Genomic DNA, 142536 nt, shown 5'->3' with positions numbered 1-142536 from the left:
CCACGATACCTCAGGACTCACTGCCCAGTTCTGCCTTCAGTTTCTGCTCCCCAAATTCTGGTACAGTGCTCCTTAACCACCCGAGCTGTGGCTCAAGTGGGCCCGGGTATGGCTTGTGCTCTGGAGGGCACAAATGGCAAAACTTGGCAACGTTCCTTTGGTGCTAACTCTGGAGGTGCACAGAGTGCGCAAGCTGTGGAGGCACGGCTACTTCCACCTACATTGCAAAGGGTGCTTCAAACAGCCTTGCCAATGCCTAGCGACCATGGGAGTGGGGCCACCCCAGAGTCCCCACTAGGGTAATACCCAGCAGAGCTGTGAGGTCAGAGAGATTGCAGACAGCCCCAACTTGGGCAATGCTTAGTAGAGCTTTGGAGGCAGGGCTGCCCCCGAAGATCCCAGACCTGTAGAGCCACCAGCCACCAGCCACCAGCATGTAACGTCAGCCAGGGAGAGCCACAGACACCTAACTCCAACCCTTCGGAGCTGCTGTGTGGGCTATGCTCAGAGAAGCCATGGGGGTGGGGCTGGCTGGAGCCTTGGGGGTTCAACCTTCATCTTACTGTGTCCAGAAGGTGGCACAGGCGTGGAGTCAAAGAATATTATTCGTTTTCTTTTTTCTTGAGATGGAGTCTCGCTCTGTCACCCAGGCTGGAGTGCAGTGGCACAATCTTGGCTCACTGCAATCTTCACCTCCCGGTTTCAAGTGATTCTCCTGCCTCAGCCTCCTGAGGAAGATGATTCTCTTATTGAGCTGGATCCCCATTTGCCCCATTTTATTAAAACACCCAACACCTCCCCTGCAGCTGCCAGCCTGTCCCCACTCCAGGTCCAGGGATGTAGCCTACTTTTCTTTCCTTTTGTGTTCCATTTTGAATTATAGATGCGCGCCACCATGCCTGGCTAATTTTTGTACATTTAGTAGAGACGGGATTTCATCATATTGGTCAGGCTGGTCTCAAACTCCTGACCTCATGATCCACCTGCCTCAGCCTCCCAAAGTGCTGGGTTTACAGGCATGAGCCACTGTGCCTGGCTAAGAAGATTATTCTTAAGCCCCAAGATTTAATGCTGTTTGCCTTGCTGGCTTTTGGACTTACCTGGGACCTGTTACCCTTTTCTTCTTTTCTGTTGCTCCCTTTTGGAATGGGAAAGTCTGTCCTGTGCCCGTTATACCTTTGTATTTTGGAAGCACATAACTTGTTCGATTTCACAGGCTCACAGCTAGAGGAGAATTTGCCTAAGGATGAGTCATTTCTTTAAGTCTCACCTATATCTGATTTAGACTTTAGACTCTTGATTTGATGCTGAAATGAGTTAAGACTTTTGGGGCTACTGGAATGGAAGGAATGTATTAGGTTGGTGCAAAAGTAATTACGGTTTTTGCTATTACTTTTAATGGCAAATATTTTACATGTGAGAAGGACATGAATTTTGGGAGTCAGGGGCAGAATGCTGTGGTTTGAATGTTTGTGTCCCCTCTAAAATTCATGTCAGAACTTAATTGCCAGAGTTGTATTAAGATGTGGGGTAGGGCCTTTCGGAGGTAATTCAGTCATGAGAGCAGGGCCCTCATATATGGGATTAGTGACCTTATAAAGGGCTGGATGGACTAGCTAGGCCCTCCTTTTTGCCATTCTGTCCCTCCCACCATGAGATGATACAGCATTCATCCTCTCTGGAGGATACAGCAGCAAGGAATCATCTTGGAAGCAGAGACCAGGCCCTCACCAGACATTGAACTTGTCGGTGCCTTGATCTTGCCTTCCCAGCCTCCCAAACTATGAGAAATAATTTTTTTTAAATAAATTACCCACTTGCAGGTATTTTATTATAGCAGCACAAACTGGCTAAGACACCAGCCAAGATTCATACTATCATGGACATAGTTTGCTTAGAATTCCTTATCTGATGATGCTGTCACTGGACATGTCCTGCTCTGTTCTCAGATTCTGTAGTCCCTGCTCACTCACTATCATACTACTGGGCTTATCTTTACCTTCCTCGTGTCTTTGCAGCACTTTCTGGAGGGTCCTGGGTGGAAGCATCTGGTTGGCTGAACTTAAGTCATGGGCTTGCCCTGCTTGTTAGGTTTTGGTACAAAGGTACTGTCTCTTCACTTTGGCTGCCATAATGGAAGACAGAATCTGCCTTCAATTGATCTTAGGATGCTCTCCTCAATAGGAAGGGATTCATATGTCTGTTCAGAGATAGCTGCTAACCCCAAGGAAGACAATTCTCTTATTGAGCTGGATCCCCATTTGCCCCATTTTATTATAACACCCAACACCTCCCCCGCTGCTGCCAGCCTGTCCCCACTCCAGGTCCAGGGATGTATACTTTCCTTTCCTTTTGTGTTCCTTGCCTGCCTCTCATGCAGTCTGTTAGAATTCATTTCTAATGTGGCTGTGGATAGGGTAGATCTCCTGTGTTCTTTACTTCTTCATATTCTTTGAAAAACAAAAACAAAAGCAAAAATCTCATAGACTTTACTGTCTTGAAAGAGCTTCCGGCTGAGTCCTGTCAGAATCTCTGAATTCAGTTTGATTAAATTCTATAAACTTTAATGAACTCATTTCCCTGATTCAGAAAATAGTTGCTCTTTGTAGGAATTCCCTGATTCTGAGCACTGGGGATGCATAGTTCAGACCCTAAAAGACCTAGAAACTCATAATATAAAATTCCTTTGTCCAGTTTTTTTTTACTCTTTTTAAAGCCTTTCAGATGTTGAGAAGCTTGGGGCATTTTCACTTTTTGGCATAGTAAATATTATTATTATTATTATGTATTTTTAAGACAGAGTCTGTCTCTGTTGCCCAAGCTGGAGTGCAGTGGTGTGATCTCAGTTCACTGCAACCTCTGGGTTCAAGTGATTCTCCTGCCTCAGCCTCCGAGTCACTAGGATTACAGGTGTGAGCTGCCATGCCCAATTAATTTTTGTATTTTTAGTAGAGACGGGGTTTCACCTTGTTGGCCAGGCTGGTCTCTTCTGACCTCAAGTGATGCACTTGCCTTGGCCTGCCAAAATGCTGGGATTATAGGTGTGAGCTGCCGCACCTGGCCACCATAGTAAATATTAAAGGATTGTATAGATAGAGTTACAAACATTGTGGAATGTTTCAAATATGTGAACGTTGTTTTGTAAACAGACATGCTAAAACACCATTGTATGTATAACCTTATTTGTAAATAATGTCAAAAATACCATTGATGTTGCTGTTGGGTTGGTAAAGTTCTTGGTCTTGGCCTGTCCCTTGTTATCTCTATTCTAGGTGTGCCTGGCTCTGATACACCTTTTTGTCATCTGCTCAGTCCTTCTGGAGGCCTCTCTAGAGATGGCAAACCATCTGGGCTCCCTATCCTTGGTTCTGTCCTTGGCAAGACTGACCACCACAGGACAAGGCTGGTCTCTAGAGATGGCAAACCATCTGGGCTCCCTATCCCTGGTTCTGTCCTTGGCAGGACTGACCACCATAGGATAAGGCTGGTTCTTCCCACGGCTAAAGCTTGGCTTTTCCACCTGTTATCCTAACCTAATGCCTGGACATCACCTCTTGGAAAGCATTATGGACCCTGTGCTGGACTTGACTTCCTTTGTCTGCCTTTCATGGGAATTCACCCTCCCTTTACACAAGAGTTCCTATTTTCGGTTTTAGAGATTGCTCTGGGTCATCGCTGAGCTAAACTGATAGAGGTTCCTTGAAATCGGCAAATAGCCTGGATAATCAGGCCCCTAACCTCAGCCTTCTGTGATACTTTGCTTTTCCATTTCCCATTCTGTGGGGTTGGGTGGAGCAAGGGATATGGTCTTTTAGAAATAGTATTTTTCACTTAATGAAGACCTCAAACCCAGGAATAAGCATAATCTCCACCAGGGAATGCCACTTAATTGCGTTAAGCTTCTTAGATTTATCAGATGAAGGATAAACCTGATTTATATCAAAACCAGGAGTGGCTGATATTCTGGTTGACAAAATCCAGATTTAAGAGGATAGTTCTTGTTAGTTGGATCAATGAGCTAAAGTGGATATGATATTTAATTGGTACAGATGTCATATTTGTCACTTTCATTGCCCAAATTCCCAATTACATAAACTCGTATTTAGTAATAGCTTAGTGGCATCCCACTTATAAAAGGCTCAGGGGTTTTAGTTGGAAATAGTTCCAATTTACTATAAAACTAGCATAACCCTAGTTATAAAACATCTTCACATGGCACACACAGATGTCAAGGAACAATTTTACTTAGGGCTTTTGGTAAAAATTTAAATCAAATGAGACTATGTGGTGTGATGAGATAAGGATGCCTGAATACTTAATTCACATGGGCATTGTTTTGGTGAAGAAGTATAAATTACTAAGAGAGATTTATGACAAAGAGAATTTGAATAGACAACTAGTTGCTGAAGACAGTGAAGAAGTTTTTGAAGAATGACATATAAAAAAGACACTGAATCCAGTTGGCTTTATAGGCAAGTAACATATCCAAACTTTCAAGGAATTATGCTATTAAAATTATTGCAGGCCTGAGTATAGGATTCCAGGTTGAAAATAGTGTTCCTCAGGAGTTTGAAGGCAGTGTTCCACTGTCTAGTAGCTTCCAGTATTGTTACTGCAAAGTCTGATGTTACTGTGATTCTTGAGCCTATGTGTGAAACTGTGTTCTCTGGAAACTTGTAGGCTCATCCCTTTGTCTCTAGTGTTCTGAACATTTTCAGTAGAGTGTACCTATACTCATCCATTGGGCTGGGCACTCAGTGGCTCTCTCAATCTAGAGATTATTGAATTTTCTTTGATTACTTACATTCCTATTTTTTCTACTCTTCTTTTCTGAAGCTTTTGTTAGACCTTCTGGACTTGTCCTCAAATCATTTTTTATATTTTCTAGTGTTTGTATCTTTGTCTTTTATTCTGGTTTCTGGGGAATTGATTCACTGTCTTCCAGCCTTTTTATTGAAGTTTTCAATTCTGCTGTCATACTTTTACTTTCCAATACCTTGGTTTTGTCATTGCTGTTCTCTATGTAGCTGTTCCTTAGAGTATTATCTTATTTCGTGGCTGCAGTACCCTCTTTATCATATCAGAAAGATATGATAAAATCTTTCTGAATAAAGTAATAATAGTTTAAAAAATGTTTTTATTCTCCATGCATAATCTCTCTTTTCTCTGGAAAGCTTTATTCTGATTATTTTAGACTCTTTCATATAAGATGATCTTCTCACATGCCTGGGATTCTTACCCATGTGCTTGTATTTAGAAGAGGGTCACTAAAATGCTGTCTGACCAAAAGAGAATCCTACTGCAGACTATGGACTTTGGGTGATAATGATGTATCAATGTAGGTTCATCAAGTGTAACAAATGTACCTCTCTGGTGGGGGATGTTGACAGTGAGGAGGCTGTGCATGTGGAAAGTGGGCAGAGGATATAAGGAAAATCTCTTTATCTTCTGCTCAGTTTTGCTGTGAACCTAAAAATATTCTAGAGGAGCATTTTTGAATATTTAGAAGATAAAGTCTGTTCAACAAACAAAAACAAAACGTTTGTTTTGGAGACTCTAACCATTGTAGTAGGCAAACAAAAACCTAACTTAATGGGAAAAAAGGCTGTTTGGACGATCTGTGGGCATGGTTAGGATTCATGACTGTGATTTTCATTGTGTGGCCATCTAGCTGTCTATTTCCTTGGAGAGCCCCTGGTGCCCATATCTTTAGGTTTTTTCTTTCGGATCTGTCAGCTCCACTGACAAGACTCTTCCAAACACTTGCATAGAAAATATATGCCTGGCTTCCAGGATTCTCAAGAAAAGTAAAAGTAACAAAAGGAAAATGGATTCTACCAGATATTAAGACTGTTTTACATGCAGGGTGTGGTGGCTCACGCCTGTAATCCCAGCACTTTGGGAAGCTGAGATGGGTGCATTTCTTGAGCTCAGGTGTTCGAGACCAGCCTGGGCAGCATAGTGAGACCCCCGTCTCCACACAAAAATACAAAAATTAGCCAGGCATGGTGGTGTGTGCCTGTGGTTCCAGCTCCTGAGGAGGTTGAGGTGGGAGGATGGCTTGAGTACAGGAGGTGGAGACTGCAGTGAGCCAAGATCGCACCATTGCACTCCAGCCTGGGCAACAGAGCTAGATCCTATCTCAAAACCAAACCAAACCAAACGAAACCAAACGAAACACCAAAAAGATTGTGTTAGAAAGCTCCACTAATGAAAAGAGTGGTAGTATCACATAAATTGACAGATTAATGGAACAGAATTATAGGTAGTCTATAAAACATAGCCTATTACACGTAGTATAGTGAAGCTGTTATCACAAATTAGTACAGGAAGGATTATCCAATAAGTGCTGCCAAAACCATTGATTATTTGGGGGGAAAAGTTAGTACTTCACCTTATATGCTAGAATTAGGTTGTTTGTTCATGCTTTGTCTTTTGTTCAATAGTTATTTGTTCCCTATTATGTTCAAGGCAGGTTAAAGTATAAAATTAAAAATAATATTGAAAAGGGGATAACAGTGTAAGCCTAAAGTTACTGGAAAGGAAAAAAATCCATAAATTTGACTACATAGAAATTGAAAACATCTGCAGACAAAGGAACAAAATAATACAGAAAATTTTTTTATAACATATGCCAGATAAAGGGTTGATACCCTCTATCTATAAAGAGCTTATACAAATTGATGAGAAAATAGTAAAACCTGATAGAAAAATGGGCAAAAAGCATTCATAGAAGAAACAGAAGTGCGGAAGAAGTATATGTTAAAAAGTCTAACTAGCCAGGCATGGTGGCTTATGCCTGTAATCCCAGCACTTTGGGAGGCTGGGGCAGGTGGATTGCTTGAGTCCAGGAGTTTGAGACCAGCCTAGGCTACATGGTGAAACCCCATCTCTACAAGAAAATGCAAAAATTAGCCCGCATGGTGGCACACACCTGTAATCCCAGCTGCTAGGGATGCTGAGGCACAAAAATTGCTTAAGCCTGGGAGATGGAGGTTGTAGTGAGTTGAGATTGTACCACTGCACTCCAGCCTGGGAAACGGAGTGAGACTGTGCCACACACACACACACAGAAGTCTACACTCACTAGTAATCAGGCCTCACGCATTGAAAGGTGATACCATTTTTTCCCTGTTTAATAATTAATAATAAGCAAAAGAATTTAAAAATTACAATCAGGCTTGTATGTATACCTTGAAATGAGCACTTTCTTTCTTTTTTTTTTTTTTTTTTGAGACGGAGTCTCGCTCTGTCGCCCAGGCTGGAGTGCGGTGGCCGGATCTCAGCTCACTGCAAGCTCCGCCTCCTAGGTTTACACCATTCTCCTGCCTCAGCCTCCCGAGTAGCTGGGATTACAGGCGCCCGCCACCTGGCCCGGCTAGTTTTTTTTTTTTTTTTGTATTTTTTAGTAGAGATGGGGTTTCACCGTGTTAGCCAGGATGGTCTCAATCTCCTGACCTCGTGATCCGCCCGTCTCGGCCTCCCAAAGTGCTGGGATTACAGGCTTGAGCCACTGCGCCCGGCCATGAAATGAGCACTTTCATACAATGCTATTGAACGAATGAGTAATTTTTTTCTGGAAAGCAGCTTTACAGTCTGTATCAAAAGCAAACCTGAACAACAAATATATCAAGCCGCTTCCTCCTTCTTCAGAGCCTTGAAAGTGCTATTCCGCCTACCTGGAATGCTCTTCCCCATCTCTTCCTAGATCATTCCTTCTCACCTTTCAGGCTCTGAAGGCCACCTCCTGCAGGCAGGCTTCCATGACCTCAGGCTAGATCAGATTCTCTTTTTTTTTTTAAAGTGTGATCCATCAACCAGTGTTTTGGGAGCCTATTTCGGGGAGAAGGCAGAAGGACCCACTGTTCAGTAAACTTCCACTTAATTCCTCTGTTTTATTTATGGTGCTCCTACCCTCAATTATGCCTGGCATTTCTTGATTTTTTTTTTTTTTTTTTTTTTGAGACAGGGTCTTGCTCTGTTACCCAGGCTGGAGTGCGAGTAGCTGGGAATATAGGCGTGCACCACCACGCCTGGCTAGTTTTTGTATTTTTAGTAGTGATGGGGTTTCACCATGTTGGCCAGGCTGGTCTTGAGCTCCTGACCTCAAGAGATCCTCCCGCCTCCGCCTCCCTCCTAGGATTACAGGCATGAGCCACCGCACCGGTTGCATTTCTCTGTTTTATCCTCTCCAAAGAATAAACCTCCACCTCTTCACAGAGTTGGGAAGGTGTGGTCACCTAGCTGCTCAGTGCCGGGACGGAATCCCCGGGGCCTAGGTGCTTTCAATGAGCTCTCCTGTTTTCAGCTCCAGCCACATTCCCACTCAGAGGCAGTTTGTGCTTTCATTTCTTGTAATTTGTGCTTTTCTGTGTTTCTGAGTCACCCACAACGAATCACTTTCACAATCAGAAAAAAGCCCCTAAAATTTCTTTATTTAAAATTTCCTAGCTTGTGACCCAGTAATTTTACTTTTGGAATATCTTTTTCTTTTAAGGAAATAGAAATTTGTAAAACATTTAGGTACAGACATCTGCATCACAGTACAATTTATAATAGAGGAGGATTAGTTACAAACATCCTAAAAATCCAATATCAGGGTCATGGTTTAAGTAGGCACTGATAAAGCCTTTAAGTGGTATTTCCAAAAATATGTTCTTAAAGACATGGGAAAAAACTTATGATTTATCGTAAGATGAAAAAAGCATAATATAAAATTGTAGGTATATCTTTACTAAGATTTTATTTTAAAATGTGCATGGAAGAAGGCTGGAGGGAATTACTTCTGAATATTAACAGTTGTTACCTCTGGATTGTGGGCTCTCATTCACTGTCTACAATTATCATGCATTATCTTTATAATTCAAAAGAAGTTAAATATATGTAAAGGAGGAGAAAATTTAAAAAATTATAATCTTAAGTTGCATTAAGAGAGGTAGAAGTTTTGGGGCAAGAGAGGCAATAATCTGGATTCAGACCAACTGGGGTGTCACGTCCAGCATACAGGGAGGGTGGAACATGTTAAGAGGAAAGTAGGCTGGGCACGGTGGCTCACGCCTGTAAACCCAGCACTTTGGGAGGCCAAGGCGGGTGGATCACCTGAGGTCAGGAGTTCAAGACCAGCCTTGCCAACATGGTGAAACCCCATCTTTACTAAAAATACAAAAATTAGCCGGGCGTGGTGGTGCACACCTGTAATCCTAGCTACTGGGGAGGCTGAGGCACAAGAATTGCTTGAACCCAGGAGGCAGAGGTTACAGTGAGCTGAGATCATGGCACTGCACTCCAGCCTGGGCAACAGAGGGAGACTTCATCTCAAAAAAAAAAGAGGAAATTAAACAAATTGCAGGTTGGCCAGAGACTTCTGGAAATCAGGATTATCTGGAGGAATGGGAGGAGAGCAGGCTCAGGCTGGACCTGGTGGCTGTCTGTATGTGGCTGCAGTACTGTTTGGGAAGGACAGAACTGAGTGTCCTGTGGCTCTGGGATCAGAGCCAAGACTGGAAAGAGATTCTTAAAGGTGGAGAGAGATGTTCTGACAATGCTGTGATGGATACCTCTTCCTGCAAATGCCAATAGTCATGCTGAGGTTGGTGTGAAAAGGAAGAATCCCTAGTCAAGGAACTGGAGGTGATAGAACCATGAGGCTGGCAAGCCAGTGGCCAGTGAGCCGGCATGTTAGATTGGGAAGAAGTTTTGGCATCACCCAGCTTGACAGCCTTGTTTATGTGCAGCCTGTGATGTTCTCATGCTCCCATCGGTCATAGATAAGATGACCTTGGGTTATGCGAAATTCCCAGTGCACTCCACATAACCTCATCCCTGTCTTCCCTACTCAGGAAGGCAATGTGAATTTAAGCAACTGGAATTAATCTTATTGTAGAAACAACCTTGACTTTTTTCTGATTCGTGTAAAATAGCACATCACTCATGAGTTTTCAGATCAATGATCAGTGACAGGTTACCACGTGCAACGCTCCTCATACCTAATTGTCACATACGTGTTTCTCATCCAACTCTTTCATTTCACAATGGGGAAATTGAGGCCTAGAGAAGGGAAAGAGCCACAGTCAAGCACGTTTGAGAGGTGCGAGGTAGGAGCCAAGTCTCCTGACTCCAAACGGTGGCCCTTTCTCTAACTGAGAGTCACCAGCTATCAACTTAGATTTTGGTTGGTGGCAGCAAGGAATAGGCTGGTGAGAGGAAGAAGGAAGCAAAGGAAAAGAAAGGTGTGAACCTGCTGTGTTTCATCCTAGTGACATCACCAAGGAGATGCCTGCGTCCAACAAACCTAGCATTCTCCAGAGCCCCCTGCCTGACCGGTGCTTGGAGGTGAGGTGGGGCCCTGAGGGTGGTCGTATGCCAGATATATTGAAGTTTTAACCCCTAATACGTCAGAATGTAACCTTATGTGGAAATAAGGTCTTTTCAGAGGTAATCAAGTTAAATCAAAGTCATCAGGGTGGGTCCTAATCCAATATGAGTGATGTCCTTATAAAGAGGGGAAATTTAGACAGAGAGACAAGGGAGAACACCAGGTGAAGATGAAGGCAGAGATGGGAGTGATGTGTCTAAAAGCCAAGGAGCACCAAAGATTGCCAGCAACACACCAGAACTAGGAGAGAGGCCTGGAACAGTCTCCCTCACAGCCCTTGGAAGGAACTAGCCCTTCGGATATCTTGATCTCAGACTTCTGGCCTCCAGAACTGAGAATCAGTTTCTGTTGCTTAAGCCGTGCAGTCTGTGGTACTTTAGTACAGTAGTCCTGGCAAGGGAATACAGGTGGGACGGGGCTTACAGCCACTCTTCCTGCATGGTCTTCACCATACCCCCAACCCTAAACGGTGTGATCCCAGCCCCACAACACTATCCTCACTCTTAAACCCCCAGCCCATATGTGCTTGTGTTTGTGTGGCCACTGGTCTAGGACCCAACTTGTCTTGCCAAAGGTCCAAGTTCCTGAGCCCCAGCCTGACCCCAGCTCTGACACCAAGCTCAGAGTGGGTGAGCTTTGAGGGAGGGGAAGGATGCCATCTCTGCTCACTGAAACCTTTCTTCTCCTACCTTTCCAAAGTAGGAAAGGTTGGGGATAACAGAAACACCAAATCAGGGCTCTCAGGCCCCTCTGGTAACGCTGGCTCTAACGCTGGCTTCTAACCTGCAGCCTCTGGCCTCTCACCCTGGCTGGAAGAGAATCTCTTAGACGAGGACCTCAGCTTCCAGTGGTCATGGACTTCCAGTATGTGAACAGCCTCCTTTTTGAGGCTTTCAGGATTGAGCCCAGCCTCACTCAATCAAGCAGTGGTTCAGATCCCTGAGAGGCAGAGGTCATTGCTGGAGACTAGCTGGAGAAGTCAGGGAGCGCTTCCTGGAGGAAGAACCTATGTTAGCCTGGCTGAAAGGTGTGAGCTTAATTTTACTGCATGGCTACTGAGCCAGGTATAGTCACATACTTTCACTTACTTGGTTTCCTGTCAGTTGTGAGGCAGGTGATGCTACTTGCATTTTAGAGATTAGAAAACTGAGACTCAGAGAAGTGAAATGATTGACTTCAGATCACAGCATTTAAATTCAGGGACCTCTGGTGCTAAAGCTCATCTTACTCTTCTGCACTGTGGCCTTTTCCAGGGTCCAGTAGTATTTAAAAGATTTGTGGAATTTTGAAGTGTGGGGGCAGGGACACTGCATGCTGACACGGGGCAGGGTGGGAACATACTGGGTCAATCTGGGAGCCATGAGGAAGCTGGCCTGATCCATTTCAGCAGTTCAGAAGGAACAATGGGAACCACAGCTGGAAGAGGAAGAGGGTCGTCATTTATGAGGCTGAGTGTTCAGACTCGCTGGGTAAGCAGCGAGTGAGCCAGTGAGCTCTGGGTGAGGGGTACAGAGCTGGTATTTTCAACACCTATCCTGATGGGTGAGGGGCCAACTTGCCAACCTGCTGTAAAGGCATCGTGACTCTCAAGAAGAAGCGTGTGGCCACATCAGATAGACCCCCTTTCCTTCTTTAACCCTAGCCCCAGATATCCCTGGGAAGGGAGGACAACCAGCTTGCCTCTGAGGGTCAATACCTAGTGCTCTCCCCTACCTGGGTCGCCTCCACATAGGTCAATTCTGCCAGCAGTGGGCCCATCCTCAGCCACACCTCCTGTGTCTCGATGGCTCATCAGGACCTAAGTGCCCCCTCAGCCTGTCAGTCCCTCCTCTGACTTTGCACAAGCAGTTTTCTCCTCTTGAATGCTCAGTGTTCTCTTTCCCTCCCCGGTGAACTCCTAGTCAAGACCCAGTTCAATTGTTCATTTTGTTTCTGCAGCCTTTGTGAGTCATTGGCAAGATTCAGTTTCTTCTACTTCTGTACCTTGCCATTGTCCTCATTGAGGTCTGGGTGCCTGGAAAGCAGATATGAAGCAGATCCTTAAGTTGCTCCTCCTGGTGGGCAGACTAGAAAGGGCCAAGGTAGGAAAGACTAGTGACCTAAACCTCCCTTTCCAAATACCAAGGATGAGGATGAGGTGGGATGAGTGCAGGGCCCATCTGAACTGGACTGTGAAGGGCTTGGCTGGCAGGCATGCTTGAGGAGCAAACCATCCAGTAAGGAAGCATTTTGCAGGGGGCAGTGTGGCCAGGGCGATGATGGGCATGGGGGAGGCAGGGCAAGGACACTTACGCTTTGGCCACTCATTAATGGGCTGGAGCGGTGGGGATGAGAAGAAGATAGTGTCTGAGGCATTTCAAAAGGCAGAACATTTAGGAATCAGGGCTGTTGGAGGCAGAAGGTATGAGTTTGAGGGGTGAAGGTGCTGGCTGGAGTTGGGGGTTACAGAGACCAAAGAGATTATACAGGACCAAAAAGAAAAGGAAGCCTGGGCAAAATAACTCTATCCCCCAACCCCTAGCACATCGTGATAGCATCAATACACACCTAGCTTGTGATCCAGTCCTGTTTATTTTAGAAGCATGAACAGAACTAGGAAGGAGTGATGAAAACAAGGCACCAGTCCCCTAGACAGGGCCAAATTCGGCACAAGCTCTGTCTGTGCGATCCAGGCTGACCCAGCAGCCTCAGTCCGCCTTTTCCTGTGAGGGGAGGGTTTGAGGACAACCTGCACACAGGCAACTGTTCCATAGGGTGAGGTTGGGGTAAGTTGGCTCTGGGTCCCTCTGGATCAGCTGCGAAAGGCCAGAGCATCCCATGCTGACTCTGTCTGTGCTCAGGCAAAGCCACGTTCTGGAGAGGAAGCCATAGTGCCTGGTGGCACCAGGAAGGCCTCAGGTGTTCAAGAACAACTTGCAATGAGGCTCCATGGCCAGCAAGCATCTGCTTCCCCAGCCCAGTCATCTCTGCAGAGCCTTCCAGGAGGGGGCAGGGGGCATCCCAGGCAGCCAGACTTCTCAGGACCCCTCTGTTGGGTGACATAAGCCCCAGGCCTCTATACATACTGCTTCTTAGAAGCAGAGCTGCTGGGGCGACTGGGGGATTTTCGGTCATTCTGAGGGGGTGGGTCCAGGAAGAGAGGGGGCCTGGAAGAAGCCAGCCTCTCCTCCGTGGTCAGGTTGGCCCAGTTCTGCTCGCTGGATGAGAGCCCATTGTAGGTGGGGCATGGCGGGGATGAGGGGCCCTGGCCCATGGGGAGGTAGAAGAAGACCTGGTCCGTGTAAGGGTCTGAGGAGGTACCCTGGGTCGGGGGTGCGTCTTGGCCCTGCCGTGCCCTCATTCCCCGGCTGAGGCAGCGACACAGCAGGTGCACCAACTCCAGCAGGTTAAGCACCAGGGAGATGAGTCCAACCACCAACATGAAGATGATGAAGATGGTTTTCTCCGTGGGGCGAGAGACAAAGCAGTCCACGAGGTAGGGGCAGGGTGCTCGCTGGCACACAAACACGGGCTCCATGGTCCAGCCGTACAGGCGCCACTGGCCATAGAGGAAGCCTGCCTCTAGCACGCTCTTGCAGAGCACGCTGGCCACATAGGTGCCCATCAGCGCTCCGCGGATGCGCAGGCGACCATCTTCCGCCACCGAGATCTTGGCCATCTGACGCTCTACGGCCGCCAGTGCCCGCTCCACCTGTGGGTCCTTGGCTGGCAGTGCCCGCAGCTCCCCCTCCTTCTGCCGTAGCCGCTCTTCTCGCCGAGACAGGTAAATGACATGGCCCAGGTAGACCAGGGTGGGCGTGCTGACGAAGAGGAACTGCAGCACCCAGTAGCGGATGTGGGAGATGGGGAAGGCCTGGTCATAGCAGACGTTGGTGCAGCCTGGCTGGGCCGTGTTACACTCGAAATCTGACTGCTCGTCACCCCACACTGACTCGCCGGCTAGGCCCAGGATGAGGATGCGGAAGATGAAGAGCACCGTCAGCCAGATCTTGCCCACCACGGTCGAGTGCTCCTGGACCTGGTCCAGCAGCTTCTCCAGGAAGCCCCAGTCACCCATGGCTCCCGGGCCTCCGTCTGCAAGGAGACAGAGCACATCAGCATGTTAGCATGGCATCCTTCTCGTTCGCCCAGCAACAAGCCTGCAGGGAGGTCTGCCATGCCCGTTCTACCTACATAGAAACCCAGGCTCAGGAAGGGGAAGGACTGGCCTGGAGGCTCCCACTCAGCAGTGCAGGCAGGACCCAAAGCAGATCTTTGGATGATGGCTGCCAACCTCTTTGTATGGTCTCATTCTGCTTTGGCTAAGGTCCCTGCCTAATCAGACATCGATATCCCTCTTGTCCCCAAGCCACTGCCCTAGGATGGACACAGACCAAGGAAATCTGGGTGGAATTGAGGCTCCTTTGCCTGTGGGAACAGAATTTGAGGAATATATCCAAGGTTGTGCAGCTGGGCTAAGCCCTTCCTCCCTTTTACCCAAGGCTGGCTGCCCCCAGACAGTGGGGGCTGGTGCTGATGGTAGAGGTGTTATCTTCTGCTTCTTAGGGGGCTCAAAGCCTCCGGTTCCTGCTCCCTGCTTCATATCTTACCCAGCTGGCTTCACTCTAATCTTTGAGCCTGCAGGGGCTGGGAGGCGGGAGGGGTTTTAGGAGCTGAAGGCAGCATCATCCTTTAGCTCCACCGGTCAGCAATAATGACCACCTGCCACTTGAGGAGGGACACTTGGTCCTGTCTTCTTCGTCCACCTCCACTCCCACCCCCTTCCATCTCCAAAGCTGATGCTGGCAAATTCTAGACTCTTGAAAGGAATTGTTATTGCAGGGTGAGGCACAGGCCACAAAGTTCCCAAGAGGGAGGTGCCTCTTCCCAAGTGCAAAGCTGTTTAGAGCCAGGCTCTGGAAGTGGCCCTGGGTTCAAATCTTGGCTTTTAGAAACTGCGGCCCCTTGGATAAGGAACAACCTCTGGGCGCCTCAGTCTCCTCCATGGTAGAGTGGAAACAATAGTATTCCTACCGCCTCGGGTTGTTATAAGGATTCCATGGAAAGAGGGTGGGAGCCTGGCCAAGGCCACCTGGGTGAGCGCGGCTCTGTCGCGGCGGGCGTTCCGCAGCAACCCCCCGTCCTGGCCTCGGAGGACCCAAGACTCCGCCCGGCCTCCCGCGAGCAGGTGGCACCCCCGGTCCCCTCCTAGCCCCCGACTCACCGCCTGCCTGCCGGGTGGCCCAGGTGGAGGTGGGGACGATGGCCGGAGCGACGCCCGCGGGAGCCCTGCTGGACCGCACGGGCGGCGGGGGCGCCTTAAATAGCGCAGAGGGGCGGGGTGGGGGCAGGAAACGCGACGGGGAGGGCGGCGGGGGCCGGAGAGAGGGCGGGGGCGGGGACTGGGAGGTGCAGACTCCCTAAACCCACTCCGGGGAGGTGGGCCTGTGATTTGCGGTGGGGAGGGGCAAGAGGGGCTGACCTACCCTTCCTCTCCTGTTCTCTCTCCACCAGGTATTCCAGATGGTAAACTCTCCTGTCGTTTCTTTGGCCAGGGAAGAGGAGTTCTCCCAGGCCAGGATCTCTTAGGGGATCTGGATTTGAAAGGGTTGCAGTAAGAGCTGTTGATCTGGGCAACTGGCCTGGGGTGCTGTGAGGGGTGGGCGGATGGGGACGGGGTGTGGGAACCACTCATTTGCTAGGTGGCCCTAGTGTGCCAGGATGAGGCGTTCAAGGCTAATTACGGCGCGGGAAGCTCCAATGGGGGACAGGGGTTGTAATCCACGCTTCCCGCATACGTGGTGGAGCTGGGGTCTCTACCCACACCCAGCCCACATTCTTCCAGAATTCTCAAACATCCCCATGCCTGGGCAGGCTACACAATCGGAGGCCATTAAGCAAGTCCCATGGACTCCTTGAGACTGGGGGTAGGGGAACCACCTGACCTTTAGCTTGGACCCATTGGTATGCCTCTAAATGGTGGCCGGGTGGTGCGGGGGACATTCATAGGAGTGAAAGGGCTATGCAGAGCCTGCTGTCATGCATTCAGGCATCACAGGTGGATGAATATCAATGAGTGTCTGCTGTTCTGCAGCCGCTGCTTGGGGACCTGGGATACCATGAGGAACCAGCCAAACGTGATCTCTGGCCTCCTCCCTCACTGGCTGGTGCAGGGATTGAGCATATCAGCCCTTGGATAACGGTAAGATAATAAATGTGGAAAGTTCTCCTGGGAGGTACTGGGTGATTCCCAGGGGACTTGGTTAGGAACATTTCCTGGAGGAGAGGAAATGCTTTTCCCCCTCCATTAACCAAGTGGAGGGGAAGAACATTCTAGGTAGAGGGGCGGCATGATTGTGGCTTGAGGGCCTGGAGCTGTGGGGTTCTGAGACTGGACACCGCCCTCAGAGTGCTGAGACTTTCTTGGGGGCTGAGCCTAAGAGTTGAGACTTTGCTGTTGACTCCTGCACCCTTAGGCAAGTTACTCAAATCCCTGTGCCTCCATTTCTTCCTCTGCAGAATGAGGATAGTGATAATACCTACTTTGTGGGGTTGACAGCATACAGTGTGATCAAAGCACATAGTGTAATAGTGGTACCTAAAGTTTTTCAAGTGAGTGGTGGCTAAAAACATTGTGATACTGTAACAAAAAGGGTCTGTGGGTTGTTCTTGGACGGTGGTAGGGGCGGGCACAGCTGAGGAAAGGGAAGTTGGCAGGGGGCTGTTGAGGCCTGGGGCTGATGACACAGAAGTCCCTTTTCCTCCACAGCAAGATTTAGTCCTTGGATTCCCTGGGCCCCAGGGCTGGGTCCCTGGTCTGTCTTCGGGACCAGCAGGAGGACATCTTTGGGGACACACAGACCTGAGAACTTCAGGGCTAGCTGCCCTGGGTGATCTGGCTGAGCTGGCTTCCCCTCTAGGTCTCTCCATCAGGGCCAGGCTGAACTGAGTCTCCTGGATCTCTGAAGCTAACAACTGCCCCACTTAGTTCTGACCCTTGAGGGCATGAGAACCGAGGCCCCTGGAGGCTGGTTCTCACCACGCCCCCACTGCAGCCTCTGCTCACTCCCAAGTTTTCCTCTCTTGGGGCTGGGCCCAGCTCTCCCAAAGCCTTTCTGATTCCGTCTACTGGGAAGGAGGGAAGAACCAGTGGAGGGCCGGGAGTGACGTCAAGGCTGCCCTCACCCTGCTCTGACTCCTTCCTCAAGGGCTTTAGAGGTTTGAATAACTCGGCTCTTCCCCAGAGGATGAAGAAATTGGGAGCCACCAAGACAACAGTTACCACATCTTGGCCATTCCACCTGGAAATGTCCCTGGAACCGCACACTTCCCTGCATTCCCATTGCCCTGGTGCTGTTCAGGTTGCTGCCATACCAGCTGGTCTCCTGGCCTCTAGCCCCACCCCTCCAGCCCAGCCTCCATACTTCCCTAGAAATCTGACCAACATCACTCTGCTGAAAAACCATCTATGGCTCCCTGTCACCTTCTGGGTAAGCCCTAGGCTCCCCAACCTCCAGTTCATGGCCACTTCTTGCCATGACCCAACCAGATCTCACTGATGGGGTTCTCTGTGCGTTCTTGCCTTTGTCCATGCTGCTCCCTCTGCATGGAGCACCCTCGCGTGCTAAATGCTGTGAATCAGGACTTTTCTCAGTTGTTGCCTTCTCCCAGAAGTCCCCTTGCGGCCTGCTCTGTGCTAGGTGTGCCTTTGTGCTCTCAGAAGCTCAGCTACTACCCATGGTGCTTTGTTTTTTTGTTATTTAAAAATTTTTAATTGTGTTAAAAAGCAACTACCATAAAATGTATCATCTTAAGGATTTTAAGTGTACAATTCAGTAGTGTTGAGTATATTCACATTGTTGTGCAACAGATCTCCAGAACTTTGTCCTCTTGCAAAACTGAAACTCTGTCTCTGGTAAACCACTTCCCTTCCCCCCTTTCCCTATACCCTGGTGCATGGTCTACTTATGTTTATTCCCCTCCTGCATTAGACTGTGAACCCCTTGAGGGCAGGCAGCTGGGTCTTTATATCTCCACCACCTAGCAGAGCACCAGATCCATATATATATAAATTTGTTAACTCAACAAGTATTTAGTTTGGTGCAAAAGTAATTGTGGTTTTTGCTATTAAAACTAATAGTTACTGAGCACCTCCTGTGTGCTGTGGTGCTATCCTAGACAGTGGAGATAACCAGGGAACAACAACAACAAAATTCTTGTCCTCAGAGGTTTTACATTCTAGCTGGCCAGAAGACAGATAATAAAATGTAGAACATGTTAGATGGTGATGAATGCTCTGGGGGAAATGAAGTAGGGAAGAGTGAGAGTGCAGGGGTGGCAAGTTTCAATTTCTCTCTCTTTTTCTTTTTTGAGATGGAGTCTTGCTCTGTTGCCAGGCTGGAGTACAGTGGTGCGATCTTAGCTCACTGCAACCTCCACCTCCCAGGTTCAAGCAATTCTGCTGCCTCAGCCTCTCAAGTAGCTGGCACTACAGGCACATGCCACCACGCCCAGCTAATTTTTGTATTTTTAGTAGAGATGGGGTTTCACTATGTTGGCCAGGATGGTCTCGATCTCTTGACCTCGTAATCCACCCGCCTCGGCCTCCCAAAGTGCTGGGATTACAGGAGTGAGTCACTGCGGGCGGCCTCAATTTCTAGTAGAAGAGGAGAGAACGCCTCACTAAGCAGCTGACATTTGATGCAAGACCCGAAGGCAGGGAGGGAGTCCCGTGGCTATCTGGAGGCACAGCATTTCAGACAGAGGGCACCTAGGATGCAAAGGCCCTGGGGAAGGAGGGTGCCTGGTGTTTCCTGGCTTAGGGGACAGCAGGAGGTCAGTATGGTTGCAGCAGGTGAGCAAAGAGAGGTGAGTTTAGAAAGGCAACAGGTGAGATGCGGATGGGGTAGATCTTAAGGGCCCTTGAAGGCCTGTGTAAGATGCCTTTGGAGGTTTGAGACAGAGGAGTTACATGGCCTGACTTAGGTTTTGACAGGATCACCCCAGCTGCTGTGCTGGGAATAGACTATGGGGGTGGATGACAGACAGACATCCCCCTTCAATGTAGGACTTGCTGTCTAGCGGTGTGGAGCCTGGACAGCTGACTGCCTCCACCTATCAGCACTTCCAGGTGTGCTGCTGCTGTCTAGGTGGCCATGTTCTTCTTGGGGTGACCTCAGGCCATGACTGAGCCAGGAGGTGGTCAAGGCCTCGCCATTGCTGTCCGGTGCAGAATTGCCCGCATGGACAGTCTCTGCTTCTGAGCTCCCTGGGACACATCTTGCTGCTCAATCCTTCTTCCTCCCCTTTTCCACTTATAGGAGTCACTCCCCAGTGCACCCTCTTAACCCTTCCTCAGAGTCCACTTCCCAGAGTCAGAGGCAGGAAGCAAGAGATGGAAGCAGTCATCCCGGGGAGAGATGATGTACTGCCAGTTTGGGCTGCTATAAGACTGAGTAGTTTAAACAACAAACATTCATTTCTCACAGCTGGGGAGCACAGAAGTCCGAGATTCAGGTGCCAGCATGGTCAAGTTCTTGGTGAGGGCCATTTTCTCTTTGAATCCTCACATGGAGAAGAGAGAGAGAGAGAAATAATCTCTTTCCTATCTCTTCTTATAAGGGCACTAATCCCATTCAGGAGGGTCCATCCCATGACCTAATGACCCCTGAAGGCCCCAGCTCCTAATACCATCACACTGGGGGGTGGAAATTCAGCATATGAATTTTGGGAAGACACAAACATTCAGTCCACATGGGAACTTGGACTAGGGTGAATGAATACAAAAGAATGTCCTGTTTATCTTGGGCTGCAGGGTGTCTGTGACCTTACACAGTAGATGTAGATTTGAAGACTATATGAAATCCTAATCCCTCATATGCGTGATTGGAGGGAGTTTGCAGTGAATCCTCTGGGTGGGGAAGGAGGAGGTAGAGGCACGTACCCTGAGAAGGTCAAGGGGACGTGAGGTCCACCTTGTGGTGACATGATGTGCCCTGGGACTTGGTGGTGAACAGTAGTCACCCAACACATACTGGATGAGATCAGTGAACTGCACTGCTCAGAACAACTCCAGGTCAAAGGCAGGCTGTGCAGGGCCGGAATGCTCAGAGACATGCTCACTGGCTCCTGAATTTCTGGCTCCCGGCCCTGGCTCTGATAGCCACTAAGTGTTCCTCTGGGTTAATATAGGCTTGCACCCCCTTTTGCTTTCCATTCTCATCTGGCCTTGGGTATTGGTGTTCCCTAAATTTCAGGTCATGACACAGCACCGGGAGCAGGACCGTGAGTCACCCCAGGGGTTGGTTAGAGCGGGAGATGAGCCTGTGTTCCTGTCTCAGCTCTGTGGACTGACTAGAAGCTCAGTCCTTGCTGAGTGTTAATTCTCTGCAGTAATAGCCAGTGATGTTCTCTGGTTACTCTGACCTCCAAACCACCCTTGGCCAGGCAGCCAGAACCACCCAGGAAGATGCTGGAATGCATGTCGGCAAGTAGGTGGAGATCACTCCTCCCTGAGACCTTTGCAACCCTCCAGCCCGAGCAGAGGCTGACCTCCAGTGCATCAGGCAGAGGCTTTCCTGAGCACAGTCATACCTGGGAATTTATCAGATACATTAGTGCTGTGCTAATGTTTTACCTCCAGTGTCTCCTACCTCTACAACAATCCTCTGTGTAGGAACAACTGGGTGTCATGCTGACTCTATTCCCTGTGTCCCTCAGGTCTACTCTACACGCTGCCCTGTGCAGTGGGAGGCTGACTTGCCCTCTGACTTCCGGTTGGGTTAGGTCAGTGGGAGCCACCGGCAGGCAAGCAGATGGGAAAGTGAAGTTGGGGGATTTACTTGGTTGCTGGGATTGGATGCATCCTGTCCATTGTTACCCTGGTACTAGCCCCGGAGTATTGCAGTAGCCATACCTTTGAAAATAGTCTCTCTAGGAAACTCCTTTTAAAGTTACTTGGTTTGAATGTGCCATCTGTTTTTTGCTAGGACCCTGATTGATAAAATTCCCATTGTACTGATGGCAAGCCCTGATTGTACTGAAGGCCTGCCCAAGATGTAGCGTGGTGAAGCTGTGCTCAGGGAATGGTCAAGCTATGAATCAGTCATGGGGGTGCAGGAACAGTGTCAGCCAGCCCTGGGCCCTTTAAACTTGGCTGGCTTATTCACTCTCTGATGGACACTTGTGAGAGCACAGGTGAACCACTGGCTGTTCTGTCTCCGTCATGACCTCCCCTCTCTTTGCTGGCTGTGGCACTTGGCTCACTGGCTCCTGAATTTCTGGCTCCCGGCCCTGGCTCTGATAGCCACTAAGTGTTCCTCTGGGTTAATATAGGCTTGCACCCCCTTTTGCTTTCCATTCTCATCTGGCCTTGGGTATTGGTGTTCCCTAAATTTCAGGTCATGACACAGCACCGGGAGCAGGACCGTGAGTCACCCCAGGGGTTGGTTAGAGCGGGAGATGAGCCTGTGTTCCTGTCTCTTAGCCCTGTGGGCACAGGTCCTACCTCCTTGTACAGTCCCAGCATCCTGCCAGGGCCCTGGTTCAGCGAAAATGCTCGGGGAAAATGGAATGAGCCGAATAAAATGCGGGGTGAGGCTGGGATGGCATGCTTGAGTGCAGACGACATGCCCTGTTGAGAGTGCACATAAGGAGTGAGAGTATGAATAGCAAGGATTGTGTGTACACAGGGTGGGGATGTGTGTTGTGATGGCAGTGACTGGATGACAGAGGAGGGAGTGTGGTTTATTTATAGTGAGTGGCAGTGATTGTGTGTGTACTCAGGGCGAAGTCTAATTACGAAGGCTGGAAGCGCTATTGCAGAGGGAGCACAGCGCACTCTTGTGGCCACAACTAGAATCCCAACATATATATCAGTAGGTTCCACTCCAGCCTCCTCCTCTAATACAAACCCAGCTTCCCGCTGTCAACCTCAGCCCCAGCCTAACCCAGCTCTAGCTCCAGCCCCAGCTGCAGCCACTGCCACAGCTCCCACCCTAGCTCCACCCCCAGCCATGGAACTCTTTCCCTTTCTGAGGGTTTACCTTCCCTACCTTCAGGGTCCTGTGAGTGGGTGGGAGAACCAGGGGCAGAGCCAACCTGTAGAAAACACAGGCTTTATAGATTTCAAGGAAACTGTCTTGAGCATGTGCTATCAGCGCATCCACCCGAGTCCCTAGGATCAGGGTCTGAAAGGCTGGCACCAGGCAGAACACGGTTGTGGGGAGGAAGATGGGAGTACCACTGCCTGAGGCTGAGGGAGTAGGATTTGGGGGAAGAGGGCTTCCATTGAGCCAAGTGATGACCTGGAGGACCCCTGGGTGTCTCCAGAACCTCTTGTCAGACTCACTCTCAGGTCTCCAGACCTGCTGCTGCTGGGAGAAGACCTCCTCTCCACTGCAGGAGTCTGGGCGGCTCCTCCGGAAGGAGTGGAGATGCCTTAGGTCCGCTGAGGCTAGCCCAGGGCGAGCATCTCTTTTTGTATGGCCTCCAGACCTCTGTGCTGCCGTTGTCTCTGCTTGGGAGCTCTTCTCACCTCTCTTACACATTGTGTCCTCAGGGAAGCCTCTCCTGATGACCCCTTCCTGGGTTAGCTAGAAGCCCTGCCAGCAGCGCCCTAAGTGGCCCCTTGCAGGCATAGATAGTTAATTCGCTTGTTTCAAAGTCTGTGTCCTTTGAGGGTTGGCACTGGGCCTGTGGGTTACCTATACCCGGGTAGACAGCCCAGTGCCCAGTGTCAAAAAATATCTGCCAAAAGGAAAGTTGCATAGCTTAGTGAACTCAAAGTGGGGTCACTCAGCCTCTGTAGGACCTCTCCACCCTGCCACACCGCCCTGCCTGTCCCATTGGCAGCCCCCATGTTGCCCTACCCCCTGCCCTGTTGTCAGATGGGGGTCAGGTTGGGTGCTGAGGCCTGCAGCTTGTTATTGCCTGGATCTGGATCCAGCTCCCCAGCCTCCACCAGCTTGTGGTGGCAGCGGCAGGTGGAAGCTCGGCTGGTGGAGGATGAGCGGCCACGGCCCCCTCGAGGCTTGTCCTTGTGCAGGCCTTGCAGGACCCTGTGGCAGATGAGGTAGCAGAGCTCGCAGATGGTGAGTACGATACAGATGGCGGAGGCGCCCACCATGAAGTAGGTGAAGATTTTCTTCTCGGTGGGTCGGGCGATGTAGCAGTCCACGATATTGGGGCAGGGGGCCACGTTGGCGCACTGCACCAGGCGCGGCATGTTGAAGCCATGCCAGAGAGTGTGCAGCAGGTAGAGGAAGAGGAACTCGATGATGAGCTTGAAGATGAGGCTGAACAGGTAGGTCCACCACAGGCCTCCGTGCTTCTTGCCTGTGTTGTCGTACAGCTTGGTGCACTGGTCCCCGTGCTTCTGGCGGTGCCGACGCTCCCGCTCCTCACGGTAGGCCACGTGCAGGATGACCAGCAGCGAGGGGCACGTGACGAAGATGAGCTGCAGGGCCCAGAGGCGGATGTTGGAGATGGGGAAGTAGTTGTCGTAGCAGACGTTGGTGCAGCCGGGCTGCTTGGTGTTGCAGTCAAAGTCCTTCTGCTCGTCCCCCCACACGCGCTCTGCAGCCACCACGTACACCAGCACCCGGAAGACGAACACCACTGACAGCCAGATGCGCCCGAACGCTGTGGAGTACTTGTTCACGCCGCTCAGTAGGGCTTGGAGTGTCTTCCAGTCCATGGCGTCTGGTGGGGGCTGTGCCTACCTGAGAGAATTAGAGGAAAAACCATCGTGTGAATGAATAGGTGACTTAATTGAGCATTTACTATGTACCAGGCAGTGTTCTGAGTTCTGACTTGTTCAATCCTCAGAACGACCCTCTGAGTTCAGAACTATTATTCCTCCCAAGCTGCAGATAGGAAACTGAGGCACAGCAAGGTTACATAACTTACCCAAAGGCAACAGAACTAGTATGCTGGAAGGAAGCAAATGTGCTTTTGCTGATAATAACAATCACCATTTGTTGAGTGTTTACTCTGAGCCAGGCACGAAGCTAAACACTTTATGAGCAGAATCTCATTTAATCTCTTAGAATGACCTCATAAGGTGGTTATTACAGTGCTCCTCACTTACAGATGAAACTGATCATTGAATGATTGCAAAACAAGTAGTACGTAGTAAGTGCCCCATAAATGCTGGCTACTCATTACTGTGAAATTTAGAGAGGTCAAGTAACTCACTTAAAATAAGAGGTGGATTCAAGGCCGGCTGTTGGGTGCCAGAGCCTGTGCTCTCCACCACCTCCTCTTCTCTTCTCCGATGGACTCCTGCCCCAGACCAGATTCTTGAAACGCTTACTTTGTGGATGCCTCACTACTATACTGTGAAGTTGCGGTTATGAGTCCCATTCTACAGAGGGGAAACTGAGGCTCAGAGAGGAGAAATAACGAGCCCAAGGTCTCATAGCTGCTGGGTGGTGAAGAGGGGAGACCAGTTCAGGTGGGGGATGCATGGAGGCTTATGACTCCTTATATGGAGGCTTATATGACTCCTGGGAGGACACTGGATCCAGGGAGTATCTAGAGGCAGCTCCCTGCTCCCTGCGCTGGGCCTGGGGAAGCCCAGCCACCCCCAGCCACGCTGGTTGCCAGGGCCTTGTGGTGGAAAGATGTGCTTTGTTCAGGCCTCAATTCACATATCTTCCTCCCAGTCCTGGAGTGACTCAGAGGGTGTGAATGGGTGGGTCTGCCTGAGCATGCCTTGTTTCTGTGCTGCTGTGGGTGTGAGAGCCCCCACCTGCCTGTGTGTGGGCCTGTGTGCGTGTGACTCCCCCTGGAGCGGATTTGCACCTCTGAGCAAGTGTGATGCCTGCGAGGCCACCACCCTGCCCCAAACCACCATTACTCTGGCCTGTATTATGACCTCTTTACTAGCTTTTCACCTTCCCCCTGTGCCCCTAGAGTCCATTAAATCAGTTCATGCCACTCCCTTGTTTAAGACTCTACTAGCTTCTTGCTAGGCTTAGCAAAACCCCAGATTCGACATTTTCACCCTGCCACACTGGAATAAGAGCCTTGGGGGCTTTTTATTGATTCCTTCTGTCTGGAATGCTCTTCCTCCAGAACCTCACATGGGTAGACCTTTCTCATCACACAGGCCTCTGCTCAAACCTCATCTCTTTAGAGGCCGCTCCAGATTACCCTGGGTCTGAAGAGCCCCTGCTTCTGTCTCTCTGTTCCTGTCCCCTTTCTTTCTTTTGAGACAAGGTCTTGCTCTGTCACCCAGGCTGGAGTGCAGTGGTGCAACCTTGGCTCACTGCAACCTCTGCTTCCCAGGCTCAAGGGATCCTCCTACCTCAGCCCCCTGAGTAGCTGGGGCCACAGGTGTGCACCACCATGCCCGGCTAATTTTTCCAGCCCTCTTTGTTTTCTTTATAGCACTTAGTCACTATCTGAAATTAAATACTTTGTCCTTTTTTTTGGTCTTATTTATTATCTGGCTCCCCCTCTAGAATGTCAACTTGGTCTTGCTTTATATTTAGTGCCCAGTGCTTGGCACATAGTAGGCACTCAATGCTGAATGGGTAAACAAATGGATGCTGAGTTCTCAGCTAGGCAGCTTGGAGGGAGGGGACAGGAGGGTGGGCAGGATCCTGGTTGGGGGCAGCCTGGGCGGGGGATTGGGGGAAAGACTTCCCTACACTGGAGAGAGGGAGAGAGGGAGTTCCTTCTCAGCACCTGGCTCTCCTGGCTGTGTTTCCTCTGGGAATCACAGTCTGGGCAGGATGGGGCGATTGGGAAGACCTCATTCCTGGAAAGCCTCCTCTTCTCCCCTATTCTGCTCCTTCCAAGCCCTGGTGGTGCGGGAAGGCAGTGGGATAGCACTGAACACCGAGTTCCACCTGGATTCAAACCTCCGCTGGGCCACTTAGTAGCTGGGCGACTTCCAAGAATTTCCTAATCTCATTGACCCTATTTACTTATCTCTAAAGGGAAATAATTCCTACTTTCCCGGGCTGTGGTGAGAATCCTGAGACTGTTCCCTCCCAGGTCTGCCACTCACGTGGTGGGAGTTCACAGGAACTGAAGTGGAGGCTGGAGCCCCCTCTGTCGGGATGGAGAGAGGAGAGGGACCCTGACGGCTGCTTCCACCTGACACCCTCCCATGGCTGCCCACCGGGGTGCAGCTCCCTCCTGGGCCCCCACCTTCCACCCTTGGGCGCTGTCTGCCCAGTCCCTCTTGACACACCCCAGGGAGGAGCCTCACAGGCAAAGAATTTCCTTCCCAAGTCTAGGCTGGGGACTGGTGGAGCCAGTTCTGGTTCCCCCAGCTGCCCTACAAAGCCAGCTCCCAGCGCAACCGTTTTTTCCCAGACCCCCAGACTGTACTGTGCCCAGCCTTGCCTCCCACCCCACAATGTCCCCTAAGGATAAAGCTCCCTTTCCTCCCCAGTTTCCCTCCATCCCAGGCAGCTTGGGAGCTTGCGGACTTGGCGAGGGGGTGTCTCGGAACCTTCCCGCCGCCGGGGCCCCTAATGGGCCCAGAATTGAGAGGTGAGAGGGCGGATTGGGAGGCACGGGAGAGGAGTCCCCGCATCCCGTCTTCGCGCCCCATCCCAGCGCACTGGCAGGCTCAAGCCCCAGCCCTGCCGCAGGGGGTCACCGGGAGCGCTCGACGCCCCTGAGGGTCCCGCCCCGCCTGGCCCCGCCCGGTCCAGCACTTACCTGCAGCGGCTTGGCCAACGCGAAGGCCTGAGCCCGCGTCCCCGGGGCCCACGGCAGAGGCGAGGGCGCCGGAGCTGGGCTCAGCAGTGGTGCACACGGACGGCGGGCACACCTCGGGCGGCGCGGAGGAGGGAGCAGGAGGGAGCCGGCTCCTAGACCGCACGCTGCCAGGTGCTCCCGGGCCAGCCTCCGGAGGGGCTGGTGGCCCGTCTGAGCCTCCGCTTCCTCAGGCGTGAAATGGGGGCATCGGTGATCGTGGGCAGGGCCATCCGAAGGCTCCAATGAGATCAGGGGCGGGAAGCACTCTGCAAACTGTTAAGTGCCGCGGCTGCAGGTCCGACTGCAATCAGGACTCGCCCACGCTAGTTTGCCGCGGGTACCGTGCCCGCTTCCGGCCCAGCCCGGTCCCCCGGCGCGACGGGCCCTCCACCTCGGCCTCCAGGGAGGTCGGTGCGCTTTGGAGAGCCGGGGTCGGGGGCAGACCTTGTACCCACAGCGGGAAGGGGCACAGTGAGTCCTGTGCCAGGAAAGACGTGCAGGAATGAGGGCGGAGTGGGGGAGGTCACCGCCTGGAGTGACTCAGAAGGGCAGACTGCAACCGGAGCTGCCTACCTGAACACCAGGGTCCCTAGTTTCTTGTTTTCATTCACGAATCGCCTGTTCATATTCAACTATATAGTCCTCTTTTTTACATTGAACCTATGGAAGTATGCTATCAACCCTCTTCTGCACTTTGCTTTTTTTCATTTAGCAAAATATGACATTTATCCCATCAGTCGATATAGAGCTGCCTTGCTCTCTCATTTTAAAAACAGCTGAATAGTATATGTACTGTCATATATTTAATCAGTTCTACTCTGATAAAAATTAAGGCTGTTTCTAGTCTTTTATTTCATTCTATTACAAATGCCGTTGCAATAACTAGCCCCTGCCAAAGCAGGTGGGTCTGCGGCTGGGGTGGGGCTGGGCTGTGCCCTGGGGATAAGGATGCGTTGTCTTATTCACTAGCGTGTCATGACTGGGAACTAATAAGAGCCTGCAGCGCTTCAGCCTTTTCTGGAAAACCCCAGGGTTGCCAGCCTCCCTGGGAGTCCCTGGATCTTAGGGTGAGGCCCGAGTCCTGCCTCCACAGAGGTGATATTGCTGGCACTATGGTGGCTCCACACGGTGTTTGCCCAGGACTGTATTGGTTTATGCCTGCAGTGCTGGCATCATTAACAATGCCCCCTTTTACTTTAAAAAATGCCCCAAAGTTAGGAGCATCAATTATGGTCACCCTCCTCCTACTCATTTTGGTAGGGAATGAGCACTGAGTTGGGAGCCCAGCGGCATCTTTGTACCTGACACTGTCCCACATGCTCGCAGCATCCAGATGAGGAAGGTCCAATCCTTCCTGCTTTTATGAAGGAGACAGCTGAAGCACACACGGGTGAGGTGACTTGCTCAGGGTCACACAGATAATAAGCAGTAGACCCAGCTCTGGAGGCCTCAGCAGTGTTGCTTCCAGATACAGAAAAGTCACAGAGCAGAGGCTCCCTTTGTACTCACTGGGGTCGTGGCCCTTGAAAATCTTTGCTGAGATTGAGGAGTGCCAGGTGGCCCAGGTGCGTGTGCCGTGTTCTGTGCATGGGCGGTGTGGGAGTGAGCATGATGGTGTGGGGCCCCAGACTCTGCCGCCTGCTGCTCTGCTCCCTGTCAGAGCAAGACTTGCTCCCCTCTACCTCCCCTCCTAGTCATTTTTCGACTCATTTGAGCAATGTTCCTGTCCCTACCATGTCACTAAAAACGGCCTGTCAAGGTCTCCATGCATCTCTGTAATGCTAAATCCAGCAATCACACCTCTGTCCCCATGCCCCTTGACCTTCAGAAGCACCTGGGACAATGTGCCACTCCTTCCTTCTAGAAACACTTTCTTCCCTGTGGTTTCTTGATACCACAGGCCTCACATCCTGGCCTCTAAGGTGGGCATGTCCCAGGGACCAGTCTCTTCCTTTCCAGATGAGCTCACCCAGTCCTGGGGATCTAGACACCATCCCACTCACTGATGATTCACACATTTCCAACAGCGGACGTGACTTCTCCCTGAACACCAGACTGTAACCGGAGCTGCTTACCTGAACACCAGGGTCCCTAGTTTCTTGTTTTCATTTTCAAATCGCCCGTTCATATTCAACTATATATTCTTTTCACATTTAACCTATGGAAGTATGCTATGCTATCTGCACTCTTCTGCACTTTGCTTTTTTCATTTAACAAAATATGAGACGTTTCTCCCATCAGTTGATATTGCTCTCTCATTTTAAAAACAGCTGAATAGTATATGTACTACAATATATTTAATCAGTCTTACTCTGATGAAAATTAAGGCTGTTTCTAGTCTTTTGTTTCACTCTATTACAAACACAATTGCAGTGAATATCCTTGGATAATCATTATTTAACACATTTGAAAATTGTATTTATAGGGTATATTCCTACAGGTGGAATTTTTGCCTTAAAGTTGTATGTGGATTTAAAATTTTGATAGATGTTGCCTAATCGTCTTCACAGGTGTTTCAGTTTGCACTCCAAGAGACAAGGGAGTGCCTGTATCCCCATATCCTTACCAACAGAGAGTGTTATCAAACTTTATGATCTTTGTCAGTGATAGCTCATTATCCTTTATTGTGCATGTCTCTTGGGATGAGTGAGATTGAGCATCTTTTCGTATATTTAAGAGCCGCTTTTTTTGTCATCCTGTGAACAGTCCTTTGCCTTTGCCCATTTTTCTATTGGATGGTTGACTTTTATTATTTTTTGCTCAGGAGCTCTTTACACACTAAAGAAACAAGCCCTCTGTCTGTGATACAAATAGAAAGGATTCCTTCCGCCTCTACTGTTTGGCACCTGTAATTTGACTTTATAGATGGCGCGGTTTTGCCATACAGAATTAAACATGTTTTATGTAGTCCAGTGTATTAAAATCATCTTTTATGGCCTTTGGGTTTTGTTGTCACTAGAAATGCCTTCACCACTCTGAGGATTGCAATAACATCTTTTCCCATGGTTGCTTCTAGCCCAAGTAGTGTTTTAGTGATCTATTAGATTGGTGCAAAAGTAATTGTGGTTTTTGCCATTGAAAGTAATGGTAAAAACGGCAGTTACTTTTGCACCAACCTAATAGATCATGCCACTTCCCTCTTAAAATCTTATAGTGACTTATCATTAACTTTAGACTGATATCCACCCGACGTTGAACCCCCAGACACCAGGCGACCTAGTCCTGCGTCTCCCCCTATCTCTCATCCCCTTGGGCGCTGTAGTGGTCTTCTTTCTGGTTCTTGAACAAGCCACATTCAGGGTAGCCTTCTGGTTTTCGCCTTTGCTGTTCCCTCTGCCTGGACTGCCTTCTGCTGGCTCTTTACCTGGAAGCTTCCTCCTCCTTATTCAGGTCTCACCTTCTTATAGAGGTGTTCCCTGGTTCCCCTACCCCTGCCCCAAAGGTTCCTTGCCCCACTTCCTCAGCAGACACTCTTCACAGCCGCCTCTGAAATTATCTCCAGGAGAGCAGGGAGCTTGCTGGTCATGTTCCTGCCACATTACCAGGGCCAGGAATGTACAGATTCTCAGTCACTATTCGTAAACACTGGGTGCACATAAGATTATGTGCGAGTACTGTTTCTGTGTGTGTGAGCCTGGAGATCTGTGTGTTAAGGGTGGTATGTGGGCCGTGTGTGTAGGCTTTGATGTGCATGGTTGTGAATGTGTGTGATGGCGGAGATGGCTGGGGTGGTGTGGGAGGCCGTGTGCATTTGTGGTTGTGAATGTGTGTGATGGTGGAGATGGCTGGGGTGGTGTGGGAAGCTGTGCACACATGTGGTTGTGAATGTGTGTGATGGTGGAGATGGCTGGGGTGGTGTGGGAGGCTGTGCACACATGTGGTTGTGAATGTGTGTGATGGTGGAGATGGCTGGGGTGGTGTGGGAGGCTGTGTGTGTGCGTGGTTGTGAATGTGTGGGATGGCAGAGATGGCTGGGGTGGTGTGGGAGGCTGTGTGCCTGTGTGGTTGTGAATGTGTGTGATGGTGGAGATGGCTGGGCTGCTGTGGGAGACTGTGTGCGTGTGTGGTTGTGTGTCAGGTGGTGGAGTGTAGTGGTGTCTATATGTGTGGTTGGGTTATTCTGCTCTGGTGACCAGGTGATTTTATCACCTAGGTCCTGTCATTCTGACCCTGCCAGATGCCGGCTCTTCACTCTTGACATGAGGTAGTGCCCCCAACAATTGGCCTTTGCTTTTTCTGGAGTGAGCTGGAAGAGTTCCCCATTCCAGAGAGAATGGCTCTGAGGACCTTAATGCCTTGTGGTCCCACCCTAAATTTCTGCTCCCTGAGTAGGGGAATGTGTAGGAGGCCATCTAGGCCATCCCCCTGCCTCAGGACAAAGCTGTGTTGCACCAGGGCTTGGCAGCTGCCCTCAGGGCCTACACCTGCTCTGTGGAGGTGGCAGGGCCTGAGCCTGTACCTCTTCTGGCCCTGGCCCTGGCCCAGGTGGTGTTGCTCCCAGGCCACCCTCTCCACCTAGAGCTCTTGCCCAGGCCTCAGGCAGGTGCTTCCTGGGATGGGAAGACCCCCGCCCCCTACCTCTCAGACTGGAGTTTTCCTTGTCTTTGTGTGTCTGCAGCAGAGGCGTAAGCCCTTGCCTCCCGTGAGCGGAGAGGTGGGGCAGGCAGAAGCCATGGGAAACAGGTCAGGCAGAGGGATGGGGGCTTTCGAGCCCTGCTCAGGCATGTCTGGGGCTGCAGGCAGGGAGGAGACGGTCTTCCGGGGCCTGGGCTGGAGTGTTGCTTATTTTCCAAGTCACCTAGAGTTGCTCGAAACTTCTGCCCACACACCTTGCTGCTCGAATGGAGGTAATACGTGACTTCGTTGAGCAGCTGTCAGGAGCCAACCATTCTAATGTGCACACACCCCTTCTTACCCACCAGGCACCTCCCTCCACCCCTTCTCTTTCTCCTCCATCACTGACTTTTTGCTCTTTACTGGATCTTTCCTGTTATAATAACCATGTAGGTATTTCTCCATCTTAACAACAAAACAAAAAAACACCTTAACCTGAACTCCACTTCTCCTTCCAGCGTCTGCCTCATTTCTTTCCACTCCTTTACAGCAAAATCTATCAAAAGACTTGTACCGATTCATGATCTCCATTTTTTCTCTTTCATCTTCTCTTGAGCTTATTCTAATCAGGCTTTTGCTTCCTATATGACACCAAAACTGCTCTTGTCAAAGTCCCTATAGCTAAACCCCATGGCCAAGTTTCAGTCCTCATCTTTCCCTGAACCCTCAGCAGCATTGAATGAAGTTGATTCCTCTTGCCTTGACACTCTTCATTTGGCTTCGGAGACGTCACACTCTCCTGACTTTTCTCCTTCCTTCCTGTGCTTTCTTTCTCAGTCTCCTTTGCTGGTTCCTCCAGATCTTCCTGACTTTTAAGTACTGGGCTGCCTTGGGGCTCAGTCCTTGTGCTCTTTCTCTTCTCTGTCCTCCCTCACTCACATGGCAACATCATCCAGTCTCAGGGTTTAAAATATGAAAATTCAGCTGACAACCCCTAAATACGTATCCCCAGCCCAGACCGTTCCTCTAAATTCGGTACTCTTATGTCCAGCTGTTAGTCAGCTTTCTCCTAGGATGTTTAGTAGGTAAGCTCCTTATTTACTAGGGATGCCAGATTTGGGAACAACGCAAAAACACAACCATGACACCCAGTTAATTCTGAATTTCAGCTAGTACACACATTAAAAAATTGTTGGCTGTGCACGGTGGCTCATGCCTGTAATCCCAGCACTTTGGGATGCTGAGGCGGGTGGATCACGAGGTCAAGAGATCGAGACTATCCTGGCCAACATGGTGAAACCTCATCTTTACTAAAAATACAAAAAAATAGCTGGGTGTGGTGGTGTGCACCAGTAGTCCCAGCTACTCGGGAAGCCAAGGCAGGATAATCGCTTGGACCAGGGAGGTGGAGGTTGCAGTGAGCCGAGATTGCACCACTGCAGTCCAGCCTAGTGAAGAGTGAGACTCTGTCTCAAAAAAAAAAAAAAAAAAATTGTTTATCTGAAATTTGCTCATCTGGCAACCTACCCCTTTTCTTCCTCTCTGACCTTTTCTCTCACTTATTCTACTAAATGGCAGTTTTACTCATTGACTTGCTCAAGTCCCAAACCTTAGAGTCTTCGTTGATCCTCTTTTCCCATATCCCACATCCAATGTCGGTGAATCATTTTGGTGCTACTTTCAAAATATTTACAGGATCTGGCCACTTCTCGCTGACTCCATTGATACTACTGGGGTAAAATGAAATCAAGAACCATTTCTTTCCTGGATGATTGCAGTAGCCTTGTAACTGGTCTTCCTGCTTTAGCCTTTGCCCCATCCATTTGCTGCTAACAGAGCTGCCAGAGGGATCTTGCTCCTGTTTGCTTAAAAATGTTGCACTGGCTTCCGACTCACTCAGACTGACAGCCGACGGCACCAGGATGGCCTGTAAGACCCTACACGACCGAGTCCTTCTCAGGCCTCACCCGTAGGCTCCGTCCTCATTTCCACGTCTCTCGGCTCACTGGCTGTGCTGCCTCATTGGCTTCCTTGTATCCTGGGTATGTGCCAGGCGTTTCCGGGTCTCAGTGTCCCTGCACTTGCTCTTTCTTCTCTCTGAAATAGACTTACTGACCTTCCCTGGCCTCCCCATCTAAAATCGTAATTCCCTTCTCAGTTTTTGTTTATTGTCTCTCATATCACTAGAAATCTGTGGGGCAGCCATTTTCTTTCTGTTGTGTTTGCTGCTATATTCCCGGTGCCTAAAACAGTGCCTGGCACTTAGTAGACAAAGAATACTTGTCACACGAGTGAATAAGACCCCCAAAGCATGGTAAGCTCCTGTCCCAGGCCAGTGCATGGCAGCCGTGTCATCAGTTTCCTTCTAGCTCAGCATTGCCACCTCCTACTTGCCAGAAGTTCCTCCCTGATCAGCTGCCCTCCTCCAGGAAGCCCTTTTTGGCTGAGACTCATTTTTCCTCTTTCCTTCCTGCCACCAGGTCAGAATCCCCGGTGCTCAGGGGTCAAGTGGGCTGCGTGGCTGGCTGTAGTCTGTCTGTCTTCACCCAGCTCCTTCCCTCCTTCTGGATGGGAGGAGGCTTCTTGCTTGGGCTGCGGTTCGAGCTGCAAGAGTGTAGGGCATCAGGATGTCTGGGGAAGCCAGCTTAAGGTGAGATGTGTGCAATAGGCCCTGAAATCAGTCTGCCGCCTGACATGTGGGAGCTTTTGGTGCCTTGATCCTGGGCTGCAGAGGTGACGGCAATAGATTTCAGGGCATAGAGCTTAGATTGTGTCTGAGCTGTAGGGCCATATTGTTCCCGGCCTCGCTGTCTCTACAAATTAGAGACGTCCTGACATAAGCACCTGATAAGATGGTTTGCCATTACCTGAGCTGTTAAGGATTAGGAAAGGAGCATATTGGGAGGGGCAGAAGAAAACAACAGGGTCCTTGTGCCTGGAGTTTGCTAAATGATCTGTATGTTTGTAAATGTGTTCTGCTGCGACCATTTTTTTCCTTTTTTAAAATTTTATTTCAGTAGTTTTTGGGGAACAGGTGGTTTTTGGTTACATGGATAAATTATTTAGTGGTGAGTTCTGAGATGTTGGTGCACTCATCACCTGAGCAGTGTACACTGTAGCCAATATGTAGTCTTTTATCCCTCACCCCCTCCTACCATCCCCCCAATTCCCCAAACTCCATTCTGTCACTCTTATGCCTTTACTTCTTCACAGCTTAGCTTCTACTCATAAGTGAGAGCATACACTATTCTGTTTTCCATTCCTGAGTTATTTCACTTAGAATAATGGCTTCCACTCCATCCAAGTTGCTGGTGCAGCTATTTATTTTTATATTTATTTAATTTTACTTTAAGTTCTGGGATACCTGTGCAGAACATGCAGGTTTGTTACATAGGTATGCATGTGCCATGGTGGTTTGCTGCACCTATCAACCCGTCATCTAGGTTTTAAACCTTGCATGCATTAGGTATTTGTCCTAATCCTCTCCCTCCCTTTGCCCCCCACCCCACGACAGGCCCCACTGTGTGATGTTCCCCTCCCTGTATCCATGTGTTCTCACTGTTCAACTCCCACTTATGAGTGAGAACATGCCATGTCTGGTTTTCTGTTCCTGTGTTAGTTTGCTGGGAATGATAGTTTCCAGCTTCATCCATGTCCTTGCAAAAGACATGAACTCATTCTTTTTTATGGCTGCATAGTATTCCATGGTGTATACGTGCCACATTTTCTTTATCCAGTCTGTCATTGATGGGCATTTGGGTTGGTCCCAAGTCTTTGCTACTGTAAATAGTGGATGCAGCCATTTTTGACAAGGCCATTGGAACATTCTGACATGGCCTTTAAAAACTATTTCTTATTGTGATAAAAGTGCACAACAGAAGCTTCACCCCATCCCACATGCATCCCCAAGCTTCACCTAATCCCCGGCACTTAGCCCATCCCCAAGCCTCAGGACTGATTGTTTTCACACAGCCAAAATGTCCTTTGCCTCCTGATGCCCTGCTATGGTTGGGTCTGAGTTTCCCAAGAGACATGTGTGTTTGGATGTCCAGAGGCAGCTGGATGAATGGGACTGGGCCTCAGGAAACAGAAGAGGAATTGGAACCCTTGTGTGAGTTGGTGCAAATGTGAAACAGTGCAGCCTTTTTGGGAAACGGTGTGGCAGTTCCTCAAGCACTTAAACACAGAATTACCGTAGGACCCAGCAAGTCACTCCTCGATATACACGCAAAAAGATTGAAAACAGAAACTTAAACAAATACTTGTACACGAATGTTCTTAGTAGCGCTGTTCTCAGCAGTCAAAAGGTGGACAGAACCCGAATGTCCATCAGTGGATGAATGGATAAATGAAATATGGTTTATCCACACAGCGAACTGTTATCCAATCAGAAAAGTGAATGAAGTTCTGATACGTGCTGCAATATGGATGAATCTTGGAAACATTATAAGTGAAATAAGCCACACACCAAAGGAAAAATATGGTATGATTCCACTTTTTTGAAATGCTGAGAATAGGCAAATCCACAGAGACAGGAAGTAGGTTAGAGGTTACCAAGGGTACCAGAGGTTGCTGGGTGAATGGAGGTTATTGTCGAATAGGTATGGATAGAGCTCTTGTTGAGGGTGATAAAAAGCCTCTGAAAGGTTGGGCGCGGTGGCTCACACCCGTAATCCCAGCACTTTAGGAGGCTGAGGCAGGCAGATCTTCTGTGGTTGGGAGTTCGAGACCAGCCTGACAAACATGGAGAAACCTCGTCTCTACTAAAAATACAAAAACATTAGCTGGGTGTGGTGGTGCATGCCTGGAGTCCAGCTCTCGGTAGGCGGAGGTTGTAGTGAGCTGAGATCATGCCACTGCACTCCAGCCTGGTGACAGAGCAAGATCCATCTCAAAACAACAACAACAACAACAACAACAACAACAACAAAGGCTCTGGAAATAAGTAGTGGTGATGGTTGCACAACATTGTGAATGTAATTAATGTGACTGAATTGTACACTTAAAACAGTTAAAATGGTAATTTTTATGTTAAGGATATTCTATTACAATATGAAAATAAAAAAAAAAGAAGGGTGGAAATACAGATTTTGTAGTCAACAGTGTTGGGATGGTGGTCAAGGCCATGGGAGAGGATGTAATTGTAATCGCCCAGGGAGAGCAGGGAGACTGAGGAGAGAAGGTGGCCTGGGACAGAGCCCCAGGGACCTTCCTAATTAAGAGGTGGACTGAAGGAGATTGAAAGGGAGCGGCCGGAGCAGTGGCAGGAAAACCAGATGAGTGGTGTCCCAGAAGCCTGGGTGTATTAGTCAGCACTCTTAATTGCAAGTGACAGAAATGCAGCTTGAATTAGTTCCAGGCACAGAGGGCAATTCATTGGTTTAAAGAAACACGGGAAGGGCAGGGGGACCTTGGGGCCCCAGGGGTACCTGGAATTAGGTCTGGGGTGCATCTGGAGCTGCTCTCCCGCCTACTTCACTTCTGCTCCTCTCTAACTGTTGGCTTTCTTCTCTCCTTGCACTAATGGGCTTTTGCACAAAGTTACTCTTAGCTTGAGCTCCTCCCTTCCAAGTTTTGCCATGACACTCTTCTCTTAGAAATGATTGAAATGATCTGCAGAAGAATGCTGATTGGCTTCACCTAGAGGACACCCTGAGGACAAGGGACCTGGGCATCAGCCTGGCAGGTGCCTTTAGAACCCCAGTTTAGAGGAAGAGAAGTGCTGAGTGGGCAGAATGAGGAAGGACTCAATGGCCTGGGGAAGAGGCTAAAGAAGGAAGACCATCTACCCTGCTAAATGCCTCATCGCACAGACAAGGGCTGGAAAGCATCCACTGGGCTTACTGACAAACGAATCGTAGGTGAACTTGGCAGAGGCAGGGCAGTTTGAGTGGCATGTGAGGACAGAGACAGATCATAGCTGGTGGGTGGGTGAGTGGGAGGTGAAGAAGTGGAGACAGTAAGTGTAGACATCAGTTTCAGGAGGCACAGTTGTGAAAGCCAGGAGAGAGATAAGGAGGTTGCTGCAGGGAACATGGGGTCAAGGAAGGGTTTTGCTTTTGTTTTTGGATGGGAAAGATCTGAGCATGCTTAAATGCTGAGAGATCCAGGAGAGAAGTAGGTGTCAGAGATGCAGAAGAAAGCAAAGAGGTGGGGGAGAAAGAGGATCCTGTGCACAGGTCAAGAGTTTAGAGAGTTAACAGTCGGCCCACCTCTTTGTGCTGTAGGAAAGGAGAGAGGGAGGTGGTGGATGAGCATTGGTCTGTAGGTTTGGTGGCAGTCGAGAAGAGAGCATTCTTCCCAGATAGCTTCTACTTTCTTTAAGAAATAGGATGTAAATAAGATGGAATGTGCTAGAAAGTTTGAGGAGAATGGAGAAATTGAGGAAGCTGCCACCATGTACAACAGCAGAGAGACCAAAGCAGAATTCGTTAGGTGGCATCGAGCGCCCAGGTTAGGCTGGAGAGCAAGAATTTGCAGTGGCCTCACTCTATTTGGTTGCGTGGTTTACTCTAGCAGAGTCCAACACAGGATGGAGAGATAGAGAAGCCCTGTTGGATTGATCGGGACCTGGAGTTCTGCTAAGGAAGGAGGGGCAGAGGGTAGCGGGGATGCTGTGAGACAGCAATTCATTCCAGTCACCATCTCAGCAAATATTCATTACCCTTTTACTGTGTACTGGCCATGGTGCGAGGTCTGAGGATACATTGCCAAACCAGGCAGATACTGTTCCTGCCCGCAGAGAGCCTGTGGTCTAGTAGGGAAGGCAGATCCCATGTGAGCTGAGGGTGATAATAAAGACACTGTGGACCTCAGGCCTAGGCTGGCTGCAGAAGGAAGGGAATGTAGAGCAGGGAGGCTGGTAGATTGGGAGAAGGACACAGGGTCAGCTCTGGAAGTGCCTATGGGGTCATGAACAGGTGTTGAGGGAGGAGCTAAGTGAGGGGGCTGGGGTGGAGGCTGTGGTCAGAGCATAGGAAGGCTTGCCCCCGTCTCACCATTTCCTTCTTCCCTCCTGATACAATAGCCAACCCTCCTTCTCTAGTCCAAGTCTCCAAGTCTGAGCCTCCTTCTGGCTCTGGATCCCATTCCTTCCATCTCTCTTTGGGACCTTGACCCTCCTCTACTGGATTCATCCCATGATTATTTAAACATTCTCAAGCCTCTCCTATCATTAAAAAAATCTTCGCTGGTCCGCTGATTCTCCTGCCAACAAACACCCTCTCATTTCCTATTCTTCTCACAGCCACATTCACCAGCCAGTTGTTCACACCTGTTTCCATGTGCCTGGCCCTCACTGTCCCTTCACTGCCCTGGGACCTGGTTTCTACATCCCATTCTCCTGCACAGGTACCCATGACCATCTTGTGAATGGAACGAACACTTTTCAGTCCTTATTTGATTTGGCCCGTGTCAGCGTTTGGCTCTGATGATCACTTTCTCCTAGAAACACTTCTCTTGGCTTCTGCGACACCATCTTCCTCCTCTACGACATCATACTCCCGTGGCTTGGATGATCTCTACTTACCCTTCCTGGAGCTGTCTTCCCCCATGTTATTTGACCTTTAAGTCTCCATCCTAGGGTATCTTCTCATCTCTCCCCCAGTCTCTGTATGGTCTTACCCACTCCCAAGGCTCAAGTCCCCAACTACCATAGAGGCCCAGATATGTCTCCAGATAAAACGTAACGCCCCATATTCCCATTGAGGAGAGCCTCAAAAATGTGTGTGGGCTGACTTGGATACATAAGCTCTTAGTGTGGTTGAAATAAAATGTACTTTATTCACTTAGTTTGTTATACATTTTAAAAATCACAAATTGTATAAAACAATGTAGTAAGAAGTATTAGTTTTTCTCTCCTCGTGCTTTATGAAGTAATTTTATTTAAATTCTTAACATTTTTCTCTAACATCTGAGTCCATATCATTAGAGCTTTGGTTGTTATCAACATTTTACAAAACACAAAAACTTTATTTCTGCCTAAATTATTTGAGACATAGTGCTTTTTGAATCAGTGTATGATGCTGGAGATTTTATTCTTTGCCATAAAAGTCTGGCTGCTTAATATTAGGTTGCATAAATAAAAAAAAATCTTCCAGTAGGTATTTGTCATCTCCATAACATAACCACTTCCTTTATTGTTTTAAAGTGATTTTTTAAAATGGGTTTGCTTACAAAGACAATACTTACAATTGTAAAGTCCTGCCCTTGGGAATAATGAGCCAATATATGTGAAATGCTTTTGCCTTCACCTTTTTTTTTTTTCTAATTCTGCCAAGCAACCACCATGAATATCCAGAACTTCATTGATTGAGGTTATTTCAGGCTAATGAGTTTTCCCCAAAGAGCGTTTTGTTGTTTCAAAATGCAATAATTGAGAGCATGCCTCCCAAATGCAGGGGACTTTGTAAGGACTTGAATGAAAGACAAAAGCTTCCTTCCTAAAGGGTAATTTTGGAGCAAAATCGTGTCTTATATTCAGGCATTTATGCTGACAACTCCCAAATAGATATCTCCTGACTAGTCCTTTTCCCTCTTACATCAACAGCCTACTAGACGTCTCCTTCTGGGTGCTCATCATCAGTGTCAACCCATTTTAATTGAGTGCCTACTATGTGTCAAGCACTGTTCTAGGTGCTGGAGGATAGAAGGGTGAAGACAACAGAGTCCCACTTCTTAAGGAGCTCATCCCAGTGAGGCAACAAAAATAATAAATATGTAAAAAAATTTCATGTACTAGTAAGGGCTACAAAGAAGATAAAATGAGGTCACACAATGGAGAGTGATGGTGTGTGGTGGGTGAAGAGGTGGGTCAAAAAGGACCTCCTGGAAGAGGGGATGTCTGAGTTGAGATGTGAATGCTAGGGAGACAGACATATCAAGCTGGAGGGGAAGAGCCCTGTCAGCGGGGCAGGTGCAAAGACCCCAAGATGGGAGAAGGCCAGTGTGGGTGGAGCATGGCAAGAGCGGAGAGTGAACGGAGGTTGGTTTGGAGCAGTAGCCAGTGTCTGACCCTGTAAGACCTTGCAGGTGATGGTAGAGTTTGGCTTAAATTTATTTTTCTGGCCATGATGGGAAGCCACTTGGAGGATTTTAAGTCAGGGAGTGACTCCACTGATCTGACTGACATGCTAGAAAGATATTTCAGGCTGTTATGTGGAAGAAGAATTTTAGGGGAACAAGAGTGGAGGCAGGGAGATCAGCTGCTGTAGGTGTCCAGGTGTAGAAATAAGGTGCCTTCACCTGGGACTGAAGCACTTGGAAAGACTGGGGTGTTGGATATGAAGTCACCAAGTGATTGGATTTTGAATATGGCATTTTGGAATGATAGCCAATACAACTTGCTAATGGTGCCAATATGATTATGAGGAAAGAGATTCCAGGTTTTTGAACTGAGCATCTGGATGGATGGGGATGACATTTTCCAAGGTGGGGAAGGCTTGGCGAAAGCTTAAATCTGTTCTCGATTAGGGGAATTAGGAGTTCTGTTTTAGATGACCAATAGGAAGTTGAATACAGGAGTCTGACCCTCATAGAAACAGTTAGGTCTGGACACATCAATGTGGGAGCCATCAGTTTATGGATGGTTTTATAGGTGGTACTGGATCAGGTCAGTGAAGGGGAAATGTATAGAGAGGAGGAAAGAAGGTAGAGAACTGGGCCCTGGGGCATCTTGCATTTAGAGTTTAGGAAGAGGAAGGAGAGGCATTGAAGGACATCAAGAAAGACCCATCAGCGAGGTGGGAGGAAAGCCAGGAGAGATGCTGCCTGGAAGCCAAGAGAAGACAATGTTTGAGGAGGGAGCTCTCCATGACTGAATGATTCTGAGGGAGTTAGGCCAGGTCAAAGAATGGACCACTGGGTGTGGCAGCTTGGAGGCCCTTGGGGATATTGACAAGAGCAGTCCTGACTGGAACAAGTTAAAGCAACAAGGAAGTGGAGGCAGCAAGTATAGAAGACTTTTGTTTTGGCAATGAGGTAGCAGCTGGAGAAGAATGGAGTGTCAAGAGAGAATTCAAAAAAAGAGAGAGATGAAATTATTATAGTACATTTGTAGAAAGGGAAATGGCAACGCAGGAGAGAGAGGCACCAACTGTGGAGCACAGTCTAGAGCAGGTGAGGGGTGAAGGGGTCCATTGTCCAAGTGGAGGGGAGTGTCCCAGGAGCAGGGACGCTTTGTCCACGTTACAGGGGAGGAGGCAAGGCCAACAGCCGCTCATGCTGTGAGTTTAGCAGATGTGGTGGTGGTGGGCTGAGCTAAGCTGGCCGGTTGCTTCTATTCCCAGCACTCTGTGATGCCTATCAGCTTAAATGGAGGATTAGGAGAATGGCGTCTGTTTGAGGAAAGAGGAGAAGGCATGATAGAGTCATTTTGGAGAGTAGGGATAAAGTTTTAGGAAAATATAGAATTTCTTAGAGGTGCTGAGTGTCCACTTGAAGTTTGTGGTCAGAAGTTTAAATGGAGACCAGTCAGTCCAGTTGTATTATCCTCCAGGTGCTCAGGAACAGGTGCCATGTGGAGAGTCTGGGTTTAACTGCAGTTAGGGTCTTGCCAGGTGAGAACTAGAGAGGCATGGGAAGGTGAGGGAGTGGAGGACATTTGTGAACTGGTGATTAGCTGGGGGTCTGTGGAGTCTAAGCTGAGAAAGGAGGGCAGGGAGAATGGGAAGGGGTGGGGGAACATAGTGGTGGGTCAGTGGATGGGGCAGAAGGATTGCTGGAATGGGAACCAGGTTGGGTGAGCCACATAGATGGGAGATGATGCAGCTCTTGGTGGAGACAGGCCTAGGGTGCAAACACGCAGGTGGGTGGGTTGGAAGGGTGGATAAAAAGATTGTTGAAATCAAGGAAGTCAAGGAACTGAGAGGTCAAGGTGTCGAAAGTGGAGTCACTACTAATAAATGTAGTAGCAGATGGAAGACACTAGGCGCTGAGGGGCTGAGGTCATCCGTGAAGGAGAGGGAAAAACCAGGATATCTTACTTGTATCTCAGATTCAACATGTCTGAAACTGAAGTCATCCACACCTCCCCACTCAAGTAAATGGTACCACCATTCATAGCCAGAAACTTGGGTGTCACTTTGATCCCCACACCCAATTAAATCACCACATGTTTTGGATTCTATCTTGTAAACATTTCTTAAATCCATCTACTTCTTTCCATCCCCAAGGTGCACACCCTAGTTCAGGCCATCTCTCTAGGGATTTGTCGTTGTCCTCAGGATAAAGTCCAAAGTCATTAGCAGAGATTTACAAAGAAAGCACTACAAGGATCCAGCCTCTGTCTACTCCAGCCTGACTCCTACCTGAGCCCCTCACCCGGCCTGAGCGCTTCTGGGTTCTCCCCATCTTTGTCACCCGGCATGCTCTCCCTTTGCATAAACTGTCCCCTCTGTCTGGAATTCCACCTGCTTGCTTGGCAAAATCCTCCTTCTCTAGATGTCTCAGGGAGCCTTTTTCTGGATGCCTGGATGTTAGATCCCCTTTCCTCTCTCCCCAGCTTCCCCAGTGTGCCATGAGTTAGGTAGCTGTCCTCTTCTCTAGAATGTAAGCTCCATAAGGTCAGGGACCATGTCTGATTTTTCCCAGATGACTCCTTAACACCTCATATGGAGCTTTCACATAAAAGTGAATAATAAAGAACAAATATTTCCAGGAATGGAAGGCTCTAGAGGTGGAAAAGTTCTGGGTGATGACCAGGTCTGGGATGGGGTCCTGCTGGTGGGTAGCTAAACGCTGTGGCAAAGGTAGTCACAGGATGGAAAGGACAGGATGGTGACCCCTGAGGCCTTGAGTCATGGGAGAATAGCAGGAGGAGAAGGCCTTGGGCTATAGGCTCAGTCTCCAATGAATGAGGAGAGATAGGTCACAATGATGTGGGCAGGACAGAGGGCAGAAGAGGAAGCAAAGAGGGATTTTTTTCAAGAAGGTGAAGGTGGACAGGTGTGAATGGTGGTGAGAGCAGTGTGAGTCTTGACATTGTAAGTGGGATTGAGGATAAGATGGCCTGATGGTTGAAGTGGTCCTTAGTCCCAGGCTCCTCTGAAAGTCCCCACTTGGCTCAGTGGCTCAGGACTCGAGACCTTTGGGAACAGCATCTAACGAGAGGTCGCCATGGGAGCTGTCAGGTCCTGGAGTGAGCTCACCATAAGCTGGACCCAGCAGCTGTCCCTGGAGGATGGATCTGGAATCTTGGGGGCGTTGACTATTGTGGGGTCCCCTGGCCTGGACTTGGGAGCTACTGTGGTCTGAGCAGTGTGGGGCTATCTGGCTCTGAACTGGTCAGGAGTGCCCCCCTGTTCTCTCGGGCTGGTGGTCCAGCTCTGGTCTGGCTTGGAAGTGGGAGTTATTCTTGTTTCCTGGAGTCAGGAGTCTAGTAGATGGTATTGGTGCCCTGCCCATGTCCCCTTTACTGGGGGACATCCATTCCCCAAATGCTGTGAATATTGGCTGCTGATGGCTTATGGCTACCCCTGAAGAATTGATTTTGACTGAGCCAGAGCCACCTACCCCTTCCTGCCAACCCTCCTGCCACTGGGGGCGCCTGAAGTAATGACTGACTGAAATGTGGCAAGACTTATGATCTGAAGCCCCCTCATCCCACAGGGATCGGGCCAAGGCTGCATCTTCCTGAGTCTACATCCCTGCTCAGTTCGGCCCCTCCGTCCCCCACTCCCCTTGCTCCTTCCTTCACATGCACACAAACCCCTGCCTCTGGCTCTGCTCCCAGGGAGCCTTGCCCTAAAGACGGGTGACTTTGATCTTATGCTGTAATCAGGGGTGGGTGTGGAGGCTACCCGTGGACCACAGAGGATACAGCCCCTGACAGACTCAGCAGATCTGTGTGGTCTTGAAGGGCCTCTTCCCCTTTCTAGACTCAAGTTTGCTTACCTAAAGGTGAGACCTTGATGCTGGCTCTAGTTAAACAACAGAAACAAAGCAAAGCAAGCAAACAAATGCTTTGCTGAACTCCGCAGGCTAGGTGTGGTGGAAGATTCAGATGAACAAGACTTAGTTCCTTCCCCCAAGCAGCTCACAGACTATTTACTCATCCAACAAGCATTTACTGAAGGCAGCAGGGACCTGGATGACTCAGTGACCTGCCCGTAAAGGGCTCAGAGACTGATAGGGAGACACTCAGGGGAAGTAACAGTTCCGATCTGGGGAGAGTGGCAGAGGGACAAGTGAGGCTGGCACTTGGAGAGATGGGTAAAGCTGTCCTAGAGTTTTGAGGTAGGGTCACAGAGAAGGTGGGAAGGGCATTCTAGCCAGAGGAAATAGCATGACAAAGGCACGAAGAATGACACCACGTGACGTGTCTGCCTGGGGAATCAAGAGCCCTTTGGTATTACTGGTAGGTAGAAAGGAGGAGGAAGCTGGGATGAGGAGGGCAGGTCAGCGGGGGCCATGCTGAGGGCTTGGGGCTGGTGATGGTGGAAGAAGTTTTAAAGCAGGAGGAATGACATGGTCAGTTGCATAGACGGGTAAATCACTCCATCCCTGTAGCGGAGGCAGATGGGGGAGGTCCAGTAGGTAGTTAGGTTGTTGTAAGGAGAGGAAGAGCAGATTCAGGTGACATTTAGGGACTGGAATCAGTGGGATTTGGTGCCAGTGGGGATGTGGGGTATGAGGGACAAGGATGTCAGGCTTGTCCCTTCCCCTGGCTTGGGCAGTTGGGTGAATAGCTGTGTCCTGCATGAGATGGGGCGGGGCATCTTCCAGGGGGCAAGTCTGTGGGGAGCTGCTGAGGTCAGCTTGGGAGTGGCGAGCATGAGACGGCTGGGGGCCTCCCAGGAAATTGTCTAGTGGGCATTTGGTGGGGCTCGGAGGCATGTTAGGGTGGAGGTGTGGTTCTGGGAGTTGCCAAAGTCTGAGTGGTTGTGGGGTGGGGGAGTATGGGATGGGGAAGTTGTATCAGTGAAAAAGAACATGAAATTCCATAGACTCCAGGATCCACGAGGGACCTTTCAGCTCAGACACTCTCAATGGGCCCTGGCCTGTAGGATGTGCCTCTTGGGCACCTTGACAGACCCCCATCCCTGGCTTGCTCTCAGCCCTGCCCCTCCCACCGTCAGAGGGGACTCACCTATCTGGGACCCATGCTGGGCAGGGCTAGGGAGGCCCAACCCACGCTCATTCCTGTGATGGGCGCTCACTGAGAACCGGCTCCTGCTGGGCACAGAGTCCCCTGGGGTTCATCTCCTCCGGCTTTGGTCAGCTGGTTGCAAAACCAAGAGGCCCCTGGAGTACCTTCTGCCTTTAGGCACTTCCCACCATGTCCTGGGGGCACACTCTGTGTGTGCTGGGGGGTGATGGGTGAGCCTGGATCTGAGGTTCTGGTGCTCAGGTGCTCACCGAGTTGCCTTGGCATCCTCTCTGAGGTCCACCTAATCCCCCCACCCCCGTTTTCCTATCCGCCACTCCCCATCTGGTCTGCAAAGTACTGGGAAAATCGTATTTATTAAGAGGTTTGACATACACTATTGCCATATACAAAATCCCCGCCAGCCATCAACCTCCCTCCCCTGAGGCTCAGGACCCAGGGACCAAACTACCCGCCACCTCCCACATTGGCCCCTGGGTGAGCTTCCTGAGCCCCCACAGCCACCGTCCTCACCACCCTGCTACGGTAAGGATGCCCCTGCCTGTTTTCCTGGGTGGCCTCAGGTGGGGGGACATGGTGATCTTATCTGCTGACCTCGCAGATTATGGATACCGACCTGCATCCACTGGGGCCGACCCAGCCTTCATTAGGACAGAGTTCCCATCCTCAGGGTGCCCTCCCTGGGAGAGGACATACGGTGGGCAGGTGTCGGGTAGGCGTTCCCGGTGCCGAGACCGCCGGTGCCTGGGGCTGAAGATCTCCGTGCACCTCTTGCCCACCAGGTAGAAGACCTCACTGAGGTTGAGCAGGATGCAGATGGCAGCTGTGGTCACCATGAAGTAGGTGAAGACTTTCTTTTCCGTGGGCCGGGAGATGTAGCAGTCCACAGTGTGGGGGCAAGGCTCCACGGAGCAGGCCACTACGCGGGGCATGTCGTAATCCTTGTAGAGGCGGTGGAAGATATAGAGGAAGCCGGCATCCACAGCGGCCTTGAAGATGAGACTCAGCAAGTACGTCCACCACAGCCCGCCCCGCTTCTTGCTCGGGTTGTTGTACAGGGACGGGGCATTGGGCCCGTGTTTCAGGCGGTGCTTGCGCTCCCGTTCCTCACGGTAGGCCACGTGCATGACCACGAGCAGCGAGGGGCACGTGACCAGGATGAGCTGCAGGGCCCAGAGGCGCACGTGGGACACGGGGAAGAACTCGTCATAGCAGACGTTGGGGCAGCCGGGCTGCTTGGTGTTGCAGACAAAGTCCTTCTGCTCATCGTCCCACACCTCCTCCGCCGCCACCACGTACACCAGCACGCGAAAGATGAACACCACAGACAGCCAGATGCGGCTCAGAGCCGTGGAGTACTTGTTCACGCCACTCAGGAGGCCCTGCAGAAATGCCCAGTTCATGCTGGCTGTGTCCTGGGTACTGCACGTGGAAGATCTATACCTGGGTGCTACCCACCCACTCAGGCCTTGGGAGCCTTGAGGCCTGGGGGAACCTGGAGATGGGCACGCTTAATGCTGGTGCGATGGAAAAAATCTTTTCACAATCACCGTGTCATCATGTCCTCACTCCCAATGACTTGGTAGGGTAGGGATTGCCCCTGTCCCCATTTCACAAAGAGTAAGTGAAGGCCCAGAGATACCCACCCAAGGGTCCACAGATGGAAGTAGCAGAGTCTTGCACTTTGGCCTTCGGGTTCCAAAATCAGGATCTATTTTATTCTACAAGGTAATAGATACATGTGAAGACAATCATCCTGCATGGACATGCCAGCCAACCTCTATTACCCCATGTTTCAGCCCATGACTTCTAAAGAGATTGTGGGAAGGTTTGAATTGGATGATCTGCTCTCCCGTCAGCTGTCAGGGCTGGGCCAGGGCAGGAAGGGTGGGAACGTACCCTTATCAGTTGTCAGATCCATCCCATTTTTACTGAACACCAACAAGAGCCTGGCCCTGTGCTGGGGACGTTCACATCAGCCCCTTGGTAAATCCCAGAACAATCTTCAACCTTACTCCTTGCCTCTGGCTCCAGGAAGGTTCTCTGCCCTGGCATTCCCTCCCAAACTAAAGAGAGGTGCTTTGGAAGCATGGGGACTTGATATCATCCCTGCCAACCCATGTATTGATGCTGGGGCCTGAGGGCTGACTGTCTTGACCACAGTGGGTTCCTCTGGAATTCTAACCATTCCAGCTTTAGGAAGGACCCAGGATGGATTCTGGCATGGTCTGGACTCCCCATTTACTTTCTCTCAGGGCACCCCCTCCTCTGTCCATTTAGTGGCTGTTTGCTAGCCGCATTTCCATTATTTCCTCTCAGGCCCATGTCCTGTGGACTCCGACCTCCACACCCCCTTATCTGGAGTCCCCATCAGGCTCCATCTCCAAACCCTCCCCTCCTCCTACCCTCTTCCCTCCCTATCCCCAATCACTGACTCTGCTCTCAGCCTCTTCAGACATCGTGTGCCTGGGACATTTTCCAAGCAAGAGGTATCGCCTGTACCCAAATGGTCTATTCACCTGTCTTATTTTTTTTGCCATACTGTCAGCTGCTAGAGGGCAGGCTCTTCACCTCTGTCTCCCTAGCACCCAGCACTGGCCTGGCCCAGTGGACACACAATAGATGTTTGTTAAACTGAACTGAAACCCATTACTTCCTGATCCCCCCTCTTCCCTAATCTTCTGTCCTCCCTTAGGTCAGCCAGGACATTCCTTCTCCTCCTTGGCACTTTCCTGGGGATCCTTTAGGGACCCTGAGCCTCTGACTGCCTCCCTAAAGCCCAGCTCACAGCCTGAGATCTCTTGGATATCCTCAGCTCAGCTGGTTGCTTTCTTCCGGCCAGCCTCCTGCCCTATTCAGTCCTCACCCTTCTTGGGTCCAGTAGCTCCTCCCTTGTCCTTAGGCTTGTCCGTCTGCCTCAGGACCTCCTGGAGGCAGCTTTTGTTCCTCACTCCCCTGCTGGGTGGGGCTTTCTGGGCCAATGAGCCAAGCGAGAGTGATTGGGTGGGCAGGCAGGAGGTTGGATTTCCCCGGGCACATATTCAGAGCAAACACCTGTGGCTCTTCTCTCCTGGCCCACGCCTCCTCTCTAGCCTGGCTGGGCATGGCTGGGCCTGGCTCCCAGGCAGGCAGGTATGTGGGTGAGACTGCTCTGTGGGGTTCAGGAGCCCAACATCATTATGCTCAGGCCTAGGACCGCACCAGTGGGATTGACCGTGTCCCCTTCCCATTGCCTCCTTGCCCTGCCTCCTTGCCCTCTCTCCTGCCCTTTTCCTGGGAAGCCTGATTCTGAGGTCCTCAGCAGCTGACATCTACGGAAAGGGGCAACCATAATTTAGTGCAGGAATGCATCCCATTCTGGTGGTGGGATATTTCTGGGATTGGAGCCTGGGAAGCTCTTGGATTGTGTAGGGGATGGGAGGGGTCAACTATGACTTTTCTAGACCAGGGCACCCACAGCCCTGGTGGAGGCAAGGAATGCAGGTCAGCAGCATGAAATGCCCCAGTTAGTACAGGGCCAGACACAGCATCGCTGTTCTTCCTCTGTGGGTCCTGGAGAAGGCCTCCAGGGAAGCTGGAGTGCGACCCCACATATGCTGGTGGGGGGCCTGGGACCTGTGTTCCGGCTGGGACGATGAAGGTTAATGTGCAGCTAGGGAGGGGCCTTCTGCCTCATTTCCCACAGGCATTATCGAGCACTTCCTAATACCAATGATTAACATTTATGTGTCCTTTTACAGCTGGCTAACCCTGTCCACAGCCATGAGCTCATCAGTCCTCAGCACAACCCCACAGGCTAGGTATTATTAACCAGTTTTGGAGAGAAGCTGAAGTTACTTTCCCAGAGCCCCGGTGGAACTTGGATTCGACACAGGCATTCTGAGTTCATGAACTTCCCACTGCCACGTGCAGCTCCCTGTGGACTAAGCTCTATTCTCTCTGCAGACAACCCACAGGCCTAAACTTGCCATGGGGCATAAAGGCTAGATGGGAGCATGAGCAAGTAGCACATCCCCTGGAGTTCTGGGGGGCCCCCTTTCTGGAAGAGAGGATGCCTCTCATCAGACTGGACCAAGTGCAGCCCTTTGCGGAGGCAGAGAGATTGACACCATGAACATGTGAGGGTCACAAAGGCCGCACAACCAGAGGGCACCTGGAGCCAGCAAACGAGTTGACTTTTATTAAGCTCTGACAGTGGGCCAGACATGATGAAGATGCCCGCATGTGTGTTCTTCTATGAATGCCCGCCTCCCTCCAACCCTGGGCAGTGGCCCTCACTATTTCCATTCTAGAAAAGGAAACCGAGCTGCAGAGCAGAGGGGGAACTGGCCCAATGCCGTCCAGCTGGGGCAGGTGGCTGGAGCGGAGGACTGGGAATTGGCTCCCAGAGTGTCTAAATACTCTCTCTTGCCTGCCCCTACCTCACGGCTAAGCTCCCCAACTCTCAGGTTGCACCTACGAGAGAGGCTTAGAGCCTCCCCATCCAGGCCCAACCTGCCAGCCCAGTCCAGGCAGCCCCTCACAAGATGGTTTTCTTCACATGGTCTCGGGGGCGGTCTGGTAAGAGAGGAGGATGACTGTCTGAGCCCAGAAAGATGAGGTCACCCGAAAGGAGGTCATCTTGTTTGCAGGAAGAGGTGGTGCCATGTGGGTGATGACCTGTGTACATGGCTTGGGCTTTCCTTGCTGCCAGGCACTCGTGGCACCTCTTGCTCACCAGGTAGATGAGCTCCACGAGGTTGAGCAGGATGCAGATGGCAGCTGTGGCCACCATGAAGAGGGTGAAAATGTTTTTCTCTGACGGTTTGGAGATGAAGCAGTCCACTATATTGGGACATGGATCTGCGTGGCACTTGACCACAGGAGGGAGGATATATTTGGGGTAGAGTGAGTGGAACACATAGAGAAAGGCGATGTCCACGCTGGCCTTGAACACTAGGCTGCAGACGTATGTCCACCAGAGCCCACCCCGCTTCTTGCCGGGGTTCAGGTAGAGGCGCCCACTGTTCTCCCCATGGGCTTCTCGGTGCCTCTTCTCCTGAACCTCCCGGTAGGCCACGTGCATGACCACGAGCAGGGAGGGGCACGTGACCAGGATAAGCTGCAGGGCCCAGAGGCGCACATGGGACACGGGGAAGAACTCATCGAAGCAGACGTTGGAGCAGCCAGGCTGGCGAGTGTTGCAGTCAAAGTCCTTGTGGTCGTCACTCCACACACGCTCGGCTGTCACCAGGTACACCAGCACACGGAAGATGAAGACCAGAGACAGCCAGATGCGCCCAAAGGCTGTGGAGTACTTGTTGACCCCGCTCAGGAGTCCCTCAAAGATACTCCAGTTCATGGTGGACCCACGCGTCAGCTGCTACTGCACGGAAACGAGAACAACAATTTCCTACATTTATCACAGACTCACTCTGAGCACTTTGTAGAAATATGTCATCGCATTTCATCCTCACCACTACTAGAGGAACTAGGTTCTACTACTGTCCCCATTTTATAGAGGGAGGAAGCTGAGGTTTAGAGGCATTATACAAGGTTACACAACTATTAGGTGCAGAGCTGGGATTTGAGCATAGGTAATTAAGTCCAGAACCCAACTCTTACCAATAAAAGTGGATGAGGGCAGGTCCAGGGAGCCACTCATTCCTCCCAGGGCCTGAGGCTGTGGTCTTGGGGTTCTGCAGAGTGAAGACTTACGGAGTTGGGACATTCTGCCTGCTCCCTCTATTTCAACCCTGGCCCTCCTCCTCAAGGGACTGAGCCTTGAGATGGTTCTCTCCTTTCTGAGCATTGCTGCCTCTTCTCAGACAGCCCCTTCCCCAGGGGAACCTGCTCTTTGTTCTTTTCTTGGCTCAGAGATGGGACTGGAAAGGAGGCTGGAACCTTGTTCCCAAGCCCCCATCTGCTCTAACACTCTGTAATTAGCCAGGCAGAGTCCTGCTTAGTGCCACTCATCCGAAGCATGCCAGTGCAATCCAGCTGAAAGCTAAAGCAGACAGCAATGAATTCTCCTCATGCAGTTGGCTGCCTAGAGTAGCCTGGTATTCCAGTGTTTCCCAAACAGTGTTCCCTGGAACCCTGTCCCATAGGTTGGCAATAGGAGAAATGAGAGAAGAGGATTCTGTGTCAAGAAAAGTTGGCAAACGTTGGGTTTAGTAAAGTTAAATAGGGTTCTTTAGCTCAACCGTGCTAAGAAGCTCACTAATAAATTCACCAAAAGAGGTATGAAATATGTGGCATTGCCCAAACTCCTTTGCCCATGGAAGCCCTTTTCCTCCTTTTATCATCTTGTGGAACAGCCTTGTCAAGACATCAAGTGGGAAATGCTGCTCCTGTCACTTCTGCTGGTGAATTTGGCCTGATGGACTCACAGAATCAGATTCACCTCCAGGTAATGACCGTGACTGCAGAGTAAAGGGTCCCCACGTCCTCAGCTGCGAGTCCTCTGCCTGACTCCTGGGGATGGGGGTGTGTCCACTGAGACCCATGCACTGTGGTTTCGACCAACGGTGCACCCTGGGGCCCCAAGGAACCTGTCTGCCTAGCCGCTAAAGGGCTCAGGACGGTCTTCCCGTGCTGGTGCAGGCTGAAGCCCACCAGGCTGTCCCGAGCCTCCACAGGGACAAAGCAGAGGAGTGATAACAGCCAATATCCATGAAGCATTCGTGCCGTGCCGGGCACCGCTCTAAGTTCTTTGCATGAATCAGTACATTATTCCTTCACAGCAACCTTAGGAAAGGGCATATTTTTTATTCCCAATTTACAGATGAGGAAAGAGGAACACAGAGGGATTAATTAACTTGTTCAATGTCACACAGCTAGTAAGTGGCAGGGCAAGGATTTGAACCCAGGCAGGCTGGCTCTAGAGCCCACCCTCCGGGAACTGCCCAGCCTTAGGCCTCAGACCCTTTCCTCAAGTTTCAATGAGCTGCCTGCCTATTTGTGTGCAGACGGATTCTGTCCTCCCCGTTGTGCGTGGATCCTGGATGAGGGTGGCTGGGGGTTGGACGGCGGATGGGTGGAGGTGGGGGTCGGGGGGTGGGGGGCCTCTGATCTGAATCACCAGCTTGCATTCTCAGTCCTGTCTAAGGTAGGCGAGACTCCTGGCAGCTTCTCAGGGAACACCCAGGGAGGCTCCGCCTTTAGCCCCCAGGGGCTGTCACCCAGCCCATCCCTACTTGGAGAGGAGTGGGGCAGGGCTTTGCAGGCCCAGGCAGAGCTACCCTGCCTGCTGAGTTTCCGGCCTGGCCCCTTCTTAGCTCCTCTCCCACTCAGTTCCCTGCTCCCACCTTTGCCTGGCTGGGGAGAGCTGAAAGAACCCAGAGCCCCTTATGCCTCCACCACCAGGACCCAGGGCGGCGGATATGTCCAGGCCACCTCCCCCGACTCCCCAGCAGAGAAGTGTCCTCCTGCCACGTATGCCAAGGGGCAGGGCACATGTGGACACAGATGCCCTTACCTGAGTGGCTACTCCTCAGGGCTCTCCTGGCTCCCAGCAGCCGGCAATAGGACTCAGCAAGCAGCTGGAATTTCATATCCAGAAGCGGGGAAGGTTTTCAGGGAAGCCCGTTGAAGCCTGTTCCCAGGACAGAGCCTGTCGGGTGTGCCAGCCCAGCCCGGGAGGAGGAGGAGTTGGGGCCTGCACTGCCATTGGCTGGGCCCGAGCCTCCCCAGACTGCTTCTGATGAGGCTCAGGAAACTGAGGGGTTCACTCTTCCCAGGGCACGGAGCCTCAAATCCTGGTATCCTCTCAGGGGAGAGGCACAGGTCCACTCTGACTCCTTATTCATCCTTCCATCTGTGGGCTTGTGTGGGAGAAGCCGAGGCCTGAATCCCAGCTCTGCCACTTTCTCACTGTGTGATGCCTCGCCTTCTCTGTGAAAGTGGGAAAAGAACAAATCCTACCTCATAGGGTGGATGCATGAATTAACCCAGCCGTAGGGGTAAAGTGCTTAGAACAGTGCCTGGCACAAGGGAAGCCCTGTCTGCAATTGCCTGTAATGCGTGTAAACTGCCCAGCACAGGCCTGCCGCATAGTATGTCCTCAAAAAAATATTTCTTCCTCCCCCTTTTCCTTATTCCTAGGCGTTTTCTTTCTGAGATACAGGGAAGGAAGAGGAGAAGGGAGGGAGAGAGAGTCATATTCACTAGAGAAAATCTCATTTGGATGCATGTTGTCTTTGGGTTAAAAAGGCCAAACCCAAGCCAGGCAGGAACCACAGGAGAGGTGGAGAAGGTGGGCGGGGGTGCCTGGGGAAGGCTTCTCGTTAGTGCACAGACACAGTCCGTTGGCCTAATTAACTTCCAAGGCGCCCTGTATCAGCAGGTCACATAGGGTCAGGATTCAACAAAGTATTCAGCAGCCACAAACACCACATGTCCACAAGCAAACACAATGTGGCTTCACATGTGCATACTCTTACACACAGGCCACAGTTATGGGCACAGTGTTGCACACACATGCAGCAGTGGCTTTATTTTATTCACTGCTCTACCTCTCGTGCCTAGAATGGTGCCTGGTGCCTTGTCCAGTTAGGCTTCAATTTGTACTTATTGAATGAATGGTGTGTGAAATGCACACACCCTACAGAGAGTCACACATTTCTATACTCCTTCAGGCTCTTTCCAAAAAGCTGTTGCCAAGTACAGGAGAGAGGAGGCATATAAAGAGATCACTTACAACATTGGGAGAAGTCCTAGAAAAGACATAGATAGAGAAGGGAGTTTTAAGTTCTGCCAGAGGGAGACCCAGGGAAGGTAACATTTAAGCTGGGTCTTGAAGGATGTATAGGAGTTCACCAAGAAGAGATGCTGAGTGAGGAGGAGCCTTTGAGGCAGTGGGCACATAGTGTGCAGAGGACCTTTGTGAAAGATAATGGAAGAGCATTAGAGAGTGGGCTGGGTAGTGGTGGGGGCACCACGTGGCCAGGTGCCTGGAAGGTCAGCAAAGACCTTCCAGACCATGAAGGACCTGGAATGTCATGCTAAGGAGTCTGAATTTATCTTGGGTGCAGAGGGAGGCATGAGGGAATTCTTTTCTTTTTTCTATTTTTACATTTGTGCTGAGGCAGGAGTGAGTTCTAAAAAAGGAAGAGACACGGTCAGATTGGTACCTCTGATTCTCATTATTCGAGGTAGTTATATTCTATAAGTCACCAGGAACACCAAGTTAGTGCATATTGAAGCATTCTTCCTAGAGGACATATGAGCTTAGGTTCCTGCAAGCTTCTGTTTGCAATGTGGTTATCAACTGATCACTATAGAAGTCTGTTTTATGTGTGTTTCTGAAGACACCTTGTTTAATATATATTGTTGACTCATTAATATTGGACTCATAGCCAACACCACTATAACTCGACTGAATGAAGCTTGTCTAACACACATATTTTTTCCATAAGGCCCATCATAGTCTTCGTGTGCTTAGAAACACTAGATGGCGGCTGGGCGCGGTGGCTCAAGCCTGTAATCCCAGCACTTTGGGAGGCCGAGACGGGCGGATCACGAGGTCAGGAGATCGAGACCATCCTGGCTAACACGGTGAAACCCCGTCTCTACTAAAAAATACAAAGAACTAGCCGGGCGAGGTGGCGGGCGCCTGTAGTCCCAGCTACTCAGGAGGCTGAGGCAGGAGAATGGCGTGAACCCGGGAGGTGGAGCTTGCAGTGAACTGAGATCCGGCCACTGCACTCCAGCCTGGGTCACAGAACGAGCTCCGTCTCAAAAAAAAAAAAAAAAAAAAGAAACACTAGATGGCACTTCAGCACTATACTCAGGGCCATTTCAAACAGCAAAACCCCAGCAAAAAGCAAGAAATGAGAAAAACATGGCAGTAAGTAGACCTCCAGTAGAACATATGTTTATAGTATTAGAGCTGAAAGGGGAAGGCAGAATGTCACCTTGTTCAGCCACAGCTGGGAACATGTGCATTGGGAGACTCAAATTCTTGCCACTCTGTTTCTGTTATAAATGGCCATGAAAGTGTCTTAAGTGTAAATTTTGGATTAGAAATAAATTGTGGGCTGGGTGTGGTGGCTCAAGCATGTAATCCCAGCACTTTGGGAGGCCGAGACGGGCGGATCACGAGGTCAGGAGATCGAGACCATCCTGGCTAACACGGTGAAACCCCGTCTCTACTAAAAAATACAAAAAACTAGCCGGGCGAGGTGGCGGGCGCCTGTAGTCCCAGTTACTTGGGAGGCTGAGGCAGGAGAATGGTGTGAACCCGGGAGGCGGAGCTTGCAGTGAGCTGAGATCCGGCCACTGCACTCCAGCCTGGGTGACAGAGCGAGACTCCATCTCAAAAAAAAAAAAAAAAAAAAAAAAAAAAGACATAAATTGTGGTGAGCTGGAGAAAGCACAATACGGAATCTGTGAATAATGAAGATCAACTGTGTGTTTAGAAAGCGCCCTCTGTTTGAGAAAAGAGGCTGGAGGGGCTTGTGAGACCAGTATGAAAGTTACTGCAATGATTTAGGCAAGAGATGAGCAAGAGGGTTGGATTTGGGAAATAGCTGGTAAATACAGCTGGCAGCTTTGGAGGACTGATTGGATGTAGGGTGTGAGGCAGGAGGCTGACCTAGGATGGTTCACAGGTTACTGATTTTGGTGATTTGATAGGTGGTTGGGCCACTGATAGAAATAACCCTATGAGGTAGGAACTCCAATGGCCCCATGTTCCAGATGGGAAAACTGAGGCCCAGAGAGGCTAAGAAACTTGCCTGGGCTTGCACAATCAGTAATCAGGAGAGCTGGGTTGGAATTCAGGTAGCTGAGCTCCGGAGCCGGTGCTCTTAACACTGTAATGCTTCAACATCTTCATACCCAAGGATTTGGCCACACTGTTGGCTCCCTTATGCTTGATAAACAGAATCATTTACTCATCGTCAAATATTCATTAAGCACCTACTATGTGCCACATGTTGTGCCTGGTGGTGGAAATAGATCAGTAAGCATGATTCTCATGGTTCAACCTCTGGGCATGGTCCTCTTGAAGATTACAGTCAAAGGAGGAAATAAGACATTAAATACACACACACACACCAATAACTCTAAAAATACAATTTTGATAGACACAAAGGAGAAGCACAGAGCCTAGAGAATGTAAAATGGAGAACCAGACCTAGTTTCAGGAGGCAGGGAAAGCCTTTCCAAAAGAGTAAGATGTAAATTGAGGCCTGGAGCTTTCTCCTCTGCCAGTAACCCTCTGCCTGCTTCCTAAAATGCCAGCACTCTCCAGAGCTCTGCTGGATTCTCTTCTCTCAGTGCACTCTCCACAGGCTGTGGCTCCTACCACCAGCTTGGGGCTGAGGACTCCAACTATTGCTGCCACCTCGTGGCCCTGGATAGTTCAAGTGGCGCCTACTCGGCACACATAGCACTGAACTCATTAACTCCAAACACATCTGTACGAACCTATGCACCACGTTTCCCACTCACTCCCCCTGCTATGTATGTGTGTTAACTCCAAACACATCTGTACGAACCTATGCACCACGTTTCCCACTCACTCCCCCTGCTATGCTTGGAATGTGTCCCCCATTGTTCTCACGTACTGAAACTTAACCCCCAATGCAACAGTGTTGGGAGGTGGGACTTTAAGAAGTAATTAGGTTAGTTAGATGAACATCATTATCATGGGAGTGGGTTTGTTATCATGAGAGTGGGTTTATTATCAACTGAGAGGTTTCAATGGAGGCTTCATGGCTGTTCTTTTACTGAGGGATGGGACTTGGGGGATGCTGGAAATCCAGGAGTGAGCTGGAGGTGGGAGGGGTGGAAGGTGGGCATGACAGAGAAGAGGCAAACCTGGAAAACAGGGAAAGAGTTGTGTGATGGGCAGAATCTACACAGACCTGGGCTCAAACCCCATTTCTACTCCCTAGCTATGTGGCCTTGGTCAACTCATTTCTTCTCTCTGAGACTTAGTTTCCTTTCTTTAGAATGTGGAAGGGTTGGTGGGGGGGGTGCTGTTGTGAGGAGTGCTTGAGAGGATGTATGTAAACATGGTGATTTACAGTTGGCATGTCCCACACATTCATTTTCTTCCACTCTGTGGGCTGTTGCTCTCTGACCTGTTGGGTAGACATTTGTTTCTCCCCTGGGACGAATGGTCATGCTCTTCCCCTATGATATGCCTCCCTTCCTGGGCCTCTAGACCTACTCCACCAGCTCTGCCCATGCTTCCAAGCTCAGCCCAAGGGGGCTGAAACTGGAATGTGCCCCTTGGTCTCTCCCTATGATTTCTGAGGCTCTGTGTGAGCTGGGTCATGGAGAGGCTCACCATTCCTGAGACTGGGGCCCAATGCTTCTAGGTATCTTCATCCCTCCAGCCCGGCCCACACTAAAGCTGAATCGCTGGTCTCATTCACACAGTGTTTTGTTGTCTCTGGGCAGGTTGTCTCAGTTCCATTTGGGGCCTCCCTTTTAGAGTATTGAGGGCTTATGAGCAGTTCTTGAAGCTTTGGCCACTGGCTGCCACCTTTCCCCTTGCTAGCCAAGAGTTCCAAGGCCAAGGACCTTCCTGTTGGGCTCTTGCCTGGATGCTCAGCATCTCTGCTGAGTCATGGTCCAGTGTGGGGACCACATGACTTACTGAAAGTTACCAGACAGCTCTGGATTTTAAATCTGGTTCCATCAAGTGGTCAGTACATGTAGCAAGTGCTATCAGTATCAGCCCCAGGTCCTCTTGGCATACTCCATTTCGGTGGTTAAGAGGACCTTGTACAGCACAATGATTTACAGAAGCAGGACCAGGGTCCAATGGCCAGCACCTGCCACTCTGCCTGGGGCTCTCCGGGCTTCTGGGCCTCTGCCTGCAAATGGGGTAGGCTGGAAGTGCTAGCGAACTGATGCCCCACTGGGAAGAGCCCTCAACAAGTCACTGATAGAAGTTAGGGTATAAAATCTCCAGCCTCCTCAGCCTTTGATTGAGATGACTGTGAAGCCATTTTCTGCTGTTTCCCAGCAGTCCCCAGCAGGATTAAGCTCCATTGCCCATGGAGGTAACTCACTCAATTAAACACCCTTCATTAGCTTTCTTCCCTTCTCTGACTCACTGCCCATTCCCATGCTGATGTTTCCTGGGATGGCCTCCCAAATAAACAACTTGCATGCAAATCCTGTCTCAGGCTTGGCTTTTGGGAGAGCCCAAACTAAGACATCTCTTGTTTGAACAGAGAAGCAATCTCATTTCCTGGGGAATTCGCCTGTCCTCACTCTAACCAGCCGCATCTTCGCACATTGAGTGTTGATTGGCTCAGGGCTGGGACTGGCCCCTAACTGAGCTAATCAGTCACACGGATCTTGCTCAGTTGATTGGTCCAATGTGACAATTTAACCCATGCTGATCTACCAAGGGGTCTTCCCTGGGACTTTTGAACATGGGATAGGGAGAGTGTCTATCTGATGACAGACATAGTGAGAAGTGAGGCTCCGGAATTGTCAGCAGCCTGCTGTTTGAAAAAGCTGCTTTGCTGAGTGAGACAATGAATCTGATGCAGAAAGGGAAACAGAAACAAAAGATGAGCAAGCGAGTGCTTGGGAGGCTCTGGAGTCCCCGGCTTGATCTATCTTGGGAGCCCAGCCATAATGTTTTCTTTCCTGCATGCACATATACCACTGCATTTTCCTTTTGTTTTGGCCTGTTTAATTTAGGCATCTGCCATCTGCAGCCAAACATACTCTCTGTAACCTTGGATTTGCCATTTAATAGTGCCTGGTGCATAGTAGGTGTTTAACAAATATTTGTTGACTGACTTGTACCCTCTGGACCCTGTTTCCCTTGCTTGTGTGTTGGGGGTGATAAGAAGTAGCTCGTAGGGCTGTTGCATGGATGAAATGAGAAAATGAGAGGGAGAGGGCTGTCTTGGCCTGTTTCATGCCACTGCAACAGACTACCACAGACTGGGTGATTTATAAAGAACAGGTATTTATTTTCTCACAGTTCTGTAGGCTGGGAAGTCCAAGACCAAGGTGTTGGCCTCTCGTGAGGATGTGGCCTCTGCTCCCAAGATGGTGCCTCAAACACTGTGTCCTTCAGAGAGGAGGAATGCCGTGTCCTCACGTGGCAGAGGCAGAAGGGCCAAAATGGTCAAACTTCCTCTATTAAGCCATTTTATAATGTCATTAATCCATTCATGAGGGTGGAGCCCTCATTACCTAAACACCTCCTCAAGGGCCCCATCCCCCAATACATGGGGGATGAAGTTTCCAACATATGAATTTTGGGAGACACATCCAGACCCTAGCAAGGGCTCTGTCAACTACGAAGTGTCAGAGCCACGCAAAGAGCTTTGTTATATGCCTGTGAGCCAGGGAGGGTGCCAGGGAGGGTGCCAGGGAAGGTAGGGCATCTTGGATGAGGTGCTCAGAGCCCTGCCTGGATCTGTGGATGCACAGAGCCAGTGAAAGCTGCATGAAGATGAAGCTGAAGGGAGTGGAATGGGAGGAATGGCTTGGGGAGATTTCTTTTTTCTTTTGAGAGAATCAATAAGAAGGGCAGAGAAGGGAATTAATGTTTATTGACTCTCTGTTATGTAGCATTCACTGGGCTCAACTCCTCGCATACATCAGAGAGTGCAAACTGGTGACCTGGAGGCAAATGTTTTGTTTGGCCTTCACGGTGCTAAAGAAACATTTCAATTAATTATCAACATATCAAAATCTGGAGGTTCCATATAAAAACATATTTTGGGGGAAGGTCTTGAAAAATCAGAAGATCTGGCAGCACAGGGTCTGTGTTCCCTGTAACATCAAGAGCTGGAGCTGACAAGCGCTGCCCCTACCTTGTAGTCATTAAGATGGTAATCCTGGACACTGTCAACTTATCTTCCTAATAGCCCTGCAAAGCCCACTTAGCTCCATTTTACAGATGATAAAACTGAGAGTCAGAGATAAAGTGATTTGCTCTAGACCACACAGTTAGGGATTGATGGAGCTGGGGTTGTGGCTCAGTTCTTACTGACCCCAGAGTCTATTCTCCTACCACAGTACGGAGACGGTCTGGCTATCTGTGGGAGAAGAGTGAGGAGGGGGAGAGGTTTGGTATCGGTGATTAGGAAGGGTTAGGGTGCCACAGGTAGAGGCAGGAGAACTTGAGGGTGGGGAGATGATGATGTCAGACCAGGCCATTGCCAGTTCGAAGGGACCACAGGATGTCCAGGTGAAGGGGTCCACTCCTAGGTCACTTTTAGCACCTGGAGCCTGGGCCTGGTGATTTGAGAAATAGAGGATTGTGGCTGGAGATATTTTGGGGACCTGGTGGCTGATTAGCCAAGGGGAATGAGGCAAAGGGAGGAGATGGAAATGCTGTTCAGGTGTCTTGCTTGACAGCCTCGGTGGCTGGCCCTTCAGGGGCTCAGGGTTGGGGGGGCAGGAAAGGGGAGGAGAGAGAGGTTGGGGGAAGCCGGTCTGGTAGGGGAAGATGGTGCATCCAGTTTGGAGGTGTTGAGTTGGAGAGAGATGTCCGGGGACAGTTGGCTGAACAAGTCTGGAGCGCAGGAGGATGCTCCTAGCTGGAGATGATGATCCAGAGAGTAAGCTGTGGTGCCCAGTACAGACAAAAGGAGCCAGGCCTGGGTGTCCAGACCAACTGTGGCCTTAGTGCTTGGTGGAAGTTGGAGGGATGCCCCCCCATTCAGTCTCTCTGACCTTCCACACGGTAATGAAGATCCCGCCCTCCTCACCCAGCGGGCCCCTCTGTAATCGGCTTCCCTGGGGATGTTTGAGCGAAATGGAATAGCGAGGCAGGCAGGGAAGAAGGGAGGGAGAACTGGTTATCGCTTCCCCTCAGCTCCAAGTGGATAATTACACAGCTCTCTGAGCCCCAGGACTGGGCCAGGCGGCAATCCATACAGACAGCCTTTCAAAATTAATGGGACTCCAAGGGGTTTGGGGTGGGGGAACACCAAGGCTGAAAGAGGCTGAGGAGAGAGAAACTAGACTTAGGAAGACTGTGTCTGACAGAAAGAGCCCAAGATGCAGGGTCTGAAGCAGAGATGGAGGGAAAGAGCAGGAAAGTTGAAGGGAAAGAGAGGTTAAGTCACCTGCTCAGAGTCACACAGCAACAAAGCTGGGATTTGGCCTCTGTTTGTCTGTGTCCAGAGTGCATGCTCTTCACCCATTCCATGGTGGACCTTCTCCCTCACTGAGAAAGTCCCTGGAAACAGGCCTTCAGCACACAAACCCTGCATCAGAGCTGCTTCCCGTCTGAGTGAAGGTGGGGACCTAGGGAAGAGCAGTGACTTCTGTAGATGTGAGGGAGGAAAAGGGAGCAGGTGTGACGGATCCTTCCAGTCAGCTCGCACGGGGCCCCTCCCTCCCCTGTTGGAACTGAGGGCACCTCTGCATCCCGCCCCTCCGCACCCCCAGCAGTATGCCTCTCTAGCATGCTTCTGGATTTATCTGGAGTTTGGTTTATAGTTATTGTGTCAATGGTAATCTCTTAGTTCTATAAATGTACCATGGCTATGTGAGATGTTATCAGTAGAAGGTATACAGGAGCTATTTGTACTATCTTTGTAGTTTTTAGATTCTTCCAAAATAAAAAGTTTATTATAAAAAACCCACAACCAACAGCAGATTGCAGCTGTTGGTTGGGGGCAGGGAAGGGGGTTAATGAGGGGAGAGGTCAGGGCCCCAGAGGGGAACTGGGGTGCGGAATATTGATGCAGGCCCCCACGGCAGTGTTCTCATATGAGGGCCCTCTGGCACTCGAGTTAAGCCAGTCGGGTCAGTATCATTCACCTAGGTCCCCATTGGCCATGTCACCAGGGCCTCAACCTGAGTCTACACTGTGTGCACTCAAGATTCAGTCCACTAGGAGGGGTGAGGATGCCTGGGTGGGGGGTGGTGGGGGGAGGGGAAGCACCGGAAATATCTACAACTTACTTCACATCTGTTACATGCTGGTAAGTCTCCTAAGCTGCTTCATATACAGCATCAATTTGAATTCTCACAAAATCTCATTTCCTGGAGGAGTCTGAAGCACAGAGAGGTTAAGTAACTTGCCTAAGGTCACACAGTATGTTCTGACCAGAACTCTTCTGATAGCCAGGATGGGAGACCTTTTAAAGCTTGTCCCATGAAAGGGACACACTGTAGGTGCGGCAGGACTTCCACATCTCCCAGGGCAGGAGCCACTGGACCAGCAGGTTTCTGGCGGCCTGCAGCTTGGGAGCCAGCAGGACTGAGATGGGCTCTGGCCTCTCTCCTGGGAGCTTCTTGGGCATCTCGGCTTGGCATTTCTCTGCATGGTTGCTCTGTTCTCTCTTACACCTGGTCTCCAAGGCTATTCTGCCCGCTCTACTCCACAGTGGAGCTCAGTCTCTCCTCCTGGCCCCTGCGCCCACTGCTCCCAGTCTAGCTGAAGGAGTGACTGATTGGCCCAGCTCCTCCTCGTGATGATTGGCTGCCCTTAGGTCCAGGTGTCTGTGACCTGGATGGGCAAGACAAGCAGGATTGTATGGTTCAGTGCCATGAGCCCCGGCTCTGCAGGTGGATTGCTTAGATTTGAATCCCACTTTCTCCCTGTGTGACCCTGGGCAAGTGACTTCACGTTTCTGTGCTCTCGGCTCATCCTCGGAGGTAACAGTGCTATCTTCTCCATGTGAAGACTGAATACATGATGCTGTGTGAATGAATGCATGCAGAGCCCTGGCCCAGAGGACGCACTCTGCCACCACCGCTTGTTGCCATTATTATTACTGCCATCATAGATCACGGTGTGTCTACTTGGCAGGGGCAGCGAGTAGGGGAGGGAGTGATGGACACCCCTCCTACACCCAGCCAGCTCAGGGACTGCTCATCCTCATGCTCCTAACCTGTCTGTGAATCTGGGTGAAAGACTTCCTAAGGAAGGGGAGAGTTCAGGCTTCAGGCTTCAAGGTGTGTGTGTGTGTGTGTGTGTGTGTGTGTGTCTGTGTGTGCACGCACACGTGGAGAAGTAATGCCCCCTCTCCCGCCCCCCACTGCCGTTCCTGAGCCCCTGGGCTATGGCCTTGCTTTGTCTCTTATGCCCTGACAGTGGTGAGGGAGGGCTCTTCCCTACTTCAGCAGAGCACGGGTAGATGTGTGTGTAAATGATAGGCTTTTAGGGGGAAAGTAAGGACTGTGCCTCACAATCAGGAATCTTCCAGGATTACAGAAGACTCTGACTGCATCTGGGTAAATGAGCAAGTGGGTGCTGGGAAAGGAAGGCAGATCTTGTGGGCAGAGCTGCAAAGCCTGAGCTCCTCCCATCCTGGTCTGTGGAACACCTACTTCTCCCACCTCAGAGTCCTGCCTAGAAGTCTCTCTGCACCCCAACCCCGCCCCCCGCCTCCAGCTGCTGGGCACATTGGTGCAGATCGCAGGCACAAGAAACCTGAGGGCTCTGGTGCTAGGATGGCTCAGGCCTTCAGGTATGGGGCCCAGGCAAGGCGTGGGATGGGGAAGAAAGGCCAAGAGGAGGCTGAGTTATCCTAGCAAACAATAAGACATTGCACATGTGCACACCTACAAAGCACCTAGAAACATCTCTAGCTCACGGTGAGTGCTCCCCAGGTGCTATTAACGCAAATGAAGATAGGTGAGACCGAAGAAGCCTGTGTCAGAAGCTGCCAGAGTCCGCTGACAACCAGAACACAGCCTCCTCGGGACCCCACACCTGCTGGAGAGAGGGGACACCAGCACGGGATTCGGTGCTTGCTTTGTGCCAGATAAGGTTCATTTAATCCCAACAGCCACACAATGAGATGTGACGATCATCGGCCCATCTTCCAGGCCAGAAGATGAAGGCTGAAAGAGGTTAAACAACTCTTTTTCTGTTCATTTGGAGCACGCCAAGATGATGTCTTTGCACCTGCTCTTCCCTGTCTGCAGTGCTTATGCTCTGCCCTAAAATATTCACAAAGCCAGTATACGAAGCTGTAACAAATCACCCCCAAATTTAATAGCTTACAATCACAAGTGTTTATTATCTCCAGGTTTCTGTGGGTCAGGAATTCTGGAGCAGCTTCAGGAGCACATGATGATGTTTATGGGACCTGGGCACTTTTGCCTTTTTTGGCCTCTTCCTTTTTCTAAGAATATTTGAAAAATTACATTTCATGATTGTGTTGGTATAAAGGTAAATATATTAGTGTTATAAATTAAAAACATGTTCTTTGACCTAAAAGTTCCTTCTTTCTCTGATTTTAAAGGAAGTGTAAAACATTTTCTCTAGTCCTAAATGTCTTGTGGGCGCAAGGCACGGTGCCTCTTGTGTTTAGTGGACAAATTGACCCTCAGTGGCTTAGCCAGGTAGTTCTGGCTCAGGGTCACTCATGTGGCTGCAGTCACCTGAAGGCTTGACTGAGGCTGGAGGGTCCATTTCCATGATGGTGTACTCATGGTTACTGGCAGGAGGCCTCTGTTCCCCGCTGTGGGCCTCGCAATGGGTTGACTTGAGTGTCCTCATTGACAGCTGCTTCCCCTAGAGTGAGAGAGGGGAAAGTAGGGTGGAATCCTTTCATGCCATATCTTGGAAGTCGTCCATGGTCAAATATCATTACTTCTGCCACATTATTCTTGTGAGTCATTAAATACAGCTTGCATGTAAGGGACATAGGGGAAGGGAAATTAGGCTCCACTTTTTGAAGGCAGTGGATAGACATATTCAAAAACCATCATACTTGACTTCAGACAGGCCAAGACCCTTCCCTAAGTCACCTAATTTTGACCCTTGTTGCCACCCTCCAAGTCCCCTATAACACATCACTCAACTTATCGCTATCAGAGATTACCTTGTTCGTTGATCCGATTGTCTGTCTGCCCCAGCTGGAAGGGAAGCTCCTCCGTGGGAGGAGACCTTGTATGTCTGTTCTCTGCCGTTGTTCTAGGGTCTAGCATAAAGCCCAGCACCCATGAGGCTCTCAGTAAGTATTTGGTGAACGAAGGAATGAGAGAATGAATGAGCGTTGGGGGTGGTGGTGGGAGAACCTGCGGTCACTTCAAACTGGTGGTGGAAGGGGCGTGTGTGGAGAGGCCGAAGCGCTCTGCTTGGGGTTTGTTGGCCTGGGATGGTCTCCAAGGCCCAGGGGATTGGGAAGGAGGTCTTGTAGGGAAGAGCAGGGTAGAGCAGTAAGGGAGTGAGAGGCCTGGAGAGGCTGGATGACCAGAAGGCATGGGATTACCTTGTGAGTGGGGACCCCAGATTATAAGATCTAGTGGGGTCTAGTTGCTACAGATGTAGGAACAGGAAAATTACAATGCATTATGGCAGATGCGTAACAGAAGTGTGTTCAGGACCCATTGGGCTGGACGCTGATGCTGACTGGTGATGGAGGACTTTGCTTTTGGCCACACCCTTGACTGTGGACTTTGCTCACTTGCGGAGGTGTTAGGAGTCCTGGGGAGACACTTGGCTTCTGGTCACTGCAAGACTGGCTCACCTGCCCGAGCTGCTCCATTCAGCCGCTGGGGGGCAGCAGAGGCCCAGGCTTGGCGGCAGCGCCCGGGCTCCTGCAGCTTCCGCCCTCAGAGCCGTTCTCTGCGGCCAGCTACCAGCAACCAGCTCCTGCTCCTGTAGGGGCAGAAGCTGCTGGGTGGGGTGGAGGTCCCAAGTTTGGGGTGTTCCAGTCTGTGCTCCTGCTGCTGAATTGTTCCTTCCACTCTCCCCTGAGCCTTCTCCTAGTATCCTTTCCTCCTCTACAAATCTTCCCGGAAGATGAAAGCAGGTGGGGGTAGGGTAGGGGCCTGGAAATTGTCGACTTCAGTAAAGGAGTTGGACTTTACCCTAAGAGCCATGGAAAGTTCACTGAAGTGCCTGATTTGTGTTTTCGGAAAGGTACCCCTGGCTACTGGGAAGCAGAAAGCACAGACAAGAAGCTGCTTCAATGGCCCAGGTGGGAGAGGAGTCGGAGAAGAACCAGTGAGACAATGAGGCGGATGGTGGGTACCCCCTGCTGGGACATGGGGAGAGCTGGGCTGAGTGCAGGGGGGCAGTGCTGAACCCCAGAATGAGCACACTATTGCAGTGGTGGCAGAGGGTTCAGGACACAGGGCACCCCGCCCAGATAGGCCTGAGTTCAAGGCCAGGATTCCCTTCATGGGGGTGACAGCAGGCAGGAGGGGAGCAGCCCCCCATCCTAGATGGACTGGCTTGCTAGAAAGTGACTCAGGAGCAGGGGCCAGGGACGCACAGCTGAGCACAAAGTGAGGTGTTGGGCTTGACCGTGGTGGAGTCTCTGACCAGAGCTAGGCTCAGAAGGGCAGCTGGCCCTCTAATTCCTAAAGGCTGTTCTCTCATGCCATGTGCTCCAAAGGTGCTGTCACCAGACATCAGGGACAGTGTGAGGAAACCCTAGAGGATTAGCCTGGTCTTGGCCCTGATCTCGAGTTGACTGAAGCCCTACACTTTTCTACTTGGGACTGAATCCACAGGCCTCACCAGCCTTTGTGCCTGCTGCCTGCTGGCCTTCACCCCACCTGGCTCCAGGTCCTCCAGGTCCTCTAGGTTGGTACTGAGCTGGAAGCTGGCTGTGTGATCACAGGTGGCCTTGTGCCCAGAGACTACACTTGGGCTGGCTCTAGCAGAGGGCCTCGCTGCCTCCCAGGGCTCATAAGGGGGACTGCTACTCTAAACTCTTGCTGTAGGTGGTGCAGGACTCATCCCTGAGCCTCCAGGAAGGTTTGGCCCAGAGACTGCATACAGTTGGGCTGGGTCTAGCAGAGGGCCTGGCTGCCTCCCAGGGCTCATAAGGGGGACCGCTCCTGTAAACTGTTGCTGTAGACGGTGAAGGACTCATCCCTGAGCTGCCAGGAAGGTTTGGGCTTGTGCCCCTCTCCCCCTTCCCACCGGCTGTTACTGGCATCTACAGTATTCTCTCGCTGCTCTCTTTTACCTGGCCAACTCCTAGTCATCTTTATGTCTCAGTTTAAATGCCACTTCCTTGGAAACAATTTTAGTGCACCCATTATTCTTTCTCAGAGCATCCTTTGCTTTTCCTGCAGTGTATTTATTACAACTTATTATACTTTTATTTTGAGTGAGAGAGTGAGAGAGAGAGAATGTGTGTGTGTGTGTGTGTGTGTGTGTGTGTGTGTGTGTTAACATCTTGACCCCCTGAATAGACTGGAAGCTCCCTGGAGACTGGAAGCATGTCTGTTTTACTCATCATTATAGTCCCCAGGCCTGGGATACTGCAGGCACTCTAAAAATATTTGTTGAATGGGTGAAGGAAAGAAAGAATAAATGCATTATGGATGCCCCTGGGGATGCCCTATGTGTTGGGAATTCATAAAGCCAGAGTAAACCTGGCATCTCACTGGATCATCAATTTTACTTGATGGTAAGGAATTAGAAGTATTCTATTTACTTATTAATCAAATATTTTACATTACAAAAGTAATACATGTTCCTTGTCAAAATTCAATCAATAGGTGTTATTTTTATATTGAAACAAACTCTGACACATTATGGAGTAAAATGAAAAGTTCACTTGACTTTTAAAGAGAAAATAGGAGGCTTCAAAGACATTTTGAGCTTAAGAGGGGCCAGACTGGCCTGTGGTGCAGGCTCCTGCAGGGATGAGGTCACTCCTGTGGGTTAGGGCACCTCCATGGGAGAGGCTGAGAAACTGCTGTTAGGCAATTGCACTGTTGTTGGCATTGTGGCTGCAGAGCCCGGGTGCTGACTGCATTTGGAGAGAAAGCAAACGCCCGCTTTATATAACAAGAAGTGGGCTGGTCAGACTCCAGGGGCAGGGGCCTGGAGGAGAAGAGTGTTTTTACGGAGGAGTGGGGATGCAGCGAGGCTTTCTAGGGGGGTATCAGGAAGGAAACCTTCCTGGCAATGATATAATAAAAATCCTTTGCAAAGAGTGAGAGAGTTTACCCCCAGGGCGAGGGTGCTGTAACAGGTCAGCCACTTCAGAGGGGCTGGCTGTCCCAGGCTGGGGGCATCAGGGTTGGGGAGTACCGGGGAGGTGGGGAAGTAAGTGGCGGGGGATGCCACTGGATTGCCTGAAGGGGTAACCCACGGCCATCCAGGGAGACCAGCATTGAGCGGGCCATGGAGAATGACACTGTTACGTGCAAAATGTACAGCTCGAGGTGGAGTCAAAGATGTGGGCCTGGAGCCTGACAGATCTGGGTTCAAACGCCAGCTCTGCCGTTTTTAGTGATGTGACTTTGGTCAAGTCCTTTCCTCTCAACCTCATTTGCTCCATTGGCACAAGGGGAATCCTGATCACCATCCTGAAGGGGGTTGTGATGGTTCCATTAGGAATTTGTTCTCTGCACGTTCAAATCACCTGGGTAGTGTTTTAAAAAATACTGATGTCTGGGCTTCAGCTCAACTACCTGAAGCAGAATCTCTGGGAGTGCATCCCCAGCATCTAGGATGCTTTGGCAGAGTCCCAGGTGATTCCGTGTGCAGCCGGGGAGAATCCCTGCCAGAGGTGATCTGAACACAGCCTTATGATTGTCTCCAGCAGAGGAAGAGGCTCTGGCTGCCCCAGGCTTTGTGGTCAGTCCACAAGCTGCTTTGTGCCTCTCACTGGGCTTTTCTCCTCTGCCTGGCTTGTTTGCTCTTTGTCTGGGTCCCAGCTGTCAGGGACAGGGCACGAGCCAAGTGCCCACCGGGATGCAGCTGCTTTCTGTCCAGTGGCCTTGGGAGTGACAGACAGATGCAGACCTACCGGGAGAATGACGCAGGGGTGGACAAGCCAGGCCGAGAGCGAGGAACACTCCTCCTTCCCCGCAAGGAAGATCCAGAAAGAGATTGACTTGGTGCTAAACTTGAACTGCACCAGAAGCCCCGGGGATTGGGGAAGGGGTGTTAAAATACAGATCGCCAGGTCACTCATCCCAGGGCATCGGCTTTGGTAGGTCTAGGGTGGGGCTGGGAATGTGCACTTCTGACAGATTCCCAGGTGACACTGCTGCCCCCTGGACTACGCTTTGAGAACCACTGACTTAGAGGCCCACAGAGAAGTCAGCTACACACCAGCTCCGCCCACACGTACCCAGAGCCAGAGAGCAGCAGGCCCAGAGGATTGGCGGGCAGTCAAGCAACCCACAGACACACTCTAGTCAGAGGAGGCACCGAGGAGGCGAGAGACCCAGACGCACATCAGCAGAGCTGGGGAGACAGGGACCCCAGTGTAGACCCAGGGAGGAGACACCTAAGGGACAGAGGCAGTGACATCCTGGTCCCTCACCCCAGCTCAGAGAATGACCTCGGGAGAGAGAGTGGTAGGCTGACCCAACGGCAGACAGACAGACCTACTGGAGGACAGAGTAGGGTGGAGATTGGCAGTGTGTGAGCACCGAGCAGTCGGGGGGAACGACAGATAGATAAACTGACTGGAGGACAGAGAGGCGGGTAGAGATTCGCAGTGCGTGAGCGCTGAGCAGCCGGGGGGAGCTCTAGGGTGTGCTGGTGCCAACGTGTACCCCTCAATTTTCAGGACATTTGCCAGTGAATTGTAAACCCTTAATTGTTGGAAGTTAGCCCTGGTGGGATTGTTCACCCTGGGTGAACACCCTGTAAACCCCATGTGCTGGCGACTTTAGAAGCAATGGCTCCTCTTTTCTAGGTTTGACCCATGTGGGACTTTTTGCCGTTCTGCTCAAAGGTCAGGTCCTGCCACCTCCTCCAGGAAGCCTTTCTGACTGCTCCACCCATGCGGCAGATGCTTGTCTCCTGGGAGTTCTGTGGCGTCAGCTTCTCAAGCCTTCTGTGGATTTTTCAGGGCTTTGGTTCATTATTTCTGGTGTGACTCTGGGTTGCGTCACCCCCTTCCCGGCCCTCAGTGTCCCCAGTGGGGATTGGCTGAAGGATCCCTAGGGCCTCTTCCACTTGAACTAATTTGTGTTTAGTCTCTCTTTCCTACCTTTTTTGATTGTGTTCCCCTGTCCTTGAAATTTTCTTGAGTAAGGCCCATCAATATATGTATGTTCATTTATGAAACCTGTACATACATTATGAGACATATATAAAGTATAAATTTAAAAGGATGAGATAAAAATACAAATAGAAGTTACTATGTGTGTATATATACACACATATAAATATATGTAAATAAATATATATTTATATATTTATTTTCAACAGTGCTTGAGAAGTAATATAAATATACGGTAACTGTAAATATTCTATTACTGTTATCAAATAATCAAAGAACAGGGGTAGCTGTTCGCTCATTATCTGATAATAACAGTAATAGAATATTTACTCAGCGCTCTTGCTATGAGCTGGGTACTGTGCTAATTGCTTTACATGAATTGACTCTTTTAAGCTCCTTAACAGCCCTATGAGGTGGGCACCATCATCATCTGTACTTCCCAGGTGGGGAGACTGAGGCACAGAGATGGTGGGTAACTTGCCCATGATCACACAGCCAGTAGATAGTGTGACTGGGATTTGAACCCTGGTCCAGCCACCAAGCTCAAGTCACCTGTTAGAGGGCAATTGACGGAGGTTCTGCCTCCAAGCCCTGGTCCCTCAACCGGCATGCTCCCAGACGTGAGGACCACGCTGTCTGTGTCTGTTTTCTTTTTTCTTCTTCTTCTTCTTTTCTTTTCTTTTTTTTTGAGACTGAGTCTCACTCTGTCACCCAGGCTGGAGTTGGAGTGCAGTGGTGTGATTTCAGTTCACTGCAACCTCCGCCTCTGGGGTTCAAGCAATTCTCCTGCCTCAGCCTCCCGAGCAACTGGGATTACAGATGCCCACCACCACGCCCGGGTAGTTTTTGTAGTTTTAGTAGAGACGGAGTTTCACCATGTCGGTCAGGCTGGTCTCAAACTCCTGACCTCCAGTGATTCACCCGCCTCGGCCTCCCAAAGTGCTGGGATTACAGGTGTGAGCCACCGCGCCCGGCCCATGCTGCCTGTTTTCATTAGAACCACTGCTAAATAGTCTCTGAGAACTTCTTGGACTTCTGGTGTCCTGTCCAGGAGCTGTACCTGCATTATCTCATTGACTCCTTCCTCAAAGCCCACCAGGGCAGTATTGCTATCTTTACAAAGCCTGAGCCCAGGAGGCAGTGCCCTTCCCAGGGACCTGGCTGGGCACTCTCCTGCCACCCTAGTTGAGCAGGAGGGTGAGATTTCCCTATAAACATTAGGAGAACATTAGGAGATACATCAGGCTGCCCTAGAAACTAGGCTCTAGTTAAGTGCTTGAAAAGTAATTATAAACTCCAGAATATCTTTCAGCCGAGCAGGTGGCTGGAAAATTAGAAATCTATTTCTGAGACACCTTCTGCTTTCCAGAAAGGCTGAGGTTATGTTTCAGGCAGGTCAAGTGCTGGTGGCCTCTGTGGAGTGTGTGTTTGTGTGTGTGTGTGTGTGTGCGCGCGCGTGCGTGCAGGGTGCAGCACTGAGGGGCCAAGGAGAGAGGAGACGCCAGTCTGGGGGTGTAGCTGTCATGCCTGCCCTTCCCTGGCACTCCGTGCAGTGTGGAGGCGGCAGGCGCCTCCTCTCTGGTGTCACCCCTTGAGAGCTGGGTTGCTAGGACACCGGAGCCAAGGAGATGCCAGTTGATTTGCCAAACAATTTTTCTTCCAATTAGGAATAATTAGACAAAGGGAGAAAGTGTGTGCTTTGATGGTGGCAAGAGAGGCTTGGAGCTTGGGGACCCCGAGGAGCTGTTAGGGTTTCGTGGCTGAAGATGGTTAGGAGTGTTGCCCCACCCCTGGGAAGGAGCCTCTTTCTGGACCCATGGCACCCACCTTGGGGGAGAGAGGAGCACATCTCACATATATTAAGTGTCTACTACATGTGTGCAGCCCTCTTTCATGCTCACAACAAGCCAGGAAGAGGGACTAGGATCTCGTGTGGTCTCTTCACTGCTTGCAGCCATGCTGGGCTCCCTCAGTTCCCAAACTTCTTGAGGTTTTTGCACATACTCTTCTGTCTGTCCAGAGTGCTTGCTCTCCTTTATGTAGCCGGCTCCTTCTCGCCCTCCAGGTGACCACTCTTATTATCCACAATAGGCCCTCATGCCAGCTTTCCCCCAACAGCCCCTGGCTGCCTCCCTGCGTGGTACTCATTATGGCTTGCAGTTATTTTATTTGTTCGGTCACTTGTTTTCTCGTCTGTCTTCCTAGCTAGAACATCACATTTGTGAAGACAGTGTGTGGCACATGGAAAGGTCTCAGTAAATATTCGTGGAAGGAATGAATGAAGATCTCTGTTCAAAAGGAAGTGGAGGCTTAGTGAATCTGAAGTTCTTCCCTATGGTCTGCAGCTCAGTAAGGGGTAGAGGGGTAGACCCAGGCCTTCACCTTGTGTCCCCCTTGCACCCAAGCTGGCGCTCTTCCCATGGCATCACACTGCCTGCAACCAGGGGCGGCCTCTGTCTGTTCCCCTCTTTCCAAAGAGGCTTGCATCAAGGGAAGGCTGCTGGGCCTCCTTGGATACAAAGACTCCAAGTGCTGGCAATGGAGCAGTGCAGGGTAGTGGTCCCTGGAGTCTACCTGTCTGGGTTCAAATTCCAGACCTGGGCTGGGTGCGGTGGTTCACACCTGTAATCCCAGCACTTTGGGAGGCCGAAGTGGGGGGATCATGAGGTCAGGATATCGAGACCATCCTGGCCAACATGGTGAAACCCCATCTCTGCTAAAAATACAAAAATTAGCTGGGTGTGGTGGCGCGTGCCTGTAATTCCAGCTATTCAGGAGGCTGAGGCAGGAGAATCGCTCGAACCCGGGAGGCGGAGGTTGCAGTGAGCTGAGATCATGCCAACGCACTCCAGCCTGAGAGACAGAGTGAGGCTCCATCTCACAAAACAAAACAAAACAAAACAAAACCCAAAATTGCAGCTCTGCCTGGCTGGGCCTCAGTGCTCCTGGCTGTGGTGTGGAATAACAACAGAACCCATTTCTCAAGGGTCTTGTGAGGATATAATGAGACAATGCACGTGGAATGTTTAGAGTGGTGCCTGGCACATAGGAAGTGCCTCCTATGATACAAGTTATGGGAAAAATTGGGGTGACAGACAGCTTTGATCCTTCCCGCTTGTGTCAGTGACACATAGTGGGCCAGATGATGCGGCCCTTTAGGTGCCTGGCATAAATTATTCATCTTGGCATCTGAGGCCTCACATTCTTAAGAGCTCCACTATTAGGAAGCTGAGAGAAGCTAGCCAATGTGAGAGAGCCCAGTACAGTGTCTGGCACATAATAAGTGTTCAGTAAAATGGCAGTTGAACCACTCTTGAAATAGCCAGGCTGAAAGTCCAACTGACTGTCAAAACTCTCCACCTGGGTATGCCTTTGGTCCTTCAAATGCAAGAATAAAAATAGCTACTGAATTATAAGGCCACTGTGCCTGGCTTTTTCATGTACTTTTAACTATTTGAAATTATCCTATTTAACTCATTTATTACCTATCTCTTCCCACTAGAATGAAAGCTCCAGGAAAGAGGGATTTGTCTCCTTTTTCATCGCTCTTTTCTCCATGCCCAGGGCAGTGCCTGGCTCATAGCAGACCTCCAGGGAAATATTTGTTGAGTTAATTGCCGTCATGTCTGTTATGGATCCTGTATTAGACTCCTATTGTTGTAACCAATGACCACAAATGTTATGATTTAAAACAGTAACATATTTAATATCCTACAGTTCTGGAGGGGAGAAGTCTAAAATGGGCCACAGTTTGTGTTCGTTTTGGAGGCTCTGGGAGATCATCTGTTTCCTTGCCTTTTCTATCTTCTAGAGGCTTCCCACAATCCTTGGATTGTGGTTCGGCATCACTCCGACCTCTGATTCAATCATCATGTCTCCTCTGACTCTGGCCCTCCTGCCTCCCTCTCAGACCACTCAGAGAATCCAGTATAATCTCCTCATCTGAAGATCCTTAGCTCGATCATACCTGCAAAGTCTCTTTTGCCCTATAAGATAACACTCACAAATTCCAGGAATTAAAATGGGAACATCTTTGGGGGGCTGTGATTCTGCCTGTTGCAGGCCTGATACGCCGTCTGTTCTTTCCGATGATTTATTCTCTTTCTCTCTACTTTCTTCTTTTTCCCCCATCCCACTGCCCCACACCCCTGGCCCCCCAGGCTCCACAACATCAAGGGTCTGCCTTCAAGGACAGACCATGGTTTCTCTTCCCAACGGCTCTTCGCTCTGAACTCTGGGAGTGATAAGGGGATTCTAAGACTTCTTAACATTTAATATTCAGGTGCTCTGGTACACTGTAGTGTTGTTAGGCACTGAAATGCAGGCAATTTTTGTTGTACGGGTATTTTTTCAGTATTTTAGAAACATCTGAATCACAGCTGTCTGAAGTCTACTCAGAGAGTGATACACTGCACTAAGATTTCCAACTAAACAAAGGTGTATTCACGTAGAAGGCATGCTGATCACCTTCTGGCCCTCTCTGAGACCCTTCCAAGTCCTCTTAGTGTGGATTTAATTCCCTCACCCTGGGCGATAGTGAAGATGCAGAGCTGAATGTCTTTCCCCTGTTTCAGCCACTGTGTTCCCTTTAGAGCCACTTTGGGTCTGTGATGGAGTCTACCTAGGATCAGGTGGTGGGGAGGACTTTAAAGAAAATGGGAAGAAAGTTTGGTTAGGAGACTTAGGAGAGAAGAGAGTGGAAAAGGTATAGGGAGATTTCCTAGACCCAATTCTCAGACTTCTCCACTCTCTTCACCAATTTACGTAACCAACCCTCATTAAGAACTTAACATGTGGCCGGGCGTGGTGGCTCACACCTGTCATCCCAGTACTTTGGGAGGCTGAGGTGGGTGGATCACTTGAGGTCAGGAGTGAGGCAGGTGGATCACTTGAGGTCAGGAGTTCAAGACCAGCCTGACCAACATGGTGAAACCCTGTCTCTATTAAAAATAAAAAAATTAGCTGGGCATGGTGGTACATGCCTGTAATCCCAGCTACTCAGGAGGCTGAGGCAGGAGAATCACTTGAACCTGGGAAGTGGAGGTTGCAGTGAGCTGAGATTGCACCACTGCATTCCAGCCGGGGTGACAGAGTGAGACTTTGTCTCAAAAAAAAAAAACGTGACATCTTAACCTGTGCCAGGCACCTTTCTAAGCACCTTATATATATTAATGAATTTACTCTTCAAAACAACCCATTGAAGTAGGTCTTATGATTAACCCTGCTTCACAGACAAAGGCACAGAAAGGATAAACAACTTGCTCAAGGTCTCACAGTGATGAGCGGAGCTGGACTGGACCCAGGCAGTTTGGCATCGGATCCCACGAGTTCACTACTGCACGATGCTGGATTTTGCCTGATAGCTAAATTCCCTCTGATTTCCTCCTCCTTCTTCCCAAGCCAGCTCTGATAGGGTTTGGCTGTGTCTCCACTGCAATTTCATCTTGAATTCCTGCACGTTGTGGGAGGGACCTGGTGGGAGGTCACTGAATCATGACGGCAGGTCTTTCCCGTGCTGTTCTAGTGAGAGTGAATAAGTCTCACGAGATCTGATGGTTTTAAAAAGCAAAGTTTCCCTGCACAAGCTCTCTTCTCTCGTCTGCCACCATGTGAGATGGGCCTTTCACATTCTGCTATGATTGTGAGGCCTCCCCAGCCACATGGAACTGTAAGTCCAATAAACCTCTTTCTTTTGTAAATTGCCCAGTCTTGGGTATGTCTTTATCAGCAGTGTGAAAATGGACTAATACAAGCTCCTTCCTCATGGGCCCTGCTCCTTCTTCTCTGATAATTTATTTTGGCCAGGATCTTGTCTCCATCATTATACCTGGAGAGACTCAAACCAGAAAGATGGAGGAAGCTTAGTTATTTATCCTGGCCCATCTCAGATAAAGCAGCATTTGAGGACCCTGTGTGGGTTCAGTGGTGATCATAGTTTGCTTTTTAAAAAATTGGCATTTTAGTATCCTTTTAACAAATTATGGAAATACAACAAGGGATTATTTTGCTCCAGAGCTGCAGCCACTAGGTCAGAATCAGAGCATGGTTAACGATGAGGCCATGGGGCAGTGACCTGGAGCACCCGCCTATATGGAATTCCACACCTCTTCGGAATAAATTGCAAACTAACTGAGGTTTCCTTACCAGACCCTGTATGTGGCACGTAGAATGTCAATGAGTCCTACTTCTGCAACACCCTCAAAGGGATCACTCCCCAACATCGTGGACATAGGTTATTTCTTTTACTTCAAATAGCAGTTCTATGAAGTATGCATTACTATGTGCATTTTATAGATGAGAAAATTAGGCTCAAAGAGGCTCAGTAATCTGTCCAAAGTCACAGCTAGTAAGAGGCAGAGCTGGAGGGTGAACGTGGAGTTGGCTGTGTCCAGGGCTTGTGGTTTTAATGTCGTTCCTCTGCTGCCCCAAGAGGTGGATAGTGGGGGAAGAAATGGCCTGCAACGCTTCCTCCTCCCTCTCCATCTCACAGCCAGTGTGGGGCAAAAGTGCCTGCAGTGAACTTAGGTCTGCGGCTCGTAATAAGTACTTGTGTGTTGTGGAGGTGCAAGCATCGTGACTGGAAGAAAAGAGAAAGGAAGGAAGACAAGAAGGCTTCAAGAAAGAAGTGGCATTTGAATGAGGCCTTTGATACAGGGAAGGGCCTGTCTCCATTTATGACTGTGTGCACATGGGTGGGTTCATTCACTTATGATTTCCTGAACCCTTACTATGTGCCAGATCCTATGCTGGGCACAGAGTACACATTAGTGAGTAGAAGAGGCATTGCCCTGCCCTCTCTAAGCTACAGTCTGTGGCAGCACTATCCAAGGGAACTTTCTGGGCCGATGGAAATAACTCACAGTGTTCAGTGGAATAGCCACTGGCCACATGTGGTTACTGCAGGTTTGAAATGTGGCTAGTGGCCGGGCGAGGTGGCTCACGCCTGTAATCCCAGCACTTTAGGAGGCCAAGGCGGGTGGATCATGAGGTCAGGAGGTCGAGACCATCTTGGCTAACACGGTGGAACTCCGTCTCTACTAAAAATACAAAAAATTAGCCGGGCGTGGTGGCGGGCACCTGTAGTCCCAGCTACTCAGGAGGCTGAGGCAGGAGAATGGTGTGAACCCAGTAGGCAGAGCTCGCAGTGAGCTGAGATCATGCCACTGCACTCCAGCCTTGGTGATAGAGTAAGACTCTGTCTCAAAAAAAAAAAAAAAAAAAAAGAAAAAAGAAAAAAGAAAAAAAAAAAGAAATGTGGCTAGTGTGACAGGAACTGAATTTTACATTTTTAAATTAATTTTGTATTTAACTTTAGTTAATTTAAATTTGAATAGTCACACGAGGCCAGTGGCTGTGCTATTGGACAGTGCAAGTTTAGAGGGAAAGGCAGACAGTAAACATAAAGAAGTGCTTATGGTGATGAGTGCTATGCAGGAAGCAAGACCCAGTGGATGAGAATAATGGGGAGTGTCCTGTTTAGACTGAGTGATCAGAGGAGGCCTCTCTGAGGAGGTGACGGTTCAACAGAGACCTAGAAGATGAGTGTGGGCCATAGGAAGAGTCAGGGGCAGAGGGAAGAGTGGGAGAGAGGCCCTGAGTAGGGAAGGGGTGGGTGTGCCTGAGGCAGTGCGAGGAGGCCAATGGGTGAGAGTGTTGTGGGCGAGTGGAGGGGATGCAGGAGATGAGGTCAGGGCATGAGGGGAACAGGGTCTGATCATGTAGGCTTGTAGACTCGGTTAAGGAGCCTGCACTTATGTAAAGTGCAAATGATGTCACAAAAAGGTCTCTTGCTCTGACTGCCACAGATTGTAGGTGGCGACAGTGGAAAAAATGACCTCAGGGAGGAACTATAGCAATGGCCCGGGGTTGGGGAGATGGGGGCGTGGAGTGGAATGATGGCTTTGGAGATGAGGGATTTGACTGAATTCAATACATACTTTCAAGGCAGACATGGCAGATAGCCTGGCTGTGAGGGGTAAGGAAGATTCTCAGGTTCTTGGCCCGAACCACTGGGCAAATGGTGGAACCATTTTCAGAGAAGAGAAAGTTAAGAACAAAAAATCAAGAATCCAGGCAGTTGCATGGTCATCCAGATGGTTGTTTGAAGTCGGAGGGAAGCTGAGTGTTTATCTGATTATGTTGTGTCTCTGTGGGCTGAGTATGTGAGCACAGTCTGTGTGGGCGAGCATGCATTGATGTTTGTACACATTTTTGCTTTGGGGAAAGTAAATGCATCCATTTGGGGTGGGGTGAGTGTGTATGCACATGAAGGTCTGTATTTGGATGACTATAGGAATGTCTGCACACATCTGTGCAGGTGTGGGTGGGGTCAGTGTATGTGAGTGTGTACCTCTGTGTGTGTCTGCACGTGGGGTGAGAATGTCTGTCTCGGGTTCAGGGTGAGCCCAGGCCTCGTTTATATCTGTGAGATGCGTATAAGGGAGGTTTGTGTGTATGCATCTGTGTGTATGCAGGGTGAAGGCGTGCGCGTGTGTGGGGTGACTGTGTGCAAGTTGCTGTACATGTGTGGATGCAGCAAGTGTGTATCTTCATGCACGAGGGTGGAGCTGCATGTAGTTGCCCATTTCTTCCTCTATGAGGCGTGAGTGTGTGTGGTGTAAGGTCTGTGAATGCACATCTATTTGGGGGATCATATGCACAGACCTGTGTGTGTCTGTCTATGGGGAGAGTGCATGCACATACGTGTACAGGCATGGAAGGGGGATGTTCCAGGGATAGGTGTATATGGGGGCGTGTGTCCATCTGTGCCGTTTGACTGCAAGTCACAGAGGCAGCAGCCTGCAGAACATGTTACGTCATGTTTATAGGTCTCTCGACTTTAAAGCATTTTAAATTTCCAACCCAAGGTGACCCCAGTGGATGGCAGAGCCATTTGTTCCTTGCTTTGATTTAAAAAGAAAGTTTCCAGAGTAGAATCCCTTCTGCCCCCAGCGGGGCAGTCCCACCTGATTCTTTGACTCTTCAGTGGAAGGAGGACCCAGACGTGGGTTCCCAAACAGTTTGGGTGGATGGGGACATGGAGAGCGAGCTGGGGAGAGAGCTCTTTGAGTGTGGAGAAGGAGGAGGAGTAGAGGCTGGAGTGATAATGGGAACGAGGAGGTGGGAAGAAATCAAGCCCTCTCCTCACTAGGGCAGGCCCAGGACACAAAGGCTTGCAGACGTGGTCTCTTTTGCATACCCTCTTTCTTTCTTGTCTTCTTGAGGATTTGCACTTGGCCTTTTGCTTCTCACAGTACACACACTCCCTGAGCAACTTGACCTCTAGCTGCTCAAGGCAACCCCTGATACCATAAATCCCTTTCCAAGCTGCCCTGGGCACCTTCTGGGACCCCTCCTGTGTGCCTTTGTCAACCAAGAGTGTCCACCACTTTCGTTTCATTATACTCCAAGTTGCTGTGGTGATGTCTTCTGTTCCTATTGAAGCCCAGAGTGTCAGCTGTGTCCCCCAGACAGAAGGGGGAGGGGCCACAACTCCTGCTTGTCACAGTGTGTGCTGAGGGCCTGAGGGGCTGCTCCCAGCTCAGCTGCTTGCAGAGACCCACGGAGGTAGGAGAGAAACAGCTCCTCAAACTTCAACTTGTAAAGGTGAGGAGATGGAGGCCACCTTGTGCCAGATCTCAGGGATGAGGTGGTTGGGGTTGTGCTGGAGCACTGAGTGACACACCAGAGCTGTGCTAGAACCTCCTTTACCTTCATCTTTGGACCAAGTTTGGACCTCAGTTTTCCTTTCCCTTAGATGAGTTCTCCCTCCTTCATGGCAACAGCTCCTGGTGGGCCTGCCTTACCCCTCCTGCAGATGTGCTAGAGTCCAAGGATGCACATAGATTGAACTCCGGCTCTCAGACCTCTGCACTCGTTGATACCACCTCTCTGGTGATCTCACTTGCTAGCCATTTGGGTCTCATTTGAAACAGATATTCATCATAACATGTTTTTCTGGCTTTGAATCAGGCATGAATCTGGGGCTTGGAACTGAGTTCCATAGGGGTCTCTTTCTTTACCATTGGTCAGTTGTAGACTCTCAGGATGGACCTCTCACCCCACCAAGGGATAAGCCTACAATCTGGGTCTCCTTAACATCCTTTCCACCATGGGACTTCCTGGACCAGATCTTGTCATGTCCCTTGAACTTACCTTGTAGGAATTCTGTCTATACCCCCAGCTGGTAAGGGGGCAGGAGAATCCTCAACAAAGACCTGGGGATGTGTCTTTTGGAAACTTAAGGCACCTTAAAGCCAAGTTGATGACTTTTTTTTTTTTTTTTTTTTTTTTAAACAGAGTATCGCTCTGTCACCCAGGCTGGAGTGCAGTGGTATGATCTCAGATCACTGTAACCTCCACCTCCCGGGCTCAAGCGATTCTCCTGCCTCAGCCTCCCTAGTAGCTGGAATTACAGGTGTGTATCACCACGCCTGGCTAATTTTTGTATTTTTAGTAGAGACACGGTTTCACCATGTTGGCCAGGCTGGTCTCAAACTCCTGGCCTCAAATGATCTGCCTGCCTTGGCCTCCCAAAGTGCTGAGTCACAGGTGTGAACCACTGCATGCAGTCTTTTTTTAAATAAGAAAAATAGTCTTATTGTTTCGTAGAAATAGTGTCTAATCACTGTGGAGTAGGACAGCTTAATGGCTAAGCACATGGACTCTGGAGCCTGGCTGCCTGGGTCTGACTCCTGTCTTTGTCACTTTCTGGCTGTGTAACTGTAGGCAAGCTATTTGACCTCTGCGAGCCTTAGTATTCCAGTCCTCTAAGATAGAGGTAATAGCAGTATCCACATTGTAGCGTTGTTATTAGGATAAGATGAGTTAACATATGTAAGGGATTTACTGGAGTCTGCAGCACAGAGTAGGTATAATAGATGCACCTTCATTATTATTCTTGAACACTTTCAATGCGGAAGAAAGCAAAATCGACACCAAATGCTATCACCCAGGGGACCTTCATCCAGACATCTCTCTTGGGGCTAAAACACACATAGTTTTATATAAATGTGATTTATGATAGGTATTGTTCACATACCTTTTTTTCTATTTAACCGTCTGTCTTAGAGATTTTTCCATATCAGTCCCTATAGATCTACTTCATTCTTTGAAAATTAGTATTAATGAGCTACAATTTATTTGCCTGATCTATCACTGACTTGTGGGAGTGAAGGTTGTTTTCAGTTCTTCTCTATTGCAAACAATACTGTGTGTGTATGCTATGCATATGTCTTCTTTTGCGTTTGAGCTGTTATCTCCTTGAGCTGAATTCTAGAAGTGGGAACGCTGGGTTAAAGAGTACGCACATTTTACATCTTGATATATGTGGCCAAGCTGCCCTTTGGAAAGGTTGTCCTAGTTCCTAGTTTACACTCTTTCTGTTCTCTCTCTTTGATGTCTTCTCGTTAAACCTTTTTCATTTTGATTCTGGGTCTCCCATTATGTCCCCCTTGTGCCCTGAGGTAAGGCCACCTGGATGCAGAAGGAAGCTGGATGAACACTTTTTTTTTTTTTTTAAATTGGTCCATGAGATCATGAGCTGCCAGGAAAGTGTTGCCACTGAAGGCACTTTCTGATGTGGCCGTTGAGGGGCCTGCTGTGCCACTGCAGTTCTTCCTGAAGCAGAAAGGGTGAACTGTGAAGCATGAGGAAGCCTGTTGAAAAGTGACTTTGATGAATGTTAAGCATTGTTCTCTCCAGGCTGCAGATCGAAGCAGCCCGGTTGATTTTACCGGATTTTGCATGTGAATAGAGGCTTGGAGTGGCAGATTACCCTTTTCAAAGATGGTCACAACAATAGCGTCCATGCCATATGTTTGTGTACAATGGGAACCTTGCCATGCCCCATCAAGAGGTGGAGTCTAATTCCCTTCTTCTTGAATCTAGGCTGGCTTGTGACTGCTTCGACTAATGGAGTCTGGTGGAAGGGATGCCCTGCTTGAATTCTGGAACCACAAATTTGGGAGTAAAATAAAACAGTGGTCATTCTACATTTCGGGGGTCATCTATTACACAACCGTAATATCTGGAATGTTTAGCTACTGCTTACTGGGGAAGACAGTCCAGTGAAGTGCAGCAGTTTTCAACCTTAGGGTACCTGAGAGTCAGCTGGAGCTCTCGTGAATGACGCAGATTCCTGGGCTCCACCTCCAGAGGTTCTGACTCACTGGACTTAGTGTGGGGCTGAGAAATCTGCATTTTAAAATGAGCACCCTAGGAAATTCTGACACTGGGTAACCAACCGAAAACTTTGGTGCATCATGTGAGAGCAAAAGCTGAGGAGCCAGAAAGACTTGGATCTGAATTCTGGTTCCGTGGCTACCATCTATCTGTGCCTTCGTTCCTCATCTATAGAGTGCAGGCAACCATGTTTCCTACTTCATGGTGGTATTGAGGGGTTAGATGAGATAATGTGTGTGGTCCTTACCATAGTCCTGACACGTAATGAATACAAGGAAATAGTGTTTGACATTGTAGCCTCGTGGGGCAAGGATTCTTAAGGGTTCTCCCCAGTGCTTTGATATTAAATAGAAAATGTTGTGTTTGGATGTATTTAACTAGGAATGGGGTCCACAGTTTTAATCAGATTCTCAAAGAGTCCTATGTCTAAAGAAGGTTGAGAACGCTCAAGAGAAAGTTTCTGCTGTTTGACCTGGCTCCAGCCTTAAGAGCCCCTTTTCCTTCCAACTGAAGCCTCTTGACCATACTCACGGGGTTGGCTTCATCCCAGAGCATGAAAGAATGACTTTCAGGTGTCCTAGTTTCACCTTCTGGGACTCAGTGAAAGTATAAGGTGGTTGGAACAGCGTGGACAAAGATCTGGAAGTGGGGTTGAGCTGGAGCCCACAGGAGGCGGCAAGCTGATGATCAGAGAAAGAGGCAGTTTAGAGTCAGATCACAAATATTTAGAATGTCCAGTTAGGGAGTAAAGAAATAGGGAGGCAAGGCCACCTTCTGAGCAGGAAAGTGGCAGGATCATCCTTGCGATTGAGTAAGACATCTCCGTGATGCTGGTTGAGGCAGGATGGTGGCTTGGTTGTTAAGGCAAGGGAAGAACCCTGGATTCAGGAACAGGCTCAGTGCAAAGGCAAACTGCAATGTTCCTGCCTGGGAATTTTGGAAGAGCTGTTAGCAGCTGACTGCTTCTGTACCTCCCCTGCCTGGGCGTGTGTGGTTGACGGAAGAGCAAAGGACTCCATTCTTTGGGCTGGAATGCCAAGGCCTGGGTGGTGGTGTGGCAGAGGGAAAATTAAACTCCGGCTGTGTCCTTGAGTAAGCCACTCCTCTTCTCTTGGCCTCAGTTTTCCCATTAGTAGAATGAGGGGTTAGGAGACCTGGGTAGGTTTGTGACTGCTTCATCCTGTTTCTTGGAGCCCTGCTATCGCAGAGTAGGAATGGCAAGCGTGTTTTAACTTCTGTGCCACTGCTGTCTGGAGTGTGTGCTGAGCTGGATTCTGAAGTGGAATCTGGGCTCAGTGGGGAAGAGCTCTGATAGATTAGCAATGCCTGCCCTGGTGACTTGGACAGTGGCCTGTCTCGTTAATGTCCCATCATATGGAAACCTTATGTTCACATGGCATGACTTTAGTCACTCAGGTTAATATCTATGTCACAATTTTTGCTCTGTCTATATACCATCTCAATTAACTTAATTTAAAATTAGTATTTCTTAAAAATGGACTCATTTTGAAATTATATTGATTATTTACATGATTGTGAATCAGGATTATTTAAAAACACACATGCAGCTAAGTCTAATTTTTATTCCTAATCCCTTTCCCCTGTTCTTGCCTGTCCTCCCAGAGACAATTGTTTTTATTTGTTTTTGGTTTATCTTTCTATTGTTCCTTTTTGCAAGTTACATAGTACATTGTTACTTTTCTAAACTCTGTTGATCGGTAAAAGGGCCAAAATGTTATTTTCTTTTTCTTATCTAAATTAAAAACGATAATCTTATTGTAGTATAATTGTGGTATCATGTATATACAGAAAAGTACACACATCTTAAGTGTACAGCTCCGTGAGTTGAAAATTGGAAACTCAAAGAGTGAATGTATCCATCTAATCAACTCTCAGGTTAAGAAAGGAAAGTGTTCCCAGGTCTCCGCAAACATCCTGCAGGGTTACCAGTTTATTAGATGTTTGGGCATCTTCTTTTTTGGAGTGCCTATGTCTTTGGGTAATTTTTCATTTGCATTTTATCTGCCTTTTTACAACTGGTGCGTAGGGCTTCTTCATACATTCTAGTTGTGTGTCTAATGTTGATTACAAATATTGCAATAATATTCTATTCTGTGGTTTTTATTTTACTCTCTCAGTGGTGTCCTTTGAAAAAAAGAAGTTCTGAATTTTGAAATAGTCTGGTTTATCCATCTTTTTCTATATGATTAATAATTTTTAGTAACTCTAACCCCAAAGGCATAAGGCCCTCTTACGTTTATCATCTAGAAGCTTTCTTGTTCTATCTTTAAAATGTAGGATACTTGGAACAGACTTTTGTGTATGTTAAGGTAGGGGTCTGAATTCCATTTTTTCCATACAGCTATCCCACAGACCCAGCACCATTTATTGAGAAGACAATCCCTTTCCCCTGTACTTCAGGAATTCCATCTAAAAAAATTGAGTATCATTTTGAATCATGAGTTTGACGCGCTAAATTATTTTTGTAAAATACATTAAAGTAGATATATATGTGAAAATAAAAAATGTTTAATGTGCATTAAACCACCTAAAATCATCTTACGTACGACACTTTAGGAAACCCTTCAGTGGGATGTTGAGATAACAGCCACAGGTAAGGGAAGAAATTCTCAAAGTACATTTTAAAAATTCCTTTAAGAATTCATTATATAAGAAGTTCATATTTGTTTTAGAAGCAATAGAAAATACAGTTAACTATAAAGAAGTAAATAAAAATCCCCTATAACCCTCTTACCCAGAGGTAAATACTCTTGCCATTTTGGTATATTCTTTTTCAGCCATTTTTTCCCCCATACACACACACACACACACACACACACACACACACACTGTATTATATAAAAAAGGGGTAATGAAATACATACTATGTTGTATCCTTAATTTTTACTTAATGTGTTCTTAACAACTCTTCGTGTCGATAAATCATATTTTTACATAATAATTTTATTAGATGTCTAGGCGTGATATGCTAACTGGCTCCCACTTCTTCCATTCCCCTAAATGTAGATTCTTATTCCTTTCTTCCTGTCGCTAAGCCCTTGCCTTCCAGACCCTCAATTTAATAGTACCTACCACCAAGCTGAAGAAATAAAGCCAGACTGGGTGCGGTGGCTCACGCCTGTAATCCCAGCACTTTGGGAGGCCGAGGCAGGCGGATCACGAGGTCAGGAGTTCAAGATCAGCCTGGTCAACATGGCAAAACCCTGTCTCTACTGAAAATACAAAAATTAGCCAGGTGTGGTGGCATGCTCCTGTAATCCCATCTACTCAGGAGACAGGAGAATCGCTTGAACCCAGGAGGTGGAGGTTGTAGTAAGCCGAGATCATGCCACTGTACTCCAGCCTGGGCGACAGAGCAAGACTCTGTCTCAGAAAAAAAAAAAAAAAAAAGGAAGAAGGAAAGAAAGAAAAAAAGTCCTCCTTTGATTCCTCCTTATCTGATTCCGTTTTCCTTCCTGTCTCCTGAGTCACCATCATCTACAGCTAGTGCTTCTAAATAATTTAACTTGCCATGTATGATGTGCACTTTTACTATATTCAAGTATATTCATTAACAATATATAGTATTGCTTTGTAGGTTTAAAAATGTATATGTAAATGACACCATACTGTACACATCTTTTTGCAGGATACTTTCTTTACTCAAAATTATGCTTCTAGGTTTTATCCATGTTGCTGTAGGTAACTATCAGTTATTCATTTTTAACCACCATGTAGTAGTATTTCCTTATATGAATGTACTGCAACTGAATCATCCATCTTCTTCTGTTGGGAAAAATAAGGAATGATGCTCTCTGTTTGAGTAATCTGTAAGTGTTTCTTTAGAGTTCATACACAGGACCAGAATTTCACGTATGCAATTTGACTTTACCAGTTATTGCCTGCCCAATTGTTTTCTAAAATGGTTGTAAATTTACAATCCCATCAGAAATGTAGAAAATTTCCAATTTCTTTGAGTCTCAACCAACCTTTGATATTGTTACATTTATAAATTTTTTTCTACCCAATTGGGGTGAAATGACATCTATATTAGCCAGAACTCAGAAAACCAGACACCACACAAGGTATTTCAAAGAGAGTGAATTTAATACAGGAAATTGGCTACACAGATGTTGGAGAGCTGATAGGGCAAAAAGGGAACACAGGGGTAACTCAGAGATAATAACTGCAGGAAGCAGGTACCAACCCTAGGGCTACAGGAACAAAAGAAGTTTGGGAACCAGGACCTAGGAACTCAGAGTATGGGTCCTGCAGTCCTGCAGAACTGGTGCTGAGACCTGGGAATGGTATGTGGCTGCTATTGGTATATGGAAGGATTGCGGTGAGGCTGGGTTTGGGAGTACAAAAAGAAAGTAGGGGCTGGAGCCAACTGCTGCTGCTGGAGTGATGCTGGCAGGAAAGGAAGAAACAGGAACCAAGTCCCTTCTCTCCTCATCTTGCCTTCCAATCTTCCTCAAGTGCCTTTCATTGCAGGAACCTAACAGGAAGCCAGCTGGTTCTGGAGTCTGGGAAGCATTGGGTTTGGAGTTCTGGCCTCAGCAAGAGCAGAATACAAAAGGGTAGATGTGAGCTGAGAGACACTGGGTAAATAACCTGCATAGAATCGCACTGTGTGTATATTACATCTCGGTTCTTTCCATTTTTATATGTAGCTATTTTAAATGGTGCTTCACAAACATCCTTGCACATACGTTTTCCTTAGAACTTGTTTCCGAAAGTAGGATTATAGAGTCAAAGAAAATGCATATTTTTAAGGCTTTTGGTTCAGGCTGACAAAATCACCAGAGAGTAGGGTTTGGAGGAAAGGGAGTCCCCCCACCACCCCACACAGTGTATTCCTGGAAACCGCATCACGGAGCAGATGGTAGTGGAGGAGATCATCTTTCTATGCTGGGGTGCTCTTACCTGAGGTTTGCTTCCTGCCCAGGGAATGAGTACCAGGAGACTGCAGTTCTAACAATGCTATCTCAGAAAACGAGAGCTACAGCCTGAAACTTCTGCATCATTTATACTAGTTATATTAGTCTCTGAATTTTATATCTATTACCCATTGACCACAGTGAATTATAAAATATACCCACACAACTGAAGCACACAAAGATGTAATTCTACGGTATCACTCACGCAATCTACCACCAGTGATGTATCCTTCTGCTGAGTGCTCAGTATTAAATTAACTGTGGATTTGTTGGCTTAATTGGGCTTACAGGGGCCAGGAGTGTGTGTATGTGTGCAGTGAGTCTGGGCAGCTGGAAGGCAGAGGCTAGAGGGAGTGTAGAGAGGAGATAAAAGTCTGAGTTTAGGAGGGTAAAGAAAGTTGGGGTCAGTTGGCACAGTGTGAGCCCCAGAGGCATTTAGGGGAACAGAAAGTGTAGTGGAAAGAGGGATGCATGGGTATGAAGGCCTGGGAATCCATGGGGCAGTGCTGAAGAAACACCTCACCTGTATCACCAGATAGCTAAGAACTACTCCGCCTGGCCCAGATTCTTTGGCCTGTGTCTCTGCTCAGCTCTGATGAGTGCATGAATCCCTAATCAGATGACTGCAATCACAAGACTCCCCTCCAGCAGGTAATCAAGAAGCCAGAGCCCCTGAACACTGGGCCAGGTATCCATCTCCAAGGGAGCTGCCCCTCCCACGGTCATCTTGGAGCAAAGCCCTGCAGAGGGACATTGGCCTTGGCTGGATATTGTGGGAAATGCAGGGTTGAAGTCTGGGCCTTGAAGAAATCTTCTCATAATTTTTCCAGCTCTTAACACTTTCTGAAATGTGTCTGGGGCAGTTGGGAGAAGGCTCCCAAGCCGTATCCAGCCCTGACTATTCTCTGAATTGTCTCCTGGATGTCTCTTGGCATCTTCCTCTCACCAAGGCAGAACTCCCATCAGGACAAGAACTATGTCTGTTTGGCACACCATAATATACCCAGAGCCCCATGCAGTGCTTAGCACAGATACTCAAGACACACTGATTGGATGAAGGAATGGAGTTCTAATACAAAAATGTTAACTTTCCACCTGCAGACAGTTCCATCTCTGGGCTGCCTTGTCTGTCACTGATGTTGCCGTAGTCATTTCAAATTGATTCTCCCTCTTCCTCCTTCTCTCATCCAATTGGTCATGTTCATTCTATCACCACTCCAGTGCCCTAGTGTCATCCTCTTTCTGCGCTTTATGCCGTCCTTTGACTTCACATCCAAAACGCCCATCGGGGTTCCCTTTCACTTTCAGGATAAAATCTAAACTTCTTAGTTCGGCCTTCAAGGCCCACCATTGGCCTCCAGCATCCTTCTGTCTGCCTCATCCATTTCTCTCCTGCGTGTCTCCTGATGCTGCCAACCTGGTCTCCTCCTAACTGCTCACATATATTCTGGATTTACCTGTCCTTAGATCTGGGCTCATCTCCCTGCCTGTAATCTCCTCTTTTTACTGGCCAATCCTGTTTGATGATTTCTCCTTCCACTGAACTGAGAATCAGATTGAAGTCACAATATGAGACCAGCTCTGTGTCATAGTAGGTGTTGGGAGCTGGTGATGAAACTGAGGCTCTGGTACGTGTAGTGATGGCCGAGGTCACACAGCTGGTAATAACAGCTGCCACTTATTGGCTGTCTTCTATGTTTTAGGTCCTCTTCTAGGTGTTTCACACACTTTCTTTCCAATATGCTCAGTACACCTGCACCATATCATTCAAGTAAGGATATAGCGTTAAAAGATTCCACAACTGTGCCCATTGCCAGGCAGGACCATTGCGGGAAACTGGCTTAGTGATGGAGTAAGTCATGGCTGGAGTAAGGAGAGGATAGGATCTTGGAGTGCTGCTGAGGACACCAGGGGTCACCTTGTATAATAAATGCTCAGTTCCTGGGGAAGGCAAGAGAGAGGAAAGGAGAGATGCCAGGAAAAAAAATCCTCCATTTGTGTCAATGTCTCAGGTGGGGCCTGGGATTCTGTATGTCTAACAAGCTTCCAGGTGATTCAGACGCTGCTGGGCCCTGCACTTTGGGTAGCAAAGCTGTAGGAAGGTTCCATCTTCCTGTGACTGGGGGGTCTGGATTGATGTGTGACCAGGGCCTAGGGTCAGTCTATGACTGGGGAATTGGGTCAGTTCAAAACTGGAGAATTGTACAATTGACCATACTTTTGATTTTGACCAACACTGCATCTGTCCTCCAACCTATAGCTACAAGTCATAATAAAAAAACCACACAAGAGTGAGGGAGGAAAAAAGAGATTTCCCCTGAAAGGGGAGGTGCAGAGCACGTCGGGGAAAGATTCTCGTACTATCTGGGTTGGTTAGCTCCTTTTTCGTAAAGGTAATTTCTCCCTCTTCTTCTCTCACTCTCCCGCCCCGCATTTTACATATGTTCTTAACAAAGAAATATATGGTTAGTGCCACATCTGGGAGCCTTGTCTGCGAGGCCTGATGGCAATATATAATCAGTTTGGGAGAGGGGGCAGCACAGCATAGAGAAAGGAAATGGTTTCTCTAGACTAGGAAAGAAAAAAGGAAGAGAAGGAAACCAACATGTATTGAGCTCCTGCTATACACCAGGCACTCTACTAGATGTTTATATGTAAGCCAATCATTCATCTTCCCAAGAATAAAATACATTTCTTATCTTATTTCACAGATAAGGAAACTGAAGCCCATCAAGGCATCAAGTACCCATGGTTGCTTGAGTGTTAAAGCCAGGACTAGATCTGTAATCTCAAAATCCTTGCTGCCTCATGGGACCTGGTCAGATGGGTGCAGTTTGGGACACAATGCATTTAAGGAGCCTGTGGAGTGGGTGGGGGGAGCAATACTCAGGTGGAGTGGTTGAGGTCCTAGAATTCCCACATGGCAGAAACTGCTCTCTTCTTCTTCCTCAGTGTTCAGAATACCTGTGTTTTAGCTAGACACAGCCATTTGGAATGAGATTCTGCTTCTCCTCCACCCACGGAGCTGGGTGTGGGTATGTGTTAAGTTGTGAGTAGTGGGAAGTGTGAGAGGGTGGTTCTTACCTGCCTTTGCCCCTTTGTGCTCCCCTTTCCTTCCTGCAGCCTGGAATGAGGCTGTGAGGCTCCAGTAGTCGTTTTGTGCCATGAGGCAGTAGAAACCTGGGTTCCTGATGACTGTGGAGTTGCCAAACTAATCTGGACCTCCAGATTCCATACCTGCAAGACACATGAACATCTGTCTTATGTAAACCACGTTTACTTTTTTTTTTTTTTTTTCTGTATGGCAGAACATAATCATAAGTAACACAGAGGCCAAGGGCATCTTCTCCATTCAGGGCTGCAGTTCTCAAACCCAGCTGCACTTTAGAGTGCCTGGGCCTCCCAAAGACCAACACATTGAGACTTGCTGGAGGGCGTGGCTGCACATTGGTAGTTTGAAGCTCCCTAGGTGATTCCAGTGTGTAACCACTGATCTAGGACTGAAAAGGATGTGGAGAGGGCATGTTCATAAAGAGAGAAGAACCAGGAGAGTGAGCTGTGAAGGCGTGAGGAGGGAATTTGAGTTAAAAAACAGGTGGGCATCAGCACTGAATGCCTCTTTTGGAAGCTGGGGGGAAGCCATGGAATTAGGTTATTGGGCTCCCTGGTGACTGGGTGAGAGGCATGAGGTCAGGGTCCAGTTTGAAATGGGCTAAGGAGGGGTGAGTGCTTCATAAGAAGCCTGGTCAATGATACACTGGATCAATGATACACTGGATAAAGAAAATGTGGCACATAAACACCACGGAATACTATGCAGCCATAAAAAAGAATGAGTTCACGTCCTTTGCAGGGACAGGGATGAAGCTGGAAACTATCATTCTCATTAAACTAGTACAGGAACAGAAAACCAAGCACTTCATGTTCTCACTCATAAGTGGGAGTTGGACACAGGGAGTGGAACATCACAAACGGGGGCCTGTCGCGGGGTGGGGGGAAGGGGAGGGAGAGCATTAGGACAAATACCTAATGCATGTGGGGCCTAAAATCTAGATGATGGGTTGATGATGGGTGCAGCAAACCACCATGGCACATGTATACTTATGTAACAAACCTGCACATTCAGCACATGTATCCCAGAACTTAAAGTAAAATTAAAAAAATAAAGAAGCCTGGTAGTGTAGGAAAGAGAAGTAGGCCACTAGCTTTATGGGACAGTGAGCTCATATTTGTACTAATGACTGAATTTCCTTGAGTGATAAAAGGGCAGGCAGGGTGCTAAGCCTTGCCAGACATCGGCATCTCATTTCCCGTGACCCCTCCTCGGAGTTGGTGGCTGTTATTTCCACTTCACAGATGTAGAGGCTGAAATACAGAGATGGAATGACTGGCTCAAGGTTATGCAGCTGGTAGGTGTTGGAGCCTGAACTTGAATCCAGATCTAAGTCCATCCTGGGAAGGCCACCTTTAGCCTGGAGGCACCTTGAGCCTGTTTGTTGCTGGAGGTCAACGGAGAGGTTTTACATGCAGATCCTTGAGGTTGAGTGAGGGTGTGGGAACTCAGCTGCAGGCTTGGACTTGGATGAAAGAAGGGACCTTTCCTCTCTCTGAGATGGAGGTGAGGATGTGGGCAGTTGTGGAGAGGAGGGAAATTGGGGCCCTCCTGTAGCACCCCCATCTTTCCAGGAGCCAAAGCAGGGTCATGGCAGGGCACAGGGGCAGTAGAGACTGACAAAAGCTTGAACAGCAGGAATTTGTTCTCTGCCAGAGGGCAGCAGAATTGGCCTATCTCTAGTATTGAACTGAGGCTGTGGGACCTTGTGATAGAAGCTTGATTCCAGGCTCTGATAGTGCTAAGCCAAGCAGAGCTGATTATTAAGTGTCCAAGGACACCTCTTCTGATAGAGACATAGGTGAGTTTTCTCCCATTCCCTGCCTCCCATCCCCAGGACAGCCTGCTAACAGGATTCTGTTGTGGCTGCAAATGAATTTGCTGTGATCCCAAACTCTTTGATTCCAGCAGCCATCCCTGGAGAGGAGCCCTGAGGGAGAGCATCCAGGCCATCCGGATTTTCTGCATGGAAGACCTGGCTGACCGCTGCCTGGGCTGCCTTTCAAGTCTCACCGAATTATGAAGTCAACTACTGGGTGTTTAGAATGTCTCAAGTTCAAAGACTAGCAGGCTGGAAGCAGACATCCGAGGGACCTTCAGGCACCTTAGCAGGAGGAATATTAAGATGTGGCACGCTGGGCTTATCAGGAGACTGGATAGGGAATCAGAAGGAATACATTTTTATTCTGCGAGCTGCAAAGTTCAGGAGTCGTTCTTCTGACATCAGGCCCATTGGTGGGTTTAGCTTTGGTGCAACTTTCTTGGCCATGGAGCTTAACTAGGAGGGAGTGAATTCCAATGGTTTTGGCCTGTGCTCCTTAGAGTCCCAGGGATCAGTGGGAGGTGAGTGGCTGGGTGGGTGGGTGGAGCAAGGAGAACAGGGTGCAGGAGACACTGACTCGTATTTATTTTTCCTACAAATATTTATTGAGCCTCTAAGTATGTACCAGGCACATTCCAGAAGGGTGACTCAGAGGTCGTTTGAAGTGTGTGCCAGGAACCACTAAGCATGGCCCTTGTCTCTCTTTGTGGGCCCTCTTCAGACACTTCCCCCTCATACACGGGATCTGGGATCACTAAACATCTCATTGTCCTTGGATTCACCAGCCTTTGAACGTGCTGCTCCTGCTGGAAAAGCCCTTGCTTCCCCTCTTCACCTGGAAAACTTCTATTCATTCATTAAGGCCTGACGTCACGTTTTCTGGGAAGTCTTCCTTGCTCACCCCCAGGCAAATTTGATTTTTTGTCAAATTTGTATTATTTATATCTTTGTGTTATTAAACTTCCATCACATTTCAGAGTTTCTGAGTGTTTAACTAACTTAACCTAAGTTCACACAGCTAATTAGAGTCTCAGCTAGGATTTGAACTTGGAACTTCCTGACACCAAAGCCAATAAACTTAACCACTAGATCACATGTCTACTGAAATTAGTGGTTCCTTCTCTAGGCTCCCAGGGCCTCCAGAATTTTGTCATGGAACTCATCATTCTTGATTGTCATTATTCATTTGCTAGTGAGGTTTCTAGGGGAACGGGCTATATGGAGTCGCTATGATGACTCAGCATAGAATGGACAGCCCAGGTGCTGGTGGGATGATAACAAAGGTTATTAACGTGCCCAGTACTGGGCTAACCTCTCCATATTCATTGTATCATTGATTACTCATGGCAATCCATGAGACAGTCATTACTACTCTTCCATGTCATATTTGGAACAACCGAGGCTTAGAGAGCTGAAACAACACATCCAACTCCCACAGCCAGAAGAGGCAGACCTGGGGTTCAAACTCAGGTCTGGCTTAGTCCAGAGCCCATACTTTTAACTGACATATCATACTACTTCTCCTGGACATGTTCTCTCAGACCCTATAGTGGTGCTGGGGTACAGAGACAAGTGCCACCAAGCTCCTACCTTCAAGGAGCTCACAGTCAAGTGGAGAAGACAGGCATCCCAATATCCCAGGCATCCCTGATTACCGTGACATGAACAGATAATCATAACACATGCTGTAATGTAGGTAGCCTGGAGAAAGGAGTAAATAATTAGTCAAACAGAGGGAGTGCTGGGGAAAGATTTGAAAAGCAGAGAGGATACCTCAACAGGGGTTTGAAGGTTAAATAAGTGTCTTCCAGGAGACAAGGAGGTAGAAGGACACCAGACATACAGAGCAGCATACACGAAGGGAGGAATGGAGGGAGAGAGAGAGAGAGCTGCTGGGTGGTAGGGAAACTCCAAGTGATTAGAACTTTTACCCTTCCTGTCTCTCCTTCCCCAGCTGACTGTGCTAGGAAATGTGGAAAGCTGCAGCTGCAGAGAGCTGGCTGTGCCTGCTCCACTGGAGTTCTCAGTTCTCTCACACCTGTCTGTTTAGAAAGGAGCAGGTGGGCTGTGAAGGTCTGCAGGATTCTTCTCAGTGCTGGGGCATTAGGAGAAATGGTGGGGACAGCCACTCTGGGCATCAGAACTGAATACCTGCTCCCCATTCCTGTCAGTTGCACAGCCCAGCACCTGGCTTCACTGCAGTGGGAGGGGAGATGAGGGACTCTTGAACTCAGAACATGACTGACCAAGACCCTTACAGCTGGGGTGGAGGTAGGGGCCCGAAGGCAGGTTCTGGAGGTGGGGAGCGAGTCTTCTGGTTGTTTTCCTGGCAACAGCAGGAATAATAGAGTCTAGGTTCTGGCTGGCTCAGGAGCTGGGGTGTCTGGCCTGTCTTTCCTCAGTCCCTTCTGCTATAGATACTGATAGTCCTCTGCCACTAGGCTCTGCCTACCAAGTCCCTGAGCTCTTCCTGACCTAGCCTGGCTCTGAGTGGGGAGCCAGCATGGCAGAGGGTGGGCCTGGTACCAGTTGTGTCTCCCTGAATACAGGATCTGAGAGCTGGGGGGCTTTGGACGCCCAGAGCCCATGAGCTTGTTCTCTTCCCTCACTGTAGGTTCCCAAGCCAATGGCTGGTTCCTGATTTTACCTAGTTTTCTGCACTGGGATAAGAACCTGACATCCAGCTTCCCCTTTGGGAGTAAGGCCTCTTCCAGGGGCTGCTCCTGGTCTGTGTTTTCCTCTGCAGTTTGGAAGCCTATTTCCCCCATGAGGGCCCTAACCCTACCCACGAAGACACTACACACCCTGCTTTGAATTAATGTCCAGACTGGACTCCAGATGCTGCCTCGGATTAGACCCAATTTGGCCACATCTTCCTGGAGCTGTCTAGTAATTTGGAATCCACCCTGCTCCCTACTTAGCCACATGCAAAGCAGGGTCCATCTCCCAGCCTGGTTCTGCCTTTTCCTCAGTCTTATATGTGTGTGTCTGAGTACATGTGTCAGTCAGTGATCATGCCAGGATGGCCAGTTGGACTTGTGTCAGCATGCATGTGTGTTCCTTGAGGCTGTCCCGTGCAGGTGTGCACCAAGTTCTCAGCCCAGTTCTGATGTCTGTTTGTGAATATGCCCAGATACATCATGAACATGGCTGGGATGCTAGGAGGGGGATCAGTATGAATGACATTGCATGTCTTCAAGTACACAGGTATGTGTCTATGCACACGCACAAACCTCTCTAATATGTATGTATGCATGTGTACATGTGTATATATGGCTAAGTGTGTGTCTGGGAGTGTTTGACCATGTCTGAGATGAGTCTTCTGCCCATTCTGAAAGGAAAGGGGACAGGGGTCCACTCTCCCTTTTTGTAGTCACACTGTGGTTGGGGCTGGCTTGTGACAGAGGGAGTGAAGGTAAGTGCCCCTCAGAACCTTCTGGGATCTTTCTGCCTAACATTCTGAGACTTCCCCAGCTGTTTCCTAGCCTTGCAGCCTTGGCTTTTAGTACTTCAAGATTATTTGGCCAGGCGCGGTGGCTCATGCCTGTAATCCCTGCACTTTGGGAGGCCAAGGCGGGCAGATCATTTGAGGTCAGGAGTTTGAGACCCAGCCAACATGGTCAGACTTTGTCTCTACTAAAAATACAAAAATTAGCCAGGTGTACTGGCACGTGCCTGTAATCCCAGCTACTTGGGAGGCTGAGGCAGGAGAATCACTTGAATCCAGGAGACAGAGGCTGCAGTGAGTTGAGATTGCACCACTGCACTCCAACCTGGGTGACAGAGTGACACTTGGTCTCAAAAACAAACAAACAAACAAACAACAACAACAACAAAAATAACAAAACAAGAAAAGAAGATTATCTGGTGCCTTGGCCCAGTCCCCACCCTTCACTTTGGAAAGGGTGTACCTGCAAAAGGTACCAGAGGAAGCCCACACCCCCATATTTAGTCTGGCAATGAAGTCAACCATTCAGGACTTGCCTACTGTAGTCTGTGTAGGTCCTCCTCCTCCCCCGCTCAGGTCCAGGCCATTGTCCTCAGTGGGACAGGGAGGCCCAGGGAGGGGCTCCTGGCCTGGCTGTTCTGGAGGCCTGGGCTTGCCAGAGGCCTTCAGCTTTGACAGAGGACTCCGGGCTGTTTGGAGGCACTCCCAAGGCCCCTGTGCTGTGTCAGGGGCAGGAGGTGATGGCGGGGGGTGGGTAACATGTTCAGAGCTTCCCCTTCCCAACAAGTCTGTGGATGGGCACGGAGAACACTCGTGGGGAAATTACCAATTTAAATCGGAAACGCAAGCAATTTGGATAGAACCCCAGGACTGCAGTTTGAGAGCTCGTTCTCTGCCCCGTGGGGGTTTGATTACAACCAACTTGGCTGATCACGTGCAGAGAGGGCCAGAGAAATGGTTTCCAAGGAAACTCAGATCTTTCTAAGCCCCTTCTGGCTCAGGTGGGAGCCAGGGCTGGCTGGGAAAGCAGAGGCTGTGCTGAGTACCATGGGGCTCAATTCCCGGTGAGCCCTCTGCCCACTCTCTGCCTGCTTCTGTGCTTATCCCTGCTTCCCCAAACCTGGCCTGCACTTTCATTCCTGTTTACAACAGTTGTTTCTCTCTTTGTCTCTGCTCCCTTAGTCTTGTTATTTATCTCAGTTGATGTTTGCACTTGGGAAAGTTGGCAAAAAGTTAAAAAAAATTCTTATTTTTTCTTATTAATGGTGATTAAAAATATCACGAACAATCTTCTACATATACTCATTTACTCTTTTTCTTTGTAGGCCGTGGAAACAGAAATCTAGTGGAGGACTCTGATCCCTAGGGGATGTAGGGCCACTGGACCCAATTCCTGTATAATCTTGTGTGGTATTTCCCTGCTTCTGCTCACCTTCATTGGATGGTAATGTTACATTTGTTAACCCACTAAGGTTTTGGGGGTTGTTTATTAGGCAGTTGTCTAGCCTGATAACACAAACCTGAAAGAAGGGCATTCAGCACCTACTCTGTTCCAGAAATGCCACAGGATTTAGTTCTGTTATTTCCATTTTCACAGCAACCATATGGCAGACAGGATACTATGAGTTCATCAAAGCTTTTTTCTCTTGAAACTACATTTCCCAGCATGCCTTGCTATAAGGTTGCATCATGTGACTGAGTGCTGGCCAATGGAATGTGGGTAGGAGTAATAGATGGCACTTTTGTGGCTGCTCTCCCCCAAAATATCATGAACAATCTTCTACACATACTCATTTCCTCTTTTCCTTTGTAGGCTGTGGAAACAGAAATCTAGTGAAGGACTCTGATCCCTAGGGGAAGTAGGGCCACTGGACCCAATTCTTGCATAATCTTGTGTGGTATTTCCCTGCCTCTGCTGACTGACCTTCATTAGATGGTAATGTTACATTTGTTAAGCCACTAAGGTTTTGGGGGTTGTTTATTAGGCGGTTGTCTAGCCTGATAACACAAACCTGAAAGAAGGGCATTCTTATCCCTATTTTTCCATGGGGGAAATGGGCTCAGAGATACTAAGTAACTTGCTAAAGTCACACAGCAAATAAGTGGCAAATCCAGATTTGAGCTCAGGTTATGTCTTTTCCACTATCCCAGGCTAACAGGATGATTGTTCCTGTGTAGATGTTGCCTTGGTCTTTGTCTCCTGAGGAGTCACAGAAAGAAAGACACAGACAAGGACTTGGAGGTAGGGAAGGAGGGAGCAGCTGGGGGGCAGGTGTGTAGTGGCGCATCATAGCAGCAAAGGGAGGTAAAGGTTCTAGGAAGGGGTGGTCAATTGTGTCTAATGAGACCCAGCCAGGTGGAGGAGGAAGAGGGCTGGGAAGAGCCCATTAAATTTAATGACCTCAGTGACAGTTTTATCTGAGTGATAGGGCAGATGCCAGCTTGCAGGGGGTTTGGGAACAAGTCAGTGATTATGACGGTTAAGGGAAGGAGAGAGGAAAAAAAAGAAAGATAGCTTTAAGTGGAAGCCAGGCCAAAGGAAAACATTTTGAGAAGGAAATCAGTAGTTAGGGAGAGATTAAAAATAAGAAAGGGAATCATGACCTACATAACACAAAACATCTGAATGTGATGATTTCCTCCTTTAGACTTGGTTCTGCTGTGCATTTCCAGGGCTAAGCTGACTGGCCAGGAAGCAGGGAGCAGGGAGGTTGGACACAGCCAGCAAGTCATGCAGCATTAACTGGCCTGAGTGGGCAAGCAGGTGGCAGCTGAAGTATTGTGAATTGAAAGCCTGAAATTCTTCAGGATCTTCTAAGATTATATATTTGATTGGGTCACAGATTTAATGTGGATAAGCCTAGTTGATCAACCTGAGGAATAGAGGGTGCTGTCACCTGCACACCTACCACAACTTCCTAGAACCTAGTGGCCGAGCTTGTTAAGTGTCCCCAAATGCCCATTCTCTCCTTCCTTTTAGTCAAGGAGCCCTGAATTTTAGGGAAGAACATGATCATTTAGCTCAGGACCACAGTTCCCAGACTCCCTGCAGCTGGATGTGGATGTCTACTCAGTTCTTGCTAAAAGGATGTGAGCAATTTCCAGAGCACATCCTTATATGGAAGCTATTTGCAGTGAACATTGTCTATTTCCTCCTTTCAATGAGGTGGAACTTGGAAGTGCTGGAGATGAGCTAGCTGTGGCTGTACGGACAAAGGCAAGACCCTATGGGATGGCCGAGCAACCAGACAGAAGAACTCTTGAGACCTCAAGGAAAAGAACTGCCCGCAACTGCTCTTGACACTCTCTCCCTCTGGCCTGTTGTGTGGGAGAGAAATAAACTTCTATGTTATTCAAACCACTGGATTTATGGGTCTTATTGGTACAGCAGCTTGTCCTGCACCTTAATTAATATTCCCCCTGCCCCCTCCCTGTCAATGTCTCTTTCTATAGTGTTCTCCTTCATTCAGTAGTTGACCCATCCCCCCTCTCTCATTTCTTCCCTTCTTTCTCGTCTCTCCCCGCTTTCATGGCCATATTCTTTGAGTCTCTACCCCACATCTAGACCATCTCCTCTTTCCTGTTCTGTTTCTTCTGTAGAGCAATTTATGCCTACCAACACGAGCGCTCTCCAGGGTCCTGGTCTTGGCCCTGCTCTGCTTTCCCCTCCACACTCTACGTGCTTTCTTGAGTCAGTCTCATCTACTTTCTCAGTTTAAATTCTGCCTGATGACATCATACCTGTTTCTCCCACTTGACTTCTTGGGTCACCTCAGTTACATTCAACATATCTGTGTCAATTAGGATGCTTGTGGCTGTACATGGCAGAAAACCCAACTCAAAATGTCTTAAACAATAAGGAAATTTACTGACTCATATAAAAGGATAGGACAGGTTGACCTTCTGGATGGCTTGATCCAATGATTCAATGAATTCATTAAGGGTCCAGGTTTTTCTATCTTTCCATTATATTCTTCTTCTAGAATGGCCTTATCTCTTGAATTGGAAGATTGCTGTCAGTCCTAATCAGTATGGCATGTTTTCTGTTCTCATCAGGAGAACGCTCCTCTCCCACAGTTATTGAAGACAGATGCTTTTCTTTGGCCTGAAGGAATCAACTTATGGCCCCAACACCAATAAAGACACAAGGGAATAGTATGTGCTTATTGGCTTAGACTTCTACTCCAATCAGTCATTAGCAAGGGGGATTATTATGGGATGGGTTATCATGATTGGGTTACACGGGTCAAGGCCCATCCTGGATTTGGAGTGATTCCTCACATCGTGTTTCTGGGACAAGTGGCAGAAGGCCTGAATGGATGTTGGGCAGCTGATTAGAATGTCAACTTCAATATTAAAATCTAAATTCATCATGTATACTCATCCCCCTCAAACCAGACCTCCTCTTGTCTTTTCTATTTCAGTTCATAGTCCTACCATGAACTCAACTACTTTATCCGGAAACTAGAGTTTTCTTTTTGACCCCCTCAATGATTACTCAGTTACCCAGTACTTTTCTCATTTGTAGCCCCCTCTTCTATCTGCTCTCCTCACTCTAACAGTTTTTTAATTGGCTTTCTTTCTCCAATCCCAGTAATTTTCAATCCACTCTCCCTGCTGCTTCCAGAATGAGCTTTTGAAAATACAAATACGATCCTTTTTGTCAACCCTTTGCTTAAACCCTTCACTGGCTTCATATCATTTACATGATAAAATCTGACCTTTCCCTAGGTAGCTGGGGGGTAAATAGGATTTAAAATGCTTTATCTTGGCTACAAAAGGAGCACAGCTAACACTGATGCATAGTAATGTCAGTAAATATTTGCTGCACTAAACAGAATGCTGCGTGGTGTGTACATATGTGTACAAGGGCCTGAAGAGAGGGTGAGTGATTGGCATGAAGGGAGAGTCGACACGAGGTAGCCTGAAGTTTGACAAAGCTCAGAATTCATACTGGCATGGTAGGTTGGTCTGTCTGTTTTTAATTGTAGTGTGGTGCTTAGGAGCTTTGGTTTAGAAGTTACGCAGCTGGGGTTGGGTTTGAATCCTGATGTCATTCATTGCCACCTTGGGCAAACTGTTGAACTCTCCAGCATCAGCATCTACATTTCCTCTGCAAATGAAGATAATACTATTACCCACATCCAAGATTTCTTGTGAGAATTTGCTGAGGTGATGCTCAAAAAGCACTCAGCATGAGGTGAATACGAAATTAATGTTGGTTGTTATTGTTATTACTTAATTGAAATGTAACATAAATTATAGTCATGCTCCATACAATGATATTTTGGTCAACGTCAGACTGTATATACGACAGTGGTCCCCTAAGATGATAATGGAGCTTATACAGAAACTTGATATATGGCACTTGATATTGGCATTGTAGATCAAGTAGGGGAAAATGATTGATATTCTGTAATGGTGCTGGGACATTTAGTTTTCCATATGATAAATATACATATAAATAAAAATATATATACCATCTAGGTTTGTGTAAGTATACTCTATGATGTTCAAGCAATGACAAAATTGCCTAACGACACATTTCTCAGAATGTATCCCCATTGTTAGGTGATACGTAGTTGTACTAATATTTAAAACGATTAAGAGATGTTTTATTAGTACAAACTTCTCCTATAAGAGGATGAATTACATAATATTTCCTTTCACACACGAACACAAATTTTTCTATTGATTGTCTTCACTGCATTAAAATTTGGAATGGGATGTCTTTAAGTGCAAATATTTTTACATTACTTTTTAATTTTTAAAGTTTTTGAATTTTTTTTTTTTTTTTTGAGACAGAGTCTCACTCTGTTGCCCAGGCTGGAGTGCAGTGGCTTGATCTTGGCTCACTGCAACTTCTGCTTCTCAGGTTCAAGCGATTCTCCTGGGTTCAGCCTCCTGAGTAGCTAGGACTACAGGCGTGCGCCACCACGCTCAGATAGTTTTTTGTATTTTTAGTAGAGATGAGGTTTCACCATGTTGCTCAGGCTGGTATCGAACTCCTGACCTCAAGTGATCCGCCAACCTCGGCCTCCCAAAGTGCTGGGATTATAGACCTGAGCCACTGTGCCCCACCATTACTTTTTAGGTAGTTAAAAATTCCTAAAAATGAAATTCAAACCAAATGTTTAGGGACTTCTTGGAACATTTCTGAGGAAGGCTGTGCTCCATGGGACATAATTTAAAAGCTGTGGATCTAGCCCTGCCCTGTACAATACGAGCTGTGTGCCTATTGGGCAACTGACATTGGCCAGCCCAAACTGAGAGGTGCTGTAAATGTACAATACATATGAGACTCCAAAGACTTAGTACAAAAAAAAAGTAAAATCTCATTAATATGTTTTCATATTAATTACCTGTTGAAATAATATTTGATATATATTGAGTTACATAAATATATTATTAATATTAATTTTACCTGTTTCTTTTTAACTTTTTAAAGGTGGCTACAGAAAATGTGCAACATAGGCTGGGTGCAGCGGCTCATGCCTGTAATCCCAGCAATTTGGGAGGCCGAGGTGGGTGGATCATGAGGTCAGGAGTTCGAGACCAGCCTGGCCAAGATGGTGAAGCCCCATCTCTACTAAAAAATACAAAAATTAGCTGGGTGCAGTGGCGGGCACCTGTAATCCTGCCATTTGGGAGGCCGAGGCAGGAGAGTCGCTTGAATCTGAAAGGCAGAGTTTGCAGTGAGCTGAGATTGTGCCGCTGCACTCCAGCCTGGGTGACAGAGCAAGACTCCGTCTCAGAAAAAAAGAAAGAAAAAGAAAATGTACAACACGATATATGTGGCTTGCATTATATTTCTGTATATTTCTAACAGGGCTGATCTAGACTTCCTCCAGCCTTACCTCCTTCTTGCCTCTGGATTCATTGCCTCTCTGTTCTGTTTTGCTCTCCTTAACTCCTTTGGAAGATCTCCAACATTCACGTTTTGCCCCGCATGTCTTGTAAACGACCTGTGGCCAGAGGTTCTGCACAGTTCTGCTCTGGGCACCTGTGACTTCTCAATTAGAACTTCCTTGGCCCACTCTGCCACCCCCTGTGGGTGGAACTGAGACTCAGGAGCACAGCCTGATGTCCCTAGAGACTTCATTAGGGCCAGTTCCTGTGTGTGGAACTCAGCAGAGCCTTTGGCTGAGCAGGAGTGGCTGGGTGCAGGGCAAAGCATACCCTTTCTGTGACCCTGGGGGATGCTACTCCTCCAAACGCCTGCTCCTAGACTTCTGCACTGTGGTGGTTATCAGCGTAACAGCAAACAATGGTGCGAACACAGGCTTTGGAGCTGGAGGTTCTGATCCCAGCTCCACTTTACGAGCTCTGCAACACTAGGCTTGCTTATTGATCTCTTTGCATCTCAGTTTCCTCTTCTGTGAAATGGGAGCAATACCAAGCTGTGAGAATTACTGATAGACTTTAAGGGGCATGCATATAAACTGCCTAGCCTGTGCAGACCCTCAGTGGATCTGACTTCACTTCCTCTCCCGAAATCCATCTCCACACTGGGTGAAGAGTGAGTTTGGTAAAGGAGATGAGATGAGGAGAGCGGGAAGATGGAAAGGGCTCAGACCAGAAAGGCTGAGGGCACCAAAGGAAAACTTCCTGACCGTCCATTTTTGTCCAGGGCTAGCCCTGAGGGAAGAGACAGGACTGGGGCTGCTGGGAGCTCTGGGTTAATGAAGAACTGGAGCCCACTCCTCTGCTGTCACCATTGATCTTTCATTCCAGGCAGCTTGCAAGCTGCCCCAGGAATCAATGTCGGAAGGTGAAAACAAATTTCTAAAATTAGCCCAGAATACACTGCAAGAAAAACCTTTTGTGCAACAAATTGTAATGAAGCTAATATCCGAGGAAGGTGTCATAACAAGGAGCTCAGGGGACAGGCAGCACACCCAGCACTCTGCCTCACCACAGGGGACTCCGTCCCCATGGGTACTGATCCTATCCACTGGGAGAGACATACAACTTGTCACCACACGGACACATGCACAGCACATTCCAGCGCCTGTGAGTCCTATTATGCAGCCATTAAACCAGCAAGAAAGGACAGCCAGGCTAAGTGCTAATTTTGGGATGGTGTGGAGGGAGGGGCGCACATTTATACTCTGCTGGTGGCACTGGAAAGTGTTCCGTCTTGCCAGAAGGCTCTTATGTATGTGCAGTAAGTGCTGGAAAACCATTTAGATTTTTGGCCAGGTTACTCTGCTGAGCAGAGTCAGATGTGACCATTTGTGCTGGGTTAGGAATCCCAAACATGACAGTTTTCTGCTTGCTTTTCATGATGATGTGTCTGTGGTAAACCTTACTATCTGAAGTGAGCACCTCACAGAAGCCCAAATGCCCGAGTGTCTTATTTTGCAGTCTTCCCACATCCTCCTGCCAGCATAAGCTATAAGAAGAACGGAAATAAACAATGAATTTCAGGAGAACCATTTGTGTCAGGAGATACTCACCTGGGACCCATCTCCAAGACTGTGGAATTGTAGCAGGGGAGTTTCAGGAAGGGTGTGTAAGGGGGGAGGACATTTATTCTGGCTTTTTGTGACTCATGGATGACATCAATTAGCTGAGGACAAGCCTATGGATTTCCCATCCTCAGAAGTCGTTGGGATGTTTTAGTACAACTAAGTGTCTGAGTAAGAAGGCTCTTGGTCTCTTGTCCTCTTGCAGTGGGACCGAGACATCATTACAATCCATAGCAGCTGGAAAAGCTTGAGTTTAAGGCCCCAAATCTGCCAGAGGAGACAGTCGACAACTGGAGGAAGACATCTCACAATCTCCTTTTGCAAAGCTGGTTCCAAGGAAATAACCAAGAGGGAAAACAAATGTTCGCAACACCCATGTTTTAGCTGCATACTTTTGTAGGTGCAAAATATTGGAAACAACCAAATGTGCCACTTCTGGGATTTGGTTAAGTGGCATAGTGGGATCATGGGGTGCTATGTGGGGACTCAGGGCGAAGCAACTAAGGTGAGATGTTATGGGCTGAACGGGACACAGAGTCATTTGCCCACTGGGACTGCAGCTGGGTTAAATGCAGGCACAGACATGAAATGAGTCATGATGCACTCTGAGTGAATAGATGCATAAAGCAGATGGAATCAAGGAGGAAGAGCAGATTTATTCATGTGTGTACTGTTTTGTTGTTAGTAAAACCAAGCTTATCGTACCAGAAAGAAAGGAAGGAAGGAAGGAAGGAAGGAAGGAACAAAAGAAAGAAAGAAAGAAAAAAAGAAAGAAAGAAAGAGAAAGAAACCTGAGTCCACAGGGCATCTGCAATTTGCTGTGATTCCCACCTCTCCTCCTTCTAAATAAACATTCACTTCTGTATTTAAAAAGAGTCATGATAGGCTGGGCACGGTGGCTCACACCTGTAATCCCAGCACTTTGGGAGGCTGAGGTGGGTGGATCACGAGGTCAGGAGATCGAGACCATCCTGGCTAACACAGTGAAACCCCGTCTCTACTAAAAATACAAAAAATTAGCCAGGCGTGGTGGTGGAAGCCTGTTGTCCCAGCTACTCAATAGGCTGAGGCAGGAGAATGGCATGAACCCGGGAGGAGGAGCTTGCAGTGAGCCAAGATTGTGCCACTGCACTCCAGTCTGGGTGACAGAGCGAGACTCTGTCTCAAAAAAAAAAAAAAAAAAAGAGTCTTGGACACTAACTATAAAATTCACCAAGATCACAGACCAAATTCTAACAGGGCCCTTAGGTGTAATTTGGTCTAACGCTTCATCTCAGTCATTAATTAATTCAACAGCATCTACTGTCAAGCATCTACCACAATCTAGGTCATGTACAAAGGACCTGGGGAAAAATGTTGAGCAAATCCAGAGAACTGACCCTCATGGTCTTCAAGGTTTAGGGTCTCTAAGGCTTAGGTAAGGTTTCAATGTACGAATCCCTTCTACATTGCTTCTCATAAACACTGGCCGTCCGATATCTGCTGGAATACCTGTGGGAGACCATCTGCCGGACACCACTTCTTTTTGAGGTCAGTGTTCCTCCACTTGCTTGACTGTAGTCACACGTAGAGGGAATGGTGTGCTCAGAGCTGCTGTCCCATCTCCCAGGACTGTAGAAGGCCTGGCCCTGCTGATCTGCTCCCTAGGCCCACCATGATGGGCTTTCTTCCGCAGTGGAGACCTTTCTAAGTATGGTGGACTCATCAGTTGACCTAATATGGGCTGGCACCCAAGGAGTTACAGATCTTTTAGGTTGTTTGGTTTTTAACAAGAAGGAACTTTAACCAAGTCCCTTAGAGGCTACACTGGGTTGAGGTGGGTAAGGATGTGACTAGTTTTTTGACTTCACATTCCTATTTCTCCTCCCCCAACTCCAGTCTTACGTTCTTTGACTTCCTCAAACCCAAGAGTCAGAACTTTCTTTTTTTTTTTTTTTTTTTTTTTTTTTTTTTTTTTTTTTTTTTTTGAGACGGAGTCTCACGCTGTTGCCCAGGCTGGAGTGCAGTGGCGCGATCTCGGCTCACTGCAAGCTCCGCCTCCTGGGTTCACGCCATTCTCCTGCCTCAGCCTCCTGAGTAGCTAGGACTACAGGCGCCCGCCACCGCGCCCGGCTAATTTTTTGTATTTTTAGTAGAGACGGGGTTTCACTGTGGTCTCGATCTTCTGACCTTGTGATCCGCCCGCCTCGGCCTCCCAAAGTGCTGGGATTACAGGCTTGAGCCACCGCGCCCGGCCAGAACTTTCTTCATTTTCTGTGAGAGAGGATCTTAATTTGAAAGCTCCGGCTCTAGAAACTCAGTCCCAATGGCCCCAATATTCAATCCCCATGGCACCTTCCCAATTTCTCCCAAGAAGACGAGGGACCCTTAGTCAATCACAACCCTTGGCAGCCAGCCATAGAGGATTCCCCGTGTGGGTCTGTCAGGAATGCTTCATGCTCGGCAGCACTCACAGTATTCAGGAAGCTGTCTCTTTCCAGCTTCCTTTCTCCGGGTCTAATGTCTTCAGGAAATCTTGGTGCTGCTGTTCACTAACTGTATGGTCTTGGGCAAGCTCCTTGGCCTCTCTGAACCTTGTTGTAAAATGGAGAAAGCCCTAGTATCTATTTCATAGGGAGTCATGAGATATTGGAACTGAATGAGATAACTGATTTAAAGAATATGCCCATCTGGGCGTCGTGGCTCACGCCTATAATCCTAGCACTTTGGGAGGCCGGGGGGTGGATTGCCTGAGCTCAGGGGTTTGAGACCAGCCTGGGCAACAAGGCAAAACCCCGTCTCTACTAAAATACAAAAAATTAGCCGTGTGTGGCGGTGTGCGCCTGTAGTCCCAGCTACTCAGGAGGCTGAGGCAGGAGAATTGCTTTAACCCGGGAGGCGGAGGTTGCAGTGAGCCAAGATCACGCCACTGCACTCCAGCCTGGGCAACAGAACAAAACTCTGTCTCCAGAAAAAAAAAAAAGGGAGAAGAATATGCCCACTACCAGGTACACTGTAATCACTCAAAATGTTTGCTTCACTGTCTATCACTAAGTTGTAAAGGGAGGCACCAGAACTAGACTCAAGACCCCAGTCTTTGTCACGCCAAAGTACAACAGAATTTTTTTCTCCAACTTTTTAGACATTAGCATTCTATATTTGGGAATTGCATTAGCTTTCGAATACCTTCAAAAGCTTTATGCATTTACTGAGACCTCCGCTACCATCCCCAAGTCACCCCGAATACCACCCAGAAACTGATAAGTTCACATTTTGGTCTCTATCTTTCCATAACTTTTTTCAATTCTTTTTCTTAAAAAATAAAAGCGGGTTCAAACTCTTGCTTTGTAACCGAATGTTTTTCCTTTCATACTATTTCCCGATGTTGTTTAATATATTCTTATGCCATTATTATTTTTAATGGGTATATAGTTGTCAACTGCACGGATGAACCATGTCTAGCAGACACTTAGATGGCTTCCAATGTCTAGCTATTATAAGCAGTGTTGTGATGAACATCTGGTTTTTTTTTTTTTTTTTTTAGTGTCATAGCCATGTTGACTGTGTTCACTAAACCTCTAAGTCTTATTAAAACCTGCTGTTGCTAAGTTCCATTACTGTCCCACCCACCTCAATCCTGTCCTTGAGCAGTTATTATTTTGAAGCCAAGTTCAGGACTTGACATTTAAACCCTGTTTTATTTTCTCTTATTAGATTCAGCCCATCAGTCCAGCCTGTCTAGAGCCATCTGGATCCTGTCAATGTTTTTGTAGTCTGCCTCTCCTTTTATTCTTTTTAAAAATTAACTACAAATTTGGTAAACAAGTCTTTTATGTTTTCAACTAAGTCATTAATAAAAATGTTGTACAGGTCAAAGTTGAGGCTAGAGCTCTGTGGCAGGCTTCCAGAGACCTTCTTCAGGTTGGATCAGCCCTTGCTGGGTTCAGCAAGTTACAAATTCTCCTAATTGAACCAGCATTCAGCACACCTCCTCCTGTAAGTTTATAATAAAGTTCATAAAACAAAGTTGGACCAGATGGTCTCAATACCCAGGCTCAGTCAAGGGGAACCATCTTCAGTTCAGGTTCTGGATGGAGAATTGGGCTCCCATTGTTTCTATTTTAACTGGGGCACTTGGCCACCTGGTCTACTCACTGCCTCCTTAGTGACCCAGGCTGAGGGCTCCCTGGGGTTACTGTCCCCATCATCAGTCAGTGACAGCCCAGGGGGAATGGCTGACAATACCAGCTGAGCCTAAGTAGGAGTGAAGTCCAGTGCTGAAGGAACCCAGCCAGAGAGGGGCACCTCTGAGTGCTTTGTCAGAGCTTCAGTCTTGACCCCACATGCAGCACTGGGCTGTGGATACGGGAAACCACACATCTCAGGCTTTCACCATGGGGGAGCGACCTGGCGTTGATAGGGTGGTTCAGGGCCCTGCAGAAAGTACAGACTCCAGTTTCGGTACTTAGCTGTGTGGCTGTGGGCAAGTCCCTTTTCTTCTTTGAGTCTCAGTGTCCTCATCTGTTGGATGGGGATGAATATTATATACTTTTTAGAGGCTGCTAGCATGCGCATTTAATGAGATAAGGTAGAGACAATAAATATGGTACAGTGGGTGCAGACCAGTGGCTAAGGGACTCTATTTGGCCAGCAAATGTGTTTTGTTTGGACTCATAGCATTAAAAAAATTGAGGTGGTTTTCAAAAATCAGGCTATTTTACTTTATACTCTGAATCCTGGTTTCTCTTGAAACACTGGAACATGTAGCAACATTAGGCTCATATTCCTAGCTTCCTGCACATGCAGGAATATGGCAGACCATTCATGACTCTTCCCCTTGGACGGGCATTCTTTCTGTTAGCTGTTGTTGTGGTCTCCTCCACTCACACAGCATATACCTAGGCACGTATGCCCAGCCCGCTTGACCTGCTTACTTCGCAGGCTTGGGTCCTGGAGAGATGGGTTCATCACCCCTGGTGCAATGTGGATGAGCACTGGCTCAAAATTGGGTTGCTTAGCCCTTGTGTGACCTCTCGGTGCCTCAAATTCCTCTTCCATAAAACTGGCATTAAGAATGAGTTGTTACAAAAATTGTGCCTGTCGCAGCTCTTAGCTGGTGCCCTGTGGAGTTGTGCAGACTGCGTGGCCACCCATGGCAGCCTCAGCTGGGAGACCCACCTTGGAAACTGGTGGGAGCCAAGGGAAAGCCAAAGTGCAGAGCAGCAGCAGACACAGCACCTGCCTCCTGGCCTCGCCACATCCCTCAATTACAAGAGGCCATGGAAACCATCGTAGGGCAAAGGGATGTCCCAGGTGACGTTCACTGTAGATCACGAAATGCAGCTACTGGAGAAAATGTCATCTGTCATAGAAGAGGTACCCTATGCCTGTGTTACTGTGCCCTTGATCTCTTCCATCTGCTTTGCTACAGGGGTCCCCATGGGCCTAAGACGTCAGTCAGGCCTTTCCCTATGCTTCCTCCTCATGTCTTCAGAGTATTAGGGCTCTTCAACATGGATTTTCCTGAGAAACCAGAACGGGCCCCTGTGGGCCTCAGAGGAGCAAAAAATTCTTGGAAAAGGGTGCAGCCTCACCAGGCCATAGGGGGCAAGGAGCTTGGAGACCAGAGCTTTTTCACTTTTAGCCTAAAAACTTTCTGGCGCCATAGAGCAGCCCAGTGCAGCAGTCTCTGGGCAGTGGTGGGTATCAATGATCATCCCTTATGCCTGTCCAGTGATTTCAAAGTGCTGGGCTAGTAAACCAGCTGGCTTCTGTCTACAAGTTTTTGGCCCAGTGCTCTGGCCTGTTGTATAAGTTTGTAACAAACTCATCTGTGTGCTATCAGCAGATTTCAAAGCTACTTCCCGTCTCTGCACTCTGGTCTCCACTGGAGACCTCCTTCCTCTCATCTGGTGGGGGTGGGGGCGTTAATGAACCCTGCTGGGCACAGCCGTTGGAGCGGCTAGGATCTGATGCCTGCCCGCCATGCAAGCCTTTCCCACTTTTGTGAAGCCACCAACTCTCCACCGCCTGATTTATTCCCTTTTCTCTCTTCAGAAGGTGAAGACCATCAGGCTTAAGCTCAACATTTCTCTGTACATTTTCCCAGTGCCTTGTTCTTTCTTCCTGCCTCAGCATCCAGTAGTTCCTGTCAGTGTTCAGAGAGCACCTACTATGTGCTGGCACTGTGGATAGCACTCAGCAGTCAAGGTCTCCCTTCTCTCCAAGGTTTATTACCCCCAGCTGCTGCTCCAGAAGCACCTGCAGCATCCTGTGCTCTAGATTAGGAGGTGGAAACTTACAGCCTGTGGGCCAAATGCATTATGATATCTGTTTTTGTAAATAAAGTTTTATTAAGACACAGCCATGCTTATTTGTTGACACGTGGTCTTTGGCCACTTTTGTGCTATGATGGCAATTGGGTGATTGCAAAAGAGATTGTATGGCCCCCAAAGCTGAAAAAATTTACTCTCTGGCCCCTTACAGAGAACATTTCCAATCCCTGCTCTAGGTGCCATGCCTCCCTGCCTCCCCTACCCCCAGGTGAGTTGTTCTTCTCCACCTCCACGGACCCCTTTCTCTGGTCCAGGTTGCTTCCCTGTTCTGTAAAACCTCCCTCTCTGTTCATTGACAGATTTCTTGAAGGAGTTATGTATACTCACTGTCCCCACTGCCTCCCTGTGCTAGCATCCAAGGGGGCAAGGGTGTCTGCCTTCCCAGGCTCTGAAAGCCACTCTCTGGATGGGACCTGGGAGTGGTGGGAGTGGCATGGAAACCTTCAGAGGAACCTGCCCCCTGAGACCCTCCTCCTTGTGGGGCGCCCCCAGCCCCCTGAAACTCTTGCTTTTAGTCCAGCTATGCACATGGATGATGTGAGGATCTGAGAGGGGAACAGGATCATACAGAGAAAAGAACGCAGGATGAGGACTCAGGCAGATCTGGGGGCAACTCTGCCACTTGCTAGATGCATAACCTTGGGTTGGTTCCTTCGTCTTCGACCCTCTCAGTTTTCTCATCTGTACAATGGGGTTGTGATGCCCTATCTCTGGCACCTATATCTAGAAGGCTTCCTCTCCTCTCCTGTTCCTGCCCTTCCATCTCCCTGGGGGTACCACTCCCCTGGAGGATGGCTAGAGGATAATAGAGGCAGGCTGTGCTGAGTGGAATGGCTCATGAGCTCAGAGCAAGAGGGGCCGATGGCCCGTGGCCTGACCCATTTCTGGACTCTGGATCCCTGCCACATGCCCCTCCCCTGAGCCTGGTCCTTTCTCACAAGTGAGGGCTGAGAATGAGTGTGCCCAGCCAATGGCAGGCTGCAGAAGGCAGCAGCCGTAAGAGCTGAGGGCCTTTGAGAGGCACAGGTGCTGGGGCCTGGCAGAGGAGGCCGGGCTGGTTGCTATGGAGAGAGAAATGTTATGTGGTTAAGTTGTTTGATTGGCGGCCTTGAGAAATACCCATGTCGCCCCAGGGCCTCAGAGCCATCTATCACTTGGAAGGCCTCCTTTCATGATGAGGGTTATCTATTTGGCTAAGAAAACCACAATCACAATCCTTTCCATACAGACGGCCCTTCCCATTTTACACATTTTAGGGAGCCCTCTTCAGTTTATAAGAAGCCTGAGGCTTCATTCTGTTCGGGGCTGACTTCCACTGGGGCACATTCTGTGTGCTAGGCACAGAATGGTGCGGGCTAAGCCCTACAGAGCCTTTGACTTGTAGCAGCTCCTAATCCCATGCAAAGATGAGCTCAGACCAGGTGCAGTGGCTCATGGCTGTAATGCCAGAATTTTTGGAGGTTGAGATGGGAGGCTCACTTGAGGTCAGAAGCTCAAGACCAGCCTCTACAAAAATAAAAATAAAAATTAGCTGGGCATGGTGGTGTGCACCCATAATCCCAGCTACCTGGGAGGCCGAGGCGGGAGGATCACTTGAGCCCAGGAGGTCCAGACTGCAGTGAGCTGAGATCCAGCCACTGCAGTCCAGCCTGGGTGACACAGTGAGACCCTGTCTCAAAAACTAAAAATAAATAAATAAAAAAAGATGAGCAAAATCTCAGAAGCAAGGTTCTGAGTGGGAAAGAAAGGGGATGTGAAGGTGGCCTGGGAAGGGAGGAGGGATACCCTCATCTGAGATGGGAGGAGAGGAGGCAAAGAAGGATGAGACTACAAGAGTGCTGTGAGGGGAACTAACAACAATTACGTGTCCACTTCGATCCAGGCACTGTGCCAGGCATTTGGCGTACATCGATCACTGTGCCAGGCATTTGGCGTACATCGATTCATTTATCACAACAGAATTCTTTTGGTGGTGAGTAACGGAACCACAATGCAAACTGGCTGAGATGAAGAGATGATTACTGGCTTGGGTGCTCAAACTGTAGGAAGGGCTATGTTGACAGAGCATGAGGAGTCACTTTTTCATACCATGTGGAAAAGGCCACCAGCTGTTCCCAGCCTCCCCATTTTGTCTCCCAGGCAGGGGACATTTTGCTCTTTCCATGGCTGCAGTTAGAAATATCCCCGGGAAGGACTCTCACTGGTTCAGACCACGTCAGGTGGGCCTCTGAGTTTGTCGCAGTGCCAAGAAGAGGGGCATGTCAGAAGGTGGCTGGGAGCTCCCATTGGACCCTGTGCTAGAACTGGGATGCAAGGTGGGAAGTAGTCATTTCTAGGGGAAGTGACAGTGGTGGTAGCACAGAAATGGCTCCAGAGAGTCATTAAAAAATTCATTTAACAAAATCTGATGAATACCAACCATGTACCAGGCATTGTTTTGCCATGGCAGCTTACTAGGACCAATACTCAGCCCCTGCTCTCTTGGAGCTTATACATTTGTGAGGGAGACAAGGAATAAACAAGTAGATGAAGTAACACAATTTCAAGTGTTAAGTGATAAGTAAAACAAAGAGAAATACTGTAAAGAGATTAGAAAAAATGGGGGAAGGTGCTGGCTTTGTTGGAGTCATCAGGGAAGGCCTTGCTGAGGAGGCTGCGTTGGAGACACAAACTGTCTGTAGGGGAATGAGTTATGCCAAGATCTGGCAGAGGGAACCACATGTGCAAAACCCCTGAGGCAGATGAGCTTGGCATGTTTCAGGAATAGACAAAAGGCAACGTGGCTGGAGCAGTGTGAGCTGGGGGAGAGGAGTGGCTGGTGGGGTGACAGTAGACAGGGCCCGGTTGCATGGTGTCACCTTTGCTGGCCATGGTAAGGAGTTTGGATTTTGTTCTAAGTGTGATAAGCTTCCACTCTGGAGCAATGACCTTTTGCAGATAAGGAAACTGAGTCATGAGGAGGTGGAGTTAACCTGCCCAATAATAAAGGTCGTACATGGTGGGACTCTCTCTCTGGAGCCAATCCTTGCTTTCTTTCTTCCACATCTTTCTTCCTCTAGTTAGCTGTGAAAAAATTAGGAGGGGGCAAGGAAAGAAAGTGGGCAGCAGAAGCAGCCTCATGACCTGTCCTTCCTCTGTGAAGTGGGACAGATGGTCTTCTGAGAGGGAGGGGCAGCGGTGGGTCGGTGAGACTGGCAGAGGGTGGAAAGGGTTGGCACAGCCGTGGAACAGAACGGGAAATGGAGAAGCCCGGGAGTGAATAAGAGGATTGGAGGGCCGAGGAGAGCTCAGCCAAAGCTGGAGACCGAGAATCTGTAGTGGAGTGGATCAGCACAGTTATTTGATTTTCTCCAGCAGTACTTGGCAGGCAGCCAGCCTGGGACAGAGGCAGAGAGGAAGGAGGGATCTGTGAATAAAGGTGGGGATTGGGACCGCAGGTTCGAGGGCAGTGGAGGGTGCTTGTGGGGATGTGGTGGAAACGACTTATACGCATGTGCAAGAATATATTTTGGTGTTTTCTAGGACAGGTGCAATAAAATGTTATTTAATTTTCAACAAAGGTGGTTATTTACAGTTTTAGTTCATTGAGGTTTCGGTTTTACACATGTGTAAGATCTTGCTTACAGATAACATCACTGTCATGAGATAAGCTGTGCCCACCCCACCAAATTCATATGCTGAAATCCTAACCCTCAGTACTCAGAATGCAACAGTATTTGGGGACAGGACCTTTAGAGAGGAGGTGAAGTGAAAATGAGTCCGTTAGAGCAGGTCCTAATCCCACCTACCTGGCATCCTCATAGAAAGAACGAGGCCCTTAGAGCAGGTCCTAATCCCACCTACCTGGCATCCTCATAGAACGAATGAGGCCCTTAGAGCAGGTCCTAATCCCACCTACCTGGCATCCTCAGAAAGAATGAGGCCCTTAGAGCAGGCCCTAATCCCATCTACCTGGCATCCTCATAGAAAGAATGAGTTCGTTAGAGCAGGCCCTAATCCCATCTACCTGGCATCCTCATAGAAAGAATGAGGCTGTTAGATCAGGCCCTAATCCCATCTACCTGGCATCCTCATAGAAAGAATGAGGCCGTTAAAGCAGGCCCTAATCCCGTCTACCTGGCATCCTCAGAGAAAGAGTGAGTTCGTTAGAGCAGGTCCTAATCCCATCTACCTGGCATCCTCATAGAAAGAATGAGTTCATTAGAGCAGGCCCTAATCCCATCTACCTGGCATCCACATAGAAAGAATGAGCTCATTAGAGCAAGCCTAATCCCATCTACCTGGCATCCTCATAGAAAGAAATTTGGATGCAAAGAGACACCAGGGGTGGCGTGCACAGACAGATGACCATGTATGTGGAAAGGTGGCAAGAGGGTGGCTATCTGCAACAAGTGAGAGAGGCCTTGGGGGAGACCAACCCTGCTGACACCTATATCTTGGACTTCCAGCCTCCAGAACTGGGAGGAGTAAATTCTTGTTGTTAAGCCACTCAGTCTGTGGCATTTTGTTATGGCAGCACCAGCAAACTAATACAATCACGAACCAAAACATTTTCTTTGGGTCAGACTGTGTTTTAACTTGTCCTGCCCAGCCCTGCCTGATCTAGCCCTTAACTTCCTTAGCCCTGCCTGATCCAGCCCGTGCTGACCTTTCCATCCTCACCATCTTTGCTCCCCTTTCTTCTCTTATGCTCAGTGTTCCAGCCACACTGCCTTGAAATGTCCTTCTTGTCTCAGGGTCTTCCCACATTTTGTTCCCTCGGCCTAGAACACGCTTCCTCTCTTTTTTCATCTAGATAACTCCTTATTCTTTGGATTTCAGCTCAAATGTAATTTTTTTTGTTAGGAAAGCTTTCTGTGACCATCATACACTCCCCCCAACCCCTGGCCCCCAACTAGCGCAATCCTTATTTGACATGTTGTCTTAGTTGTTCCTTTGGGGACGGATTCCAGGACAGGGACTTGTGTGCATGGAACCGATGCCCACAGGGGATGGGGTGGGAGTGAGAATGAGCAGGTGGAGTGGTAGAGCTGTGATAATGTCATAAATCAAGGCAACATCAACCCCATAAGGAGCTGTGGAGCTGGGATGGTCCAGTAGCTTTCCCGTGACTGCATTTACCTGTCACTGGCAATGAGATACCTCAGGGATGGGGCCTGGTCTTTGTGAGGTGGTTGTTAAGGGCTGAGGGCAATTCCTGAGGAAGACTCAAGTGAGAGCTGCCAGCAGCCAGTACCCCTGGCAGTTGGGAATAAGTGTCTCAGCCCTGAAGGGAGGACTGGGGGGCACACCACAGCACCCACTACCTATGCTTCCACCTTTCCTTCAGAGCACTTGGCGCCAGTTGTAAGTAGATATTTCTGTGATTAGTTCACAAATTTTCCTTTCCCACTAGATTTAGAGCAAAGACGAGTTCTTTGACAATAAAAGTGGCACCCCATAGGGCATAGAGGAAGGAGGTGGGATGGGTGGGTATATGGGGAGAAGACCGTTGGACCAGGGAATGGAAGAGCAGGGACCTCAGGAAAATCTAGGAGGAAATGCTTGTGTGGCTGGAGACTTGACTTTGGTTATTATTGTAGGAAAAAAGGGAACTGAGTGAGACGGGAATGTTAGTTCATTTGCCACCTGCTACGTCCCAGGCACTTCCCTGTTTAATCCTTATGACAACCCTGGGACTAAGGATTGTTGCAGCTTGAAAAGGGTTGATGAGATGTCGGGCATTTCTAAGAGGAGGCTGATAGGTGGCTGCTAAGAGGGCTTTGAAACTGGCATTAACTTTGTGAATTTATTGCAGAATAAATATGGCCAACTTCTGGCTCCTTGGGCTCCCCTTGTCTCTGCTCCAGGCTAGGCATGTTCTTTCTGTTCACACAGTCTTTTGCCAGCTGATTTAGTTAATTAGGTTTCTGCTTACTCAATTACCATCACCCCCTCCCAAAGTCTTGCCTCCTCGTGACCATACCTAGGCCACCATGATTGGCGTTTGGGGTCTTCCCAAACTCTTCAGTCACATTTTCAGGTCATCGCTTGGTTTGTGCCAACTGACGGCATATCTCATCATTCTGCATGGATTTTACTAACCTCTTTCTCAGAGGGCGGTCTTGCTTCTCGGTCCCATATTCACTCCCACATGTGGCTGTCAGGTATTGCTTTTGTAGCTTTGACAGTGACAGTGAGTAGCTTTGAAGCTCAGAGAAGTTAAGTTACTGGCCCAGTAGAGCTGAGATTTGGTGGCAGGTCTTCTGACTTCCAAGGCAGAGACTGAAGGGATAGATAAAGGACAGGATGGTCACAGGTCAGGGTTACACAACCTCATGTTCCACGGGAAGTTCTGGGCATAGATTGCTTTGTGGTCATGTACTTAGGGTCTCCCAAGGCTTGGTAGAGACAATTGCAGCCAGTTCAACCAAGAGCCACTGGATCCTTGGGAGCCACACCTGTGTTGGCCAGAGCTGAGTCTGTGCTCCAGGGATCTCTCAGAGCTGAGCCTACTGTGGTGGCCCCAATGGGAGCTGACTAGTGCTGCTGCCTGTGGTTGGGTAAGTTGAGTCTGGGGGGTGATTGGGGTTAAAACCCAGCTCACATATACTCACCAACCTTTGCACCCTGGTTTGGGGCTGCCGTAGCCTAGAAGAAGGAGCACCTTCTCCCTTCCAGACGAGGCAGCATTTTGTAATTTTACCACCTTGTGGGACAGCCTTTCTCTAATTCCTGCAGAAGTGCAGGCTGAAAGTCAGCCGAGTGGGTTGTGCCCAGCACTCCATGAACTCTGCAGACCTCTCATATGCCCCTAGATTTCTGGAAAGCCCTCTAGGCAGCCAGTACAAGGTCAAACACTTCTGTGTAGCGAATCCCTGCAGGGGGATTTGTTCCGGGAAGGGAATTACATTTCAATTTGATTTAATTCAATGAGAATGACACCAAATTGATCAGCTGGTAAAATGCCATTTGATGGGCAGATCTGCTCTTTCCAAGTCAATAAGAACCACCAGAAAAGTCAGTCTTATTTTTTCAGACAGAACTGAAAGTTTTACCCATTTTCTTTGCCTTTTAAAAAGGGTTCAAATTTCCTGAAGGTGGAGAGACTTTTCCTGATAGGCCTGGTGACCTGAGCAAAGTGATTAAACCACCAGGCACCCAGGGAACACAAAACAAGTTCTATATCCTTTTTTTTTTTGTTTTGTTTTTAATTAAAGGCTCCCTAAATGCTAGGAGCTCTCCAGTTGTGGTTCCTTGCCCCTTGCTATATGCCAACTTGCTTTCTGGGGTGTTAGCACACATTTGGGTATTTGACCATGCCTGCTGCAGGAGTTCGCAGAAACCATCTGGTCATCTCTGTAGACCTGGAAGTGTGCAGCGGTCCAGACTTCTGTGCACTTTGTACTAGACTCTTGTAAGATCTTGAGACATTTCTCAGATTCTCTGAGCCTGAGTTCTGTCATCTGTAAAATGGGCATGCAGCCTCCCTCGGTCCACCTCTGGGCTACTCCCTTTGGAGTAGCAACGTGAAAAATAACCACGGCCCCACAATAGCCACTGCCATTATTCCGCACACCACAATCACTAGCATTATTTTTGAGCAGTTATCATGTGGTAGGCGCTATTGAAAGCTTCATCTGCATTAAATCCCATAATCCTTGTAACAATTCCATCAGGTAGATACAGTCCGTTTGGCTATGGTGCTTATTTTGAAAATGCAAATTTGTTTCAATGCGATCCATGTGTCAGGAAACTATTTGAGCATTATGTTAGTTTTGCATTTGCTTATGTCTGATTTGGTGTGTGAGAAACACAAGGCGAGTGCAGAAAATTGCTCCCAGTTGAACTGAGCTGTGTAGTAAACACACATATGGACACACTTCAAACATCTCCTGGCATTCTCAGTTCATCATGTATTATGAGCCACTCACAGGGTGCTACAATCTTCCTTCTGACTCCAGGTCTACCTCCTCCCACCACCTGACAGTAATTCTGAAGCTCACTTCCACACTCACAGCATGTAGCATCATGCTTATTGTAGTGTCTATGTATGTCTTTTATGACATTTAACATGTGTAAAACTGTATTACCATTTTTATTAGGTTTCTTTTATTTTTTACTATGTCGCTGAAGGAAGTTTGAGTGTTGTACCCCAACTCCATTGTTCTCATGAACCCTTTGGTTTTCGCACAGCGTGGTGATTTTTTGTTTTATTATTCTTTTTTTTCTAAATTGTGATAAAAGACACATAGCATAAACTTTTCCACTATGATTTTTTTTTTTTTTGACAGAGTTTCTTATTCTGTCACCCAGGCTGTAATGCAGTGGCATGATCTCAGCTTATGGCAACTTCAGCCTCCCGGGTTCAAGCAATTCTCCTGCCTCAGTCTCCCGAGTAACTGGCACTATAGGCATGTGCCACTGCACCTGGCTAATTTTTGCATTTTTAGTAGAGTTGGAGTTTCACCATCTTGACCAGGATGGTCCTGAACTCCTGACCTCAGGTGATCCACCTGCCTTGGCCTCCCAAAGTGCTGGGATTATAGGCATGAGCCACCATGCCCAGCCCACTGTGACCATTTTTAAGTATACAGCTCAGTGGTACTAAGGACATTCATATTGTGGTGCTACTGTCACCACCATCCATCCACAGAATTATTTTTATCTTAAAAAAAGTGAACCTCTATACCCAGTTCACAACTCCCCACTTCTCCTCTCCCCTGTTCCTGGCAAACACCATTCTACTTCCAGTCTCTAGAAATTTGACTACTCTATAAGTGGAATCATACAGTATATGTCCTTTCGTGACTGTTTTTTTCACTTAGCATAATGTTCTCAAAGTTCATGCATGTTGTAGCATGGGTCAGAATTTCCTTCCTTTTTAAGGCTGAATAATATTCCATTGTATGTATATACTACACTTTGTTTATCCATAGCAAGTGACTTTTGGGAACACTTACGAGGCATGACAGCAGAGCTATCCTGTTACTTTTCTGTTTTGCACATGAGGAAACTGAGGCACAGAGTGGTTAGGTGACTTCCCCAAGGTTTCCCCACTAATAAATGGGAGATTTGAGATTCAAACCCAGGCCTCGCTCATTCTGCAACTTGTGCCTCTGATACTGTGTTACCTCAAATGCTGTGTTACCTGCTTCCTTTTTTTTTCACGTTACTGTCATCAAACCAGACGATGTTGACTTTGAGTCAGCTTGGTTATTAATTTCCTGTTGTTAACAGAAGCTTTAGTGTCTGAAATCTCTGCTGCACCATCTGGAATTTTTAATAAAAACTCAAGGAATTTCCAGGGGTTTCTGTGTATTGCATATGTGTACTAGCAAGGGAAAAATGCTATTTAAAAATAGAAATGCCTACAGCCACTTTTAAACTCCAGGTGTGGGGTGAGGAGGTGCCCAACAGAAGGAAGGCTGCTCTTTTGTTTAAAAAAAAATTTATAGTCAGGCTTTTTGGATTATTCAAGGGAAGGCTCACTCCCTACCTCCACCTCGAATTGTCTGGAAAGGGGAGGCTCTAAACTAAATTGCTCTACAGAACAAGCTAGCAGGAATTCGAGAACTGTTCACTGGCAGCTCAAAAGGGAGGGAGTTTTCAGGGTCTTGTAACACTCATGAAAAGAGGAGATTAAATAATGTTCATGGTAGAGAAATTAAGTGCCTCTGGACAGGGCAGCAGTCTGGGGCCCCAGAAGAGTGGTAGGCAGATGGGTACATAGTCATAGCAATAAAGAATACTATGGGAAGTCTCCTTTGTTGAGGTGGTTGAAGAACTCCTTGATGGTGACAGTTTTAAATGTTTTCAGCTGTGTGCTATTTTGTAAACTCCTTCACCCTTGGTGTAGTCAGCTACAGAGAGCAGGCAGGCTTGGGTTAGTGATACCTTAGTGAAGGAAGGTGGATGGTATGGGTTCCTGAGAAGGAACAATTGTAGGGAACAGGACAGCAGGGATGGGAAGTGCCACATGTGAGGGGTTTGAGAACTGGGCTGAGAGCAGGGGTTGGGTGCAGAGAGCAGGGATGCAGCAGAGTGGAAGCACACCCTGAAAATGGTAGGAAATTGGGGAGAAGTCTGCTCTTAACACAATTAGCTTAGATGGAGGCTGAGGTTACTTTTCATGGATGACAGAGGAGTGGATGGTTCAGAAGACAGCACACATGGCCATCTGGGGAGCTGGCTCCCAGGGAGTGATCCACCTGCTGCCCCTCCTGGGCTGTTCTGCAACTTAAGGGCATGTACTTTATAATGAGCATGGCCGTGCTCTTTTACGGCTATCGCTTGCACATCTCCAAGGCACTCTTTGCACATCTAGGTGCCCTTCTTAAAGTCATCCGCACAGATTTGAAAAGCTGGCATGAGTACTTCTCTGCAATGGCAATAAGGTAGCATGAGGAAGGGACTCTCTTTTCTAATTTGCTCAGTCATCATCCGGGCTTGTGGCAGATAAATAGCGCTGCCCTTTTTTGAGTACTTAATATGTGTTCTTTATGCATATTACCTCTTCAGATCCTTAGAACAACCCGACAAAGTCAACCTCGTTCCAGTTCTTATCAAGGAAGAAAGAGAGGCTTAGAAAGGCTCAGAGGTTGGTGACTTACCCAAGGTCATGCATCTAGGAATTGGCAGAGGTGAAATGTGAACCAGGACTCACTCGTCTCTCAAACCTGTGCTTATAACCACTTTGGTTGCTGCCTTTGTCCTTGAAAAAGATGGAGGATTCTTAGATCCATCCTTTGGCCTATAAGTCTGCAAGGCTAGGGGTTCTTGTATTGAGCAGTGTTAGAATCACCTGGAGGGTTTGTTAAAGCAGATGGTTGGGTTCCCACCTCCAGGGTTTCCTGGTAGAGTCTGGAAAATTTGCACATCGAACAAATCCTCAGGTGAGCAGAGTTGCTCCTCTGAAGACAGCAGTTGAGAGCACTGTGCTAGGCTGATCTAACTTGCTAGGTCACCTAGGCATTGTCTCTGAACCCCATGCTGTGCTCTGCTATACCATCCATGGACACAGACTGGGTGGGGCTTTGATTTACTATCCTCTCAGGCTGGGTGCTCGGTGCTGGGTGCTGTCCCTGTCTTCCTGGCTAGCTGCCCAGGTCTGTCTGGTTCTGGCTAGGTCTGGTGTCCAGGCCCTCTCTTCTCCCTTATGGGAACATGCACACTTTCTGTGGCTAGGCTGCACATCAACAGTGCTGAGATCTGAGGGACTGGAGGGAGGGGAAGCAGGACCTCAGAGCTGAAGCGGGCTGGAGGACAACGGCTTCATCTGTTCTCTCCCTCAAAGAGCAGGTGCGTGGGGCGTGGGGCATGCTGACTCAGGGATTCAAATGGCCTGTGCAGCAACTCAGGGGTTCCTCTCCTCTCCCTGCTGGGTCCAGACAGCCTTTCCCTTGGAGACAGACAGGTTGGAAATCCAAGCAGAAAGAAAAATATCTTAATGTATCAATGTCTTTCAGCTGTGGTTTAAAGGGTCCAAGAGATAGGCTGTCAGATGCAGTCTCTGGGTCCCCAGACCAATATGCCTCTGCTCTGCTCCTGACACCAGTCTCTTAACTCCACAGTTGGAAGGGGAATCAAATCATGAGAGTGTGTGAGTGTGTGTGTATGTGTGGAGAGTGGTACCTTCCATAAAAGAGGAAGAAGCTAAGGAGCTGGGTTAAAGCTTCTATGTGGTGTGAGGCTGTATGGGGTCAAGGGGAAGCAAACAAACAGGGAATCTGGATTGGAGAGATTCTCACAACAACCCCATGAGGTAGGGACTGCCAGTCTGTTTTACAGAATCTGAGGCAGGGAGAGGTTGAGCCACTTGCTTGAAGTTACGCAGTTGGTAAGTAATATGGATGGAGTTTGAACAGACACTTCACCAAAGAAGAAATGATGGAAAATAAGCCCATGAAAAGATGCTCTACATTATTACTCACCAGCGAAATGCAAATTGAAGCCACAATGAAATGCCGCCACACACCCTCTAGTCCCCCTAGAATGGCTAGTGTTAAAAAAACCCAAAACTGTATCAAGTGTTGGCAAGAATGTGGAGGAGCTGGAACTCTAACACACTGTTGGTGGGAATGGAAAATGGTAAAGCCACTTTGGAAAACAGTTTGCTAGTTTCTTAAAAAGTTAAGCCTACACCTATCATAGGATCTGCCATCCCACTCCTGGGTTTTTACCTGAGAAAAGAAAGTCTTTGTTGACACAAGAAGAACTCGTATATGAATGCTTCTAGCAGCTTTATTTGTGATAGACCCAAACTGGAAACAACCTAAATGCCCATCAGCAGGTGAATTGATAAACAAATAGTGGCAAATCCACACAATGGAATAATACTAAGCAATCAAAAGGAGCTACTGATATATGCAACCATGTGGATATATCTCACAAGAATTATGCTGAGTTCAAGAAGCAAGACATAAAAGAGTACATACTGCATGCTTCCATTTGTATAAAATCCTAGAAAATACAAGCTAATCTGCAGTGACAGGAAGCAGATCAGTGGTTGCCTGAAGATGGGGGAGTGAGGAATGGAAGGGGCAGGAGCAGGGAATTCAAAGGACACAAGGAAACCCTTGTTGGAGGGATGGAGGTGGTCAATATCTTGATTGTAGTGATGGTTTCAAGGGTGTATACCTGCGTCTAGACTTGTCCAATTGTGTAGTTTAGACATGTACAGTTTGTTGTATGTCAATTATGCCTCAATAAAGCTGTTGATAATAATAATGAACAGAACCCAGGCTGCAGTCTGTCTCTATGCTGGAACTCTAATCTACTCACTGTTCTATTTTGCAGCTGTGTATTAGAGAGTAGGGCTGGCTCTGGGTCTGCACAAGGTAGGTCATCACAGCACCCTATGCTGGGTAAAGTGCTTGGTACTTCACATTGTTTACTCTTCTCATTCCTTAATTCTCTCAGGAAGGTCCTGTTTGATTATGTCCATTTAATGCACATGGTGTGGAGTTAAGCGACATACTCAAGGTCACATGGGTGGGGCGTGGGAGAAGGATGGCCCCCCTCCTTCACCACTTACACAGCCACCACCTCCTTCAGAAGAGAGGTGAAGGAGTAGCAAACCCAGCCCAAGTAATTTCCAAGGCCTTTGGTCAGGGTCCAAGAACAGGCTGGCCAGGGCAACAAATTCATTCTCCAAAGAGGGGAAGCAGATCTAGTCTAAGGCTCCTTCCAGTTCTGGTCTCCAGTGCGTCTGTGAAATGAAATAGCTTTCATTACTTAAAGGCCACCTACCTAGGTGGATGCGTTTGCCTGCATTTTAGAAATAGACCTGGTCCTGCCATTTACCTTCCTGGTGACCTTGAGCAGTTCAACTCTCTGGGCCTCTATTTCCTCATCTGTAGAACGGCAGTAGTTAGACCTAACTTCTAGGGTCTTAAAAAAGGGTTCAATAAATTAAGGGATATAAAAGTGCTTTGGACAATGGTGAACCCTAAAAAAAAAACCTTTGTTTGTTTTGGTATTTCATAGTTCATTGTTTGCCCTAAACGAGGTCAATTTTTTAAAAAAATTGTGGTAAGATATATAATATTTATTATTTTAACTCTTTTTAAGTGTGTAGCTTAATGGCATTAGGTACATTTGCAATGTGGTACACCACCATCACTTTTCATTTCTAGAACTTTTTAATCATCCCAAACAGAAACACCAACTCTTCATTCCCCTTTCCCTTCACCCTCTGTTCCCTGGTTACCTCTATTCTGCTTTCTGCTCCTATTAATTGGCCTATTCTAGGTACTTCATATAAGGGGAATCGTACAATACTGGAATGGGATCATTAACCCCACATTAATTCCCACTTTTTTCTGTTTGCTTGGTTTTGGTGTCAGGGGTGGGAGGAGATGGAACTTTGGAGACTGCCTTGTAGACAGAGGAGCCCATTCTTTCCAGAGCAGAAGATGGGGTGCTGGGTAGTCCCTGGGCCGCTCTGAGAGCTGGACTTGGCATGTAATCTAATATGACTGATGTTTTTATAAAATGGGGTAAATTTGGACATAGAAAATTAACACCATGTGAAGGTGAAGGCAGAGACGGAGTGATGCTTCTATAAACCAAGAAACTCCAAGGATTGTCAGTAAAGCAGCAGAAGCTAGGAGAGAGGCATGGAACGGATTTCTCCTCACAGCCCTCAGAAGAAACCAACCCTGTCACCATTTTGATCTTGGACTTGAGCCTCTGGAACTGTGAAACACTAAATTTCTGTTTGTTTTAGCCATCTAGTTCATAGTATTTTGAAGTGACCTTTACACCACTCTCATTTAGAGATGAGGTCTGTGTCCCCTCCTCTTGAAATTGAGTGGCTGTTGTGACTGTATACACATGTAAACTGCAGAGCTGCCTGTCTGTGACTTCCAAGGCTAGGTCATGAAAGGAGATAAAGCTTCTTCCTGTCTTGTTGGGCTGCTTGCTCTTGAAGCCTTCAGTCACTATTCATGCAGCATGCCTTCCCAGCTTCCTGTGGTTGTAGAGTGTACGGAAGGCAATTGGACCACTATAGACAGTGGGTAAGAGCTGAGGAAGCAGCCTCTGCCCACTGGTAGCATGGAGGACCCTGAAGGCAAGAATGGGCTCTTACTTGTTGGAAACCCAGTTGAGTCTGCTTACAAATTAATTAGACACGATGCCATTTCCAGATGAGAGTTCTGGGAAGGCTACTGTGGTTAGGGCTTGGTTCTCTTTCCTCCTAGGAAACCATTTAATCCAGACTCTGAACGGTCAGGAGATGGGAGGGCCTTCTTGCTGGTAGGCAGAGTGGCTGGCGTCTAAATGGCATGATTGGAGAGGCATCCCCAGCCTGAGCCCCAAACACTTCCTCTGCTCTCCTCTGTCTTTCCCTGTTAGAAGCACCTCCATTGAGCTGTCTTCACTCACCCTCATAACGGCTTTTTATTGAGTTCCTACTCTGTGCCAAGCACTTTACCTACATTATCTCGTTCAAACCTTGCAATGACTCTGCCCAACAGGTTTTATTGTCTTTCTACTCTATCATTCACCTCTCAGTAGAATTAATTAACCAAATTAATCCTATAAGCAAATCTCAGTTGAACCATGAATGTCTCAGGCAAAATAACAGGTTTTAACTACTGTGGAGGAAGACTGGCCCCTTTAAGGAAGAAGTGACTGCAACCAGGGTTGAAGCAGGTTGTAAAATGTTGAAATCTGCTGAGCTCCGGAATGGAAATTTCTTTCAATGTAGATTAGGCCTTGATTCAGGGTACGGAGAGAGACTGGTACCTGTGGTTCCCTTGGTAACTGCTCTCTGATTGGAAGGAGCCTGAGTGCAGAGAAGGGAGCAGCTGGGGGGCCCGTGTGACTCACCCAGAGGTGGGCAGGAAGCAGTTAAAAAGCAGCCATCCGGTGAAGCTGTAGAGGGACAGGGTTTTTGCTTTCTTTTAATCAACATGCCAAGGTTTTGGGAGGGACTGCTGACACCAGAGATATCAGAGAAGTAGCATAGAATAGCTGGCTTCTGAGAAGCCTCTCGGTTGGGAAGGAAGTTGTTCTCTTTCCACTGCAAGCTTAGCCTTCCAAGTTTTCTCCTTCTGCAGCATAAAGAGACAATAAGTCAGAGGAAGGTATCCCCAGGAGTTTCCAGACAGCTGCACAGATTTAAGTGCAGAAATCTGAGCAGAGGTATAGTCCTGGCATTTACATGAACACCTTTCAGTAGCAGGAAGAATAAAAGGAAACAGAGCTACAGAAATACCAGGGGTGAAGTCTTCATCGGAAAGTCCAATCTTGGATCAAGAGCTGGTAGGAAGCCTGAGAATTTGTATCAGCAGTGAGTCTAGGCTGTCCGTTCTGAGTAATTGGGATCAGAGCAAAAGTCAATATCATGCTTACCCTGTGCCAGGCTCCCTTCTAAGGGCTTCCTGGGCACCTGCTCATGTCAGTCCTCACAGCAATCATATGAGGTATGTTCTATTGTTTTCTCCTTGTGCAGATGAATGCACTAGGCACAGAGAACACTGGCCACAGGTGTATGGCTGGGGAGGCCAGAGCCAGGATTTGGACCTGGGGTGTCTTGGCTGATGTGAGCTGGTGTAGGCCAGCATGGGACACAGAGGAGGATTAGCTAGAGAAGCAGGACAGGGGGCAAGAGAGACGAGATCTCTGACCATGCTGGGCCAGAGACACTTTCCCAAGCCATGACAAAACCTGATTATGGACATGTTTTACCCTGTCAGACTACAGCATCCAGAGGGGTCCCTCCTCAGGGTGGCTCTTGGCCTGTCCTGAAACAAGATGGGTGCTTTTATTATTGTTATTATTAATTATTTTTAGAGACAGGGTCTCATTCTCTTACCCAGGCTGGAGTACAGTGGCACCATCATAGATCACTGCAACCTCGAACTCCTAGGCTCAAGCGATCCTCCTACTTCAGCTTTCCAAGTAGCTAGGACTACAGACATGTACTACCACGCCTGGCTAATTTTTTAAAATTATTTTTTTTAGAGATAGGATCTCCCTATGTTGCCCAGGCTGGTCTCAAACTCCTGGCCTCAAATGATCCTCTTGCTTCGGCCTCCCACAGTGCTGGCATTACAGGCATGAGCCACTGTACCCAGTCTAGATGGATGTTTTCAAAACACAGATCTAGTTACGGTACTCCCCTCTATAAAAAATCCCTCGTTTGTCAGTTAAAGTCCAGACCCTTTGGCCTGTCACATAAAGCCTTCCTGATCAGAACCACCCTGCTTGGCCCACTCCTTGCTGCATTCCTGTGATTCCAAGCCCTAAGTTTCCCAAGTCTCCTTTCCACTGGCAGAGCTAATCATGGCTCACCCGATATTCTGATGGCTGTTCTTTCCAGGTGATGCCACTCCTGTGGTGAGTTGTCTGTAAAGAGAGGCATGCTTCCTCTGCAGGACCCTCAGATAACCATAGACATAAGCAACACAGGAACATAAAGCAAAGATGCAATAACCATAAACCTTGACAATAATCTTAAAACAAGAAAACAAGTGCTGAGTTCTAGAAAATGAGCACATGTACATTAATTATACAGCATACCCTCATGTACTATAAAGCGGGCAGGAAGCAAAACGCCGCAACTCAACCATAAATTTGATGTCAAATGGATGTGCCGGAAGGCAGGGTGGGTCAGAGGCAAGTGAGAGCCGCTTCTGCCACTGCTGATTGTGCGACATTGAACAAATAAGCCTCTGTTTCCTTAATGTTAAAGAAGAAACACAATAGTGTCCTGGTCATGGTGGCGGCATGGTAATTAAATAATACGTGTAAGGCTCTAAGCAGTCCTTTATCTTACCTTTCCTGGCCAGTAGGAAATGTTCAATAACAATTAATGGCAATTTTCCTCACTTTGTCGTAATGATTCTTATGAATTATCTAGATGAGGAGGTAGAGCTGAGGTCATCTTTCCCTGTGTGACATTCAAACTCTTTCCGCAATACTTAGAAACACTCAAGCTCTGGCTATGTACTTAGAGACACTTAAGATCTTTCTAGGTACTCAGGCTGAGGATTTTCCAGGCATGGTCGTTCGCCCACATAGGGCCCCCTGATGGGCTATAAACAGATAAAAAAAATCGAAGTTCTTGTTTTGTTTTTTGCCTTTTTCTTTTTTTAACAGACAAATGCTGTGCAATCTGCAAACTTTTGTTTTTATATAGCACTAAGGGTTGCTTACTGAGTATGTTATTAAAGATCACCCAAAATCACTATTAAAAATATATTTATAGTAAATATCCACCAAATCAAATAAGTGATGAATCATGATAGCCACCTTGGTTCTTTTACTTATATTTTTTGTAAAAAAAATCTTTATTGAGATAGAATCCACATACCACAGAATTCATCCACTCATTTGTGATTGTGCAATTCACAAGTCATCGTTTTGTTCCTTGCCAGTTTTTTGATATCACAGTGCTTCCCAAATCTCCCCGTCCCTTTGAAAAGTGGGACCAGGTAGAGAGGGAAGCCATGGGTCTTTGACCACACCTGAGGGAGTATGGTAAAGCACTTGGAGACCTTGTGCCTTGCAGTTGTCTGGAAAAGTAGCCTGCATCCCCCACTTTTACCACTGGGTGTCAGGCTTGAAGGTGGGTACAGTCTCATGCTTGGGGAACCCAGCAGGGTACCGGGCCCTGCACTATTGCTCTGCAGGTGAATGTGATGAATGGAAGAGAAGAAGTAAAATTAGACCTCACAGGATGATTAGAACTCTGATATTTCTTGTGTTTGGGCTTGGAGAATTGCATCACATTTCCTTAGGCCTGTGGCAAAAACAAACAAACAAACAAACAAACAAAAATATATATAGTTTTTTCCCCCCTCCTTTTGCTCACCCTTCATTACTGTATTTCACCATGTTTTGAGGATTGCTGTGTGTCAGGAACTGTGCTGGAAAGGGGAAATACAGAGATGTACAAGACACAACTGGTCCTTTCCCTTAAGGTGCTCATACTATAGGGAGGAGGGAGATTATAAATAGACCAGCAGGCCACAAATGGCAAACACGAAGAAAGTTGAGAGTACAGAGTCAGAACCAGGGGAGAGGAAGGACTGTACTACACACATAAAAACAAAACCAACGCAAACAACACGCCTGACCCGTGTGGGGGTTTACACATTACAAATGCTTTCACAGACAGGGTTTATATATTATTTAAATTATATTTGTTGAGTACTGGGTTAGGTACTGAAGATACAACAGTGAAAAATTACTATGGATGCTATTGTTTATACTTTGCATGTGCCAGACAATGTGCCTGGCTTTTAAACATACATTATCACATTCAGTCTTCCAAGAAATTCTACAAGGAAGGATTTCTTAGACTGATTTCTCAGATGAGGAACATGAGGTACAAGTTTCTTCCCCAAGAAACCTGTAACTTAGTGAGTTTGGATCGGTGTCCCCACCCAAATCTCATGTTGAAATGTAACCCCCAATGCTGAAGGTGGGGCCTGGTGGGAGGTGATTGGATCATGGGGACCGTTTCTCAAGGTTTAGCACCTTTCCCCTAATGCTGTTCTCGTGACAGAGTTCTCACAAGATCTGGTTGTTTAAAAGTATGTAGCACCTCCCCCATCTTTCTCTTCCTCCTGCTCTGGTTATGGAAGATGTGCCTGCTTTCCCCTTTACCTTCCACCATGATTGAACATTTTCTGCGGCCTCCCCATATCACTATCAGCAAAGAGACTGGCTGTGTGGTGCCCCTGCTCTGGGGATCTGTGGAACTTTGAGCTTGAGAGTGATGATTTACGGTATCTGGTGGAAGAAATTTCTAAGCAGCAAAGTGCTCAAGATGTGGCCTGGCTACTTCTAACAGCCTATGTCCATATTTGTGAGCAAATAAATCACATGAAACTGGAACTTATATTTAAAAGGGAAGCAGAACATAAAATATTGGAAAATTTGCAGCTTGGCCATGTGATAGAAAAGAAAAACCCATTTTCTGGGGAGGAATTCAAGCCAGCTGTAGAAATTTGCATAACCAAAAGGAAGACAGATGCTGATACCCAAGACAATGTGAAAAGGCCTTCAAGACATTTCAGAAACCTTCACAGCAGCCCTTCTCACCACAGGCCCAGAAGCCTAGGAGGGAAGAATGGTTTTGTGGGCCACACCCAGGGCCCCTCCACCCTGTGCAGTCCCAGGACACTGTCTTCTGCATCCCATCTGCTCCAGTTCCAGTCTTGTATCAAAGGGACCCAGGTACCCTCTGCTTCAGAGGGTACAAACCATAAGCCTTCGTGGCTTTCACGTGGTGTTAAGCTTGCAGGTGCAAAGAGTGCAGAGTTGAAGCTTGGGAGCCTCTGCCTAGATTTCAGAGAATGCATGGAAAAGCCTGGATGTACAGGCAGAATTCTACTGCAGGGGCAGAGCCCTCTTGGAGGTCCTCTACTAGGGCAGTGTAGAGGGGAAATGTGGGGTTGGAGATGCCCAGTGGAGCTGAAAGAAAGGCCACTGTCCTCCAGATCCCAGAATCATAGATTCACACACAGTTTGCACTGTGCTTGTGGAAAAGCCATAGACACTCAACACCAGCCCTTGAGAGAAGTCACAGGGATAGAGCTGCCCAAGGCCTTGGGAGTCCACTCCTTACATCAGTGTGCCCTGGATGTGTGACATGGAGTCAAAAGAGATCATTTTGGAGCTTTAAGATTTAATGATTGCTCTGCTGGCTTTAAGAGTTGCATGGGGCCTGTAGACCCTTTCTTTTGGCCACTTTCTCCTGTTTCAAATGGAAGTACTTACCCACTGCTTATACTTCCATTGTATCTTGGAAGTAACTAACTTGTCTTTTATTTTACAGGCTCATAGACAGACAGGACTAGCCTTGTCTCAGATGAGACTTTGGACTATGGACTTTTGAGTTAATGCTGTAATGAGTGAAGACTCAGGGGCTGTTGGAAAGCCATGATTGGATTTTGAAATGTGAGAAGGACATGAGATTTTGGAGAGGCCGCAGTGGTATGATGTGGTTTGGATCTGTGTCCTCACTCAAATCTCATGTTGAAAATCCCCAGTGCTGGAGGTGCAGCCTAGTGGGAGGTAATTGGATCATGGGGGCAGTTTCTAATGGCATAGCAACATCCCTGTAGTGTTGTTCTTGTGATAGAGTCCTCACAAGATCTGGTTGTTTAAAAGATTGTGCCCCTGCTCCAGGGATCTGCGGAATGTTGAGCTTGAGAGTGATGATTTAGGGTATCTGGAGGAAGAAATTTCTAAGCAGCAAAGTGCTCAAGATGTAGCCTGGCTGCTTAAAACAGCCTATGTCCATATGTGTGAGCAAAATGGACAGAGCAAATAAATATCATGAAACTGGAACTTATATTTAAAAGGGAAGCAGAGCATAAAAGATTGGAAAATTTGCAGCTTGGCCACGTGGTAGAAAAGAAAAACCCATTTTCTGGGGAGGAAGTCAAGCCAGCTGTAGAAATTTACATAACTGAAAGGAAGACAAATGCTGTGACAAAGACAAATTTTTGTGACCTTGAATTAGACAAAGATATCTAGATAGGTTGCCCAAAGCATAACTTGTAAAGAAGCAAATTGCTAATTTGGAACTCATCAAAATTAAAAATTAAAAACTTCTGCTCTTCAAAAGATACTGCTAAGTGAAGCAAAAGACAAGACACAAACTAGGAGAAAATGTTTGCACTGCATATATCTGATAAAGGATAAAGGACATGTATCCAGAATATATAAAGAACTCTCAAAACTCGATAACAAGAACACAAACCAATAGAAAATAGGCAACAGATATAAGCAGACACTATCAAAAAAGATGTGTCATGGAAGATAAGGATATGAAAGGTGTACAAAATCATTAATTATTGGGAAAATACAAATTAAAACCTAATGAGGTTTGCTACACACCCATTGGGATGGCTAAAATTAAAAAGACGAACCATATCAAGTGTTAGCCAGGACTTGAAGGAACTGGAACTCTCAGACACTTCTAAATGGCAAGTAAAATGGAAACCACTTTGGAAAATAGTTGGGCAGTTTCTTAAAAACGTAAGCATGCACCTACCATATAAGCTTGCATTTTACTCCTATTTGCACAAAAGAAAAGAAAGTTTATGTTCATACAAAGAGTTTTACATAAACATTTATACCAGCTTATAGCACTTATTTTCAAATAGTAGTCCTAAACTACAAAAAACCTGAGTGTCCATTAACTAGTGAATGGAAAAGTAAAAATTGAAGTAAGTCCATATATGGAATAATTCTAAGAAATAAAAAGGAACTACTCATACACACAACTACATGAAGGAACTTCAAAAATGTTTCTGCTAAATGAAAGAAGCCAAGCAAAAAGAATTCGTACTATGATTTCATTTTTATAAATTTCTAGAAAATGCAAGCTTATCAGTGATGAAAACTCAGTGGTTGCCTGGAATTGGGGAAGGGGAGAAGAGAGGGAGGGATTCCAAAGAAATTTTTGGTTAATAGTTATGTTCCCTATAACTACTGGTTTTGATTTTGATAATAGTTTCATGCGTGGTCAAAACTTACCAAATTCTTCATTTTCTATCTGAAGTTTATTGTATTCAGTTAGACCTCAGTAAAATTGCTAAAACACTCAGTAGCAAGAAAACAAATAATCAAATAAAAAACCCAAAGATTCAAACAGACATCTCACTAAAGAAACAGTATCTGTGGCATATCAACACAGAGAAAGATGCTCAAGATTATTAGCATTGGAGAAATGAAAATTAAAACAAAAATGAAAATTAAAACCAAAACATATCTATCAAATGGATAAGATTAAATTAAAAAACCCAAACCTAACAATATCAAATGCTAATGAGTATGTGGAGCAACTGGAATTCTCATACATTGCTGCTGGGAATGAAAATGGTACAGCCACTCTGGAAAACAGTTTGACAATTTCTTATAAAGATATACTTATCATATGATCCAGCTATCCTATTCCTGGGTACTTGAGGAAATGAAACAGTGTTTACATAAAAAGATCTGTTCACAAATAGCAGTTCAATACACCAAAAGAATGGAAACAACTCCAAAGTCCTTTAATGTGTAAGTGGATAATCAGATCATAGTACATCCATACAGTAGAATACCACACAGCAATAAAAAAAAAAGAATGAGCTAAAGATTTATGTAATAGTGTGAATGCATCTCATGGGCTTTATGCTGAGTTAAAGAAGCTATTTTCAGAGTTATATATATTCTGAAAGACTTTCAAGACCAGCCTGGGTAACACAGTAAGACTTTGATTCCACAAAATAGGAAAAAACTAGCCAGGTGTGGTAGGGCTCACCTGTAGTCCCAGCTACTCTGGAGGCTGAGGCAGGAGGATCAGTTGAGCCTAGGAGTCTGAGATTGTAGTGAGCTGTGATTGCACCACTGTATTCCAGACTGGGCAATAGAGTGAGACCCTGTCTCAAAACAAACTTATATTCCATTATTGTATTGACATGAAATCCTGGAAAGCTATAGGCATGGAGAGTGAATCAGTGGTAGGGGAGGAGTTTGACACAAAGGGGCAGCATGAGAGCATTTTCTGGGGTGATGAAACCGTGTTATATCTTGATTGTGGTGAATGCATATTAAAGCTCATACAAGCATCCACCAAAAAGAAAGCAAATTTCCCTGTATTTAAATTTAAAAAAAAATTATGGTATGAATCTAAAGCAGTACTCAGCAGGAAATTTTTAGCGTTGAGTAGTCTCATTAGAAAAGAATAAAGTCTGAAGATTAATAAGCTAGACCAGGGTTTCTCAACTTCAGTGCTCTTGACATTTGGGCTGGATAATTCTTTGTTTCCGGGGCTGTGTTGCTCACTGTAGGATGTTTAGCAGCATCTTTGGTGACTACTCACTAGATTCCAATATCTTCCTTTCCCCAGTTGTGACAACCAAATAATATCTCCAGACATTGCTCAATGTCCCATAGGGGCCAAAATTGTCCCTGATTGAGAACCACTAAACTAAATATCCAACTGAAGAATTTAAAAAGGAATAACATAAGAATAATCCAAAAAAGCAGAACATAGGAATTTTTTTTTAAAAGAGAAAACCCTTATGAGATAAAAATCAAATGCACAATGAAGAGGCTTAATGCAGCCAAAAGTTCTTTCTCTGAGAAACTAATAAAGTTGAAAAATTTCTGTTAAGATTGAGCAAGGAAAAAGAAAGAAGACAGATAAAACAATGCATGGAATAAAGAAAGCAAACATATTTACACATGCTGCAGAGATTTAAAAGATAATTAAAAACTTTATGTTAATACTTCGGAAAACTTAGATAAAATGGAAAAATTTCTAAAGAAGTATAAGCTACAAAAACCGTTTCAAGAAGAAATATGAAACAAACAGTAGTATAATTATTAAATAAATGGAACGATTAGTTTTAAAATGGACCCTAAAGAAAAATCAGATCCTCCCAAATGATTTCACTAGTGAGTTTTACCAAACATTCAGGAGATAGATATTTTCAATCTTACACAAACTAGTCTATAATATAGATAAAGAGGAAATATGAATATGCCCTAACCCATTTTATAAAGCTAGTATAATTTTGATACTAAATCTTGACAATGATAGTGTGAGAAGAAAATTGCAGGCAAATTTTACTTAAGAACATTGACACATAATTCTAAACTGAATGTTGGTAAACAAAATCCTACAATGTAGAAAAATGATAATAAGCCATGAGCTAGTTTACCTAAGGCATGTAAGATTGGGGAAACATTAAAGCATAAAAAATCAATGTGACTCCTTACATTAACAAGATAAAGAAGAAAAGCAATGTGAGCATTGTATTAGTCTGTTTTCACACTACTATAGAGAATTACTTGAAACTGGGTAATTTATGAAAAAAAGAGGTTTAATTGACTCACAGTTCTGCAAGGTTAACAGAAAGCATAACTAAGAGGCCTCAGGAAACGTCCAATCATGGTGGAAGGTGAAGGGGAAGCAAGCAACCTTGTTCACATGGTGTCAGAAGAGAGAGCGGGTGAAGGGGGAAGTGCCACACAATTTTAGTGAGAACTCATTCACTATCACAACAACAGCAAGGGGGAAATTTGCACCTATGATCCAATCATCTTCCACCAGGCCTCTCCTCCAATTTGACAAGAGATTTGAGTGGGGACATAAATTCAAACCATGTCAATCATTTTAATAGATACAAAAATATAATAAAATTTAATATTCACTTGTGATCTTTTAAAGAATTCTTTGTAAGCCAGGGATAGAAGAAAATGTTCTCATCTGATAAAGGACATTTATGAAAAACCTATACCAAATATCTTACTTAAAGATGAAGCACTGAAATAATTCCCTTTAAGATAAGAAACAATACAAAGCCATCTGCTATCACATCTATTCAGCAATATACTGAAGGTCCTAGCCAATGAAAGAAGGCAAATAACACACACACACACACACACACACACACACAGAGGACATATGAATCACAAAGAAAAACCATATTGTTATCACTTTAAAACATTAGCTTATAAACATAGAATCCCCCATGAATATACAGATACATTATTAGAATTAATAAAAGGTCTCTGGATATAAAACCAGTGCAAAAAGTTAACTGCATTTTCTACACCAACAATAAGCAGTCCAAATTGTACTTCAAAATAGATACCATTTACAGTACCTCCAATGAAATGAAATATCTTGGAGTAAATCTAAAAAACTGTACAGGAACTTTGTGGAGAAAATATAAAAACTATTGAAAACATTAGAAAGTGATAAAATAATAGTGGGCTAAGTTCATGGATTGAAAGGCAATAATGTAAAAATTTCTGTTTTCCCAAGTTGACTCAAACATAGATTTGATGCAATTTCAGTTAAAATTCAATAGGTTTCTTTTTCAGAGATTCTGAAAAACTGATTCTAAACTATATATGAAGAAATAAGAGGTAAAGAATAGATACCATTTACAGTACCTCCAATAAAATATCTAGGAGTAAATCTAAAAAATATGTATGAAAACTTTATTGAGAACACATAAAAAATATTGAAAACATTAAAAAATGGTAAAGTAATAGTAGGCTGGCTGGGCACGGTGGCTCATCCTGTAATCCCAGCACTTTGGGAGGCCAAGGTGGGTGGATCACCTGAGTTCAGGAGTTCAAGACCAGCCTGGCCAACATGCTGAAACCCCATCTCTGCTAAAAATACAAAAATTAGCTGGGTATAGTGGCGGGTGCCTGTAATCCCAGCTACTTGGGAGGTTGAGGCAGGAGAATTGCTTGAACTCAGGAGGCAAAGGTTGCAGTGAGCAAAAATCACGCCATTGTATTCCAGCCTGGGTGACAAGACAAAGACTCTGCCAAAAACAAACAAAACAAACAAACAAACAAAAAAGACAAAAAAAAAAAAAGAAACAAAGAAAGAAAAAAAGAAAAAGGCAAAGTTCATAGATTGAAAGGCAATAAAGTAAAAATTTCTTTTTTCCCAAATTGATTCAAACATAGATTCAATGCAATTTCAGTTAGAATCCAACAGGTTTCTTTATCAAAGATTCTGAAAAACTGATTCTAAAATATGTATGAAAGAATAAAGGGTAAAGAATAGTCAAAATCTGCTAAAGAAGAAGAGGGTGGAGAACTTATCAAAAAGCATTACAACACTACAGAAATTAAAACAGAGTGGCACCATCTTAGGAATAGACAGACCAATGGAAGAAAATAGAAATCTCAGAACAGCTCCTAATACCTAATACAAGTGGAAATTTGATTTATGACAGAGTTGGTATTGCAGTTCAGTAAGGAAAGACTCAATTTACAAAACTGTATTGGGTAAATTGATAATTCATCATAAAAAATGTCGGGCTAACACCTCACACCATATATAAAAATAAATTTTAGATTGCTAAAGATTTAAATGTACACCAATATTCTAAAGCTTGGTGATGATGATGATGATGATGATAGCATGTAATACTATGTAGACAATTTTCAGTAGAGGTTATTTAGTCCAACAGAACAAGTGTACAATGTAGGTACTAATATCATCTCCACTTTGCATTTGAGTAAATTGAGCCACGAAGAGGTTAAATAAGTTGGTCAAGGTTTCATTACTACGATTTGAACCTAGGAAGTTTGGCTTAAGAGTTTATGTTCTTAAATACTGTAAATAGAGAGGCAGTGTGCATTTATGACCTCAGGATAGGTAAGGATTTCTTAAAATCCAAAAGTAGGAGCCATACAGACAGTTTTGAAAAATGTGACTACATTACAAACTTTTGTTTGTCAAAAGACACCCTAACAAAAGTAAAAAGAAAAAGCACACACTATAAGAAAAGATTTGCAACACAAATAAGAGGAAAAGATTAGTATTGAGAATACGTTAAGCAAACAAACAAAAATACCTCCTACAAACCAATGAGAAAATGACAACCTAATATGGTTTGGCTGTGTCTCCACCCAAATCTCATATTGAATGTAATCTGAATTGTAATCCCTATGTGTTGAGGTGTTAAGGGATCTTTGGGGTATCAATTGTCTGGCCAGAAACCTCTCTGGCTGGTGGCACCTTTGCTGAGTTCTTGTCCTGTGTCCAGGAAGAATGAGATACGCAGACAGATGGAGGGTAAACAAGATAAAGAGGAGCTTTATTGAGTGTTAGAATAGCTTGGAAGAGACCTGCAGTGGTTAGCTCCTCTCTGCAGGCAGGTCATCTGGTTGAGTGTTCAGCTCTCAGCAGAGAGGAGGCCCTGGGGTCAGTGGCTCCTCTCTGCTGGCAGGTTGTCCCATTAAGGGTTCAGCTTTCAACAGAGAGGAGACCCTGGAGAGGGTAGCTCCTCTCTGCAGCCAGTCATCCTGATGTCTCCTGCTTTCAACAGAGAGGAGGCTCTGGCAAAAGTTGCTCCTCTCTATAGGCAGGTTTTCCTGTCTTCTTCCCAGCTCTCAGCAGAGAGGATAGCTCCTCTCTGAAGTTGGTCATCCCATCGTCTCTCCATCCTCTACCCTGCTTTGGCTGAACCTGAGACTTTTATGGATGTCAGAGGGGAGGAAGTGTGTGCCAACTGGTTCATGGGTGGCCATGGGCAGGCCTGAAAGGCACCACAAGTCCCCAGTCTGGTCTGCGGGACTGACAGCTCAGCCCCCAGCCTTTAGGCCATCCCTGGCCTAAAGGTGGGGCCTTACTGGGGACCCACTCCGTTCAGCCCAGGAACCTGTCTGCCTCCTGCTGCTGTCCATGGTGCCTATGGTGCCCAGGCTGCTTGCACCAAGAGGCACCTGCAGGCCAGTGCCAAGCCACCCTCAGCACTCCCCCTCGGGTTCTCCTTTCACACTCGTTTTGCCCAGATTCTGGAGGGGGCCAAGGTAGCAGGGCACTGGCATGTCAGTGCTGCCCCAAGCATGTGCACACCTAGCCAGGCTGTGCCAATGCCCAGGATAGGCCCCACCCTGGCTCCAAGATCAGAGTAGGGTGCCAGGAGTGGAGAGGCCAGGCAGCAGGAGCAGACACTCCTGAGCCTGTGGGCCAGAGGGCGGGGGGGGGGAACTTCCCAGGCACCCCAGAGTGAAGGCTGCAGAGATGCTTGGGTCTTGTGCTTGGGAGGGTGGCCACAGCTGCACCCAGGGAGCTCCCACCTTGCCAACTCAAAAGGGGTGGGGCTCCCACTTGTTACCAGCTCCTGCCTGCTTCACAGAGTGTGCAGCCCTGGTGGTGCCTCCCTGCTGCAGCCTGCATGATGGCAGCGGCCACTGCCAACAGAGAGAGGAATCTGGTGGGAGGTGATTGGATCAAGGGGGCCGGTTTTCCCCATGCTATTCTCGTGACAGTGAGTGAATTCTCATGAGATCTGGTTGTTTGATAAGTGGCACTTTCTCCTTCTTTCTCTCTCCCTCTCCTACTACCTTTTGAAGATGTGCCTTGCTTCCCCTTCGTCTTATGCCATGATTGTAAGTTTCCTGAGGCTTTCCCTGTGAGTGCATTAAAACCCCTTTCTTTATAAATTACTCAGTCTCAGGTAGTATCTTTATAGCAGTGTGAAAACGGACTAATACACAACTCAATACAAAAATGGGCAAAGTAACTTAAATAGACACTTGACCAATTAGGAAATCTGAATGTCTAGACTGAATGTTCAGTTTCACCAGGGAAGTAAAGGGACTATTTGTATTTATTTGTATGATTATTTGTAACCAGGGAAATAAAAATAAAACAGATACCATTATATACTCATTAGATTGTTAAAATTGAAAAAAAAGTCTGATAAGATCAAGTGCTAGCAAAGTCATGGAGTAATAGGAACTTTTACACTGCTAGTGGGAGTTTGCAGTGATGAAATTTCTCTGGCATAAATTTAGCATTATCTAATAACATTAATAATGCACACGCCCTGTGATCCAGAAATGTTACTAGGTCTATACCTTAGAGACCTTATATAGGTGCAGCAGTGGACACCTCAAGAAAGCCCTTGGTAACATTGCTTGTGAAAGCAGAACAATAAGCAATGTCCATCAATAGTATAATGATATAGCAAAATACAAAACAATATTAGAATGATACAGCAACAAAATAAAACAAATCCATCTGCATAGATAAAACTGAGGAAATAATGTTGAGTAAAAAAGCAAGCTATAGACAAGTTACAGAGTGGGAGAAGATATATTCAAATCACATATCTGAAGAAGACTAGAATCTCAATTATGTAAAGAGCTCTCAAAACTCAATGGTAAAAAGAAAACAAGCCATCCACTAGAACATGGGCAAAACACATGAATAGATATTCCACAACGTAAGTTATTCAAATGGCAAATAAATTCATGAAATATGTTCAACATAAGGGTAATGCAAATTAAAACCATGATAACATATCGCTATGCATTATCAGAATTGCTAAAATAAAAAAAAATAAGAACTCCAAACATTGGCAAGGATGTAGAGAAATAGGCTTGTTCATATATTGTTGGTGGGATATAAAATTGTAGTTCTAGCCTAGAAAACAGAGGGCAGCTAATTATAAAACCCAGCATGCCTATGACCCAGCAGTAGCACCCTCAGGTGTTTACCCCAGGGAAATAAAAACTTATGTCCACACAAAAACCTGGGGAGCTTTATTTGAAATAGTGAAGTGTTCACAGCAGCTTTATTTGTAATAGTCAAATATACTACAGTTTGTTTTACCATTCAAATATACCACAGTTTGTTTGACCATTAACCTGTTTGTTGAAGATGCCTTTCAACGGGTGACCGGTTAGACAAACTGTGGTATATTCACAGGATGGAATACTACTCAGCAATAAACAAGCAACAAGCTATTGATTACAAACAACTGTGATGAATCTTCGGGGAATTATTATGAGTGAAAAAAGTCAGTGCCAAAAGGCTATATATGTATGACTACATTTGTATAACATTTTGAAATGACAAATGTTACAGATAGAGAAGGGATTAGTGGTTGTCCAGGGTTAAGAATGGGATGGGGTGGAGGGAGGTGGTTATTAAGGCACAATATGAAGGATCCTCATGGTGATGGACTGGCCAGTATCTTGACGTTAGTGATGGATACACACACACACCCACTCACAAACACACACACACACACCACAAATGATACAAGTAAATGGGAGAAATCTGGATAAGATTGGTGAGCTGTGTCATGTCAGTATCCTGGTTATGATATTGTACTAGTGTTTTTAATATGTTATTATATTAGTCTGTTCTCATGCTGCTGATAAAGACATACCTGAGACTGGGTAATTTATAAAGGAAAAGAGGTTTAATGGGCTTACAGTTTCATGCAGCTGGGGAGGCCTCACAATCATGGCGGAAGGTGAAAGGCACGTCTTACATGATGGCAGATAAGAGAGAAATGAGAACAAAGTGAAAGGGGTTTCCCCTTATAAAACCATCAGACCTTGTGAGACTTATTCACTACCATGAGAACAGTATGGGGGAAACCGCCCCCATGATTCAATTATCTCCCACCGGGTCCCTCCCACAACACGTTGGAATTATGGGAGCTGCAATTCAAGATGAGATTTGGGTGGCGACACAGCTAGACCATATCGGTTACCACTGGGGGAAACTGGATAAATGGTACACACAATTGCATATGAATTTATAATTATCTCAATAACAAATTCTAATTAAAAAATTATTAACTCCTTCACTCAAAAATTTCAGAAATAAATTTATCATAGCTTTGACTTGGCTACAAAAACCCCAAGCCATACAAACCTACATAACTGCATGATTCTAGTCTTAGAGATCAAAAACATATTGAACATTATATTGTTCAGGATATAAGGTCATAAAGAGAGAAAATGTGGGAGAATGAAACACATAATTCAGACTAGCGTTTCTCTGGGTTAGGAAGAGAGGGGATCAGATCAAGGAGGTCATGCTTAATGGTCATGCTTTCATTCCTAAACTGGATGGTGGGATACACGAATGTTCCCTTTATTGTTATTCTTTGTACAGCAGACATGTTTTATAAATATCTTTTGTACCTACTCAGTATTTAATGAAACCTTGTAGAAAGTCTTTGGTGTGTGTTGGTGTATATGTTGTGTATGTATTTGTGTTCGGCAATGTGTTTCCACCTCCTGAGCCTGGCAAGCTCTTTCCTGCCACAGGACCTTCACACTTGCTATAACCTCTTCTGAGAACTCTCCTTCTTTGGCTCTTCAAAGATAGTGGTCCCACCTCAGCCCAGGCAAGTGAAGTGAAGAGACTTTCAGATCAGTGTGTATGCATCCTGAACGGTCTTGTTTGTTGATTCATGTATCTACCTCTTCTGACTAGAATGTAAGCTCCCTGACATCAGAGAGCTCCTCTAGCTTATTCACCCAGCACCTAGACATGGGTTGGCAGACTGAACCAATGCATATTTGTGCATATGAATTTAGGGTCTAAAAAAACATGCCAATTGAAAGTGCTGGCTTCTTAAGAATTTGTTTGGGCTACTGACTATTTTATTCTTTAATAGTATCATGGTAAACTGGGGGTTAAATTGCTTTTGCAACTGAAGGCTTCTGAGTGAAGGGAGTTATGTAGAATAACAGAGGGCATGTCTTTGAAGGACACAGGTAACAGCAAAGAACAAGTTTAAAAGAGTTAAACACATTCCAGCTAAAGAGGGAATAAGTTTAAATTGGGTCATTTCCCCTGGAGATTATTGCAATTTTAAGAGTAATGCTGCTTCCAAGAATTTTAGCTTTACTCTTGGTGACCATGG

At 47.6% G+C, this 142536-nt stretch overlaps 4 protein-coding genes and 2 long non-coding RNA genes across 8 annotated transcripts; 2 read left to right on the top strand and 4 right to left on the bottom strand.

Moving 5' to 3' along the window:
• Window positions 1-12927: 12927 nt before the first annotated feature.
• GJA4 (gap junction protein alpha 4) lies at window positions 12928-15658 on the bottom strand. The gene is made up of 2 exons (XM_050796969.1): window positions 15579-15658; window positions 12928-14449 (listed from the first exon to the last, which is right to left on the bottom strand). The coding sequence occupies exon 2, from the start codon at window positions 14430-14432 to the stop codon at window positions 13431-13433; it is 1002 nt and encodes a 333-aa protein (XP_050652926.1). The 5' UTR covers window positions 14433-14449; window positions 15579-15658; the 3' UTR covers window positions 12928-13430.
• A 186-nt stretch (window positions 15659-15844) lies between these two features.
• Window positions 15845-25785, top strand: LOC126958606 (uncharacterized). 2 transcript variants are annotated; one of them, XR_007727235.1, is made up of 3 exons: window positions 15845-15968; window positions 16449-16556; window positions 17563-25785. It is a non-coding gene; the product is annotated as an uncharacterized LOC126958606 (long non-coding RNA). The 2 variants fall into 2 exon arrangements; XR_007727238.1 differs by lacking the exon at window positions 15845-15968 and having other exon boundaries at window positions 16084-16556.
• Window positions 22460-27559, bottom strand: GJB3 (gap junction protein beta 3). Its single transcript, XM_050796965.1, has 2 exons — window positions 27035-27559; window positions 22460-24075 (listed from the first exon to the last, which is right to left on the bottom strand). Exon 2 carries the CDS (start codon window positions 24048-24050, stop codon window positions 23238-23240), a length of 813 nt encoding a protein of 270 aa, XP_050652922.1. The 5' UTR covers window positions 24051-24075; window positions 27035-27559; the 3' UTR covers window positions 22460-23237.
• Window positions 27560-46068: 18509 nt separating this feature from the next.
• Window positions 46069-48646, bottom strand: GJB4 (gap junction protein beta 4). Its single transcript, XM_050796966.1, has 2 exons — window positions 48598-48646; window positions 46069-47452 (listed from the first exon to the last, which is right to left on the bottom strand). Exon 2 carries the CDS (start codon window positions 47132-47134, stop codon window positions 46334-46336), a length of 801 nt encoding a protein of 266 aa, XP_050652923.1. The 5' UTR covers window positions 47135-47452; window positions 48598-48646; the 3' UTR covers window positions 46069-46333.
• Window positions 48647-49890: 1244 nt separating this feature from the next.
• On the bottom strand, window positions 49891-51096 carry GJB5 (gap junction protein beta 5). Its single transcript, XM_050796963.1, has one exon. The coding sequence runs from the start codon at window positions 51070-51072 to the stop codon at window positions 50251-50253; it is 822 nt and encodes a 273-aa protein (XP_050652920.1). The 5' UTR covers window positions 51073-51096; the 3' UTR covers window positions 49891-50250.
• Window positions 51097-66495: 15399 nt separating this feature from the next.
• LOC126958569 (uncharacterized) lies at window positions 66496-99414 on the top strand. 2 transcript variants are annotated; one of them, XR_007727231.1, is made up of 6 exons: window positions 66496-66638; window positions 97428-97546; window positions 97700-97822; window positions 97916-98038; window positions 98254-98344; window positions 99269-99414. It is a non-coding gene; the product is annotated as an uncharacterized LOC126958569 (long non-coding RNA). The 2 variants fall into 2 exon arrangements; XR_007727230.1 differs by having other exon boundaries at window positions 97700-98038.
• Window positions 99415-142536: the final 43122 nt, after the last annotated feature.

Source organism: Macaca thibetana, chromosome 1, assembly GCF_024542745.1.
Source record: "Macaca thibetana thibetana isolate TM-01 chromosome 1, ASM2454274v1, whole genome shotgun sequence".
Lineage (NCBI taxonomy): Eukaryota > Metazoa > Chordata > Mammalia > Primates > Cercopithecidae > Macaca > Macaca thibetana.
The sequence above is the reverse complement of the archived record's forward strand: the minus strand, read 5'-3'. Positions and strand labels throughout refer to the sequence as shown.

Bases quoted from the DNA above. Each gene is read 5' to 3' on its own strand.
- GJB5 (XM_050796963.1), bottom strand. From the start codon at position 51,072: ATGAACTGGAGTATCTTTGAGGGACTCCTGAGCGGGGTCAACAAGTAC.
- GJB3 (XM_050796965.1), bottom strand. From the start codon at position 24,050: ATGGACTGGAAGACACTCCAAGCCCTACTGAGCGGCGTGAACAAGTAC.
- GJB4 (XM_050796966.1), bottom strand. From the start codon at position 47,134: ATGAACTGGGCATTTCTGCAGGGCCTCCTGAGTGGCGTGAACAAGTAC.
- GJA4 (XM_050796969.1), bottom strand. From the start codon at position 14,432: ATGGGTGACTGGGGCTTCCTGGAGAAGCTGCTGGACCAGGTCCAGGAG.